Raw genomic sequence first — 144,179 nt, 5'->3', positions numbered from 1 at the left:
ACATATGATCTTGTATAGCCGAATTTATTTAATTAATTAAATTTATTTTATATATTAATGTTTACTAAAAGTCAAGAATAATCTATGGGACTTAAAAGACTATGATATATGGTAAGAGGTTATAAAAATAATGCAAAATACATCATATATGAAATAAATTAATATAGATATCTTAAATTATTAAAAGATAAATCACTTTTGATTATTTATTTTATTTTTAAATTATTTTATTATCTAAGAAATAGAGGAAACTGAAATAGTAAATATTAATAAGATTCTTGTAGTTTCCATAGTCCATCATGTTAGATTTTTTTTCTTCTGGTTGTGAAACCATAAGAAAAAATTACAAGTAAATATTAATAATTAAGTAAAATCATAAGAAATTATTACATAATAAATATAATATAATTATATAATATTATAGTTAACTATATTATAATATGAAATAATATTAATAGAATATTTAAGAATAACTAATAACATTTATTTATTAATTATTTATTACATATTCTATTTTATTAGTTCCTGTCAGGATATTTACACATTAGTTAGATGCATTTTCTATTTTCAATTAACCAATCATCTTTAAATATTTATTGCAGTTCAATAGTTTGAAGATTTATGTATATTTAAATTATTTAAACAAAATAATTTTGTGGTTCTTCTATTGGCTAATAGGAGCAACAGTCATTGCAAAAATGAAATATTTCAATAAACTTCAATAAACTTTCCAAACTTTGATGCATCTATTTTGGTTCCAAAACCTTCAATTGGTACGTGTTGTTGACAACTTAAAAAATCGTTACCATTCTTTTCAAAATCAACGATGTATAACAATCAATGCCCGGCGTGTTATTGACTCCATACTGTAGTTTTGGAACCAGAATAGCTGTCGACACTTTACACATTGAATATATCGTTTTAATTGTAAGTACTACATTTATTACAAAGGCAGCTAGCAAATCCATGAGAGAATTTATGGGGTAAAGGAAATCTACAAGCAGGTACAAAGCCCCAATCCCATGCGAACATTTGTTATATCAAAATTTGCAAAAATCTTTTCCCATTGCGCATTCTTGTGCCATTGCCAAAATGCATCAGAAATACCTCGTCTCCTGTGGATTTTTCCACATTTAACATAGAAAAAGAAAAATCTCTAGAATTAATTGCAGTTTATGAGACAACAATCAAGACCCCCAAAATATCAAAGCAGACATTTAGTCCTTTGATTTAATTAATCACTTCAAAACTTGTCAGCTAGTTCCTTAGTGAAATAATTTACTAGGACTTAATGCTCGAGTGTTCTTGGATGAAATTAGTTTTGGCAGAACCTTTATTAGTAATTAATTAACAGAAATATTTTGTGAGGCTTATCAAATACATGAAAGAGACTCAAAAGAATATTGGTCTTAATGAGGGAAGCCACATACTTAATTCTCTTCAACTCTTCTACTTTATTGTCTATGTTGAAACCCAAGAATATTGTGTGGTTGAAAGAAAAGATAGATTAAAGACTTTAAAAACTTAAAGAAACTTACATTTTTTAATCACATTAGTTTGGATGGCCCACTACATCTGAAAGACTACTACAACGTTTATTTTAGATTCATCTAAGTTCCCATAGAAAAGCTTCTCTATCATTCTATTTAATGATCATTAACTCACATTAGTTTGGATGGCCCACTACATCTGAAAGACTGCTACAACGTTTATTTTAGATTCATCTAAGTTCCCATAGAAAAGCTTATCTATCATTCTATTTAATGATCATTAACTTTGAATCAATTTCCACACTATCATTAGGTACTCTATATAGTGAGTCATTTGTGCTCCCGAGATTTCTTATTCTTTTTTATACATAAAGTGTATTGAAGAAAGAAAAAAAAAAGCAATTGTGCATCCCAAACATTATGACAACCGTAATGCTTTCCAATTGCATTATATATTAAAAGTGCCTTTGATTTTAACAACACCAAGTTACATTCAATAAATTGGAACATTTTCAAAACAACAATGACATCAATAATGTGGTTAACAAGTACAATAAAAGCCTTTACAGAGTATAAATAAAATAGAGCAAATTTCATCAATATATCAATATCACATTGTTTACAACTACGTAACTACATTTATTTGTTTTAATTTATACAATGATCTTTATAATATATTACACAACAAACTACTATCTCTTCTTTATATAAGACTAACCACAAATGTATTTCATAACACAATGCTCCAGTTCATATTTATAGCAATGCATAAAAATGTAGAACACAAGCAAAGCAATGCATGCAAAATCTAAGCATTCATATTTCTAATTGTGTATCAAATCAATAAACACAAGTCTCTTTCCTTTTTCTTTCGAATATGTGTGTCTAACCTCTTGTTGGATTCAAAAAATTTATTTCAACACAATGTCATATCTTTACTCTAAGTACATGCCAAAAAACTTTCCTTCTTATATCTTCTACAATGAATAATTATTTACTCAAACATTGAACCTCAACAAAAACGTTGCACATTTAGCACAAGCTAGACGCAATGCATCTCTTGTTTATAATGATATTATTAATAATCCAATTTCATATTAGTTTCATAAATATAACTGATAATAACTTATATTAGTATTTATATTAATAATAACTATTATTATTTAATAAATAAATAACATTAGATATTAATATTAATACATAACTAATATTAATATCAATTATTATTATTATAATAATAATTGATATTTATTAATAACCAGTAATAGAAATGACACATTTGTTTTTAAAGTTCTAATCCTAATTTAAATTTGTGATTCTTGATGTTATATTTAAATACATAGTCCTATGTCATTTTAGGTTATTTGATTATCTAATGCTAGATCATCTCTTATAGGCATTCTAGACTTATTTCTAGAGCTATCATTTCTACTTGCATATTGAGGGCATCCAAAATTTACTATCTAATTGTCATATTATTTTTTATTTTTATAAAGTATTAAAATAAATCATTATTTAATTAATTGCTTTCATTATTCATCATTCAAATTCTAATTTGGATTCAATTTGACTTTCTTGATAAAATTTGAGTGTCAATTCAAAGTGTGATAATTTTAACTTGTGATTTTTGATGTAATACTTAAATAATTAGCCCTATGTCATTTTAGACCATATAATTATCTCATGCTAGATCTCTCCTAGAATTACTTCTAGAGCTACTAGTTATTAATAATAATAATAATAATTTATTTATACTAATATTATTATAATAATTGACATTTATTTATTATTAATAAGTAATATCAGTTATTATTAGTTATATAGTAATATTATTAAATACTTATTATTAAATTATGTAATATTGATGTAAGTTATTATTAATATCTTTAATGATATTTAATAATAAGTGGCGTTCAATAGTTATTAGAATAAATAAGTTATTAAAGATATATTATTGATAATAATAACTAATTTCATATATAAGATAACTAATAGCATTAGAAAGATTATAACATATGACTTTATTGGATAATATGTATTGGCAACTAAATGTCACAATTTACAAGCTTGAGAGAGTCATGAATAGATGATTGCTCTCGACCTTGGGCATTTCTGATGAGACATTGTCAAACCCTGCATCTTACACTTACTATCATTTCATCTCCTTTTATGATGAAAGAATAGTATTATATATTACATTTGATTTACTAATCTTCATATCATTGTTCTTGTTCTTATAAGCCTCCAGCTTGACTCTACCATGGGAATCATGAATTTGGGATTGTTTATCTTCAAATGATCACCTAATTCTTGACTATGATTATGCTCTCCATACAGTGCTACTATTGATATGAGCTTTTATATGCAATTTTACTTGCTAGTATTCATAATATTCATGGCTTGTATACCACATAGGTTTTACTTTTTCATTATAAAAAAAAATTAGGAAGTGGGAAGCTAATCATGTTTGCTTGTAAGAATTTCCTAAATACATTCTTCAAGGTTTCATTGAATTTTGTGTATTGACATATCTTGTTTTTTCTTGTAGGTGGCCCTATAGACAATACAATACAAGTTTCTTTGTGTTTCAAATTGTGTGTACATGTTTGATGTGAGTCATGTCATCATTGATTGCATTTTTGTTTTTGGCAAGGATTTTGGGTTTCTCATTTTGATTATTGTTGTTGTAATAATCCTTGGTGAATTTTTTTTACTAAGCCCTTAGAAACTAATGCATTCTCTATTTAAGTATCATTTTTAATTATCTTGTCAAAGGTGGATACATTTGGTATTTGTAAAAGAAAAGCCACTTTAGCATTAAGATTTGTAACAAAAATATGTCCAAGCTAATTCTAGGGTATAGTTTTTGTCATCATTGAAGGAGAGAAAAAAAGATTTCACCATATTTTTGTTTCACATTTCAAAGATAAGGAATTATCAATTCAAGCTCAACATTGTATGAAAATTGTTTAACAAAACATTATGCAAACTGTCTTTAACATAATTTTCTGCTCCCACACGATGGAGATTTTGAACCAGCGGCAATCTCCCGCCTGCTCCCATGAACGCTTCCTTGGTCGCTCCCCTGCGGTTGATGATCTCCCGGTCGGCACTGTTGGAGAGAATGTTGGTGGTCCCTCCTAGGCATCGATGGTCGTAGGGGGCCCCCGCCTAGACTCTGCTCGAATTCCTGACAAGGTCTCCCCTTCATCTTCACGCAAAGGGGATGGAAGAGGTTTATCCATGTCTCTTGCGCCATATCTGTTAATGTGAATAAGGAGTCTGAACACGAAATAGAGAACAATGTGAGGGTTTTCATGGAACACAGTGTTATCTGCAAATTCAAGGGTATCTGGCCCAGCCTCCCGGAGTTGCATAAATGGATTTCCCAGCACCGGAATCCCCTCATTTCTGTACAGTTCACATTTACCTTATGGCTAAAGGTTTCTTTGTTTCTAATTTTGAGAATGCTGAAGATAGAAGAAAAATTCTATGTGAAATCTTTTTCTATGAGAAAGATAATATGTCGCTCTTGGCCAAACTTTGGCTCTTTGATTTTAACCCCCTTTCAGAGAAGTTCAACAAAATCCCAGTCTAGGTCAGGCTTCCTAACCTTCCTCTCCACTTATGGGTTGATTCTCTCTTTGAGGAGATCGGTGATGCCATTGGGAGCTTCATTATAGTGGATAATGACTCCTATGGGCTTTATCATACTACTTTTGCTCGTATTCTAGTTGAGCTATATTTTTCTATGGGACTAACAGCTAAAATTGCTATTAATTCCTCTTGTGGCAAGTGGGTCCAAACTTTGGATTACGAAGGTATTCGTTTCAGGTGTCGTAGATGCTTCCAAACCGGCCATGCAGCTGGGAATTGTGGGCTTGAGAAGAAAAATTTTGTGGCCTCATGGTGGTCGGGGGCCTCACACCGGCATCATACGGTTAGGAAACCGTTGGACTCTTCTAAAGAGTCGTTGGTTGTTGGGGTTTCTACTTAGTTGGCTCGGTTTATTTAAAGACGATGAATGATTCTTCGGCTGCCACTAAGGATGTTTATGAGATTAATGATGTTGTGATACAGGATGTTGATGTCCCCTCTACTGAAAATGTATTGTTGTCTCTTACCACGTTGGCTGCTTCATCATGTGCTAACACAACTTTTGCCCCATCTATTGGTTGCGGTCATGTGTCCGCGACGGTGCTACTCCATCTTCTAACACTCTTTCTCCCAATCCAGTAAGATCGGTGTTGGTCCCTTCAGACTGGTCAGCTACGGCTGCTAAAGTTGAAGAAGGGTGGACTACTATTAAGTGGAAGCATTCAAAGATGTCCAAGCCTTCCTTTGATATGACTCTTCGTTCCCACAAGGCCAATTGTAAATCTTGAGGGCCCTTGTTGTTGGTTGTTTGGGCTGGCTTTCATGGCCCTGTCTTTGGTGGAGTTGTCTGTTATCATTTGAGACAGTCTTTGCTCTTTTGGTTGTGGCTCTCTCCGTGTTGTGTCTTTTTTGTTGTTGGCTTTCTGTTTTCGTCCAGCTGTCCTTTATGTGGTTGTTGTATCTTGTTTTTCTAATGGACTTTGATGACTATCTTTTGATTCTCTAATGTAAAGGGTTTCAGGGGCCCTTCAAAACCTGTTTTCCCCTAATCAAAAACATTATGCAACCTCAACTATTTTTCGCCCCTTAGGGTAAATGAATAAACCAATCCAAAGTGTGTTCCCCTATTCTGTGAGGGGAGTGGAATGCAGATAATCATCATTGTAAGTCACCTCATGACAAACAATGTAGAATTCCCAAATATGAATCTTTAGGGTCATCTTTTTCATTGTATTTGTCAAATTTGGGGATTTTGAAGTGTGATTAGAAGGGTGCTTGTGTAATTTAACTTTTGAAAGGATAAGGTGATTGTTCCTCACACTTTATAATTATAATTATTTATTGGTACCACATTACTGTGTCCCTCTTTTTTGTCAAAGTGGGAAATTGAAATCAACTCTTTTAACTAAATCTTCACTTTTTGACACCTATAGTAGCTAAACCATTAAAAAATTGAAGATTATGTGAACTAATGATTAGTGAGAATTTGTCTGGGGATTCCAAATATTTTTTAATTTTGAAAAAAATTATAATTTTTTAATGTAAAATTGAATAACTTGTTTACATATAAGTATATTTTCAAAAAAGTGGTGTTTATGTTGTAACACATAACTTTTTTATAGAAATGATAAAATCCTAATTTATAAAATATAGACTTGTAACACCAATATCTAGTGCATGTATATTTTTACAAAAAAAAATTGTAGCATACTTTTTTAATTAATTTTGAAAGCTAGAGTAATTATAATTTGGACATTTGTATATGTTGTATTGCAAAGCTTTTTTTGTCTGCATATGTATTAACTTCTTTTTTTGGTTGAAATATGAGCATCAATACCTAGAGAATAGAAAAAAAATTGGAATTTTTTTCTCTATTTTCCTATTTTTCTACATGTGTGAAACAAAGACCTTGATGTTTATTCAAAAACCTACATTCACAAGAAATTAAAAAAAAATAGTAATCAAAATAAATATATTCAAAATTTTACTTTTGGGAAAGCTTATATAATAAGGGCAACATACTTACAAAACATAATTTCTAAATGAATTCATGTGATCTCCCAAAAGGTAAAGTAAAAGTATTTTTTGTCAACATTTTGATAGGTGCAAAGGAGACTCCATTGCAAGTATGATTTAAGACTAAAGGGGATCTATCAAGGGGGTTTGATCTAACCCTCTTCAATTAAAATCCTTTAAATGGAACCTCTCAAGGTTTTAATAATTATACTTTCTATAAAAAATTATGATTTCAGAGAAAAATCAAGATGTCCCAAAAGTGGGACATACTATTGTAGTAGCTTGATATACTTTAGTGGAATGTGAACCCAATTGAATACTTTTAAGGGCGTGCTTGGTATCGTGAGGCCATCAAAAAAATGATTGATATATTTTGAGGTATTTTCACGAGAATCATGACATCAATTTTCACCAAAGTATGTCCCTTTATTTTTCTTTCAATTATAGCATTCTCAAGAGTAGTGTCATTTTTACACACTTCACAGGTTTCACCATTGTTTGTATGAGAGTTAATTGAGCTCATGATAGTATGATCTTGAAGGTTTTGATATTGATGTGTTTCAATGTAAGTTTGCATTGGTTCTATTTTAAAATTTTAGCTATTGTAGTGTTGTAAATTGTATCCTCGATACAATTTCATCTCTTTTGGGGCCTCACATTAGTGTTTCTACCTTCTATGCCCTAATTATGCCTAAATTTGTGATCTTTGTTCTCTTCTTTGACTTTTTAACCTTGTCTCGGCCTAGATGGACTAGACTAGGGTGCCTAGCACCATTGTCCTCCTAGAATAGGGTACCTAGCACCATTGACATCCTAGAATAGGGTGCTAGGCACCATAGTCTGAGCCAAAAGAGCCAAATTTAAATCCTTAAATAGTCAAAAGAGTTGAGTGGGAAATGATTTTCTATGTCAGCCATCTTTGTAATTTTCAACAGGTTTCATGAGTATAGGTATAAAAGAAAGTCTTAAACCCTCATTTGAAACATCTCTCATCAAGGAATTAATTCCACATTAAATATTTAAAGTGGTCAAGCAATAAACATCATTAGAGAAATGAATAAGATGTCAAGTATTCAAATTTCAAGCATTCGAGATGGCATCCATGATCAAATTTATGGGAATACGTGCATGAGTAATACATAACTACCTCAACCATTTCATGAAGACTTCAAGGTAAGGGAGGTTCATGAATAAGGTATAAAATTTCAATTCAGCATTTCATTTCCAAATCCAACTTTCAATTCTATTTCATTAATCATTATAGGGTTAATTTCAAACCTAGGGTTTGACATAGGCAAACCCCTATCAACTCTAATATCATATTTTCTCTCTTGTGTGTGCAAGTGATGGTTTAAAAGAGAACGGATATAGATTCAAAAAGTATAAACTAAGATGAAGAGAACCAAACTTTGCAAAAGCAAAAAAGCCTACACACTAGGTACACCCAGTGTCTAACACTTTTTTGACAAAATTTTAGGAGGATGTTTTGAGTGACATCCGGATCCCTAATATTTTTTCCAATATTTTCATCTAACAACTTAAGGACTAGGATGCCTAGCTACATAGTCCAACACTTTTAAGCTCAAATTTTAGACACGTGTTCCTCACTAACCCTCATTTTCAAATTTATGCTTAGGATCTACTTATCTAATCTAAATCTTGCTTTATACTAATTACTCTCAATTTTGCATCTTTAACCTTAGTTCTTGCATTTTATCATTCTATCTCATCCAATTGCAACAATTCAACAAAAAAGGTAGTGATCAATTTTGTGTATGGCTCTTCCAATAGGTCTAGAGTTGGGCCTAATGATCATTATCTATATGTGATGTTGTTATGAATGGGTTTTATTCCTAGTTTGCATGTTTAGAATAATGAATCCCATTTCACCACTTTATAGCTATATCATCTCCATATTTGATTTTTTGTGGAGACTTATCATTATCATCATCATGGTCTTGAATAGGTACAAAAGAGTGATATGAGGTATCGATTTTGCAAGACCTTGCTTGGCTATGTACATAACAACTACAAACATGCAAAATGATCTCTTGTTTGAACATAAAATTTGATATAAGAAGACATATCAAGATAAAAGGTTGAACTCAAAACAACTCATAAGTTATGACTTGTTATGGACTTGAATGTATATGAGACATAAATTGTTATGGATAAGGTTGGATGTTTCCTACATGTAAGATGAATATAATATGAATATGAAAACTGTTGGAATCAATGAACACTAAGAAGGGGGGGTGAATCAGTGTTCTACAATTTTAAACCTTATTAATTTGTACTTTCAACCACTTAATGCAAATGAACAAAAGAGAAATGTTGAAACACAAGGCAATCAGCAACAACGCCATAACCCCAAGATTTATACGTGGAAAACTCGGTTAAGGGAAAAACCACGGTGGGATTGAGACCCACAATATTAATATACTATGTTAGAAGTATTGAAATATTGCAATGGGTGATGCACATGCATTCAGGCACACTGCCTAAAGCTCGCTGCTCAAATTACAAAAAGAGCTACAACCCGAAAGGCTCACTGCCTTACAAATCTATTGCAATAGATATCTGAAGTGTTTGAACTAATAAATAACATCTACAAATGCCTGGAAATAGTTCTCGTTAAGCTCATATATCAAACTACACATTTTGCAACACACTCTGCTCTGTTATGTTGTTCTGTTGCAAACCGGAGCACCAATCTTTCACTTGTGCACGTGAAACTGCACACAATCGCTCACAAATACTTTCCACACACACACTGATATCCAAAATGATCATATACACCAGTATTTTATATCTGCAACATCAAATTAGGTCTTCTACATGTTGGCTTCAAGAACATTATCCAAATAATGAAACATGTATACCAAGTCGACTCAATCTAAACTCCAATGCATATGCAGACCAAAAGAATTGTCCACACACTACCAAAACTGTCTAACAACACGCCACGATCACATAATTGAGCACCAAAATTAATATGCATAATCCACACAATGATTATTTACATGATACTAGTAAATTGCTCTGTCAAACTGAGAACAAACACACCAGACCATCAAACTCAACCATGAGTCAACATCGGATGCCACAATCCTAAAATAAGATAGATAACACATCCATAATGCTTTCCTGAGATTTCCAACACAAGATATAAACCTATATTGACGTACTGATCAATCAAGTTGTTCTCTGTCAAATACTTTGTTCTCTAGTCTTCTGAACTCAACCAAAATCAATCACTCTTTCGGTATGAACAAACTGAGCTATGTAGATGGGTGCATTAGCATCAGTTGCCATCAATGACAATATTGGATCATCTATGCAGTGTCTCTAGTAAATGAACACTAAGAGGGGGGGTGAATCAGTGTTCTGCAATTTTTAACCTTATTAATTTGTCCTTTCAACCACTTAATGCAAATGAACAAAAGAGAAATGTAGAAACACAAGGCAATCAGCAACAACACCATGACACCAAGATTTATACGTGCAACACTCGGTTAAGGGAAAAACCACGATGGGGTTGAGACCCACAATATTAATATACTCTGTTAGAAGTAGATAAATATTACAATGGGGAATGCACATGCATTCAGGCACACTGCCTAGAGCTCACTGCTCAAATTACAAAAAGGGCTACAACCTGGAAGGCTCACTGCCTTACAAATCTATTACAATAGATATTTGAGGTGTTTGAACTAATAAATAGCATCTACAAATGCCTGTAACAAGTTCTCGTTAAGCTCATATATCAAATTGCACATTCTGCAACACAATCTGCTCTGTTATGTTGTTCTGCTGCAATCCAAAGCACCAATCTTTCACTTGCGCATGTGAAACTGTGCACAATCACTCACAAATTATTTTCACACAAACACTAATATCCAAAATGATCATATCCACCGGTCTTTTATATCTGCAACATCAAATTAGGTCTTCTACATGTTGGCTTCAAGAATATTATCCAAATAATGAAACATGTATACCAAGTCGGTTTAATCCGAACTCCAATGCATGCAGAAAAAAATAATTGTCCACACACTACTAGAATCATCTAACAACATGCCATGATCACATAACTGAGCACAAAATCAATCCACATAATCTGCACAATGATTATTCACACAATACCGCTAAATTGCTCTGTCAAACTGAGAACCAACACACCGAACCATCAAACTCAACCATGAGTCAACATCGAATGCCACAATCTTGGAATAAGGTAGATAACACATCCATAATGCTTCCCTAAGATCAATAACACAAGATATAAACCTGTATTGATGTACGGATCGATCAACCTGTTCTCTGTCAAATACTTTGTTCTGCAGCCTTCCAGACTCAACCAAAATCAATCTCTTTTGGTATGAACAAACTGATCTATGTGGATGGGTGCATTAGCATCAGTTGCCATCAATGACAACATCGGAGCATCTATGCAGTGTCTCTAGCCATCAAAAACTAGATGATGTTTTGGAATATGGCTAAGCTAGACTTGAGTTAACTTAAACTTGGGTTGGTTTGACCTAGAATTTGGGTTTGGTTAAGACATCGGTTAATTGATCTAAGATTAGGTTGGACAATACTTTAGTATGCTTATGGCTAAATATTAACTCAAGGCCATGACTTTGGTCTTTTATTTTGGATCAAAGTTGTGGTTATAGATTACTTTGTAACTCATACGAAGGAAAAAAACAAAAAACAAAAATCCTAAGGCTCAATCTAGATAGGCTTTCCCTTTTTGGTTTGAAGAAACAAGGCTTGAACTAAACATTAAAAGACATACAGTACACATGAACAAGCCTAAACTATACAAATTGGTGTATTCATAGAATACTACATTTGAGGACATGGGTAGCCTCAACCCTTTATTTGGGACCCTAGGTTGTTGGAACAAAATCCTTGCCCACAACCTAGCACATTAGAGGGCTACAAATGTTTGTGTCCTAGCTTACTACTGTCACTTCCTATGGATGTGATGTACTATTGAACACTACCAGAAGCTAAGAGGGGGGTTGATTAGCATATACAAAAACTTGATCACACTAAGTTACTTGAACCATAACACCGTTCCAAATACTTATGCAGAAAATTAAACCACCAAAACATCAAAAGATTCCACACAAGAACGCAAATATTTTTACATGGAAAACCAAAACAAGAAAAAAACCACGGTGAGAATCTAACTCACAATATATATCAAATTACAATGAATATGGTTTCCTACCAAAGAGCTCACTACTCTGGACTGTTGTTGTTGTTTGTATGTTGAGCATTTATATATCACATATATATATCACGAGCATCACACACGAACTACACAGCAGATTGTTCAAATGGATATCACAGTATATCTGTTGCAGATTATTTGCAGGCATCACACGAATGCATGCAACATATCCTTTTTACCGACCACTATGTAAACCAAAACTCCCGATCAAGAGAACTATATACTCGACTAAGCAACACAAATAAACATGACTCTTATCGGGAGGGTCAAAGACAAAGGGTGCGAAGTTAACCCAATAGTCAACCATTAATCATATGTTAACACATGAATGCTAATAAAAACAAGAATCATACATAGAGATATAAACAAGAAATTTAGTAAATAAAAATCGTGTATGTAAGACAACAGTCAGGGGAATGATCTCCCACCACTACACATCAACACTCCCTCTTAGCTAGGGATCTATCTTTCCAGATAGTTGTGTCATGGAGTCTTTCAACATGACACTCACAATGGCTACACTCGTTAGTGAATAGAGTTTATCACAGAGTCTCTCAACGTGATATCATCATGGAGTCACTCAACATGATGTCCACCATGGCTACTCCCATGAGTGGAAGGAATCAAGTGCAAAAGTGCCCATCATGGAGTCACTCAATGTGATATTGTCATGGAGTCACTCAACATGACGTCCACCATGGCTACTCCCATGTGTGGAAAGTAATATGTGCACAAGTGCCCATCACGGAGTCACTCAACGTGATGTCATCATGGAGTCACTCAACATGACATCCACCATGGCTACTCCCATGAGTGGAAAAACACAAGTACAAAGGATTCATCGCGGAGTCTCTCAGCGTGATGTTGTCATGGAGTCTCTCAACAAGACATCCACCATGGCTACTCCCAGAGGATGGATAGAACCACATCCATCTCAAAGTTGAACAAGGGCTCGCACCTCATATTTCTTTGTCTCAAAGAAATATACACTACAAGGGCTTTCACCTCATACTTCACAATCACAGAGAAATATACACTACAAGGGATTTCACCTCATGTTTCTCCGTCTCAGAGAAACATATGCTATAAGAAATATTCATGATGATGTGACTCCCTCTGAAGCTCCAAGTACTTGCATCAACCTCTTAACCTCCTCGTCCAAGGTTGCCTCTCTTGGTTTGTTAGACTCCCTCTAAATCTCCAAGTACTTGCATCAACCGACACACTTCGCAGCATCAATAACTAGCATAGCGCCATCAGCAAGTGCAAGAGTGGTTGTCATCTCGTCGAAAAAGTTAATATGGTCAAGGGAATCCAAGACATTGTAGAGGTAGGATTTGGCGTTACTGTCCTCCAAAATAAGCGACATGAGAACCGCCTTGATAGAAATATGGCACTCCTTCTCGTCAATCCGAGTGTCAGTGTACCTCATATGCTTCTCTCTATGAACATCAAAATTCATAATTAAAATAGATTCTCATATTAGAGTCATAATTAAAATAGATTCTCACACTTTATGTTACAGTTCTCCCTTATGTCTACATCCTCCAAGACTCATTATCTTGGTTCTCATATTTTATATGGTAGCGAAAGATATACTGCTAGCAATAAGGTGATTGCAATGAGCCACCAATTACGTATATTCGCAATAATAGATTTAGAACCTCCAATTGTGTTTTGATGCCACATACAAGCTAACATTGACTTATTAATCTTATCGACCATATTGGGTATGCTGACTTGTCCTACAGCCAACTCCCATCGTACCAAGTGGTTTTTCAACTTCATTGAACGTTTGTAGGATGGTAAAGTGTTTGGTGTTTCCACGATATTCTCTATTCATGCATTCATAGCCTTGCAACTGAGTGGACGAATGCCACCTTTCACTTAGTTGTTTGATGGCTCTCTTGAGCACCACCATTATTAAATTAAGTTACAATCCTTTCTCCATGCCCGGAAGTATTGCCTCTTCAGTCAGATATATATATATATATATCACGAGCATCACACACGAACTACACAGCAGATTGTTCACATGGATATCACACGTATATATGTTGCAGATTCTTTTCAGGCATCACACGAATGCATGCAGCATATCCTTTTTACCAACCACTATGTAAACCAAAACTCCAGATCAAGAGAACTATATACTCGACTAAGCAACATGAATAGACATGACTCTTATCGGGAGGATCAAAGGCAAAGGGTGCGAAGTTAACCCGATAGTCAACCATTAATCATCCGTTAACACATGGATGCTAATAAAAACAAGAATCATACATAGAGATATAAATGAGCAATTCAGTAAATAAAAATTGCATATGTAAGACAGCAGTCAGGGGAATGATCTCCCGTCACTACACATCAACACAGACATGCAAACTAAGGCAGACGACCTTAGGAAAGATACAAAATAAGGACTCCCATAGTTGAAGATCATTTATTCAGAGCAAGATACAAACTTCTATTCAGATACAATACAAATAATAGATTGAAGTGTATACAAAATAGCATTTGTCGATGCAGATAACAATTCACAATTTGTACTCATTTGTCTGCTCTGCACAAACACTAAGCCTTAAATCTACTTTGCACTTCCCTTATATCATCATAGCACACTCTTTTCATTCATCATCACCAAACATGTTATGTCAAATATAATTGATCTACCTAATATATACCAATCTGATCAAAATAAACTTTGCTAGATCGGCCAAAGGAAAATGTAACATGTACATAACATCAACCCAAAAATATGTCATCTGGAAGGTAAAGAAGATGTGTGAGGGTTCACACCTATTTCCCTTTTTCCTCCAACAATTTCTCAAAGACATCACCTTTTGTCTTAAACTCATCCCATAAGCACTTATGTCGCATTATCAGACTCCGACCACTTTTGGGAACCAAGACTCGCCATATTCCAACCTTCCTTAGAGGGATTTTTTTTCGATCTCTCGTGTTCATTAAAGAACTATTGGCGAGTGGAACTGTCTTCAAATTTTCCTCGAGTCCAAAGGCCCGATTACACGCTCTTCACAATTGCTAGCCAGTATCGATTAGTCAATTCAAGAATTTTGATATTACTTCTACTAATAATCAAGTACCTGATCCTTCCAAGTGGTCGATATATATTTAAGAGCAACGGAGCATACTAAGCAATGAAGGAGTCACAACGACATCGGAGTTTCAGAGGATTTGAAGACATGTGAAATATTGCTTTGGGATTTTTCTACTTGTTGCTTATCCTAATTTACACTCTTTCCAAAGCATAATCCTATGTATATTTGCAAGTATGTCTCCTTAATGGCCAATTAAATGGTGGAAGACATGCAAAGGTGGTAGCACAAGTAGAGGGGCAATAAATGAAGTTAATTCTCATGGCTCGCATTTAGTGCATTAAAAGAAATTCAGTATATGAAGGAAAGGTGGCGATGTTTCAGAGCCCATCATGATTAGCTGAATTAATGTATTAGAACTACTAAGAATGGAGTATTCCTCTGTTTGAGCTCAGAATAGTTCTCTCGCATGAAAATCAATTCCCTGTCAACCACCTTGATTTGAATTGGCCAGAAAGTGAGCAAGTGGATATTATCTCCAGATTGAGAGCTCTCGCGTGGAAACAAAAAATAGATTTCTCGAACTATAGAAAGAAAGTTACTATATTAAGGGAAACAGAGAGGCAAGTTGAAGAGCGTCACCTTCGTCTACAAGAAATAGCTAGGGCTTGAGAAAATTAAATCGTTGAAGAGGACGGTTCTCTCAGGTAATGGTTTAGCTTCAGTCATGCAACCAAGGAAAAACATGATAGAGAATCCACAGGAAAATATTCTTCATGGATTTGACCATTCTGGCCTGGAAAATGTCACAACAGTAGTAGGGAGTTTGCAATGGTGAGTCTAGTGCTAGTTGAAGAAGAGGAAAAGGCTAAGATGATTGATGCCCAACTTCAAAGAAGGATTGAGGAGGCAAGGAATCTTATGCCACATGGACTTCAAAATAGCTTTTAGTTTTATTTGTAAAAACAGTTCTTTTCAAAGAAACTGTTATCTTTAGGAAGTTAATTTTAGGATTTGACAACATATTTTTCTTTATAAAAACATAATTTATATGCGGAAGCAAAGACTTTGTGCTTTTGAAACTAAGGATGGAAATTTGTTTGAAGCTTTGTATTCATGCATGTTCTCTTGGTTGACATTTACTTTGAGACTTGCAATCAGTTCCTTGAATTCATCTATGTATTAAGTTATGCATGTACATGTTTATAGAACTTTGAGTCATAATGCATTTACATTATCTAAGAAAAATGTATATCAATTTCCCATAATAGTTGATCATATATAATGAATGGGTGGATTTTGAGCCATTTATTTATGTTCTTTCCAAGTCTTGCCCTTTCCTCTGTTTTTCTTTTGTGTTTGCCTTTCCTTCTTTTTGGTTAAAAGCATACCCATAAAAACACCAATTATATCATAAGAGGGAGTTGTACCTCTAAAATTCAAAGGAAAGTTGTTAATCCAATAAAAAACTTCTCCAATTGTTTGGCACATGCTTGTCTCTGTATTAAAACATAGAGGATTTTGTTTTATATTTAAAAAGGGACAATTTTGTAAGAAAAAAACACCAAGTCGGCATACCTTCCAATCATCATCAAAAAGCTTTGCACGCAATTGCTCAGACCAATATGCATAAGCCAGTACAAACTAATCTGATAAATCTGAAGTGTCTTAACTCAGACCCAAAAACAAAATAAATGGTCCACCATAAAATAAGTACACCACCTTGAGAATAATAATAATTGATCTACACGATTATTTGAACCATATCTGGTACAAGCATACATTTTGAAACATAACATAGTTCAGAATAGCAGACACCAAAGATAACATAATCACTTTCGGACCAGGTAAGGAACACCATACTTTTGAAAAACACACTGAATCATCATCCCATATCCTCTGATCAACACCATGTGAATATGCAATCAATTATGTAGCATACTATCATAATAACATAAATCTAGACCATCAACCAGATACACCATACTTCCACTAAACATATACATATACATATTCAGATCACCAACAACAACCGGACCAAAGACTAATATCGGTTTGAGATCAATGACAACAATGGACAATCTCCCCCTTTTTCATTGATCACAAAACAAAAAACTTCCTCAATCAATATTTTTCGCCCTTTGACAATAATGAAAAAGGGCAACTTCTAAAACTTACAAACCATATTGAGCAAAAATTGCAACTTCCCCTTACAAAAGTCTCTAGAAAGTAAAGAAAATTTGAATACATGTCAAACATTTCCAAGCCAACTATCCTTGTATTGTTTCTTCAATCCAACAAAAGAAGAGTTCCATGAACGAATAGGGGCAGAGATAATTCTACTCTAACACATAATCAATACATAAATTTACTGCAACATCAAAGACATTTGTATTAATCACACTCTGCTCAACTTTTTCTGCATCAATCAATAATCTAAGAAAAGTAGAAAATCATAATTCCATGGCATCTTTGAGTCCACAAAACAATTTCACATATTCTTCTCTCTACTTTTGTCTCAATGACAATTGAGAATGGAGATCTCGAGCCTTGGATCTCATTGCACCATTAGCATCTTTGTAAATATTAACGGACTAAGCTAACTCTGTAAGTTGAGACTCAATGGAGTCTATTTCATCTTTAAATTGTTTTGTAGCCACAAGCCACCTCAAGAAATACTTATAAAAATGTGTTGCATTATCCATCATATTTTTGAAATTAATCAAATTCAATTTAAGATCATGATGTGCCTTAAGGCAATTTTCTATCATTTTCTCTACCACATTTTCTTTTGTGCAAGGTTCACTAGAATCACTGTCATCACTAGCAACTATAGCCATACACTCAATTAAAAACTCTATCAATACTTCTAGAAGAACATCAGCAATATTTATGGGAACAAAATTGTTTTGGAGCAAATATCTTACACAAGCCTATTCAATGGTATCTTGATCATAAGAGGGAACAAAGAGATACAACTCACCAACACTTTTTAAGTCATTTGGTCTCCCAAACATCTCAAGCACTTTATTTTCATCAAAATATCCTTCCTCTGAAGAAGTAGGGGAAGCAATTACCATCTTCCTTGTTGTAACACTTTTCTGCACACTAACCTTCTCTAGTTTTCTACACTACTTTCAACAATAATAGCCTTAGCAGATTCCTTTGACACAAGTTTAGCTCTTGACATTTTAGAAGAAGAAGAATAGCCTTCTCCAAATGATTTCCTTGCTCTCTTTCTTTTTGGCACATTCTCAACCTTGTTGGTCTATTTCTAACACACTCATAATCTCATCATATGTTCCAAATCCTTCTTCCTTCACATCTTTTGGCATTTTAGGATTATTTCTATAATACTCATGCATTCATTTTTTGATACTTCATAAGGAAGATTAACCACCCATGAAGTCCTTGGAACGACAACTTCAATGAAACAATTGTCCTTGTCAACTAAGAAAGTAAAGTCATCTTTGTACCATTCAACAATTTTCAGAGGGACCTGATTTGTCACAACCATCTTTGTCTAAATATCCATGAGGAACTTGTGACAAGCAGTATCACAATCATCCAAATTATCCAAATATTCCTTAATTTGAGCACTAATAGAAACATCTCTTCTCCATACCACATTATTTACTCCAAGCAATGCATTGAGAAAATAAAATACCAAGCACACAATGAGTGATCCATACAAGAAGGGGTACAACTTAGTATTTGTCAATCAAAGGTTATCGAACAATTGTCACCTCAACAATCCACATAAATCATAGTCAATATTTTCCTTCACCATTTTATAGGCCACATACACCATCGTGGAAGAAGACGATCTTTCATGATTCCTATAAAATACCATATGAAATTTTCATAGTCAAATATATGACTGCCAAGTCATCAATACTGTCAATCTGAGGGCTTCCTTATCAGACAAAACGCCAATCAATCCATTCACCTCATCATTCTTCACAAACTTCAAAGCAAGCACGGTTCCAATCGAGCATAAACCAATTATATCCCTTAGGTCTTCTTTTGAAATCAAATACGGTTGATTCAACCATAAACAGTCTTCATGAATTCTTCTTATCATTATCTTAATTATCTCTTAATCATTAAACATGGGAAAATTACTCCAAGCATCCAAACCCTTATGCCCTAAACTAGCACACTCGCATTAAGTCTCTGCGTACTGTCTATTAGATGAATCTTCTTAAAATCATTAAGTTTGCTATGATCATACTCTTCCAAAGAAACATGAATGTAACTGAAAATATCTTCTTTGCATACCACTTTATGAGGAAAAACAGAAAATGCACCAACAAGGTTGCTCATCACCAAAATAAATGGTTGAATTGCATAAATGTCTTGCCTCGCTATTGAGATTGATAATTTCAGGATTTGCCATTAGAAAATATCACAAACAAGAGAAATAACTCTTATTGATCTCCTTCACTCTTCTTTGCACTCTGCAACTCTTCGATCGCATTTGCACAAATGAATTCTGAAAAAACAATATATAGTCGTCATTTACAGTTTTCTCAAACAGTTGATACATTGTATACTTGAAGTCACCAAAAAAGTGTTCACACTTCTACCATGCTGAGAACAACTCAGCATCAAACCAGGGGACAAAAGATATGAGTTAAGCTCTCCCCCTCAAACACAGTTGTCTGATCTAGTTACCAGAAGCAAGGTTTTGCACCCACAAAATGTGTGGATCCATCCTCAATCTTCTCTTTGGTCTTACCATCTGATTTCTTCACCCATTTCATCTTCATCTTCTTATTTTCTTCATTGATATCTATTTTCTTCTCTGAATCATTAGATTTCTTAGTTTTTCTTTTGCAATGTTTCGCAATGTGTCTCATCCTGTTACAATTGTATCATATTGAACCTTTCTTAGGTTTATTGTCATCTATTCTACTATTTTGAATCTCCAATTTATTCTACAATCAACAGTTTTCTACCCATAGGTCTTGCAAGTAAAACAAGTTTCATTGAAATATTTAACACCTCTGCTGAAATTCAAATTTCCATCTTTATTCCAATTCATCCTACTTTTTCACTCACTTTATGACCAAATTTGTTACAGTGATGACATCTTTCATTAAAAGATTGATTTATGATTTGATTTCTACATTCACTAGCTCTATGTCCAAATTTATTACGTGAAAAATAGTTACCATTAAAAGATAAATACATGGTCGATACAGAAAGAGGTCTTCGGACATACCTTGAATTTCTGAAGCTTTGGTCCGGAACGAAGTTTTTCTAATTCTTGCTACAATTCTCATTGATCTTATCTTTTCCTTTGTCCTTCGAACATTCACCTTTTTCAAATCCAAGTCCATTCTTGTCTTTATTTTGTTTCTGAGAATTGAGAACAACATCTAACACTTCATTGCCACCTTAGAGTTTTTAATCCATTATCAATCTGATCCTTTACAACTTTCAGTTCCTCCTTGAGTTTGCCAATTTCTTCTTCAAGCCTTCAGCATTCTCTAGTCATCTCATCAAGCTTTGTTTTAAATTCATTAATGACCTTCTTTCCTTTATCAAGTAGACTTCTTAGAAAAGAAATCTTCTCAACTACCTTTTTTATGTTTTTCTTTGTTATCATCTAGGTCTGCCAATGTGTATCTCAGTTTGCCTTCCATAACAACAAAGCCACCCACATCATTCCAATCATTTTGATCTATATCATTCAATTCTTCTTCAAACGTAGTGTTCAAAATCTAAGATCTACCTTAGCGGTTAAGTTCTCTCTTCAAGAACCAAAATCTCTAATACCAATTGTTGTTACTACCGGAAGTTGAGAGGGGGGATCAATTAACATATACAAAAACTTGATCACATTAAGTTACTTGAACCATAACATTCATCCAAACACTTATACATAAAAGTAAACCACTGAAACACCAAAAGCATCCACACAAGAACATGAAGATTTTTATGTGAAAAACCCAAACAGGGAAAAATCACGGTGAGAATCTAACTCACAATATATATCAATAGATTACAAAGAATATAGCTTACTGCCAAAGAGCTCACTGCTCCTCACTGCTCTAGACTAAGGCGCGCGACCTTAGGGCAAGATACAAAATCAAGACTCACACAATTGAAGATCACTTCTTAAAGGAAAGATACAAACTATTATTCAAATACAATAGAAATAATAGATTGAATTGTATACAAAATAGCATCTATCAGAATGCAGAAAGCAGTTCACAATTCATACTCATTTGTCTGCTTTGCACAACCACCAAACCTTAGATCTACTTTCCACTTCATATCATCATAGTACACTCTTTTCATTCATCATCACCACATATGTTATGTCAAATATAATTGATCTGCCTCATATATACCAATCGGATCAAAATAAACTTTGCTAGGTCGGCCAAAGGAAAATGTAACGTGTACATAGCATCAACCCAAAATATATATCATCTAGAAGGTAAAGAAGACATGTGAGGGTTCACACCAAGTCTGTACACTTTCCAATCATCATCAAAAAGATTTTCACGCAACCGCTTGGACCAATATGCAAAAGTCAATACAAACTAATCTACTAAATCCAAATTGTCTTAACCCAAACCCAAAAATAGAAAAAGCGGTCCACCATAAAAGTACCCCATCTTAAGAATAATAACAATTGATCTACACAGTTATTTGAAGCATATCTAGTACAAGCATACATTTCGGATGATAACATAGTTCACAAGAGCAGACACCAAAGATAACAGAATCACTTTCAGACCAAGTAAGGAACACCAAACTTTTGAAAACATGTTGAATCATCATCCTATATCTTCTAATCAACACCACGTGAATATGCAATCAATTTTGTAGCATAATATCATAGAAACAGACATCCAAACCATCAACCAGATACACCATACTTCCACTGAACATATGCATATCACCAACAACAACTGAACCACACATACTAACATTGGTTTGACATCAATGACAACAATGACATTCATATGTGCAACATGTGCCTTCTTGGGGCCAACTACTTATCATTGCACTACAAGAAAATAAAGTCAAGCAAATAATAAAATAAGATGTACCAAATTAACTAGGAGCATCATGGGTATACTTGAAGATATATGAGGCTCGAGTGTATGAATGGTATTGCATCTAAAAGCATGTGAAATAAGCACAATTGAATTCCACTTCACCTTGACTCCTTACAAAGAGGGGTGTTAAGGTTGTGTCAAACACGATGGTACTTTCTTTTAGGAACAAATTTATTTCTCCCCACTATGTATACCTCGCTAAAATATATCATTCAATTCATCCCCTAAAGTGATGAAAACCTTAGACAAGCCAACCAATGAATTAAAAAGGAAGAAGGATGAGTTGGATCACTTTTGATCCTCAAGATGCCTAAAAGAATGAAAGGAGAGCATGCATGAGTCCATTCACCAAAAGGCAACTAATTTAAATAATAGAACTAAACAAACAAATTCAATTATAGAGCACCAAAATAAAGTGTAAAATTTAAATTATCCAAAACATAGTGTGAAATTATGGTTTGAAATTTATGTCTTTGTCTATTAATCTTGTATCAAGATCATTTGTTGTTTTTCAAAAAAAAAAAGTCTTCAAAATTTGTCCTAGAACATAATGATCTTCATTTGAATTTGATAAAATTAGCAAACAACAAAAAGTTAGTCAAAAAAATATTATTATTTTTTCTTAAAAACAGTACATGTAAATAATATCAAAAGTGTAAATTAAGAACAATTCATATTATAGCCTCACTACTAGTCACACTATCTATTTCAATCAAAACAAAACATAAAACATTAATAGAGTATCATCAACAATACAATAGACATCTAGTAAATTTACTTGGGAAGCTCTAGCATTATTACTCTATGAGCCTAAACCATAGATCAAACTTCTTTTTAGTTATCTATTGACATTCGTTACTATCATTTGGAAAAAAATGTGTAATTCGACATAATCTTCATGAATATATGACAACAATACACATTATGAAATATCACCACAATTGTCATAACATCCCCACTAGTTTTCCCAACATCAAATTATTATAAATAGCAATTAAAATCCCAACCTGAATGGCTAAGTCATTTCTATAGGAAGTAGCATCTCAAGGAGAGTCCCAAAGAGAAAAATTATTTGCAGAGACAAAGGGTTAAAAATTGGAATTCAATTCCTATGTGTTTTTATGCAATGTTAGTGTTGATGTTAGAGGTGACTTTGTTTTTGGAGAAACAACTCGAGAGTTTTAATAAACCCAAGGTTATAAAGTTCAAACTTAATAATGCAACTAAATTAACCTATCAAAAAACTAGAATACAAATAAGCATTTAAAATAATATTAAAAACTTGTTATTGTAATTCAATGCAAACCTTAAATAGAACACATCAAGAAAATGCTCTTGATTTCAATAATTGTATGTATATTATTCATTTTTGTTCATTTGGACATCATCTATTTGTTCATTTGAACATCATCTATTTGTTCAAACTGAAATCATGATGATTCAGAGTGAAACATTCGATATCAAATAATGAGAATTAAAGGGTACGAATGAAAGATTATAATTTGATCTCAATAAAAAGCTTATCCCATTAAAAGTGGAGAGAACAAAAAATGAAGTGATGGATATTATTAATTAATTAGCTCATTTATTTATTTAATAGCTTTAAATCATTATTTTTGTTAATTGATTTTTACTTTTCAAAAAATTATTAATTATTTTGATCAATGAATTAATTGATTTGATTTACTTATTTATCATATTTTTATTAACTCATATTCAGATGAAAGGTCTAAATGGATATATTTTGTTATTTTAAATATTTGTGAAAAAAATGATATTAAATTATGAGAATTAGAAGGTATGAATAAAATACTAAAACATAATTACAAATGCAAAGCTTGAATAAAGATGATGTGACAAGTATTATTAATTAATTCGCTCATTTACTTATTTAATAGCTTTATATAATTATTTTACTCAAAGAATTGATTTGATTTTGTTTTGCTAGTATATTTTAACTTTTCAAAAATAGTAACTATTTTGATCAATGAATTGACTGGTTTTATTTATTTATTTATCATATTTTTATCATCTCATATGTAGATAAAAGATCTAAATGGATTTTATTTTTTTGATCGATAATGGGCCGTAGCCGTATAATATATTTTATTAATTTAAAAAAGTTTTTCACATGTTCGGTTCAGTGTGGGCATCGGTAGGAAAGAACCGAACTAAGAAAACCTCTAGTCTTGCCCAAGGATACAATCCTTGTAAAATTGCATCCTATCCCGTGGGGACTAAGTACATATCACAAGTCAACCATTGGTTGATTACAATGAGAGATTACATCGACACATTACAACCGATCTACCCATACTTTGAATATGCCATGTGGCAATTACATATATACAAGGTGACAATCCAACTATAATACAGTTCCGAATTAAATTTTGCTAGAAATGCAATTTCCTGTCTTTATGAAAGCGGAGATTTGAGGAAGAGGAAAATGAAGGAGGTCTTTAATAGACGAGATTTTGTTCTTCATCGGTAAGCCTAATAACCCTGCAAAACCACTATAAAGAACCTTTCTCCTGCAAACTATTAATCTCAAAGTAGTATAGTTAGAGAGATCATATCCAAAAACATCACAAGGTATAGTCATCTCCTTAGCATTGAAACAGAGGATAAAATTCATCCTAACCATCTTCCAAATTTCAAACAACAATTGAGAATCTCAGTCATTTATAGTGCAATATTAACCCATAACTAATTTAAGTCCAAAGCCATTTTGTTTAACAGTAAAAGCATGAATGAACGGAGAGTGTGTATATAACTATATCTTAAATATGTTAATGAAATACATATTGAAGTATATAGCTATATACAGAAACACCCCAAAGTCCACCTAAACAGCCGAAAACAGATTACATATGATAAAAGCGGAAAATATAGTCTATAAGTTATGATGAAGAGCAATAAACTCAGATCTTATCTATCAAATGCACCTTGATTGGCAAAACCACCTTTATAGATATTAGAAAATGTCAATCCCGATCTAGGGCCATGACACTCGTGGATCTACCAAAGATACAAGCCATGAGGAAACAATCCATAAGCACACCGCAAGGAAAAATCCATCTCTCTATACATATATGTGTGTGTGTGTGTGTGTGTGTGTGTGTGTGTGTGTGTGTGTGTGTGTGTGTGTGTGTGTGTGTGTGTGTGTGTGACCGCAATATCATAATGAGTAGACATGCCATAATAGCACCAAAATCACAAAACACACATATTTATAAAATTATGAAATAATGAATATATATATATATATATATATATATATATATATATATATATATATATATATATATATATATATATATATATATATATATATATCTTAGCCAAGAGTGCAAGAATATGGGATACTGAAAACAAATCCCCTAAATCTAAAAATGATGCTAAATAACTAAATATCATTTATTTATATGCTCCTATATATCAAGAATATATATATCCCTTGTTTATATGCACCTGTAGGCCTACATATCCGTATTAGTGTATATGTATATATTGATGTATATGTATGTAATTTATTTATATAGAAGTTACAAAAATCGTAGGGGAAGTGACCCAACATTCTCTCTTAACCTATGCCTCTACAAACGAAGTCTTGACCATCAGCCCCTAGATTCGCCAGCTCATCTGCATGTTTGTTGCCTTCTCTATAAGTGTGGTTTATAGTAATTGAGTTAAAGTAAGTCATTAAATCCAATGATCTTTTAATCAGATTGTCTATCTTCCAATTTTGGGTATTACCTGATTTCAAGGAATTAATTATAATTGTTGAATCTCCTTCTAATTCTAGATTTTTAATTCCTATATTGTGGCATAACAAGAGACCTTCTACTACAGCACTAGCCTATGCTTCATTGTTAGTAGCCACACCTAATGGTTTAGCTAGGGAGGCCACTTCTACCCCATCGAGTGAGTGAATAACACAACCTATTCCAGCAGTCCTCGAGTTCCCTCAGGAGGCACCATCGAAGTTAAGTTTAAACCATCCCGGGGGAGGGGGAGTCCACTTACACTATTCCCTATCAGCCTTATTATGAGTCTCTCCTTTGCCTACAAAGGTGGGAATAATCAGTACCCCCCAATTCTTCCTGATAAGTTCATCCTTGATAGAGAATTTAGTATTTTTAAGGGGGCAATGTCTTAGATTGTTATTGGCCACTTCTATGATTGAGGCTTCAATTTTGTTAAGGAGAGATTCATGAGGAGAATGGAAGGGGAGATTACCCAAAGATGACCATAATGGCCAATGTTGTGGTAGGTTGGCCAGCTCTGCAAGAAGGATAATAGATCTTCTTGGCAGACAAAACTCAAATTGAACTTCCTAAAAAGCCATTGCCAGCATGTAGAGTTGTAATCACAGTTAAGGAGTAAATGGTCCAAGTCTTATTCTCTTTTGTAGCATAAAGGGCACCTCGTAGGTCCTTCCTATCCTAATTTCCTAAACCAATCCATAGTGAGAATCCTCTCCTGGAGGGTTGCCCACAGGAAAACCCCTGCTTTGGGTAAACAAGTTTTGAGCCAACATAGGTTAAGACGGAGATGTGATTTATGTTTGTTTACATAGTTTTGAGCAGCGAGCTAACCTCCTTTCACGTTATAGTCTCCATTTTTAGATCCAGGCCAAATCAAATTATCTACCTTAGAGCTAAAAGTAATCCTTGTATTCTATAATAAAGAGGTGAGCTGGGATCGGTCATTTTGGTTCAAAATTAGGGTCTCAAATGACTTCCATTCCCACCCAAGGGTTGGGTCATTGTTGGGAAAGACCACATAGTCTCTAACATACTTCCCCACAGACTACTCTAACAAGGCCTGCAAGGCATCATTGTGAATGATATTCCTAATAGGCGGGTTTCCATCCCAGGAATCCTCCGAGAAGAGGGCTTGGTCTCCTTGACGAATATTCCAAGATAACTGATCTGAAATAAGCCCTTTGCAATTGACTAAGAAGTTCCAAATTCTAGACCCTTTAGGGAGGGAGGTAGTCCTAAAAATACCAGTAGGATCGTCTGAACCTAGATACTTAACCCACTTCAATTGGGGTTCTCTATATATCCTCCAAACTAGTTTTGCTCCTAAAGCTTTGTTTTGGCTTTCCTGGTTTCTAAAACCTTTACCTCCAGCGACTTTTGGGAGACAAAGTTTGTCCCATGCTATCAATGCAAACTTCTTTTTGTCTGACATACCTTGTCGAAAGAAGGTTCTCAAGATCCTATTTAGTCTATCTTTAACTTTCCCGGTAAGATGGAAGCAGGACATATAGTATTGAGGGATAGCATAAAGATCGGATCTAATCATAACAATTATGCCTACCAATGAGACCATTTACCTTTCCAAGACTGCAGTTTCTGTTCTAGCTTGGCTAGAACCCCATCCCATAAACTGGTCGATCTCAGCCCCTTATCCAAACGGAGCCCTAAATATTTACAAGGGAGCTCACCTGAGTGAAACCCCATAAAATTTAAGATGTCTTTCCTTAGCTTTTTATTTGTATTGAAAAACTAAATGTTGGATTTGTCCTTATTAACCTCCCAACCTAAGGTTTTAGCAAACCATTCTAAAACTAGCTTGAAGCACTTAGCCTCAAATAGACTGCTTTTTCCCAAATAATAACATGTCATCTGCAAATTGTTGATGGGTTACCGGATCTATGTTGCTAGTTATCTTAATGCCTGCTATAGTGCCTAAATTTTGGGACATTTGAATGGTTTTGCCTAAGGCTTTAGCCATAATTATGAAGAGGAAGGGAGAGATTGGGTCTCCTTGCCTCAGTCCACGGGAGTTGTTGAAGTAACCTTGAGGAGCCCCATTAACTAAAATTGAAAAATGTGGGGTAGATATGCATTCAAATATCAAATTGATCCATTTTTTGTTGAATCTGAATGCCTCCATGCATTTGCATAGGAATCTCCAGTCTACCCTATCATATGATTTCCTAATGTCCAATTTAATGAGCATGGAAGGTGACTGATTAGATTAGACAAAGTGAATTGCCTCGTGGACGATTATAACCCCACCAAAAATTGACCTACCTAGAACAAATCTCGTTTGTTCCTCCAATATGATATCTGTTAGCACCTTTTTCATCCTATTAGCTAGGGTTTTAGTCAATATTTTGTAAATGGTATTGCATAGTGCTATTGGTCTAAATTCATCCATGCTAATTGTTGATTCCTTTTTTGGGTTGAGAGTAATGAAAGTATTGTTAATCTCTCAGAGAACTATGCCCAACTATCTAGCACATTCCAATGCTTCCACTAATTCTTTGCCCATAAAATACCACCATGCGTGGAAGAAAGCAGTCGGGGAGCCGTCTGGATCGGGGGCTTTGTCCGGATGCAGTTCTTTGACTGCAACTTCTACCTCTTTTAAGGAGAAACATTTATTTAGCATCTTATTTTTCTCATTAGTGATGAGCTCGAGGATATTTTGAATCAAACTATCTTGGGCTTTGATATCCGAATAATCTGAATTTAGCAATTGCTGGAAAAAAATTGTGGCTACTTTGGAAATACCTTTGTAGTCTTCTATCATGTTTCCGTGCAAGTCTTTGATTTTAGTTATTCTATTAATTCTATTCCTCGCTTTAGTGCTAGCATGAAAGAATTTGGTGTTCCTGTCTCCTTCTGCTAGCCATGTCTCCCTGGATTTTTGTTTCCAAAAAAATTCTTCTTTTGCAAGTATGTCTTCATATTTCTTCATTAGTTATTTTTCTTTAATATAAGTATCTTGGTTCATCCCGTTAATGATTACTAATTCATTCAACAATCTTAGATCCTCCTCTAAGTGGGTTTAGGTTTCAAAAATGTTCCCAAACGTTTCACGGTTCCATTATAAAAGAGATTGTTTGACCATTTTTAGTTTAGATACAAAGCATATTAGCTTGGAGCCTGATACCCTAAAGTTTCCCCACCAGTTTTCTATCATTTCTATAAGTTGTCCTCCTTCATCCACATCACTTCAAACTTAAAGGGGCAATTTAATGGTTTCTTATATTCCACTAGGGATAATTGGACCGGGAAATGATCTAATCCTGATAGTGGGAGAATAGATACTTTAATAATGCCTTTAAACATGGTTAAATCTCCCCTAAAGAAAAATATATCTAGTCTTTCCGCAATCATACTGAATCCTAATCGTCTATTAGTCCAAGTGTATATCCCATTGTTTGTATGTATATCCATAAGATTATTTTAGTTCATCCAATTCTTAAAATCTATCAATGATTGGGGTTCTCTGGAGCTGCCTCCAACCTTCTCTGATAGATCTATTATTGCATTAAAATCTCCTACTAATATGCAGTCTCGATCAGCATGTAAATTGATGAAAGAGGTAGTCTCTTCCCCCACTCTACGCTTGAGACAATTGGGTATTGGCTCATAGATATTTAATAATAAAAAGCTAATGTTGCTACCTAGATGTTTTACCAAAGTGCAAATCCAAAATCTACTACAATGCAAGATATCCATTGTGATTCTTCTCGGATCTCAAATTATACCTAACCCACTTGAAGCTCCCTCAGCTGGAACCCCTAACCAATTAAGACTACCTAATCTATTTCCAAACCTCTCTCCTTCCTTTATATCTAACTTAGTTTCCTGAATCATTATTATCTCAACTTTGACTTCAAAATGCGTTGCTTGTTAGGGAAGGAACTTCCCCTTCCCTGCATTAAAGGCGTATGTAATCTTAGGCTGATCCATTGCCTCACCATCTAAGTTCCTAAGCTCGGTATTGGTTCTTCGTCCTCGCCTTTTTTGGGAGGAGCCACAGTCAGGTTTGTTTTTACCCACCCAATTGCAGGATACACCAAGGGGACCTCCCCTATCAGGAGTCCCAACACAAGGATCAGGAGTGTCCAAGTTAGACACCTCCAATCTACCAATCCCATCATTGGGATCAATATTATGAGGGGTTGAGAGCTAATATTTTCGAACTCCACGTCCCCAACTCTTTGGGAGAGGACACCTATAGCGTCTAAGATTGGAGATATATCCTCCACCTTATCAATCTCTAGATCAGCGAACCTTTGATCAACAATTTCAATTTGTTCTTCAATATCGGCCTTAAGGGCATTTGTAAATTCAAGCAAATCATGCAATGCTTCCCTGTTAGATGATAATGATTGTTTGTCCAAACTTTTATTGACCTGTACACAATTGGATACTCTATTGTTATTACTGGGGGGTTTAGATGTCTTGGCAAAGTTGTTGTTGGAATGGTTGTGGGATGTTGCTTTGTTCCCCGCAGCCTTCAAATTCTTATCCTTTGATGAGGATGAGGAATACGTACCTACATGAGATTTTGGATTACTCCTGTTTGTTTCAGAGATATTGGATTGGGCTCCAAAGATAGGGGTGGCCGAATAGAGGTTGGTCTTCTAGGCCTAGTTGAGCTTAGAAGAAGGGCTTACTATCTGAGAATGAGATCTATCACTGATAGTCTTGTTCTCTTTTCGCGGGAGACTGCTATTGGCAGGGGTGGTGATAGGGGTCTGATGATTAGAGATTTCTCTATCGTTTTTGTTTTTGCATATGAAAATATCAGACGCGTCAATCTCACCCTCAAAAATTGAGAGCAGAATACACCATTTCCCCCTCTCGATGATTAAATCTAAAGGAACTAAATCAGGGCATTCAATATCAAAGTCAGTGAGCAATTTAATGTCCTTCTGCATATTGCAACCTAAAATACCCTCAATTGCTAGACAATTAACACAAAGCAGCAGTAATTTCCTCTAAAGTTTCCGGCGAACGGGATTCTACCGGGAGTGGACCAATATTTACCCATTGCAGACTCTTTTTAGGTTTAAATGTTTTTGGATTGAAATTGGGAATCCATTCAAAACAATAAAATATACATCCATTAAAAAGTTTTGCTTAGCTTCTGAGAATTTCTTTTTTAACACTCAAATCTTTACAAGTAATGAGAATACAGTTAAAGCCTAGGTTAAAAATACTTACCTTGATGGCAAATTTTGATTTCCACCAACGTTTCACCTCCAGGAAGGTGTGCCCCGAACCACTCCAGAAAGCAATGATGCCCTTATTAAGTAGAAATTCATATGTTCTTTAAGCAGGTCTAAATTCAACCTAATTTCCTTCTTTACGACTTGTAGCACCGAGCAGCTTACCAAAGCAGGGGATGTAGCGGGATTGATTAGCGATTTAATCTCATTAGGGTTAGCGACAGAACAGGATTTGGCATTATTTACCATTTTAGGCACGGATCAAAATCTGCCATTTTCCTGCTTAGGGTTTTTGAAATTGAAAGAATTTGCATGGAGCCAACACTGATTTAGGATTTTCCTGTATTCGCGAGCATGCCCTACCAACTTGTCTAACAAACTTGATGAAAGAGGAAGGGGTGGAGAGAAACAAGCATATTTGGTTCCCGAAAGCAACGGTTCGCCAGCAACAACCTGGGGTTGTCGAATGCCAAGAGGGATAGAGTTCAGACCTGTTGAAATTTGAGCGATTTTCCTCGTGCGTTTGGCATTGCTGCCCTCTACCACCCTCCACTCTCCCTCCTCATCATTGCGAGTAGGAGCCGCCTTAACATTAACAAGATAATGTCTACACTAAAACCCTTCATCATTACAAAATATTCTCATTTCAAAATATTTTATCTCATTCCATGTATTAAATTCCCTTATTTTGTTGTATGTATGAAATTGGTTGTAAAGACTTCGTGTTGATAACCTATTTTCTCATTCCATGTATTAAATTCCCTTATTTTGTTGGAGAAAATTGGTTGTAAAGGCTCAGTGTTGATAGCCTAAGTCTAATGTAGTATAGGTTTAGGAAGTCTGAGACCATTGAAAGTAATATGGTGTGAGGCATTGCTGTTATAGGCTATAAGTCCTTGTAATCCTTGTTTGGGGCAAGGAACCATTACAACGGCGCTTGAGATAGTGGCTTAAGTATGATCAAACATCTCTTCTGGTGTATTTCCTGTTTGGGTTTCTACATCTCAAATCATTCATTTTTTGATTCTTTCCATGTATTTCAAATGTCAATATCTTCATTTACTTTGAGACTCAAGAGTGGGGACCATATTTACTTATTTTTGTACTACGAAAAGCAACTCATGCAATCAGATTATGTTACAGAAGAAAAGGATTTGTGTTAAGGAATCAAGTGTGGAAAACCCACCTTGATACAGATCACTTGCACGTGTCATTTTAAAAAAAATTAAATATATTGAGTATAATGATTATTCAAATCAGCAAACACTGATGTGTGACATAATTGTTGATTGACATATACACAGAAAACCATATAAAGCTAATATTGATTATTGTTATCCATCTCATTCACAAAATGAATATCCTCATTCGCACACTATATTTTCCACTTAAATCCATATGCATTGCAGTTTCTAGCCTCTCCTACTATTTGCTACCTTAAAATCAGGGCCTATTTTGTCGGACCTGTTGTCTTCAAAATCTGATTCTCTTTAACATCCTTAATATAATATGATTGAACTCGGTGCAGAAGAGATATCAAAGATAAGGATATTCTCAAGACAACATATGACAAGGTTTAAATAAACCTTCTACACTTCAGACTTGCTCAGAGTCCAGGTGGGTATACCTTTGTGAACTAAATTCACACTTTCAAACATAAACCCACAGCAAACCAATCCAAAAAACCAGTGGATTTAATCACCTTGAAACCAACTGAAACAAAAGAATGCAAATTATACTCATATTCAGTATTGTGACCAACAAAACATGTAATAGACAACTTCAATCAACACCAGTGCCATATCCAAGGTCACAGAGTCATCTAAAATTTAGACAATACTCCCCAAAACAAAATATCTTCACACATCCCATTGGCTCGACTTCTGTTAATCCTTATATATGCCTAACACTTATAAGAATTTATGCATATCAAATTAAACCATGATCATCAAGATTCAAAGTTCCCTACAAAGGATTCACCGGTAGGAATGATCCCCGCATCTTTAATTTCCCTCCTAAAGAGAAAAGCTAGCGAACACATCTACTGAAAATTGCCTTGCAACCCCATTCAAACAAAATAACCCTGGATTATTCAGAATGAAAGCAGTAAACAAATTGCAGGAATACTCGAAGACAACACAAAGTTTACTCAAAAGCCGATGGTCTGCATATTGATATTATTCTTCAAAGAAGTATTACAAAAACTTTGGAATTTTTTCCATTACACTTAGAAAAGCTCAGCTATGAATTTCAGCAGCGTTTTCTTACAATTCTTTGCGATCGATTTTCCTTTAGTCCTGGTATCCATTTATAACAACATGGATGCACAAAGCTTCGGACTTCTCAAGGAGAGTTTGTTACAATCATTTCTTTCAAAACAAAGAGGTTACAAGCTTTTCACAAAAACAGTTACAAGCTCTTTTCGGCCTCTGCAGTTTCTTCAACAAGTTGTTCGGTTGTAACTTCTACCTTTTCAGGGGCGCTCTCCAACTGTTCCGGATCATGGGTGGCATATTTTGTGGTCCACTCATCATACACATCATCGGTAGGCCATGAGAAATTAATCACCTTAGCTTTAGCCTTGGTCAACCTTTTCCTAGAGTTTCTCAATTTGTTGACTTCTGAATTGAGAAAACCATAATGTGCCTTAATTTTCTCTATCTCCTGTATTGTTATAACAAAGAAAGAAGCATCATCTAGATCACTAATTCCTTTAATTCTTGCTGACAGTTTGGCTTCTATCTCCTTAAGCCACATTTGTTTATCCTTCAATTGATCCGAGCTAGCAAAAACTCCTGGGAGCAACTCAAAAACTTGATCAGTATATTCCTTTTTACACAAATTAACTTTCCTATCAACATTATCCACCTCTGCTACTAATTGTACTAAATTTTTAGTGATGTCACAAGTGGATTTAATGATAGGATTGGCCCCTGCTTCATCATAAGATGCACATATAAACTCTAAATCTTGCTCCGTAGGCCTCCACTTGTCAAAAATAGGTGTCAAAATGGCCTTATCTCCCCTGAGCTCATTCCATATATCCGAGATTTTACCTATATTATTATATAGCAATGAGGCATTCATTGTATCTGCAAAAATGGAAATTGTAGCCCTTACTCTCTCCTCATACTTCTTTGCATATAAAGTCTGAGCCTGTTTTAAATTTTCTAATTCTTGAGGAGTAATCTCAACCATTTGAGAGTTGGAGGGTGCTGGAGATGGTGGAAACTCAACGATAAGGCTAGTAGGTGGAGGTCTTGCAGGAGAAGAGGAGATCATAGGTGTTGAAGACTCACCTTGATGGTATTGTCCAGTCAACTAGCTCTACAGCTTAGCAATGATGTTATCCTTACCTCTTACCTCCTCCTTAGCACTGTTATAGGCCTTCAAAATTGTTTCCAACTTGACTTGGAGGATCTCTTTTTCTTTGGCTTCCTTTTCTGCTACTGCAACACTAAATTTTGCAGTCTCTAGCACAGTGCTAGCAGCTTCCACTACCCCTATATTCTGCACTCTCTTCACCATCATCCCACCAAGGTAACTTGACCCCGGGGTATCTTTGTTTTTCTTACTCTCATTTCTCTTGAGAGACCACATGACAAGTGCAGCATTATCCTTACTGAAAGTAATTCCCTCCATGGGTTTAGTCTCCTTCCTTACTGCGTCTAGTACAAGGGCATCTGCTATATCCCACTCGGGTAAAATAAGCACTCCAGCTTGTGCCACCATATCTCTCCCTTGCTCAGGGGTGATGGTTTTGAATTCTTCCATCATCTCTTGCTTTATTTCCTCTTCTACCAGGGCTAGATCTTTATTAGGTTGCTCACCTTTTCTCTTTTCACATCTAGCATTGTATTTATCTATGTTCTGTTTCCATATAAACTGCATAAATGCTTCTGATGTGACAAAATTGTTGTCAGCCAAGAAGGCATTACTTGCCTGCTTTATCTCAGGATCCCACTCCTGGCCTTTGAGTTCAGTGGTGGTAATGTCCATTTCAGCAGCAAGGGGTTCTTCTGGCATTCCTTCTTCCACTTCATCATAAGTGTAGGCAATTTCCCCTAGACTGCCTAACTGTAGGAGTTGCTCAGCTGTTGCTTAATCATCTCCTATGTGGATAGGGGATTGGGATGGAGAATATAAGGGTGCATCTGATTGTACTTCTTTCCCTACCCTTTGCTTCTTTGGGCTCTCTTAGATGTCAATGACATCTTGTATCTTCCTCTTTCCTTTAGAGGTAGAGGGCTCCCCTGTTGTAGGCATCAACACACTATAACTAGATTTCTTGTGCAGTGTATAATCACCAGGAGGGATTGCTTTGCTGGAAGCTGACCTACTTAGGACCACTCTCGCCTTTTCAGGGTTGCTTTTGATTACAGCTTCCCTCTTCTCCTTCAGGGTCTACATCACATCCTCAAAGCAAACAATTAAAAACTTTATTTTCTCCTCCAGAGAGAAAAAACTAGACAATGGGTCATAGCTGGCGTCAAACTGATGCACGAAATCCAAGGCTTTCTTATAAGCCACCCATTTCTCTTTCCTCGGCTCCTGCTCATCTAGATCAAACTCATTTCTGATGAGGTCTTTAGGTAACTGAAATTGATGGGGCCTACCTCTGCATGCTGCTCTCTTTCTAAACATGTCATTGAAGAAGTCTTCTGGATCAGCACACTTGGATACTGCAGTAGACAAATGATAAGGCTTGAGAAAATCCTCAAAGCAATTCCAACCCCCTTTTGTTATTACAAATTGGTGGGCTATGGTAACTGTAGGGAAAATAGTCCCTTTACCCCTGTCTGTCAGTTTTGTCTCTTGTACACCACCAATTTGTCTAAGGATCTCTGCAATTCCCACTTTGAGAGGGACCTGGTAAAGTAGCAAGAATGGGGTGCCTATAAAACCAAACACTCTGAGAACTGTCGAGACTGGATACAAATAAATGTCACCCCAATTGTGAACAATTTTTATATTCTCTGCGAATTCTTTTGGTCTTATGAATTCCAAAAGAACCTTGGGGATTCTTGGGTTCTCCGAGCAAAGGAGAGTCCTAATCTTGGATGCAAAGTATTTGTCAAACTTCAAGAAACTGCCATCCTCCCTATCCCATGACAACACAGTACTCCATAGTTGTACTGGCATCTTTTCTCCTTCTTTCTCCTTGACAAGGTCCAATCCACTGGCAAAGTAATCACCACCTTTGAAAAGAAATAGATGCATCAGGAGTGAGTACCATCTGAAAGGCCTATCCACCTTTCCATTCTTTATTCCTGTTAACCCTCCATGGATAGCGTCAGCAATGAAAGAAGCATAATCAAATGTAATTGCAAAAGAAGGATTCAAAATCTGAGCAATCATTAACAGGTAGTGATTGGGCATATTTGCTTCAGCATCTTCTCCCAAAATTTGGCAAAGTGCCCAATACATTCCCTTAGCCCTAAGGGTGAACATACTCAATGAAAAGGGCTCTTCTGTGTTGGGTCCTACAACTGCCAACCCACCTATCTTTACAAAAAATTCTTTGAGTGGCCCATTCCTGAGATGATTCCTTTGTGCACTATAAATTTGAGCTAGTGACTTGAAATTTATGGGCTCTAGAAAATTGGTAAACTCATTAAGCCCAAAAGCATTTCTGAATTCTTCAGCATTAATCTCAATAAGGGTTTTTCCATTTATATCCCGAATGCTTCTTGTGACTGGATATAGTTGAGTGCAATTTGGGTCAACAAATCTATGTCCATAAATACCCCTGGGACTACCAATTTCCCAACATCTAATTCCCAAATACTGTTTTGCGGGGCCGGAGAATTTCTCATTCCAAATCCAATCTTAAATAACCCCAACCCAGACAATCCAACCTGTGGGTCTCTCAACCAGTTACCCTTGTCATACAGTCCTCCTCCTATTTTCAAACGGGGAGCTCTAGGCACTAATTCTTTTGCCTTCGATGCCTGATTAGTTGACAACGTCAACTGTTCAAGAAAATCATCACAGATACTTCTTTCTGAATAATTGAATTTGCCAGAAAATTATCTTTTAAGAACCATTTAAAAAAAACGTAAGAAATGAATACCGCCCCTAAATACTTCTGTGACGAATCAATATCTTATCTGAAACACACCACACAGAAATTGCTACACACGAGTACGAGAAAACCTGTTCTTAACTCGAAGGAATCTGCTCTGCAACTGAATTGACTTACTCTGTTCCTAAAGAAGATAGCTCTGCATCCGCTCCTCTGCAATAATTCTTTAAAAAGATATCTTCATCCCGTTGATGGGAAATCATATATTGTACCCAAGGTCTTAACTACAACATTGATTCCACATGCTTCGACCGTCCCTTCAAAATTGAATTCATAGGAGAATTCGTATTTTTCGCTCCAACGGGTCACAACGTTCCTGCAAGTCTTTATTTTCGCTCTTTCGCAACTTCGCGAAGCATAACTATCGGGCAGCTTGATCCTGCGAAATAGCGCTGACCGTCCGATCAAAAGAAACTTGATCGACCGTTACACTAACTAACAGCCTTGGCTCCACGCTGGGTCCCGCTTCTCTATTGGCTACGTGCTACCACGTGGCACTCAACCACTAGCCTTGAAATGCCTTTTGCATTCGACTCAACGCTGGCCGCGTGTCTCTCTTATACCGCCGGTTCCACCTTGGCGAGCCCACGGCTTTCTTCTAAGACCGCGTGTCCCTGGACACGTTACCATCCATCACGACACATGGACAGTCCTCGTTCACTTTCGCTATTTCGCAGGGTATAAAGCACGAGCATCTTACCCTTGCGAAATAGCGCGGGCCGTCAGATCATTTTTTAGTTGATCGGCTTTTAACCATCTGAATAGGCTTCGGGAGGGGTGGGCCCTCTAACTCACTTTGAACACTTGGCGTACAATCATCTTCAGAGCTAACATGTCGCTTTTTTATTTGCCGAGAGAAAGCACTGGGCTCCGATTAATTCTTGACACCTGTATTTGCCATGTCATCTCCTAACCTGCGACGTGACTCACCTCTGGGACTCGCCTTTTAACCTTTAATCTCGACTTGCTGACTGTTGTAGCTTGTGCCGCGTGCCGCCATTTTACTCGCCCTCATTGACCAGCTAGACCACCTAGTTGGCATGCCATGTCATTTTCACAACTTCGCTGGTTTTAAACTACACGCAACTTCGCCTAGCGAAATAGCGAAACCCGTAGATCCATCTGCGAGATGCACACTACTTACTGGGCCTGACAACTTTAGGAGGAATACACATAAGGCATAAATTTTTTGCAATTAATTAACATGACCGCCTAGGCAAACGACAAGGGGGGACACTTCTTACGATCCCATGACCCATTACGTAAGTGGATAAAGTAAAGAAAGAATAGAAACCAGAGGGTTTTAAACAGACATTAGGCGATTTAAAATCAAAAAACCCTAAACCCTTAAGGCCTAAAACAAAGCTGAAGCATTTGAAAATGCACCTTACACAAAAATTCAAAAAACCATAGCCAATTATAGGAAAAGAAAAGCCCATTTTTAATCAGTGATAACAGGACCTATGCCACATAGTCCAACATTGACAACCTATTTTTGTGGCTAGGAAAAATCTATCCCCAATTGAGTCTCCTCATTAACACACTACATTTCCCACTTAAATCCATATACAATACAGTTTCTAGCCTCTTAATTTGATACAACTAGAAAAATATTTTTCCAAATTTGGGCTACTTCATTTTCAGAAAGTAAGGAATTATCTAGTGGGAAAGGTGTGTACTACAATTATCATTTAATTGCTATACCATTCCGAGCTCAAAAGCATTACATTTTGGTGAAGATATAGTCAAAGAAGATTAAATTGTTCATGCAAGCTATAATACAAAGAATATGTCACTCAATTCATCTTCATAAACATAAATATTAATCTATGAAAACCGAACAGCAATGCTTCTCATGATATGTTATACTCTTTAAACAAATGTTAAAGTGGTGAGTTTTCTGGTAATAATCAACATTTGTGTTGTCTCTTTGGAGACATCCGATAAAATTGGAACGATACAGAGAAGATAAGCATTGCCCCTGTGCAAGGATGAATAATCAATATTTGTGTTTCATGTGTCCTATTTTCACTTTTGCGTCAATTTTTCAATAGATCATGTAAGCAGTTTTTGTTAATGCATGGTAGTCTCTCATTCAATCATCTATCTTATCGATTAAACCATTAAGAAAAACTTCAAGCTATTATATTTGATGATTATTCCTCATCAATAACCATGGCATATTGGTAATCAACGATAGTTATCTAATTAATCATCTATCCTGATCTATATCGGATTTGTTCTCAACAAGTGATTATTATATTACTATCGGGTGGCATAGTAATGCACCGATCAATGATTAATGAATATAACCATTAGTTAAGTGATCGGTGTCGGTTAACATAGACACCGATTCACTTCGGTTACTTTGCAATACCAAACGCCATCATTAATACCGATTGGCATATCGGTTAACATGTTAATATGTTACGTAAGTCCCGATTAATATCAGGTTGGCAAATATGTCATATGTTATGTGATCACCGATTAATATCGGGCTGACAAATATGTTTAACACCGGTTGATATTATATACCAAAGGGTGCGATCAAGTAGTGTCTTGATCAGTGATGTCCATAGACATGACCGGTCAAGGCACTGCTTGATCCTCCCCTCTTATATATATATATATATATATATATATATATATATATATATATATATATATATATATATATATATAATATGGCATTTGAGAAAGAGGATATCGAAATCAATAAATACTCCTCTTACCTGCCATAACAAAGAAGATAGTCAGAATTATAATTGAGATTAAATACATAGATATATAAAGAATAGAATTAGAATACATCTTGCATATTGAATTGAAAATTGGACAAACTTTACATGGTATCAGAGCTATAGTTAAATCGAACTTGAGGCTGTTGAATTTTACGTAAAATTCAAATCAAGCATATATTTAACATCACAATCCTACCAATGGCTAGCACTATCAGATTGGAAGACAGACTCGCAGGAGGTGACGACGTCTTCGCATGGAAATTCAGAATTCAAATGATTCTAAAAGAAAACAAAGTTGAATCATTTGTAAAGACCGAAACTAAAGAACCCGAGACTAAACCTGACAAAGCAATTTGGAAAGAAGGAAATGATAAGGCTATCAAAATCATAGTTCATGGGGTAAGGAACAACATTATGCCCATTATAAAGAAACATGAAACAGCCTTCAACATGTTCAAAGCACTTGAAGACGCTTTTGAAATATCAAATGCCAGTAGAACCTTGGCTCTAAAAAGAGAGATAAATCACATAGCCATGATAAAAGGAAAATCAGTCAATGCCTACTTCATGCGAATATCTACCTTAAGGGATGAACTGGCAACCCTTTGATATGAGATCCAAAGCAAAGAATTAACCCTCATTGCTTTAGATGGGTTGCCTAGCATCTGGGAAACATCCGTCCAAGGCATCAGTGCAAGGGATAACTTCCCAAAATTCGATAGGCTAAAGGCTAACTGTCTCCAAAAGGAATCAAGGCAAAATAAGAAAGGGATCAAACAAAAGAATATAGATGAAGATCTTCAAGTTCTAAATACGAACTCAAACAAGAAAGGCAAGCAGAAGCAATTCAGGAAGAGAAAAGGTCATCACGGCAAGAACTCCTTCAAGAAGAACCTCTCTCAAATTCAGTGTTACAGATGTGACAAATTTGGGCACTATGTTGCCAAATGTCCAGAAAGAGCTAAACAAGCCACATTTGCCAAAACAAGAAAATCCAAAAGGGAAAAGGACTCCGAGAAGTATGTACTCTATTCAGCTCTCACAAATCAAGCATCAAACAAAGTGAACTCCTGGGTGATCGACAGTGGCTCATCCAGACACATCACAGGATTCAGAGAAGTACTAGACTCCATGAAAGAGGAGAATGATGAGGAGGTAACCATCAAAGATGACTCTACTCACCATGTCAAAGGAGTTGGAAACTGCACCATCAAACTAAAGTCAGGCGTATCATTACAACTTAGAGGAGTGCTATATGTTCCAAGCATTAAGAGGAATCTAGTCTCAATATCAGCACTAGAGGACAATGGATACAGAGTGACCTTCATGGACGACAAAGTATTGGCTTGGCCAAAGAACTCATCCATCAAGAAAGCTAAAACAATTGGTCAAAGACAAAGCTACTTGTATGAGCCATGCACAGAGCCCAACTTAGCCCTAATTCATGAAACTACAGATGCCAATGAAATATGGCATTGAAGACTAGGCCACCTAAATTTTAGAGCTTTATCATCAATGGGAGACCTTGTCACAGGTCTACCTAAGCTAAAGCAATATCATTCAAGTGCATGCACAAAATGTGTCTTAGGTAAAAATACTAAGGGTGCTTTTCAGAGTAGTACTAGGAAAACAAGTAAAATTTTTAAGTTAGTTCATTCTGATGTATGTGGACCTATGTCTGTAAATTCATTGGGGGGATTTCTGTATCATGTAATATTTGTTGATGACTACTCTAGGAAAACCTGGATCTACTTTCTGAAATGTAAAGAATCAGAAGAGATCCTTAATAGGTTTAAAGAATTCAAATCACTAACAGAGAACTACTCAGGAAACAAAATTAAAACCCTAAGAACTGATAATGGGGGGGGAATACACATCAGAATTATTTAAAGAGTTTTGTAAAACTTCAGCGATTAAGAGGGAGTTAAAAATAACTTACAACCCTCAACAAAATGGAATAGCAGAAAGAAAAAATAGGACAATCGTTGAAGCTGCCAAAGCTATGATTCTTAATCAGAATCTAAATATCAATCTTTGGGCAGAAGCAACTAGCATTGTTGTATATATTCAAAACAGATGTCCTCACTCTCATCTTGAAGACAAAACCCCTGAGGAAGTCTTTACTAAATCAAAACCGGATATTAGCCACCTTAGGATTTTTGAATGCCCTATCTATATTCATATACCTAAGGAGAAAAGATTAAAATTAGAGCCTTCTGGAAAAAAGAGAATCTTTGTAGAATATAGTGAAACCTCCAAGGCCTACAAGATATATATACCTGGTCAAAAGAATATTGAACTAAGTAGGGATGTGATCTTTGAAGAAGACTTAGCCTTCAAAAGAGACCAAAGCTCTCTAGACCCTAAAGTCTATATCCCCAACCCTAGCTTAGATAGAGATCCTACTCCTAAGCTTCAGAGGGAGAATCATGAGGAAACTATAAGTGAAACTCAAAGTCCACCTAGAGAAAATCTCAAGAAAAGACCAATATGAGCCACCAAGACTGTAGAAGAAGCTCAGAAGTTTGTTGCACCTTTAGGAACCTTCAAGGAAAGTAAAAGACCTAATAAATTCACTAGCTACGTTGCCCTTATGAATGATCTCTCTAAAGCCGAACCAAACAATGTATCAGATGCACTTGAACATCAAGTATTGAAGGATGTCATGTCTGAAGAGTATCAGTCCATTATGAAAAATGATGTTTGGGAGATTGTTCCTAGGCCAACTAAGAAATATGTGGTTTCATCTAAATGGTTGTTCAAGATCAAACATGTTGCAGACGACAGTATTGAAAAACACAAGGCTAGATTTGTAGCTAGAGGGTTCTCACAAAAGGAAGGAATAGATTATGAAGAAACCTTTGCACCTATTGCCAGGTATACATCAGTAAGAGCTGTATTAGCCATTGCAACAGGAAAGGGGTGGAAGGTACACCAAATGGATGTTAAGATAGCTTTTCTAAATGGTGAGATCTCAAAAGAAGTCTACCTAGAGCAACTTGAAGGGTTTGAAATTCATGATGCAGAGTATCATGTGTGTAGACTCAAAAAAGCTCTCTATGGACTTAAACGGGCTCCCAGGGCCTGGAATGAAAGAATTGACACATATCTCTCAGGACTAGGCTTCTCCAAAAATGATGCAGATCCTAATCTCTACTACAAAAGAAATAAAGGTGATACGCTAATATTGATTTTATATGTTGATGACTTATTAATCTCAGGAAATGATCACCTAATAGATCAATGTAAGAAAGATCTATCCAACGAATTTGATATGAAGGACTTGGGACTCCTTCATTACTTCCTAGGATTGGAAGTATGGCAGAATTCTGACAACATTATACTAAACCAAGGAAAGTATACCTTGGATATTTTGAAGAGATTCGGAATGCTAAACTGTAGACCCATGACCTCTCCTATGGAAACCAATTTACATAAACTTAAAGAAGCAGCAGCAGAGTCACAACCCACTAATCCTACTCAATACAGACAGGTGATTGGGTCCCTGATGTACCTGGTAAATACAAGATTAGATATTTGTTATGCAGTTAATGTTCTAAGTCAGTTTATGTGTGATCCGAAGGAGACACACCTCGTTGCAGTAAAACACATTATGAGATACCTACAAGGTACCCTAAACCTTGGTCTCAAATATGAAAAAGTTGATATAGACCTACATGGATTTACAGATTCAGATTGGACTGGAAGTGTGACTGACAAGAAAAGCACTTCAAGGTGTTGCTTCAGTCTAGGTTCAGCTATGATATCTTGGATCAGCAGGAAGCAGTCTTCTGTAGCTCAAAGTTCCACCGAGGCAGAATACATTGCAGCTTCTATGGCTGCCCGAGAGGCAGTATGGCTTAGGAAGTTGCTTGTGGGGTTGTTTGGAGAACCTATGAAACCCACTGTTATACATTGTGACAACCAGAGCTGCATAAAACTTTCAGTAAATTCAGTGTTTCATGACAGATCCAAGCATATTGAGATTTCATACCACGATGTGCGAGATATGGTAGACAGGAATGCAATCCAATTAGAATATGTTTGTATGGGAGATCAAACTGTAGATATTCTGACCAAACCTCTTTCTAGAGTGAAAGTTGATCACTTCAGAAAAGGTTTAGGTATGATAGAAAGGTAATTTGCTTTGTAATCTGTATTTGCATATCTATAAGATGTTTAAAGTATAAACTTCTTTGTCATGATAGGGTATTTTTGAATTTTATCCCCTGGGTTCATATCTAAGAGGTGACGATCTCTCAAGATAATGAACACTTGTATGGAGACATTATAAGGTGACGATCTTATAATGTCCAAACTAGTTATCATGTTGGATCTCTGGTGTATCATGGATGAGCCATGATTGTGTTGTGGTAAAACATTTATATGAAATGTTAGTGCACCTACCTCAACTGGGATAAAGATGAGAATGGAATATTTTCTCATATGATTATCTTTAAGTATTGCGTGCTTAGGCAATACTGATATCACGTGCTAAGGTGATATCCTGTCATCACAAGATTGATGTGATGGTCTTTTGTATCACGTGTTTAGGTGATACTTCATATCATGTGATTAGGTGATATGATTTCCTAAAAAGTTAGATTGTGTAAAGAATGCTAACTATCATTTAAAATTGTGATTCTTGATACACTACTCTCATTTATCTTACCTAGCTAAGAGGGAGTGTTAATGCATGGTAGCTACGATAAGATAAATGATTGAATGAGAGATAAATGAAGTCTCTCATTCAATCATTTATCCTATCGATTAAACCATTAAGAAAAACTTCAAGCTATTCTATTTGATGATTATTCCTCATCGATAACCATGGCATATTGGTAATCAACGATAGTTATCTAATTAATCATCTATCCTGATCTATATCGGATTTGTTTTCAACAAGTGATTATTATATTACTATCGGGTGGCATAGTAATGCACCGATCAATGATTAATGAATATAACCATTAGTTAAGTGATCGGTGTAGGTTAACATAGACACCGATTCACTTCGGTTACTTTGCAATACCAAACGCCATCATTAATTCCGATTGGCATATCGGTTAACATGTTAATATGTTACGTAAGTCCCAATTAATATCGGGTTGGCAAATATGTCATATGTTATGTGATCACCGATTAATATCGGGTCGGCAAATATGTTGTGTTATGTGATCACCGATTAATATCGGGCTGACAAATATGTTTAACACCGGTTGATATTATATACCAAAGGGTGTGATCAAGTAGTGTCTTGATCCTCCCCTCTTTTATATATATATATATATGGCATTTGAGAAAGAGGATATCGAAATCAATAAATACTCCTCTTACCTGCCATAACAAAGAAGATAGTCAGAATTATAATTGAGATTAAATACATAGATATATAAAGAATAGAATTAGAATACATCTTGCATATTGAATTGAAAATTGGACAAACTTTACAGTTTTTAGGATACCTTGGTACTAACATGCATCTTCTACTTACTAGCATAGTTCTAACTTATCAGATGTAAATACTGAATATCTTCGGCCTGATTCTGTAAACAAATGCCATTCATCTTTATGAAAGATGGATTGAGATTCAAAGAGGCACAATTCATGTCTGCTTTTATATTTACTTCCTGCATGTTTCTGGACCTTTCCAAATGTAATAATTTTTAATACGAAATTCATTGCATTTCCTAATACATAATGATTTGATGTACAACATGCAACAATGTAAACTTTCAACATCAGTTAATGTGCCTTCTCTTCCTCCGTTCTCCACCACTAACCTATGTGCTTTCAGCCTTTGGGGAACCAGATACAGCTGTTGCTACAAGTGGCATTGTCTGTGCAGGAGCTGGTGCATTTTATATAGATAACCTCCAGACATAATGGTTTGATGTACAACATGCAACAATGTAAACCTTCAACATTAGTTACCATGCTTTCTCTTCCTTCGATCTCCACCACTACCCCGCGTGTTTTCAACCTTTGGAAGGCCAGATACAGCTGGTACTGCAGGTGGCATTGTCTGTGCAGGAGCTGGTGCAGCAGCTGCTTCAGAAGTGGGGGGAGGGGGTGCTGCTTCAGGAAGTGGCCGAGGTAGGATGTGCTTTAGCCTGTTATTTCTATAATTTTTCCAGAAATAAAATTGTTGTCGATGGGCCAATTCCTGAACATAACCATACAAAAACATAAATATGAAGTTTAATGCATCTGCTTTGTAGCTGTAGTAGTAATTTCTCCCTCTATCATGGTATATCAGAATTACAACCCTTAATGACGAAAGTTTGTTTCATGAAACTTGCAGCATCCTGCTCCCTCCAATAGAGTTACAAACATGCAAATGGACATGATAAGATACAGCAGTGAGCACTGCTGTCATCTGTACCAAACCTAAACAGTGCCTATTTTGTGACATAACAAAGCGATAAATTTGATTTCTTACAGTTGATCCTGATAAATCTACCAGCACTGAGAACACGTGGTCCTCTCCCTGCAAAAAATATGCATTCTCTACAAACATACAAATGCAAAAACAGAAAAATATAATGATTCCCTCTTTCACTGCAGTTAAAAATCAAATTGACTTTATTTCTCAGAAGACCATGCACATATAAAGCTGCCAAACCAATCAGCATATTTCATGAGAAAGACACCCTCAAACTTCAAAAAGTTAAATCACAGGGTGTTAAATTTCCAAGCAATCTCTGATACAACAAACTGGAAACCATAAAAAACACGCTGTGCAATAGACTGGAAGCTGTATTAAATGTCCATTTCAGCAAATGCAAACTAATATCAGCAACCACAACTTCACAACTGTGCAAAACCTGGTAGGAGAAAAAAAAATACTTAAATATTTTCATTTTGATAACAAAGCACATAAATTCAATTATTATATACAGTATGTCACAAAATTTTTGAAGAGGAAAGAAAGAGTGCAATGCAGTTAGACATTTCCCCCAAAATGCTAGCAGGATTGACCCAACACCCAATCAGGTGGGTAAGACCCTCTTGCCAGGCACGCAGAGATCATGTGATGGGCTGTTACCATTAGCAGATGAGGGGATATTCCACAATGGACCTGAAAATTTTCATTTGCACTTCGGAGAATACTTGGAGCTGGCATGATTGAAGGGAATGTAACCATTGCACACACTTGGCACAGATGAGCATTAGCTGCTGTCATGCCCCTGCCTAATACCTTTAAAATCATTCTTAACAGACAGAATATATGTAGTAAAACTAAAATCAATCAAACAGAAAATTGTCTTATTTATAAGACATCACAAAAATCTAGTCTCCAGCCGGCAGTCATTAAGAATCGATCAACAAATATGTTATACAGTAACATATTATAGGCTGTCAAAGACAGCAACGACCATCATTATGGACAAGACAGAGATCTGTATATTCATGGCATCAATGAGGCCAACTCATATTGGCTGATTCCAAAATCAATTAATACCTACAACTATGACAGGGGTCTCAGTATAGATGGCCAGCTTTTCTATACTTATAAGAAGATAACGTGTACGATGACTAAAGCAAAGACTAAAGGAATATGCAGCAATGATAGCTGTCACAGCCCCTGCCACAAAAATCGTCTTGAAGACCCAACGATTAACAAGAAATTGAGGTCATTAGAATCGCAAGAGATTTTGCTAAGTGTTAAGACAAAATAATCATCAAAAGGTGCGATGGGCCAAAGGTCAAAGGACACACTGGCTAAAGACATATCCCATATAACTGTTGCTAATAATAGTCATGCCTCACTCAATGGAAGGGGGGATATAAATGAAGGTCAACTCCAGGGAACAAGGGCATCAGACAGAAGGAAAAATCATTTTCCATAAGATAGAGGACAGCGATCAAGGAAGAAACAATTCCAGTCAAGGATTTGATCACAGCAGATCACTGGGTATTTCAGACCATTATTAACCAAACTAATATTCTGTGGTAACAATAACATATCTGCCAAATTGATTGTGGTATATATATTTACATATTGCATATGCATAATGGATAATGCTCAAGTATATTTTCATGTGGTAGAATATAGGATATGTTTGATTGTCATATATATAATAATATATCAATGCTGCCTATGCATAATAAATAATGATTAAGTATGTGCATATGATAGTTATTCCTGATTTGTCTGAATTCCATCTTGTAGGAAGGACCTGGGGTGTAAGCAAAAGGGTTATAAGAGGGCTATGTAAGTAGGCCGTCCTAGAGTGGACCATACAGTGGCTCCTAGGGACAAGAGGGCACTTACATAGAAGAGCCGAGAAAACCCCTTACGACCTCCGCTCAACCCCGCAAGATGGCACTTGTCTTTAGGAAGATAAGACATTCATGGGGAAAGAAGGTACAAGCCACTAAGCAAGCAAAGAGGGCTCTGGCAGACATCCACTCTTGGGCTTCGTATAGAAATGGCTTCAGGCAGACCTAGCATGTCTCTTCCTCCAAACCTTGATATGTGTGTATAATATTATTGATAGTACATGAATTGTAATGCGATCTTGTCTAACCCTAATGATCTTGTCTAACCTATATATATATATTGGTACATGTTACGATCACAGGATTCAAATCCAGGAATCACGTTATTCAAAGAGATATTTAATTGGTAAGATGTAACCCTAACCCTAATTTGTCGCAAAGGTGATTCTAGGGCAATTTAGGAAGGGGACATTACAGCTGCTTCCTTGATAGAGGGCTCAGAATCAACCAAATGGCCACTGCAGTAAACCCCATTGCAAGCATTAGCATCCAATCACACTCACCAGGCAACGCATCAACCATGGAAGATAATACTATTCCTACCAAATGCATGGAGCAGCCCTGATGTTGGCACGTTAACTTCCCAGCTATTATCTTTCGCTTGTTATCTATGACCATATAAAATAGCCTGGCAGTTTGCTGAACATTTTTGTTCCAAGGTGGTGGGGACCACCTATTACTCGACATTACAGCTGCTTCCTTGATAGAGGGCTCAGAACCAACCAAATGGCCACTGCGGTAAACCCATTGCAAGCATTAGCATCCAATCACACTCACGAGGCAAACCATCAAACCATGGAAGATAATATCATTCCTACCAAATGCATGTAGCAGCCCTGATGTTGGCATGTTAACTTCTCATCTATTTTCTTTCGCTTGTTATCTATGACCCTATAAAATAGCCCGGCAGTTTGTTGAAGATTTTTGTTCCACGGTGGTGGGGACTACCTGTTACTCAACCCCTATCCTAGACTACTGTGATAGCTCGAAGGTCTCCCCTACTCCATATGGCCCAGAGTGGCCATTCAGGAACTTTGAGAGTGGTCCTTCCCTTCTGCACTTGAGCCCCCTTCTTGTGGGCACACATGGTTTTCAGATGGAAGTTTTGTTGAGTCAATCTGCCAAGGACATGGCGAATAGCTCTAAGGACTCCCCTACTCGCCAAAACTGCTCTTATGTGTATAGAGGCCATTCAGGAAACTTTGAGGAACCTACTGCAAGTGAATCACCTAGTGGACACATAATTCTCAGATGGAAATTTTGTCTAGTCAATCTGCCAAGGACAATGGCCACAATCCAAATTGAAAATGTGTCAATAGTTAATAGATATGTATAGCACTTTAAGAGTGGTCCTTCCCTTACTGCAATGAGTTGCCTTCTTGTAGTTGAACACGGTTTTCAGACAGAAGCTTTGTTATATCAATCTGCAAAATCCAAGGGCAAAGGTCATATTCCAAACTGAAAATGTGTAAATACATGTACAGTCTTCTATTGTCATTCTATGAGATCAATAGATATATTTAATATTTTCTTGCAATACATCTGTTGATGTAAAAGAAGTGAAGGATGGTCTCTATCATGGCAAAGTGTTTGGTCAAGGATATCAAGTATTATACTATTATTCTAAAGGTGCCTAAAACATAGCCAAAGATGGTAAGAGTCTGGACTCTAAATACACTTTGAATGTTGCTGAGAAGCATGTCACTCACTCACTCGTCTATTAGTCCTCTCAAGACAATTGTGTGAAATATATTGAGGCTCAGCAACTTAATGGTCTTTAATATTTTTTAATAAATTCCAACTGCAAGTCATCTGCTCCAGTTTTTATAAAACGAAGTAGATGACCATCATGCACCTCTAGGGATATGGTATTGTGGTCTACTATTTATTAACATAGTTACAAAACTGACCTGGAGTCACAGAGACTCAGTGAGTCCCAAATCGAGTGGGTCTAACCAGGTCCTAGGGACTCATGACCCAAAAACCTGACGAGTCCTAGAGACTCACCAAGTCTAGAAAACTTGCCAGACCCGGCGAGTCCTGCAGGATAGGCTAGGCCGCAGCAGGCATAAATTTAACTTAAACAAAAAAAAACATTAAGTCCTAAAACAAAGACTTAAAATCATCTCCTTCATGCTAAAAAGACATTCATTTTTGTTTTCAAACACAAGGACAGAAAAACTATTTTTTGAACAAAAATATAGGTCATTGGAGATAAAACCAGCACATTGGTTGAGGACAAAACAGTGATTGAAGATCATTTGGGCAGGTTTATAGCAGCCCATGACATATCCAAAGGAGCTTAAGGAGGATTTAGAAGAGCCCAAAATTAATTTGGAGCTGCCTACCTTCATTTTGGAGCAAATATGAAGAGATAAGTTTGTATTTTGAAGTTCTTTTTTTTTTTCCAAATTTCCATTGTGTTCTACATTAGGTTTTTTTGGCTTTATTTTAGGTTAATGAAAAAAACCCTAACTATCAAATAATCAAATCCTAGATTTTTTTTTAATTTTCCTTAATTCTTTAGCTGCAAACCCTAATTGACCTTAGTTTTTTCCTTTTTTATTTTAATTTAATTAGAATGTGAAAATGTTAATTTTTTTTACATTTATAATTTTTTGCAGCCTACTATTCATTTATAAATTGATCCAAATTTTCAAAGACAACGTCAACCCTAGTTAGAAGGGAACCTTGTTGGAAACATGCCATCCCTAGGGCAAAAAAGGGAAAATATCATGTAACCATTGCAAAGGGGAAATTCTTGGGGGAGGTATTAATCAATTGAAGTATCACCTTGCACACATACCATGTCGTAATGCTAAGCCATGCCCAGCAACACCTTCTGAAGTTATATGTGAAGTGCAAAGTCAACTAGAGACTTTTGAGCAGCAAAAAAAATAAAAACAGAGGCAAAGAGAAGAGATGGCAGCCATTAGTGGAGAGAGTTCTTCAATTCCTCCATTTCCTGAATCTCTAAGTAGTGGCAGTGGCAATGGCGGTGTAAGTATTGGGCCTAGAATTCATTAATCTTCATTCAATTTTGATTCACATTTTGTCCCATGCACTACTTTAAGTTTCCAAACATCACTTTAGAAGATGAGTTGGAACAAAAACAAGCATGAGGCTACAAGAAGTGCAATTGGAGACTTTTGCACCATTCCATTTCATGCAACCAAGTAATTATTATTACTCTTGTTATAAAATACATAATTTGATTTCTGTGTCTATTGAATTTTGTGTATTTAGCAATATGTAGCATTGAAGTTTTTAGAGTTACATTGTCAATTAAAATACTTATTAGTTCTTGCCGTTAGGCATAGTAATATTGCAATGAATTTGCATTTTCATGCTTAACTAATTATTAAATTTTTTTATTTACAATCAAGTTTTTTTTATTTTACTATAAAATTAAATTTTTGTATAGTATATATACATATTTTTTAACTTTTTAAATCAGAAAAATATTTTATGACTATTTGATTGGCTAAAATAATTTGCCTCTTATACACAAATTTTACAGATCCACTATGATAAAACATATTTTTATGCAAAAGTATAGGAAAGTAACAATTTTTTAATGAAACTTCACACATAGCTAGCTTTATTATTCCCGTTTCCCAAGCAACTTTTTACTGCGTGTGGCTTTTTAGCCACCGTATGTGATTTTTGTTTTGGACTTCGAAAAAATCAATAAATGAATATAAAGCGTGCAAGGCGCACTTCAAAAATTAATATTCACAACGATGCACAGAATATTCTCCGATTATTATTATTAAATTGGTGTAGATTATTTTTAGAGCGGTCTTTGATTTTATTTATTGCAATATATTTTTTATTATTTTTAAAAAATTATAAATTATTTTTTAGAGTAGTTTTTTTCTTCTATTTAATTTAAAATTTATATTAAATTATTATGTTGTGGAATTCATAATATCATTTAAATTGAATTAATAAGTGTTAAATTTAATAATTTTTATTTTATTTTTCATATTTAAGAATTTTATAAAAATAAAAAAGTTTTGATATAAATTATAGAGAAAGCAATTAAATTATAACTACTATCAATTTAATTTAGAATAATGAGCTAAGATTTAGAAAAGGTTTAATTTTTTTAAAATCAATTAGAATTATTATATTGTTATAATTTTCTTATATTATTTTAAAAAATCATAAATTATTTTTTACAGTAATTTTTTCTTCTATTTAATTTAAAATTTATATTAAATTATTATGTTGTGGAATTCATAACATCATTAAAATTGAATTAATAGATGTAAAATTTAATAATTTTTATTTTATTTTTCATATTTAAGAATTTTAAAAAGTTAAAGTTTTCACATAAATTATAGAGAAAGCAATTAAATTATAACCTACGTTACCCCGAGTTTCTAGGACGGGGACGACGGGACGAGTTTCCGGGACGGCAAATTTTTTTGCCAATTTTGGGGACGGTGGGGGGACGGCAAAGGGGACAGCTATATAAAATATAGGGATAATGAGCTAAGATTTTCAAGAGGTGTTTAGTTCTAGATTTGATATATGATTAAAAATATCTATGAATCATATACTTTTAAACTAAAAATATATTTTTTATAATATAACTCATTTCCATGACTACAAATTTGATATGCATGTGAATTTGATCCTTGCAACTTCTGTATGACTATAATTCAATAGATTATGGAAGCAACCAACTATACTACTCAATACTTATCTTATTAGATTTATTACTTCTACTACAATATATGACAAGTACTCGCCACTATGTGACACTTGTTTTGTTTATTTTATTTGTTTTAAATCTCCTTATTGGCAAATTATAATAGATGTCATTACTGTTTGTGCAACAAGGTTCAAAGCCCCTAATGATATAGAGATAAAGGGCTCCATTTTGAGTCATAAAGTAGCTGATGCGAAAGGAAGAATTAAAGAGCAATATGACATATGGAAGAAGAGTTGCACCATCATGACTGATGCTTGAACTAATAGAAGAGATAGAACATTGTTAATTTTTTTTGTTTCTTCCTCAAATAATTGTATTTCATGTAATCAATTGATTCAGTGATTAATATTTCTAATTTCTAATATACTGAATTGTTGATTTTGTTTCATTCAGGTGGCATAGTGTTTTTGAAGTCAAAAGCTGCTTTAGAAACACACAAAAAATGTCAAATTCCTTTGTGAGGCTATGGAGAAAGTCTTGGTCGAGGTGAGCAAAAAAAATGTAGTACAAATAATGCAACAAATTATATTGTTATAGCTACACTACTCATGGATAGGCACCATTCTTTGTTTTGGACTACTTGCTACGAATCAAAACATGTATAGAGCATGCGAAAAATATTTGTAAATATATATATATAGATTATAATCATACTCAGATCCTCAACATAATGAGAAGATTCACAAATAAGAAAGAGTTGGCTCTACCTAGAATAACCCACTTCGCAACCAATTTTATGATATTGCAATCTTTGCTTAAGTCAAAGGCTGCTTTGAGACACGTTTGCTAGTAAGGAGTGGTCTACATCACCATATAAAAAGACCAATGCAAAGGTTGATGTGCTTGATTGAATCTTTGATGAGCATAGTTTTTGAAACCAGCCAAGGCGATTGCAGAGGTAAATTTCCATTATATATTTGTTCATATTTCTATTTCATTCGCTTATTTTTGTTCACACTTATGTTAAAGTTTCAGAATGTTTGCTGTTCACAGAGCAGTAAGTGTTGGCATTGGTTTGTCATTGATGTCAAATGGTGAGTACGTCTGTCAAAACCAGAAGTTTACTTTTTGTCTAAGCAGTATTTTAAGGTGTCTCTATCTAGCTTGGTGTTGAGACAGTCATAGCTATCAAATACAGTAAAGAGTTCTCATTTGAGTCAGCTTGAGCAGCTTGAGTTACTGTTCTATAAACATCAAAGTTGAAGCTATATGTCATTCGAAAATGGGTTGATGTTTGTCCAGATGCATTGTATACTTCAATGTTATGTTTTCTTGAAGTTTTAGTGCAGACAAGTCAGTTGTAGTTTGTTGCAAAGGACTTGCAATGTAAGTTTCTGTATCCTGTCATCATAGTGTTAGGAACATAGTTAAGAAGCAACAGAAACTTTATTGTTTATATTTAACAACATAGTATTGAATATTAATGACATTAATCATTGTGGTAATCCCAAAAGGTTGGTGTTTTCTTTCCAATATACGCGGGTATGATATTTGAGTTCAAAAAAACTTTCAAATACCAACGATTAGTTTCTAAGACAAAAAACTTGACAATGATGGTAAGTACAAAATGTTTTCTAACCTCATGCAATCAGAATTTGAATTTCCATACATGGAGAGCTGTCCTTCTTTCTTGGATTGCAGATCTCTCAACTTGACAAAGGTATATTTCTATCCCAAAATAAGTAAGCAAGAGAGATGCTTACAAGGTTTCATATGGATGAATGTAAACCAGTGGGGACACCCATGGTAACAGGCTGCAAGTTGAGTAAGATTGATGATTCACCTGATGCTGATCAAACTAGCTATAGGTCTATGATAGGAAGTTTCCTATATTTGACAACACCTAGGCCTGATATCATGTAGGCAGTGTGTTTAATTGCAAGGTTTCAGTCCTCTGTTAAAAGAGTCTCATGTCAATGCTATCAAAAGGATCTTTAGATATATCCAAGGCACATTGGACTTTGGTTTGTGTTATCCTAGACACAATCATTTTACTTTAACTGCCTTTACTAATGCAGATTGGGCAGGGTGCCTTGATGACAGGAAGAGTACTAGGGGTGCTGCTTTCTTCTTGGGAGATAAAATTGTGTGTTGGCATAGCAAAAAGCAAGAATCAGTATCACTGTCAACAGCAGAAGCAGAATATATATCTGCTACTTCATGTTGTACACAAGTTCTTTGGATGGTGCAAACAATTTCAGACATGACGGTACAAATCCCTAAACTAGTTTCCATCTTGTGTGATAACACCAGCACAATCAACATCTCTAAAAATCCTGTTCAGCACTCCAGAACAAAGCACATTGATATAAAATATCATTTTTTGGGAGAGCAAGTTCTAGCAAATGCAGTTACTAGTAGTTAAGTTTCTACCACAGACCAAGTAGCTGATATTTTCACTAAACCCTTGACAAAGGAGGCTTTGAAAGTCTGAGACAGAGGTTGGGTGTCTAACCCTTCTCCTCTGTTCACTAATTCATCTTCACAATGGTTTGGTTTCAAGGGGAGCTTCTGCTTGTCATCTTCCTTTACCTAAAACCTCATGCTTCTCCCCATTGTCATTGATGTCAAGGGGGGAGATGAGACCAGCAATTGCAGTTTTTCAATAGTGTGTCTTCAGTTTTTGTTTTGATCTGTTCATGTTGATCTGGTTTGATATTGTTTCAGTGGTGATGAGAGAGTTTGTTGACTATGTTCAGTTTTGACAATGTTCCAGTTTGTTTTGTTTGGGCAGAATTGAACAGGAAGTTGCAGCAATAATAGTGTAAAGGATGATGAAGTTTGAGAGAATGAAAATATTCATGACAACACATTGTATTCAGACGGGGAGTAAAGGTGCAATTACTGAAGGTATTGACATCAATGCCAAAGAGGGAGTTTATTGGCATTGGTTTGTCATTAATGTCAAATGGTGAGTAGGTCTGTCAGAACCAGAAGTTTACTTTTTCTCTATGCAGTATTTTAAGGTGCCTCTATCTAGATTGATGCTAAGACAGTCATAGCTGTCAAATATAGTAAAGATTTCTCATTTGAGTCAGCTTGAGCAGCTTGAGTTAATGTTCTATGAACAGCAAAGTTGAAGCTATATGTCATCAAAAGTAACAACACACGATTTTTGTAAAAAAATTGTCAAAAAACTTTTGTAGAAGAACACTGTTTGCCCTAGAAACCCAAGGTGCAAACCAAAACAAGCTGCAAGAAACCACAATTTTGTGGAAAAATCATCAACCCTCAAAGCTATGCTGAAATGACACACGATTTTGTGAAAAAAATTAAAAATCAACAAAAACCTTTTTTAACTTCGTTTTGTGGAAAAACGGTAAAACCCCATGACCACAATTTTTAGAAAAAATCATGCAAAACCCTCCCTGATTTTTATGGAAAAAATCATACAAAACCCTTCCATGACTTTTTTGGGAAAAAATCAGAAAACCCTTGATAAAGATATTCGCTTCAAACACCCACAATTTTGAGGAGAGAGTCATGCAAAACCCATCACTCCAAAACCCATGAATATTGCAAAATACCCAAGCCTTGCAGAAAAAACTCACACACTTCCTGGTGCAGCAATAAGAAACCTCAAATACAGAGGTCGCACAGAAAAAAAAAATATCAGACAGCACAAGAAGACCAGGCATTGCATAAAAAAACGACCAGGAGAAAAACGATTCTTAGCAAAGAAAACCCAATGATGCTTCGCAAAAAACGCCCAGATATGTCGCTCGATGTGTAGAGACAAAAATCCACAACATGCTGACTACAAATGGCGCCAGGATTCATCAAAAAACTCTGCGAAAAAATGCTTGGACGCACAAGAAATAAAAAGACCTAGTCACAACAAAATGACGACCTTGAACATTGTGAAAACTTTAAACTGACGCCCACTATTTAATCTTTCATGATTTTCAGAAAAAACCTTCTATGATTCCACGAACCTGTGAACTTCCTTTTATGTGTGATTTTCAAACAAGTGAGTACGATTTTTATTTTATTTTTAAATCAACATAAACACTTCTAGAAAAAAATCCAAGTTACCCACGAATTTGTTTTTTAGAAAAAAATTCATCAAAAAAATATCCCGCTCTTAATCCCACGAATCGATTAAAAAAAAGAATCTAGAAATAAATTCCAAGTAAATAACCATGAATTGTTTTTTATTAAGAAAATTCGTCAAAAAACTTAACCCACTCTGATACCATGAAATGATAATAGATTGATATTCGATATTTAAAAACAAAACAAAGGCTCCTTAAATAGAGAATACAAGATGATCTTTCCATAACAGATACGAACAGAATAGAAACATGAAAGAAAACATCCTAAAAGGAAACTAAACGACTAAGACTAAGATGACCATTATAGAACATTACATTATTATTTTAATAGTTCTCCCAATTTTAGACTTTCAAGATTTCCCTTCTAGCATGTTGTTCTTGCAAGTCACTATTGTCTCCAAGTCCTTGTTCCATCAAACTCCCCTTTCTCTTGATTTTGAACTTTTGGAATTCCTCTTGTAGCATGCCTTTCTCTCATGTCCTTGTTCTTTTAGTTCCCTTAAGGCTCAATTTTGCACTTTGACGTTTCTCATGCTAGCATACCCTACCCTCAAGCCCTAATTTTCCATGCCTCCATGCTTTTGCTTATTTGTCTCTATTAGCAAGAAAAATGAGGGATCACAAACCAACAATCTATGCCCCAAAAATTATCTATATGTTGCATTTATACCCCAAACTCAACAATAGTAGAGGGATTAGAGATTGAGTTAGAGTGTGGTATCCATACAAGACATTAACATAGATCATAAATAGAAGTAATCATACAGCACATAACACCTTACACAAAAAATTCATCTCTTTTGTATATTGAAATATTCAATATTGCATTCCCATCATTCCATTTATATCTTATTCTATATACATTCAATCTATATCTCTTTATTTGTCTTTCTTTTTTATCTCTCCTCTCTATTATACATATGCTCATACTCCGTTACATTCATTTCCTATCTTATACATATATCCTTCTATTGGGACGTGTCCCTTACAAAATACGTCTCTTCTTTGAGGAGTCTTGTCAACCTGGAGCTCCACATCCCTTTTGCAGTGGTTTGCAGTAGGATTTTCTACTTTGTATCTTTGCTCTAACATTTTCCCTGCAAACAATCTCTTACGAACTTTTGGGGTTTTCCCTACTTGTTTGTGTGTTTCCCTACATCATGACCTTTGCTTCCCTTCCCTCTGACAAACCTCACTTTCACAATCTACCGACCTATCTTTTGCAAAATTGTTACAAGGTTTCAAAACCTTCTTGTTTTGTTGTTTTGCCTTCTTGAGTGCACCTAGCATACCAATATCCTAACCCTACTTTCTCCACCCATACATTCCTATTGAGAACTTCCTCATAATCTCTTGCACTTGTGTACCCTTCAGCATACTAATTGTTTGAACCCTGCCATTCGAACATAAAGCCCCAACTACCTCACTGCACAGTACAAGACATCATTAATGCCCAAAATTAAATGTGCTAGATATGTTAAATCGCTCAAATTCCACCAAAATGCCATTGGACTCTCCAAAGGCATATATCTATGTGTAAAGCCATATGAAGAGAATGAGGGCATGTATGGGCACCTGAATGCCATAAATGAAAACCCTACCATTTGCAAGTCTATAAGCAAGTATTGAGCTGTCTACTTGAACGTTCTAGTATGAACAACAATAGATCAAAGGTCTTCTTTGTTGTAGGGTTTTGTGTTGTTGCTTTCAATGCATTGACTAGTATACAGTCCCCAAAATCCATGGCTAGGCAAGTAGGATGCATTGTAATATATACATGTTTGCAAGATGTAAAAAGGGTTGATCAGTAAGCCATTTTTTGTGGACTGCAAGTGATTCATGCAAGTCTTAGGGCATCAAATGATGAAGGTCCATCTCTCTAAATGATGAAGAATGTTTGTAAATCAAGAAAATGAGGAGTCTAGAAAGGTTTTTCTTGCAAGATAATGTATCTATGACAGGCTGTACTGTTTTAAGAGGGGCTTTGAAACTAGTTGCTGTCTCTCACTTGCCACATTTGCTGGCACGATTGTAACAAGATTAGATGAATGTGTGACAACGTTTTGATGCATTCGAAAGTTTTTAATCTCCTTTTGCTGCATGTGGGTATTGCTGATTTGTAGGGAAACGTAAGTATGTTTAGATGCAAGTTTCCTTATTTGATCTTCATTCCATTGTAACAAGATTAGATGAATGTGTGTCAACTTTTGATGCATTGGAAAGTTTTTTTAACTCCTTTTGTTGCATGTGGGTATTGCTGATTTGTAGGGAAACGTAAGTATGTTTAGATGCAAGCTTCCTTATTTGATCTTCATTCCATTGCTGATTTGCATACATGTTCTTATCCTCCTTGCAAGCTATGACTGTTGCCCGATGGAGTGGGCACCAGTTTGACTGGTGGAAAGCCAAATATTTTCCAATTTTAATCATCTCTTTTGTTAGCTGTAAAAATATTTGTTCCTTGTGTTGGTGTTGGAAATAAGCCACACCCGGACCGACGATGGACTGGTCCAAGAGGGGCCAGTAGCTCAGTGGTAGAGCACTCCAGCAGCATATGAAAGGTCCTAGGTTTGAGTCCTAGCTGGTCCATGTCTCAACATGGTATCAGAGCCAGGTCCAGGCTAGGAGCCCCAAACACACGAGAGGTGTGGCTTAAGGGGGGGTGTTGGTGTTGGAAATAAGCCACACCCAGACCGACGATGGACTGGTCCAAGAGGGGCCAGTAGCTCAGTGGTAGAGCACTCCAGCAGCATATGGAAGGTCCTAGGTTCGAGTCCTAGCTGGTCCATGTCTCAACACCCTGCTGATTTGAATGCATGTTCTTATCATCCTTGCAAGCTGTAACTATTGCCCAACAGAGTAGGCACCAGTTTGATTGGCAGAAGGCCACATATTAGTAAACTTTACACATCTCTCCTGTTAGCTAAAGAAGTAGTTTAGGTTCCACCATGCTTGCATGATCTAGTCTTGCAAACAATGCCACATCTTATGCTGTCCTAAAGCTGATAAATAGTCATCAGACAATGCTAGTATGTTGTATGTATGCAAAGTTGAGTGGATTCATTTGTTGGGGAATAATATTACTGTTATATTTTGATGCATGGTAAGAAAGTTAATTTTTTAATATTTAGGAAATCAAATATGGAGGGCCTATAAAAAAATTTGGTTCTGGATGATGATTGATTTGCTTGTGAGTATGTGTTAAGTTTTACATAGTCCATCATGATTATAATCAAATTCAGTGATTACAGACCAGCCATGCTTGGGCAAGATAGATGACAATGTTGACTCCATGATGAAAAAAAGGAGGGGCATAATATCAATTATTGAACTGTGGGACAACCTGACCACCCCACTGCGTCTTCCAACATTTGCTTTGATCCCCAATTATTATATCATATAGACGCTTTCTTTGCCCAAGATGACTCATAACCATACAGAGACTCTGAAGGTAGTTATGAGTAGGTGGTGGCATTTACTAGACTATTCACTGGTTTGGATGTAAAGGGCAAATTTAAAGTTTATAGCTCAAACAAACTACAGCCTTAGCACTCATCAAAACAAGTGCAACATACTCATACATGGTGGTACCTCCATTTACCTACAACCTCTAAATTTTGTTATGACTTTGTCTCAAATCTCAATAGTTTGCAAGTTTCTCTTCAGCAGAACAAAATTTGAGTATATACTTCTTTATCACGTCAATTAAATGCAACTGGTTAGTAGCAATAAACCAGAGTTGGTGTATGTGCATTCCAACTCTCGCCTCATCTCACACAAGCATGACAAGGCATTGGGATATACCACGAAAGCATCCCATCTTGGATGCTTTTGTTGCACAACTTTTCTTCATCTCAATCAATGCTGAGGAGCAAAAGGTTGCCACACAAGAAATGCATTGTGCATCTGGTGGTAGTAACACTAGTAGTTCTAATGGACCAACTAATGATGTTGATGCTCTCAATGAAGAGCAATATGATAATGGTTTGAATTGATTTTCCACATGCAATTACACAAATATGAACTACTTTGATTTATCTTTATCATTTGACATTATCAATCATCAGCTGTGCTATTTATTTCATTTTGGTACATTTTGTGCATGATACGATCCAATGAGATGCAGCCTCAAGATCTCAAGTGTTTGTTGAATTTGCCAAGAAAGTCATCAAGAACTAGGAACTTTTCATCAATAATCACCATCAGCATTGCATCAAACTCGATAACTAGAAGAGCAAGTGGTTAAACATAACGAGCTAAGATTTTAAGGAATAAAGAACCCACATCATCCCAAGTTTGTGTTGTCAACCTTCATTCCAAAACCATTTTGAAAAGGTTAACAATCTCCCAGTCGCCACCACTTCAGGCTGAATAGTAACAACTCTTCAACTTAAAAGACTTATTTGGCAGATAGGGTCTGGCTGAATTTAATTGTCAATCAGTTTCCAACAATTTGTCAATGTTGTCAAATGTGAAATTAATCTCCGTAAGCCACCCAAGCTTCAAATAATTTGGCTAGATGTCTAAGATTTGCATCCTTTCTTAAATTCATCATAAGAATGAATCTATGACACCTTATTATCTTTCTGTATTACTCCATCTTTTCCACTGACAGTTATCCTACTAATAGTAATAATTTGTCTATTATAATTGTTATCATTTCATACCCCCCTTCAATGCAGATTAATAATAACCGATCTGAGAGATCCTAAATGGGCCATCTTGCATGAATGTGTGCCTCCAATTGTTGCATTAATCCTCCCTTTTGTGTCTTAGTCAATTACCCAAGTTGCAAAAATCTAAAATTGGCTAAGTGTGATATTGTCAGAGTTCTGGAGTTTCGATGTTTCTCATGTTGGCATACCTTCCTTTTCAATCCCGACTCCCCACTTCAGTCCTTTCTAAATCAGCTAGGTGTTGTGTTTTTCAGAGTATTAGAGCTTTGGGGGTATCCATCCCAACATGCCTTCCCCATCACAACTGAACCCCTACCTTGTGGCCTCAAAAAATCGCCTATGTTGATATTATCAGCTTTTCAAAATATAAAGGTTTCCTTTGCACTCCTACCTCTCTTGAGCATCCTCAATCCCTAAAGTCCGAAGCGTATTCTTGGTTGTGTATTTTTGGGCTTTTTAAACTGTTGAGGTTTCCCTTTCTTATTAGAATAATTGATTCTTTTAGTCAATTACCTTTTTAGTGGTTCTATTAATGGTCATTTAGTTAGTCATTTAGCATTTTAGTTCGTCATCTTACTTGTCGACTTATTTAGCTTTTTAGTTCGTTTAGTCTTTTAAGTGCAACTATTGCTTCTTTTATAAGAACGCATAGTTAGCTTTTTAGTGTTTAGCTTTTTAGCTTTATTTAGCATTTTAAGCATTTTGGCTTCACGTTGAAGCTTTAGTTTAACAATTCGTTCTTTTTAGAACATCGTCTTGTAATTCCTTTCTATACAGTTGTATATTTGTAATTAATTTATCCGATTATTCAATATCATTCAATTATTTTTCATGGTATCAGAGCGGGTCGATTGGATTTTTTAGAATTCGGTGAATTTTTTAATAAAAAAAATTTGTAGCCTCCCTACCTGGAATATTTTTCCAAAATTAGTGAAATTTTCAAGTTTTTTTTGCAGAATCAAGGGTTTTTGAGGTGCAGCAAATCATGATTTTTCTGCTAGTTTTCGAGGTTCGTGAAAAGAGGTTTGAGGGTTTCTGTTGCAGTTGGTTTTTTTAAGGAAAATAGTGACCTCTCACACCACGATTTGCTCCTCCTGTGCGAATGGTCTTTTTGGCGCCGTAGAGGGTTTGATACCCATTGTGTTTTTTCTCTACAAAAATCGGCGCTATTTTCACCACTACAGTCTATCTTCGTGGAAGGGTTTTGGTGGCAGTTTGTTTTCTTTTCGCAGCGGCACATTTTTCTGCACGCATTCTAAACACCCGACACTAATCATTCCGCGATTTTCTTTGGGTTTTCTACGTTTTTTGTGGTGTGATTTTCATCGCTTTGCTCCTCCCGCGACCTACCTGTTGACAGGTGTTTTGTGACAACACCAACACTAAATAAAGTTTCCCAATGGTCACCTTATCCTCTTTTGATCAGAATCAGATGTATGCTAAGATTGCAAGAAGATCATACATTGACTCCAAGGTTCCAACTACGTACTAGCAACTTTACTGCGGATATAGACTCGTTTGGCTTTCATGTTTGTTGGTAATTCAAGGGGACTTACGTTTGAATCATTCTTTAACTTCTTTGTTGTGGCTGGAACTTCATCATGAGATATAGCAATCTGTGATGCCTCTACTTCAAATGAACTGAACTTGAATGAACTGAAATTAAAGGGGAAAGGGTTTAGGAAGACTAAGATAAGACTAAGAACTCAATAGATGACAATGCTTCGGATGAGATCTACCACACTTTACTTCGCCACTAGTACACAACTACATTAAACGGGTACAATCTTCAAAGGTTGTGTTCGAAAGATTCTAATCCGTTGATAAACACCATCAGAGAACAATATTTATCCAACAATTCAAGTTAAGCATACACATAAAAATAGCTCAGTCCAACCTTGCACTGTTGATAAAAATCATCTATCAACAAAAGGTATGAGCATTCGATCTTCACCTTAAAACATTGCAATCAATCTTGTTCATCTAAATACTTGAAATAAATCTACTCTAAGTGAGGAAGGTGAAACCATGCAAGTTTTGAAAAATAACTTAAGTGAACACCATCAGAGAACAATGTCTCACTATTATTATCTCAATAACTTATCGCAACAATTTCATACAAATCTTCCTGCTTTACAAATGAAGGGGCCACCCCCTTATATAGGCCTCCAGCCTTGATTACATGCAACCCTAATTAGGGTTTGACCCAAAAGATTCCACACACATGATGCGACAAGGTGGGAATAAACATTAATAACCCATCATGTCCATTTATCAATAAATTTTTGCTTGCCAAAAATGGCATCCATTGTGCATTAAATGCACCACTTCTACCAAGTTCATTCAATGTGTAATAAATGCTCCATCATGCAATAAATCGCCCATAATTCTCTAAATGCTCCACCATCTCCAAAATCGGCCATATGCAATAAATGCTCCATTATCTTGCCATGCATTAACTCAGCCGCCGCTTGGTCAAATATTCCAGCAATGAATGCGCCACTATGCTGCCATGCATTCAATAGATTCTCGCCATGAAAGTGGACTCCGCCATCATAGGAACCTCTATGGAATATTCTCTTTGCATGTCGCCAACCCATCCTTTACAAGAATTTTTCTATTCTAAGCTTACAAAAGATACTTTGGAAGATTTTCCTGCCTTGGAAGAATTTTAACAATCTTTTCCACTTCTGAAGGATTAATGTATGCCTGGAAATTTTGGAAAGGGAAAATATTTCCAGAGAGAGATTTTTGTCTACAAGGAAAATTTATGTTCACACTTCATCCTGAAGGAAGATTTTCTCGACCACTGACCATTTTCCATGTTCAAGGAATTTTCTCAACCTGAGTCCTGCAGAGAGAAAATCTTCTTAGCCAATTTTCCTTGTGTCTCAAAATTCTATCAATTTGAGCGCATTTCTACCCTAAGGAAGGAATTTTTGTTTGAGGACGAAATATCCTCATTGTCATGAAATCCACGCCCTATCCCAATCCTTGGGCATAATTTTGATGAAGTGAGGGAAATTTGAAAATTTGAAAAATTTGTTCCATGAGGAGGAATTTCTTCAATTTTGTCCTTGGACATTCTATCCTTTGCCAGGGGCGAATTTCATCTTGGAGGAGGAATTTGGACAATTTTGGAATCTCCTCTTTCACCTTGTATTTGTGCCAAACACGTCCTGAAGCGCTCCTAGAGGGGTGTAAGGGAATTTGCCTTGGAGCAGAAAAATCATCGTCCACCTTGATTTGGCGCCCCCTCCTAGACTGGGAGTTGTTTTCACCATGTGGAAGAAAATTGCTTTGGAAGAATACTTCCTCCACTACCCTAGTTTAGCGCCCATCCTCTATGCCTAGACGAACTTTCCACATGCTGCAGGAAAATGTGCTTGGAGGATAATTCCTCTATCATCTTGATTTGGCGCCCTAACCCCTTGCTTGGGCGTTGTTTTGACCTTGAGGAGGATTTTGACTTTGAGGAGGATTTTGACTTCTCACTAGAAATTCCTCCTTCACACTTAATTGCCGCCAATCCTTTGTCTGGAGTGCATTTTCCATGTGATATAGGAATTTTTAACTTTAAAGGAATTCCTTCTTGATGCCATTATGGCACTATGTCTCTGACTTGGGCACATTTTCCACTAGGTGAAGGAATTTTGCACTTGGAGGAAAATTCCTCCACACCCCATGTTTGGCACCCTTCACCAACTTGAAGCACTATTTGCATGTGATGGAGGATTTTTTTGCTTTCCTTGAACTTTACTCCCCTTCCTTGATTTAGTGCCCAAATCCATTCCTACAGTGCATCCTGAGCATGGTGAAGGAATTTCAATTTCCTTCCTGACTTAGCCGTTTCTTGATCTTTCCAGATTTGGATATCATATTGGGAATGAAGTGAATTTCTCCTGCCTTAGAAGATTTTTCATACTTTTCCACCTTTCCAGATTTAGACTTGGATTTTCAAGAATGCTTTGCCTTCAGTGTCCTACCAATTGCCTAAGATGGACCTGCCAAAAATAGACTTACTAAAAATAGTAAGTACTTCAAATAATCAAATTAGGGCAAACTGATACAAGGTGACACTAAAAATAGTAAGTTTGATTTTTGGCAAAATTAGGCCAATCTCGGATGCAGTGAAACTTACTAAACTAGTAAGAGCTCAGAATTCGCTCAAATTTCACTAGTAGCTTCCTTGAAGGGCTCTGGTTTCATTGCAATGTTTAGGTTTTCCAAAACCCTAAAGAAAAGACCTCAAACCTAAGTCTGAAGGGCAAATCCCTAAAATAGGCAAAATAGGTTCCAGACTTTGCTAAATTTGCTCAAACGACATGCAAACTTGATTGTAATTCATCAGAAACACTTAGACCAACATCATGTTGGAACACAATCAGAAGTTCAACGGCCGCAACTACAACACCTAGAAACAACGCATGTTGACGATATTTGAATATCGTTGCCTTCATCGGATTGATTTGGGCAAGGCCTCTCATCCAACAGATCCCAAGCTTTTCACAATTTTTTCCTAAAAAATTGTCCGTTGGGTTTTCTGATTTTTCTCCACAAAAAATCATGGGAGGGTTTCGCTTGATTTTTTCCTCAAAAATCAGGGTTTTGCCGCATGATGTCTAGTGTTTTACCACACGACATTTTAGGGTTTTCACAATTTTTTCCTCAAAAATTGTTCGTAGGGTTTATAATTTTTCCTTAAAATTATCATATGTAATTCGCAATGTTCACGTGAGATTTTGTTATTATGGGATTTCACCATTTTTTTCCACAAAAATGATGATTTGTAACCTCAGATTTATGGGTTTGTCAATTTTGTCCTCAAAAATCATGAATTCTCTTTTGGAGGATTCCTATTTTTAGGGTTTGACGGTTTTTTCCACAAAATCGTGCTTTGTTGCAATCAAGTTGGGGTCGCACCTGCAATTGTTGAGGCAAACATCTGCAACCGTGGTATCTTGCAGTTTGTTTTGGAGTTGCTGGAGCAAACAATGCTCAACACTCTTCTACAAAAGTTTTTGCAGTTTTTATCAAAATTGTGTTTGTTTCTCTTTGGAGGGTTTGCCAATTTTTCCTCAAAATCGTGGTTTTGGGCTCAATAATTCGCGTGTGATATTTCTATTATTCACATGTGAGGGTTACATCAGTCGGACAAAATCAGCTATTCTTGGTCATTAACACTTTGCAAATATTGGGAGGGTCTCCGCAGCTGCAGATTTTTCTTGCGTTTGTGATCAAAAGACATGCAGTGTCTTCTATTGGGTACTTAGTTCATACAATGACCATTAAGGGAGGGTATTAGAATAATTAATTCTTTTAGTCAGTTACCTTTTTAGTGATTCAATTTATAGTCATTTAGTTAGTCATTTAGCTTTTTAATTCGTCATCTTAGTTCTCGACTTATTTAGCTTTTTAGTTCATTTAATCTTTTAAGTGCAACTATTGCTTCTTTTATAAAAACCCATAGTTTGCTTTTTAGTGTTTAGCTTTTTAGCTTTATTTAGTGTTTTAAGCTGCATTTTAGCTTCATGTTGAAGCTTTAGTTTAATAATTCGTTCTTTTTAGAACACCTTCTTGTAATTCCTTTATATACGGTTGTATAATTGTAATTAATTTATCAATTATTCAATATCATTCATTTATTTTTCATTGCTCTCAAACGATTCACCCATCTCTCTGATCTTCGAAACTTGAAACCTAAAAGTGGCTAAGTCTTGATTTGTCAAACTTTTGGAGTTTCTCTTGCTTTCCTACCATCCATTCGCATTCTTGATCCTTTAAGTCTGAAGATTTACATCCCCTCATACTATTTCTTGGTCTTCCCAATCTCTGAAGTCTGAAAGACGGTTCTACCTAAGTGTCAAGTTTGTCAAACCTTCGGGTTGTCAATGTTCCTCTTACCTTCCTATCACTCCTTGACATCCCTGATCCCCAAACCTCGAAAGTCTTCATAAGCTTGAGTCCTTTATCTATTGAACTTTCAAACTGCCTCATCCATCCATCCCTTGGTACTTGTTCCTTTGACTACTCCTCAATTCCCCGACGCTTCGATCATCAACTTTTTAGACTTCTCCATCCCTTCATCCCCATCGAACTTGTCATCCCAATCATGCTTTCCCCGAAAGTTTGATTCCCCAATATTTTCCTTGGTCCATTCAAAATTTCTTCTAACTCTTTTGGACTTTAGACCATTGCCTTCCTGACATGCCTTTCCATCCATTCCCGAAAATCCAAAACCCTGCCTTTCCTCTGCTAACGGCATCCCCCCTTCTTGTCGTCATCCATCCCAAGCAATCCTCCTCCATGGTGACATCAACTATTGTTGACATCATCATCCTTTCGAAGTTTCAAAGTGTCTCATCCCCCTTTCCATGGCAAATAGTTTAATGGTGGCCCAATATCCAATAGCTAAGTAATATCAAGATGCTGAAGGTGGATGTGCCTACATCCTTGGCCCAACACACATGCAATTCAAAGGATCCCCAACGGCTTGATGGTTTGACAAGGCAAGAGAGATAAAGGTTTTGTCAAAATGGAGATTTTAATGTTTCTCTCCTAGGTCTCATAAGCATAAAGATATGTGATGCCCCAATACTCCACTAATAGCAACAAGACTGCTCCCAACAACACATTTTTACCATCTACCAATGTGCAACGTCATTAATGCTTTACACCACCCACAACTACTAGATTTCAATCTGATGGTGACTATGAAAGGATTTAAATACAATGTGACACAAATCCAGGAGAAGAAACAAAGCACATACCTCATTTAACTTTGCAGACATCCCTTGTCTAAAACACCATTCCCCAAGTCACAATTTCGACAAATTACTTGGGCAGATTGATCTACTAATAGGTCATTAATGAAATAATGTTTCTCCATGCCTCAATCAATCAAATCAAGTCCACACATGTTTGCATTTCATTGGCTAAGATGGTGGCTAGGGTTTCTCTCTCGCCTGCCATGTTTCCTTCAACTTTGGCGCCTCTTCTAGAATAGAAGGCCTACCATGTTTCCTTCAACTTTGGTGCCTCTTCTAGAATAGAAGGCCTGCCAAACTTATTTTGTAAAGGTTCTTCCTTCAATTTCTTTCCAAAGACTTGTATGCTCTACAACTTCATTATTGTAAACAGGGTCCATGCGTTTGAATCAATAAAATTACCATGTTTTACCTTTTCTCAGTTCTTGTATGTTGTGTAATTTCTTTTACCCTCATACATGAATGATTGTACTACTTTCTGCACATGTATGTTGTGTATAAATGATATTTAAGAATTAGTTGTGGATCTCATCCCTCCTAATATCTGTCAAATCCCTTACCTCCATACCTACCTATACGAGTTGTTAAATGGAGACTTATGTGAGTTAGGTAATTTTGTTGGTCATCTATGTTGTCCTGGGCAGGAAGAAACTTATTTAAACTCTGGTGCATCTTTTCCTTTTTTGCATTCCTTTCTATCCCTTTTCCCCTGCAAATCAGTTAATAGGATTAGACTTCAGGTTTAATTTGTGTTGGGTTGGATCCACACATGCATCTAGGTTTAGAAATGAACTAGCCATTTGTGAAGATTTGATCTCATCTACAAGGTCCCACACTTTGAGATCATTCTCATTGTGTCATTGGAATGTTGAACTAGCTTCAAACAAGGGTGCAATTTCAAGTGATAACAATTTCCTCTAAGAAAAGAGGTTCTCCATGCAGTGGCATCACTCCTACCATTATATCTACCTAAGATTTTTGTGGTTTGAAATCTATTTCTAGATCCTTTTGATATTTTGAATAAAATTGGATTATTCAGGAGCAAAATGTTTTAAGGAGAAACTGTGTTATTAGGATACATTGCTTTTCAGTTCCCCAAATGACAAAACAATGCAGCTATATAGTGAAGAGGTCTTCAACTTTAATGGTCTTGATGTGCTTGGATGTTTATTTGGTCAACAAGGTTTTGCAGAATTTTTGTAACAATGTGCAACCCAAACTTTGGACATCTTAACCAGGTGTCTGCACTTAACGTCCTGTTGCCATGTTTATACAACTTCAAATTTGAACTTTTAAATCCACAAATTTGAGTCGCATCCTGCTGATTCTTCCCGGTTCGAAATTTTTTGAAGTCCTATTTTTTGGGCACTCCTTGCGTAAAATTGTCTTTTGATCCCCATCTTCATGCCCGCAATTGCCCTTGTATAAAATTCTAAGTCAATTTCCCATGCCTACGAAATTTTTTGTTTATTTTGACGTGTGAAGTCTTCGTGAGGAACAAAGTTTTCATACCGTCCCTCAACCGCTTCTTGCACACAAAAGTTTTAAAATCTTAAACTTATGCACCAAAGTTATCCTAAACCTTAACTTTTGCATGTGTTTCTTGAAAACTCTAACTTTTGCGTTCATCTTCCTTAAACCTTAACTTTCGCACTTTTGGAACTTCAAACGCCAACTTTTGCATTTATTCCTCCAAAACCTTAACTTTTGCGCGAAATTTTCGAAAACCTTAACTTTGCACACCTTTTTGCCCCAATAAATTTCACGTTTTTGAAAATCAAACCCCAACTTTTTGCGTTGGCTGCTCCAAAGCCTTAACTTTGACGCTGTCAGTTCCAAAAGCTTAACCTACAAAATTTTATAACTGTTTCAAGAATTCATAACCATCAAGCATTATAATTGGAGATGCTATGTTAGATATGCATGCAGATTTTTGAAAGCATGAACAAGGCTCATGACCTAAACAAAATGCCTCAAAGAAATGCAGTCTCAGTTGGTGCCATGACTGCGGAATCACAACACGTGAATGGTTTGATAAAATGTCTCCAAGAAATGTCTCTCATGAAATGGAATAATTACAGTTCACACGAAATGATTTGTTGAAAGGGCTTTAGAGACTTTAAAACAAATGCAATCTCTTATTGCCCATGCAGGTATGGATTGTTTGAAACGCATAATAAACATCCATTAAAGCACAATAGCAAGGATTTTGTCAGAAATTACAGTTGTAAGTGCCCTATGCTAACACGCATGCCAATCACAGAGGTGAGGATGTGTAAATTGTTTCACAGAAGTGCTCAGAGAAATACCGTCTCATGACTTGTATTGATTGCAGTGACCATGGGGATATGCGCAACACATTTGTTGAAAAGACTTCAAAAACTTTTAAGCAAATGCGATATGCATATATAAAGCCAAATCCCACAATCATATGACAGCAGCCCGCGCACTAGAATGAGAGTTTTGGAACAATAATATGGAGTCACAGACAAGGCAAGTGAAGCATTTGACAATGAATCGCAAAGAGATGCCATCGCAAAGAACAAATGGGAGCTTCAGATAGATTATGGGCAACCATCACGACATAGAGGGTAGCGAACTTTTATCAGATGTTATAGTTGCAAGTGTCCTCACAAACGTGCATGCTAAATGTTGAATTATACACATGGCAACCTTTGTCTTTCATGCCCTACGTAGCCAGCAATTGAGTTGTTTGATAAAATGTCTCAAGAAACGTGTTCTTATGGTGTACAATGCACAGGATATGCACAAAAACGGTTTGTTCAAATGGCTTTAGAAAATTAAAGAAAATGTAATTGGTCGGTGCAAAGCTAAATATTGTAACTTGTGTATGCCTTCCTGTGCGTAAACATGGCTCCCAAACATTTAGATAAAATATCTGTGGCGAAGTCAAGAGCTTTAGAATAGGCTATGAACCTCCTTAAAAGCATAATGGAATAAGAAGTTTGTCAAGTACTGTTGTGAAATATGGATCGAAGAATAATGACAGCGATTCTGGAAGACTAATTGTCGTGAGTTATTGATCGTCTCCATCATTGAATCCGGTTTAAATTGTTATGAACGGTTGCCTCCGTAGGGGCATGTCCATACGTGGCAGTTGCCACGTATGGACATGCCCCTACGGAGGCAACCGTTCATAACAATTAGTTTGTATATGTTTAATTTCCGAACTGTATGCTCTGTTAATATATCACTCTCCAGATAATAACCGATTTACAATCAGTTAGATTCATGAGGGCTATATCTTAACACTCCCTCTTAGCAGGAGTGGATCTAAGTAATTTTCTTGGGAGCATATTCTGTCATGACTTCCGACACAATTCGAGACAACATTTAATATAGTCCTGTCATGACAATAAACTCAATACCATGATATCCGGCTCAGTCCGGGACAATCACTTAAGAAGTCAATCATGAGATGATCACATACTTTAGGATCAAGATATCCGGCACAGTCCGGGACAACAACTTAATGTAGTCAATCTTGACACTTGGTCAACTATTGTCAAGATCGTCACCTTGAAATAGTAACCTTAAACATAAGAAGATCGTCATCTTCTTGAACACGGTTAGAATATTGCAATATACATTTTATTTATTTATTCATGAACAAATTACACATGGTAGGAATTTCATCCTAATAATCTCAATTATAATCTAGTCATACCAAATTTACTTCTGAAGTATTCTATCTTCAATCTTGCAAGTGGCTTGGTGAAGATATCAGCATTTTGTTCTTCAGTACTAATGTACACTAGTTTTATGACGTTTCGATCTACCATATCTCTTATGTAGTGATAAGGGATCTCAATATGTTTGGATCGATTGTGAAAAACTGGATTTACTGAGAGCTTGATACAGCTCTGATTATCACAGTGAATTATTGTTGAATTCAGAGTTTTTCCAAAAAATAACTTTCTTAGCCATACCGCTTCACGAGCTCCCATGGAGGCTGCCATATATTCTGCTTCGGTGGAGCTTTGTGCAACTGCTGACTGTTTTCTACTGAACCAAGATATCATAGCAAAACCAAGACTGAAGCAACATCCTGTAGTACTTTTACGGTCAGTGGTACTTCCGGCCCAATCAGAATCAGAATATCCTTCAAGTTGAATCTCAACATTTTCATACTTTAAGCCAAGTTCGATTGTGCCTTGTGAATATCTTAGAATGTGTTTAGCAGCCATTAGATGTATCTTATTAGGTTCACACATGAAGTGACTTAATACATTTGTAGCATAGCAGATATCAAGACGAGTATTTACCAAATACATGAGTGAACCGACGATTTGTCTATAGAGTGTGGGATCTGTAGGTTCTAAATCTTCTGCCTCAATTTTTAGCTTGTGCAAATTAGTTTCCATTGGTGTAGCTAATGGCTTACACTCCTTCATCCCAAATCTAGTTAGAATATCTGTGGTGTACTTTCCTTGATTTAAGAAGATGTAGTTTTACTTCTGCCATACTTCTAATCCTAGAAAATAATGTAGAAGCACTAGATCCTTCATATCGAATTCTGCTGCCAAATCTTGCTTACATTTCTCAATGAGATTATCCTCTCCTGTTATCAAAAGATCATCCACATAAAGGACCAATATAATCATATTGCCATTTGAAGCCTTGAAGTAGATGTTGGGATCTGCTAGGTTCTTGGAGTACCCTAGTTTGGAGAGATAGTTGTCTATCCTTGCATACCAGGCCCTAGGTGCTTGTTTTAACCCATAGAGAGCTTTCTTTAGTTTACAAACATAGCAATTTTTATCACGTATGGTGAATCCTTCTGGTTGTTCTATATATACTTCTTCTTCAATTGAACCATTTAGGAAGGCAGTCTTTACGTCCATTTGGTGAATTTTCCATCCTTTGGATACTGCAATTCCAATGATTGTTCTTACTAACGTATATTGGGCAACTAGGGCAAATGTCTCTTCATAATCAATTCCTGCTTTTTGAGAGAATCCCCTAGCCACAAAGCGAGCTTTATGTTTTTCAATGCTGCCATCAGATGCATATTTGATCTTGAATAACCACTTGGATGAGACAACTGATTTGTCTTTTGGTCTAGGCACTATATCCCAAACATCATTCTTTAGTATAGATTGATATTCTTCAACCATAGCATCTTTCCAAGCCTGTTTTGATAAGGCTTCTCTGACATTTGTTGGTTCAGAATTGTGAGTTCGGTTAGAAGTGCAGCATAACATTTTAGAGTTCTTGTTCTCTTATTTTCTTTGGAAATTTCATTTGGTTCTACATTATTCTCTTCAATCATTTTCCTTGCCCATAGAGGTCTTTTCTTGTTATTGAGTGTTTCAATATTTTCATCAACAAGAGGTTCAGAAGCTCTTATGATGTCCTCCCTCTCAGTGTCTGAAGGTTCGGAATTTTCTATGATATTCTCCCTCTCAATCTCAATAATCGGATGATTACATTGAACGATATACACACATATATATAGAGGTTAATATACAAGACGATGTTCTATAATTAGAACATAACGTTAAAGTAAAAGATTAAAGAGCTAAAAGCTAAATTAAGCTTAAAAGCTAATTAACTAAAAAGAAAAAGCTAAATGCTAAATAACGCTTAAAAGCTAATTAACTAAAAAGCTAAATGACCATTAAACAAGGAACTAAATATAGGTGACTAAAATATAATTAAATATTCTAATAATCTTAAGGAATGAAATGATTGCGGAATGTAAACGAAATGGAGTTTGCAAGAAAGCTCTCAAAAGCTTTGATTTAATGAAGTACTCTTGAACATAACCCAACCTAGTCAATTCAAAGGTCATTCCTACAAAAACATTGCTCTGATTCGAAATTGCTTGCAGCGATTGCATTTTTAAAAAAAAAGATATTACTCCAGATGAGAAGCAGAAGCTAGATGAAGCTTTGCAGAGATAGATCCAAGTGGCATTTTGAACAAATGAAATCGGACATGCTCCTTCTACTCTACAAGATGAGATGCGTGCAGGAATGAGTTATTTTTATGAGACCAAATGGAAGAGAGTGCCAAAATTCTTATGTCATATTGATACTACTCTAAACTAAATTGGTATAAATGAAAGAGTGCCATATAACGCACCTCATATACAATTCTCATCAAGGAGGGGAGGCATATACCAAATGAAATATTCAGAAAGATTTAAGAACTGTTGAGCAAATGCAACTAGCTGGTATAGAGTTAAATCATACAATGCACGCGAAATGATTGACAGAGGCTCTCGAAGAAATGTCATCACTCGATGTACAATAGTTATTGAAACCAAAGAAGCATGAATCGTTTGGGGAATCAATCGGCAAATCAAAAGTAAAAGATTTTTTGAAAAAACGGGTAGAAATCGGCTTATTAAAAAATTATGAAAAATTTAAAATATTATAAAGTTCAAAAAATAATTTAAATAATTAGATTTTTTAATAAAATAAAACAATACTATATTTCTTAAATTTAATTTAAATATTAAAATTTGTAAAATTATTAAAATCTATATACGGTAAATCAAAATTATTAAAAATTTAAATAAGTTATAATCAATTTAAAATATTAGTAAGTTTAACATTTAACTTACAAAATAAAATTTGTTAATATTAAAATAAAATAATACTATATTTCTTAAATCTAATTAATATTTGAATTTGTTAAATTTTACTAATTGATAATTTAATAGTTAAATTAAATATTTTAAAATATTAAATTCTAATTTATTAAAAATAATATTTTTGAAAATTTATATAAAAAATAGAACAATAAAATACAAATATTATTAAATTTCAATCTTGTAAATGTTAAATTTTTGTTAAAAAATTAATGTAAATAAAAACAATATATACTCGTATTAAAAATTTAAAAGATTTCTTAAAATTTAATAAATGAGTTCTAAGAGATTTCCACAATCCATCATATAATTATCAAGAGAGTATTTCTGGATTCGATTGTGTGAAAGATTTTAGCACCAACGTTTCGGATCACACTCTGTGATCCATCATCAGGATGAAGAGAGTCAAATAAGATGAAAAGTTGCAGACTTGGAATAAATAGGAAGGAAAGGAGAAGGGTGAACGAAGAATGAAAAACCAAGATGGTCAAACCTAAACAGAAGGACAAAAGAGGAAATAAAATAAAAACAAAAGACCGAGAGAATAAAGAAAGAGAGAAATAAAAACCAAATTAATACCAATATATATATGTACATATGCATACATATATATATAGGTATATAAATTTATATACATATACATATATATATATATATATATATATATATATATATATATATATATATATATATATATATATATATATATTCTATAAAGGTGTGTGACCAAATATATAATATTATAAATATATAAGAATACAAAATAAATAAGAATGAGCAAATAAAAAAGTTATATATATATAAAAGAAACCTCCCACACACACAAACAAAGGAAAGACAAGACCTCAGATAAGGAACAAACGGAAAAATAAAAACCAGAACTCATGAAGCAAACCACCAAGAATATATAAAAATATATATCTGTGTGTGCATGTGTGTGCGAATAAATATTTAAAAATAACCAAAAAGAAAAAACAAACACACACACACACACACACACACATATATATAGGTATGTATATACCAAATCCAAAGGCTAAGGGGCTAAGAGAGGAAGAAGGGAAAGGAGGAGGACTATCTAAGCTTAGACAACAAGGGGTCCCAAGAACCGCAATATTATATTTCTTAAAGTAATATTAAGTAATACTTTGATAAAGTAAGAGCAAATTTGATTTCTTAAATTTTACAAAGTAATACTTTTAAGAATTAAATATTGTAAAATCTTAAAAAATATATATATTTAAAATATTAAATTTTAATTTAGCCAGGGGCACCAATTGTTTTACGGAAACCCACCCAATGTCAAAGGACCCTACGGCAGCCCATGTTTCATCAATTTTAACTGATCACCATCCAATCTGTTGCAATTATCGCGCGAGGGCATTTTTTTTCTCTAAGGCAGAGACAAGATAATTGCACCAATTGTTAACTCCGCTTCATCTCGTCTTCGTCTCACGTCGGATGAAGCAAAGTTATCGCGAGAGGGCATTTGTTTTTCACACTTTAGGGTTATTCGTGTTGTTTTAGGGTTTCTGTGATTTAATCACGTTTTTATGCCGGCTTTTTTGTGATTTAAACAAGCCAAAAATCGTTGAAAATCATTGACGATTTTTACACGATTTTTTGGGGAATAGATCGTGGTCGATGCCAATTCCCAATTAATCGGGTTCAGTCGCGATTTTTTCACGTTTTCTGCTTCTTTGATTGAAACATTATGAACAAGGTATGGGTGACTGTCAAAGTATAAAAGATGAAAAATTGTTCTTACAAAATGCAAAATGAGGAGTTTGGATAGAGCATGGATGGTTTGACCGAATGCCTCTAAGATATGTCGATTCAAGGCATGAAATGGAATGCTTGTAGATTGTGCACAAAGTGGATTTTGTCATCCAGTGTAGATTACTAGAGGTGTAATGAAGAATTAAGAGTAATTAGGATTAAAGTCACACTTTTAGTTTTTCATAATTTTTGTGACTTGAGTCAATTTGACTTGACTCCTTTCTTGTAAAAGTTAGAACTTGTTTCAAGTGTTGAAATAACTACCATGCTCTAACTTAGTTAGTTATGAACCCAAAAAAAGGTAGTTATAAGGAAAGGTCTATAAATACAAGAGAGATAGCATTGTAAAGCGGGGACTTTTATAGAGGAGAAACTCTGCAGAAATTTTCAAAGAAATTGTATAAGAACTTTTGGCTTGACATTTTGTACCCAAAGCTTTTTGAACTTGTATATTTTCAAAAGGATAATCAGGAATGTATTTGGTTTGTATGTCTAAATGTGTTACTGAGCTGTTATTACTGAATTATCGTATGTTAAGTTGGTAATCTCTTTGTGTACTTATGGAATCCATTGGTTTCTAATTCAAATGATATTGATGAAACACAATCTTACCCTGGTACCTTGCTTTGAACGTGATAAGATAACTTCTTTCCACGTATGCTGAGATTCGTTATCTTTCTTTCATTATTGCATATCCAATCTTATCTTGTGCTTAAAATCCCCTTTGGAGTCGTTTTTCATTGTGAATCTCAATTGTATTCGTATGTCTACAGTTGGGGTTTTCGTTAGTCATCTCTCTTTAGTTTTATGTTTTCTCCTTTATGTACTTTCAGGTTAAAAGTACACAAAAATCCTTAAAAACCCCATCATACAAGGGAGCTGCCCCTCTCAAACGCAGAGGAAGATTGCGGTTTTACCCCAATCTCTCCAACTGTTGGAACGGTTGCCATTGCTCTTCGGGCAAACCGGGTCAGTTTCAAAGAAACAACCGCAGTGACAAATCTGTTTACCAACATATCCATATATAGGATTCATCATCATAAGGACAGTTCTATAGCAGCTTATCAACTTGCTCTATTTCTCTCTACATGGACCTCTTGACACTCCTACCAATACTCGTGACTTATTTGCCATAACCTCTAAGAAAATAGAATGTTCACAAAATGAAATTATTTCAGAAATAATACAGGTTGTTTAGGTGCAAATGTTAAAGAGAACCTACATTATCAGACTACAAAGGTTATCAGTTCCCTATAAAACCAAGAATTTGATTGCCTGATGGTCTGGGAGAGTGACCTCAACCATAAACTACATTGGTTTGGAGACAGAGAAATCAAAAGGCAACTTCATAAAATTGTGCTAGCATTGATCCATCTGAAAGCCAGGCAGATATCTCTTTCCTCTATGGAAATTGGACCACATCATCGGTTCCACTACTAAACCAAAAATGTGATTGGGTGATGGTCTGGGAGGGTAACCTGAACCAGAAGCTACACAAGTTCAGAGCTTGGAAAATCAAGAGAAATTGTACCCCAGCCTAACATTATAAATTTATCTAGAAGCTAGAGTCATCTCTCTTATTTGCTCTAGTATCACACGATAGATACCAGAACAACAAATAACAATTGAGACTGTCAAGTACTCCATTGGACCCGAACATTGCTCTAGCATCACACACAAATCAAAAACCAAAAGGAGCAGACACACATAACAAAAGGAGAGTCCCTAAATTTGTCATTTCAAAGCATATTTTTTCCAAATTCTGACATGAATGAAAGCCTTATAAAACTGAAATTGGAATTATCCATCTTTGGTTCATTGACAATACACTCAATTCAGCTCTTGCAATAAGTTTTTCAAATTTGACGCAGTTTATGCATTACATGCTTGTAGAGATTATAAAAAGTACCTTGTTTTGTGGATGTGCCATTGCATTTCGGAAATTAGCATTTTGCAGAAGTTCAAGAAAAAACAGACAATGAGGGTACCTGTAAAAACAAAAATATTATTTCTAATCTCTACTATTAGCTTATTCCAATGGTCAAAGACGATAGAAAAATACATCACATGAATGAAACAAAGATGCCAAACAGCTATCAAAGCTTTTAGTGTTTAAAACAAGCAGCTCTTGTACACAAATAATCACACCTGGTACTAACTGCATCAGATAAGGAAAGAGAAATTACATAATGAATTTTACATACTCCGGACGCTGCCAATACTGCAGATATTTTAAGTAACCAATGAATGCCTCATCATCAAAGTAACGATTCTGAGCCAAATCTAGGAGGAAAGAAGACATTCTCACCAGTAAGAAATAATTGCATCAATAAGAAACATAAAAAGAGCCTTGAAAAGAAAAAAGAAAAGAGAAGGTAAAAACATTAAAGTCTTGCTTCCAAACAAAACTCTTTCAAATGTTGGCAATAGACTATAACAAAATGAAGAAAAATTCATCAAAATTTTCATTGCACTTCTACAAGGAGGCAAATAGAAAGAAAATCACTTGCACAAGGACACAACACCCTATAGTGATATGTTTTTGACATTGAACAAAATTAAGAACTACCTTCAAGTTGAATTCAACATATAAAAAGGATAAAAATACACATATAGAATTGGCCACAATGGATGCTGATTGATGACAATCTTCCCTACATTCCATACAGAACCACTATGACAGCTGAAAATTAAAATGAACATGTATATTAATGTTTCACTGATTGTTGCCACAAATGTAAAGTTATTTCCTTATTTTAATATAATCACCTGAGAAAATGTTTAGTTTTCTATCCTACACATAGAAATCCATATATTTTATGCACAACTCCATGGCTACTTACAATGTATGTAAGTTGGATTGGCAAGGCACTGTATAAATTCCAATTCTAGCAAAAACCGTTGCCTACCATCATCAGGATCTTTGTAAGCCTCCTTAGGACTGCATAACAATGTTCAGAAATCAACCCAATAGAATGCAATTGCCATAGCCTTGCATAAAAAACTGTTGGAAGCCAACTGAACAGAATAATTGTCATAAAAACATGAATTTTTTAAGTTAACTCCAGTTTAGCATTTAAGATGTTCACAAACTTTGAAAAAAAATATGAAAACACACAATTTTGTTACTAAAGGTGGGTAGGTGCAAATTCAATTAAATTTGCATTTAAAACATGGAAGGAGAGAGTGTAAACAGATAATGCCAAAACAAACTAGAAACATGGATGCCTCTTGGTCATTTCTGTTTTCTAAATAATAGGGTTGAAAATTTTTACTGATGAAAGGGATCATACAGAGATGGATCTGGAGATAGATCTGCACCCCCTTGCTTAGGATCCATATCCTTTGCTTTAAGATCAATGTCATGCACGTCTTCGTTATCCTGCTCTAGTACTCCGAAATTTCTTCAACCATACAAGTGCCTTTATGTAGAAAATACGTCTGAGATAAAACAAAAGGAAAAGTAGAATGCAATCAGCACAAAAACAAAATTAGTCCCAAGCCAAGCTAATCTGATTCAATTACAAAATTGCAAGTGATAAATAACAAAGCAAATTTGCTTTAAGCAACCATCTTCCCTTGTTAGTAGATGTCAACTGAAATACCTTCCACTTTAACAAATATCAATGTTACCCTTGTTTCAAGGACAGGGTAAAGCGGGGACGGGGGGCCCTGTTTTGAGGACAGGAGGGAGACATTTTTTAGGGGACGGCAGGGGACAGCTATTATAAATATAGGGAAACTTCAAAAAATATAGAAAACTTCAAATATTCATGTGATAGCATTGATAAGGTAATCAGCATATACATCATAGAACCTTAATACATAATATTGGAGTTCATTTTATATTTTCATTTCATAGAAAGCAACAAACAAATGAAGTTCTAACAAAATTTGATTGCATTAATTGACAAAACACATGACATATTATATAAAAATTACATCAAAATGCCCAAAGGCTGCAAGTTTCAACTACAAAATGACAAATATGAAATCTATAGATATATCAATATACAGCTTGTTGCCTGTCCTTAATCAGCCTCTCCTAACACTGCATCAAAATCGAAGTCTGAGTCACTACCACCATGAGAGGTTATCTCATCCACCTGTACTCTTTTTCCTTCAGGTGTTCACAATTTGCATATTGACACGTTTTTGTTTTGAATATTTTATTGTTGTTTTTAGGTTTAGGAATTTTGCCAAGTGGTGTGAGGGCCCTTGTGCACCTCCCCCCACCCCCACTCCCACCCCCACCACCACCACCACCACCCCTTTATCTTTTACTATTTTTGAGTTTCTGTTTTTTTTGTTTACGCAACTTAAAGTTGTCAATGTTGTAGGGGATAGCTAGCTGTCCCCTAAACGATCAGGGGATGTCCAGGCATCCCCTGCCCATCCCGAGGATGGCTAGCCATCCCCAACTGTTTCCACTTTTTTTGCCCACACACCAGAAACATTTCCAAAAAATTTCTTATTTTTTGGGACAGCATGAGATGGCAGGGGACACTTCCAAGGTGTCCCCCGGACATTTCTAACCGGGGACAACCCAATTTTGCCTGGGTATGTATGCCCAGGTAACATAGCAAATATGCAATGACTTTCTTGTTGTTTGTGACATATGTTTGCAAATATAAAATTTTGAGAGTATACCACAAATCAATAGCATAGTAAAGCCGCATCAAAAGAGATTCAAACTCCAAAACTGCTGCACAAGTAACAAATCAAAATTCTTCAGTGAGATACACTAATGGAAATAATTTGTTTGGTGTTAAAGTAGATAGCATCGGTCGGATGAACCAAATGTCTAATTGGCCTTATGGCCTTGGACATTTGTCTTGTATTTATCCGTAAATCTATCCTTATTATTCTGATCACATATAGATATATATTTATCTATGTAATCATTTATTTATTGATCGATTAATATTATGATTAATATTATAATCAATATTATGAATAATTAGTAATAACCTTGTGTTACTAATTATTCATAATATTATTTATATCATTTCATTTTGACATTACCAAATTATTGTAAATGATCACATATCATTATCGGTTTGGTTGACCGATTATGTTTTGTGAGAACCCGACGATATTATCGTGGGTAATGCATTAGTCAATGGTTGTCGACGTGACTCCACGACTCCTTGAGGAATCATGTCGGTTCCACAAGGAGTCATGACTCCTTCATGGACTACCATTGCATATAAATGCCATGCTCTCAATAGAAGTGAACGTACAAGAAAGAATATATAGCAGATCGACATACTAACATATGCGAAAAGAGAGACAGCCATGGAAGTGATAAAATACTTGTGTGTGAATCACGTATTATTCTATACATTGTAATCTGCAACTACTCAGATTGAAGGCTAAGTTAATGTGATAAATAAGAGCAATCAATATTGTTGTGATAACATACAGCAGTCAATATCATTGCACTTACAGCAGTTGATATCTTTGTGCATAATCATTATATTATAATTTAAAAATTATCTATATATAAATCTGATCCACTTTAACATTTGGAAGCCAATTTATTAGTTTTGCCATGTCCCTACGAAGTGAATTAATCTCAAACAATTGTCAGCCTTTCAACAACAAAGTATACAAGGATTATAGACATTCATATAGCTTGCTTGCTTACAAACCCGATGACTAAAAAACAATTAAAATTAAACAAGGATAGCCCATTAATGATAATTTTATTTTGAGGGTACTGTATTAATGCTGGTTTTCTGTTATTTCTCTTTTGCCAGGATTAGTTTCCATTTTTTGAAAAAAAACATGGCATCCATGACCACAAACGGAAAAAGTGGCAAGTCTAAGGACCCTTGCTAGAAACATAGGACAAAAGGTCCAAAACAGGGAATGGTATTTGCAACCATTGTACAAAGGATATGAGAGGAGGTATAAATCCTTAAAAATATCACCTTGTATAAGTCCCTTGTGAGATATTACACCATGTACTGAAGCAACCCTAGAGATTCAAAATCAGGCGAGAAATCCCCTTTGACATATGTGCAAAAAAAGAGTAAAGAACGAGAGGACGATAGAGGCAATTGGAGCCTCACCCACATTTCTTCATTCTACAAAGTCGAACACTAAGGGAGAAATGAGGGGCCCTTCTTCCATTGGGCCACAAGTATGAAGATTAGAAAATTTGGGCAACCATAAATCTAATTTTTTGTTCCTCATAAAACATTTCATGTGCAAACTTTGTTGGAAGGTACTACATTGAATAGGGAAATTGCATAATGAGGCAAAATTGGCATGTGCCAAATCTTGGTACTACAACAGTATTCCTTTTAATGTTGCTTCAAATTCTTATTGGAAGCAACTAGTTACTGCATTGATAGTGCCTGTAAGGAGTTCAAACCCTAAGCAGTTATGAATTGAGCGGCCAATTATAGGAGGATGATGCCCAAAACACATATAGACTAGTAGAGAAACAAAAACAGATTTGGAAAAACAAATGTTGCAACAATATATTTGATGAGTGGATAGATGCTAGGAAGAGAACAGTTGGTCTTTTTGAAATCAATTGAGGCCTCTAATGAAACAAAAAATGTCAAGACCTTGTGTATCTTGTTGAATGAGATGGTGATGGAACTGGAAATATATTATGTTATTTAAATAGTGACAAACAATGTATCTACATATGTGATAGCTGGTAGACTACTGAAGATGAGGAACCCTATATTGTTTTGGAGCCCTTGTACCACCCACTATTCTACCCTTCTCCTTTAGGGCATAGAGAAATTAAGTTGGGTGAAGAATGCAATGGAAGATGCAAAGAATATTACCAAATACATTTACAATCACACATGGGTCCCAAATCTCATGAGAGAGCATACTAACATACTAATGGCAAGGAGTTTGTGCATACAATAGTCTTTGACACTAATTTCCTCACTTTGCAAAGCATAGCAGCACATTGCCCAACCTAAAGCACATGTTTGTGAGCATAAAATGTTTGTGGAGTCCTTATTGTAGGAAGGCTGAAGCAACAAGGACTACGAAGACCATTTTCTGTGATAATTTATAAAGACCATAGGGAAGATCATCAAGGTAAGTTTTTAATCAAAATTTCCCTTTATAAAAAATATTACAATGTCACAAGTAGTTGATTTGTAAAATTTAATATTTTTTAAATTATTCAATTTAATTTTCTAATTTCCTTTTCATTCGCTCTCTTGCTTTAGGTGCTAGAACCGTTGGTTAGCATTCTACAATTGGCAGATGGGGATAAAAACTCCATGGGGTATCAATATGAGGGCATCGACATGGCCAAAGAAGCAATTCAGCATTTGTATGGGTCAAATCAAACCAAATATGAATCCATATGACATATTACTGACCGAAGATGGAACCTACAACTCCACCGACATATATGTCAAAGTATTTTCTAGTACCTTCAATTTACCAAAATTTTCATTTAAATTAAGTTTTTGATTCACTAATTACTTTACTTCTCAAAAATATAGATCCCATATGTTTTCTATTTATGATTTTTTAAAAGCCATGTGATAATTTTTTGCTTTTTACTCTTACCAATTTAACTTTAACACCTGATCTTATACCAATCATATTTTTTTAAGATCTAACTATATACTTAAGTTATTAATTTTATGATATAATTTTTCATCTTATAACTATAGATTACTGGCCCAATTTAATTAATTAATTCAGTAAAATATTAATCAATTCCAAAAAGATCTTAATCATTTTTTTAAGTGCTAATATTGTAACTTCTCTAAATGTCTGCTGCAATTTGCTTAACTCTCCACATCAAATCATAAAAAGCTTTTAATCCTAAAAACAACTTATCTATGCTTCTTGCAAAGACCATTTAATACAAATTTAAAATGCTAATCAACATATTAGAATATTTAATTATTATTTAATTAGTGTTTTAATGGTCATTAGTGTAATTTTTGCTTTATTTAATTTTCAATTTTTGGCTTCTATTTTTAGAAGCAGTTGTTTCCTTTTAGAAACGTCACCGCTTGTAATCGCCTATTTAAACGGCTCTATAACTGAATAAAGTTATCCAGTTGTTTATTCAATTAATTTTTCATGGTATCAGAGCGGGTCGATGGGCTTTTATAGAGTTTAGCGAAAAAATTTTAAAAAAAATTGAGGCCTCTTTTCTGGATTTTTTTTTTCAGATAAAAATCGTTAGTAAAAATTTTGAGGGTTTTTGGCAGATTTTTTCAGGGTTTTTGGCAGATTTTTTCAGGGTTTTGAAAATTTTGTGGGTTTTCTACCAGCGAGTTTTTTGGGTCTACAAATCATGATGAAGCTATGCCCTGGGTCGCGTTGTTTTTCTGATTCACAAATTGTGTGAAGGATCACTGTTTTTTTCTGCAGAATTTGTGAGGAAAGCATTTTTCGTTTTTCGCAATTTTTTTTCCCTTGCAAAATCACATCGGGGTTTTCACACGATTCCTGGCTAGGGTTTTTTCCAAAATCGCAACGTTAGCTTTCCAGCGGCGTGTATTATTTTTCGGCGTGATTTATGCGCGCAATGCGATCTGTGGGAGCAGCGATTTTCCGACGACGATTTATTTTTCTGATGTTCATTTTCAGCAGCTGGGTGTTTTTCGCGATTTGTCTGCGATTTTTCTCGCGGTTTCGTCTGTGTTTTTCCGGAGTTATTTCGTTTCATGGTGATCATGATTTTCTGGTCATCGCGTTTTTTATGGGCACAGCTTTGTTTTGCACGTCGGATTTATATGCAACCGACCCGTGTCGGGCTTTTTTGGGCTCGTATTGTTTCACGGGTTTCGCGATTTTATGGGCAGCAGTCGACCCAGTATTTTCTGCACTCACACATAGCAGACAGATTTTTCTGCACCTTCGTTTTTTTTCCCTCTGAGTCTGCAGTAGGGTTACGAGATTTCACATTTTTGATTCACAGAAGATATTATTTCTGGATCTTTTGCAAGGTTATCGGGAAACGGGGGTGCTTGGAGATGACTGGAGACTGGTACCGGTACTGGTACGCCTAATTTTCAAAAATAGGAGACGGGGGAACTTCGAGACACCAATTTATTTTAATATAATAATAGTTTCTAGAGAGTATCATGACATAGAACTTTGAAAACAAGAACAGTGGTAAAGTTTAACGTTAAATTTAAAATTGAACAAAAATTGAAATTAAAATTGCTTATAATATTAAATCTAAGTGGCTTGTGCATCGGGAAGTTTCCGGAGACATTTCAGGTACCGGAGACGAGTCTCTGTCTCCGGTACGCGACTCAGGGGATAGGAGACGGGTCTCCTAGTAACGTAGGTTTTTTGTAATTTTTTGTCCCTTTAAAAAAAAAATATTTCACGGGTTTTTATGATTTTTCCCTTTAAAAAAAAAAAATTATTCATGGGTTTTATCGTTTACTTTTTAGGGTTTTCACAATTTTTTCGTGAAAAATTGTCTGTGGGTTTTCTGATTTTTTGCCAAAGAAAATCTAGGGAGGGTTTTGCTTGATTTTTTCCTCAAAAATTAGGGTTTTACTGCGTGATGTCTAGTGTTTTGCCACGTGATGTCTAGTGTTTTACCTCGTGATGTCTAATGTTTTACCACGTGATGTCTGGTATTTTACCACGTGATGTTTTGGGTCTTTCTGCACGACGTTTTTGGATTTTGTTCGATTTTTTCCTCAAAAATTGTTTAAGGGCTATTGGTTCTGTTTAGGGTTTTTACCATTTTTTTCCACAAAAAATGATGATTTGTATATTCAGTTTTGGAGGGTTTGCCGATTTTTCCTCAAAATTGTGCTTTCAGATTTCAGTTTGGTTACCCAACATCAGGTTGGATGGATTCTGGTACTCTTGATCATTAACACTTTGCAGATCATGGGAGGGTCTCCGCACAGTCGAGTGTTCTTTCCATTTGTGATCAAAAGACTTGCAGTGTCTTCTGTAGGGTAGTTCGTTGATAGAATGACCATTAAGGGAGGGTATTAGAATACTTAATTATTATTTAATTAGTATTTTAATGGTCATTAGTGTAAGTTTTGCTTTATTTAGTTTTCTATTTTTGGCTTCTATTTTTAGAAGCAGTTGTTTCTTTTTAGAAACATCACCGCTTGTAATCGCCTATTTAAACGGCTCTATAATTGAATAAAGTTATCTGATTGTTTATTCAATTAATTTTTCACAATAAATAAGCTTTTGATGTAATTATACAATCATAAGATGCGACAAGGTGGGGGCATATGATGTTGTCTGATACTTGAAAGCTCATAGGTTCTTCCTCCACTATACAGTTACCTCTGCCTCTATTTAAATTATATCATGCATTCCTCAATAATGAAATTTATTACAATTTGTCTTGGGTTAAAGCAGATGCCTTGCTATGTATGAATGCCACAGGCACCACATTTTACGTTTGAATGTACTGACTGAACGCTTCCCATCTTTTTAAAGACTTTTTTAGCACTTGTATTTCTATTTAGTGGGTAGTGGCTACACTTTTATTACTGAAAATTAAATTGAATCATCTTTCAATATTTAATTTTCTTCAAGTTTATTGTCATTTCAGTTTTTGCAGGATGTTTCTGTAATTATGGTTTTTGATGTAGAAAGGGTTTAGTTTTTGGGCCAAGTAGTGTTGTTCATCACTTGGAAATTTTATAGTGATGGTTTTGGGAAAGTTTCCTTGCACATTCTTGAATTTGATTTAAGTTTGAGTTGATAGAAATAAACATTGCATTGATATAAACTTTTGCTTCCACATGTGTAATGCGACCCACATGTGTAATGCGACCAATCATTGCACTCAAATTAGAAATAATTTTGGTGGAGAAAATATTTGTACACTCCACATAAAATGAAAATACATGCTACAATTTTACAAATCTTTCCCTAGTTTTTTCATCAGCCTGGTAATGCTTTTTTTATTTTTTGTGCATCCCCAATTGCTCACATTTACATTCCTAAAGAAAAGCTTGTTGCAATGACGTTTCAATTTTTGTTTGCCACCTTTGGGTGGTGCAATTTTTCAAACTATTCATGCAACCTATGTATGCTTCTACAGTTTTCCATCATTCATATAGGGAGAAAAATGGAGGTGGTGAAGTGGCTCAGTGGACAACTTGTTTGTTTCATATAGTGACACGGTATCAATGGCTCTTGATAAGGCTTGTGCTTTCAGTAAGCTACAAATCCCATACAAGAATAAGCCGCAATGAGGCAGGGGCATATGAAGCAGTCCAATACTTGAAAGCTCCTGGGTTCTTCCTCCACCATTTAATTGCCTATGCCTCTCTTTAAATTATATCAACAGTTTCACAGTAACGAAATTTTCTATAGTTTGTCTTGAGTTAAACAGGATGCCATGCTATGTACGAGTGCCATAGGCACCACATTTTAAGTTTGCAAGTACTGATTGAGCCCTTCCCAGCATTTTAAAGATATTTAATGGGTAGTGGCTATTGTTGATGTGTTTTTATGTACTATCAAACACAGAATAAAGTATTGAATACTCTATCCTCTCTTGAACAAAGACCTCTCTAGTGTTGAGTGCTAGGATCACTTGAGACAACTCCAAAGGTTTACAATGTCAGGTCTTGACGTGTTGAATAGCTTCTCAATGGTTTGATGTGTTTTGTTGTTCCTCCAAAGGGACTTACATAATTGTTCCTTAAAGAGATGAAACTTCTTAATCATAAGGAATGTTATTCTTACGAAAGATATTGCAATGGAGTTCTTTCTACTACTACTACTGATCTCTTGATTAAAAAAAAAAGTAAAAAGGGGATGAAGGTTTAGTAATGCTAAACTAATGGTAGGAATGCAAGAATAAAAGACGACTTCAAGTGAGGCTCAACTAAGCTTTGCTTTAGCTTGCGAAGAACATCTCCACAAAGCTACTACGATCTTCTAGGGATAGCTAATGATATTCAAATCACCACGACAAACATAGATATCATCAAGATGAAGCATATCAAAAAGGAAGTAGTAATTGAAGTTAAGCTTGGCTAAAATGAGTTCAATTGACTAGTCAAGATACTTCACCATCGATGAAATACTAGTAGTATGAACCATAGTAGCAAAAATCGTTTGGGGAAAAAATCGGCAAACCAAAAGTATAAGATTTTTTGAAAAAATTGGGAAAAGATCGGTGAAAAATCATGAAAAAATTGGATTTAAAAAAACACAAAAAATTGTAGAAAAAGAGGCAAAATCTATTTTTTTAAATAACTTAATGGCATTTCCATAGCATAGAGATATAAAGGGCAAATAAAATAGAGTTTAACCCATGAATTGTAGAAAATAACTTTTTGTTGTGTATATTCATATTACTGATTACATGGGCAAATATTCAGTTAACTTTTAAGAGGGCGGTCACCAAATAGACCAAATACTTGTCTAAGTCTGAGATCAAATATTAACTAAGTCTATGAAGTGACTGAGATCAAAGGTTAACAAACAAATAGTAAAAGTGGAAGCCATTTTGAAGTGATCCAAGAATTTCATTGTGATTGAAGCAAGGAGTTTTGTAGGGTTAATTCAATATTTTAGAAAGCTTATCAATCATATTCCACAATTGTAATGCTTTATATCATAGTAACAAAAATCGTTTAGGGAAAAAATCGGCAAACCAAAAGTATAATAATTTTTTGAAAAAATGGGTAAAAAATTGGATTTTAAAAAATCATAAAAGTTTGTAGAAAAATAGACACAAACTACTTTTTTTTAAAACTTAAGGGCATTTCCATAGCATAGAGATATAGAGAGTAAATAAAATAGAGTTGAACCCATGAATTGTAGAAAATAGATTTTTGTTGTAACCATATTCATATTGCTGATTACATAGGCAAATATTCATTTAACTTTCTAAAAGGGCAGTCACCAAATACACCAATTAGTTGTTCTAGTCTGAGTTCAAAGATTAGCCAAGTCTATGAAGTAGCTAAGATCAAAATTTATCAGATAGAGATCCAACTATTGTTAGCAATTTAGTAAAAGTGGAAACCATTTTGAAGTGATCCAAGACTTCCATTGTGATTGAGGCAAGGAGTTTTCTAGGGGTATTTCAATATTTGAGAAAACTTATCAAATCATATTCCATAGTTGCAAGCTTTATATTCCCTGATGGCAATTGGTAAGTCTTTTGTATGGGGTAGAATTCAACAAAATGCATTTGTTTAGCTGAAGTAAAAGATTAGCAAGCCACTAGTTTTGGCAATACCTAGCTTGCAACTACTATTTTAGGTAGAGACGAATTTTAATGATTGTCTATTGGAGGCTCTTTTATTACAACTATGTAAGCTTGTTTGTTGTCATTCATATTTATTTCGTGGAGCACTTGAGATATATTACTCACATAATGAATTATATGTCTTTGTTTGAGCCAATATTAACTATATCAACCTAGTCAGATGAGTAATTTTGCCATTGACTTTATCTGCCCCGAATTCTAGACATATCTATCTCCCTATCACTCTTCCTCTATCCCTTCTCCCTACCACTCTCTCCTCTCTCCCCCAAGATCTAGACCTATCTCTCTACCCCTCCCTCTCACACCCTCAGACCCCTGCGAGGGGTGCTACTCTCAACCTCATTTTGGCGAGGTGGAGGAGCCATATCGAACTCCTAGGACTAGACCCTCTAGTCTTGTCTCTCACCTAGTTTTCACTAGAGTTGGGAAGAGGAAGATATTAAATGTTTTGATGTAGTATTTACTCTTATTTTTATAAAAACAATTTGCTATTTCAATTTGTTCCAGTCTATCAGCCATCAACATTCCACAAGAGGATGCCATTTTATACCCAATTTGCATTTAAACCAATCAAATATATCTAGACTCAGTTTGTTTGTTTTGTGTACTCATTTATTGACTCATTGGATGCATCTCCTCACTGAATTTTGCAAAAAAAATGCATTTATAATTAAATTTAAGCAAATTTTTAAGTTGTCAAGTTTTTTTTTCAGGCCTTGGTGAATTTTTGTTTTTGGCGAGTAGTTCAACTATGATATCAATTATAAATTTAAAATCATTTAGTGTTGTGGTAGAAACACTCCATTGGTGAGGCAGCCACCAAGGTTCAAACCCCTATTGGGCCATTGAGCTCGTGGGCCTTCTGTCTTTGTTGGGTCGTTGAGCTCGTGGGTTTGAACAAGTGAAGTGTGGGGAACGATGAACCCCCCGAAAATGGACAAAATAACAAACTTTTTCAACCTTGATTCCACATTGACTCTGATTTCGTCTCGAATCAACCCTATTTCTAAACAATTCAGTAATTTCACATGTTTTCCTAGGGTTTTGCAAGTTTTTACAATGATTTTTTTCACTTTTTTTTGCCACTTTTTGCGGTTTTTAACATGATTTTAATGTGATTTAAATGAAAAAAATCATTGAAAATTGGGTCAATGATTCGTCAACGATTTTTTCATGAATCAGGATTTTTTCGGGGAATAAATCGGCTAGCTCCAGGATTCAGGATTAATCGGGTATAATGGCGATTTTTTGCAGACTATTGCTTCTATGTCAGTGAAGCATTAATCGTTTGGGGAATTAATCGGAAAAACAAAAGTATAAGATTTTTTCAAAAAATCGGGAAAAAATCGGATTTACAAAAAAAAAAAAAATTGTAAAAAAACAATAAAAAAAAAAAAAAAAATTGTATATTTAAGGGCATTTCCATAGCATAGAGATATTTCAAGCAAATAAAATAGACACTTCAACACATGAATTGTAAGAAATAGATTTTTCGTTGTTTATATTCATATCGTTGATTGCATTGCACAAAACATACCACAACATAAACAATATCTAGATGGTGACAGATGTCAAAATGTCAATTAAAATATTGTTCAAGATCAGTGTGATTAGAAACATGTAGCAGCAGGTGAAAAATATAAAAACCTGAATAATGCTTTTGCGGCATTTGGTGAAATTATAAGTGTGTGCCCTCAACTTGCAACCAGCGGAATGCCAACAACCCCCCACCCTATGTCACAAGGTTCGAGTTCGAATTCTTGTTCGCCAACAATAAAATTCGGATAAAATTTGACATGGAGAAAAATTCGAAAAAGAAATTCATCATTAAATTCGCCTATATAATTTTATTTTATATTAAATATAAGTAATAAATTAAATAACAAATACTATCTAATATTTGCATACATTATAATAAATTTTTAAAAAGGTAATATTTGCCAACAATAAAATTCGGATGAAATTTGACAAGGAGAAAAATTCAGAAAAGAAATTCATCATTAAATTCGCCTATATAATTTTATTTTATATTAAATATAAGTAATAAATTAAATAACAAATACTATGTAATATTTGCATACATTATAATAAATTTTTAAAAAGGTAAAATTCGCCAACAATAAAATTCGGATGAGATTTGACAAGGAGAAAAATACGAAAAAAGAAATTCATCATTAAATTTGCCTATATAATTTTATTTTATATTAAATATAAGTAATAAATTAAATAACAAATACTATGTAATATTTGCATACATTATAATAAATTCAAAAGCAGGTAATATTCACCAACAATAAAATTCGGATGAAATTTGACAAGGAGAAAAATTCGGAAAAGAAATTCATCATTAAATTCGCCTTTATAATTTTATTTTATATTAAATATAAGTAATAAATTAAATAACAAATACTATGTAATATTTGCATACATTATAATAAATTAAAAAAAAAGGTAACATTCGCCAACAATAAAATTCGGATGAGATTTGACGAGGAGAAAATTTTGGAAAAGAAATTCGTCATTAAATTCGCCTATATAATTTTATTTCTATATTAAATATAAGTAATGAATTAAATAACAAATACTATGAAATATTTGCATACATCATAATAAGTTAAAGAAAAGATAATATAGATATGTTTAAAAACTTAATTTAAATATTATTAATATATAAATAAAAAATATATTAAAATTTACATATTAAATTATAAATGTATAATAAATAAAAAATTAATTTAAATGTTTTCTAACATTAAAACTTCAATATTAAAAAAAAAAAAAAAAAATCATGTAAAACACAATTTATAAAGATATTAAATTTTATTTTAAAAAGAGAGAATGCCTCTCATTGTCGTGCTTCATATCTGCTCCTCACCATCGCACTGCAACACGAAGCTCCTCGCAATTTTCAGGCTCTTCTCCCACATTCTTTCTGCAACTCCTATGTTTTTCGCATTATTTTATAGACTTTTTCGCATGTTTTTGCGGGTTGTTTTTAGGGTTTAGAAATTTTTTTGGTTGACACAATTAGTATCGGCGATTTTTGCAGGTTTCAATCGCATCTACTCGTGAAAAAATAGTTGACCATTGGTCAATGATTTTTACTGCCGATCGGGGAGAAAAAATTGACAGAACTACCGATTCTCGATTAGTCGCAATTAATCGCAACTAGTCGCCGATTATTGCTTCTTTGGTTCTAATATTAGTATATCTAGCAGCAAGAGCAAATGTTTCCTTCTAACTATGAGCTACACATCTAGCTTCATATTTTCTCAAAAAAACTTCCATATGGAACTCCCTCTAGATTCTTAATGTAAAATTGTGGTAACCAAGTCTCATGAAGATTGCATAATATAAGAATCAATCAAGGCAGCCATAAATCAAAGATGAGAAATGCCAATCTTTTCCTTACTTCACTTTTACGAAATGGACCCATAGCACAATCAATATGATCAAGGCATACCTTCAAGTGAAGAAACTAAGCTCCCTCTTAAGCTTGAAGGCATGGAAATTCAAGAATCTCTTGAAGAGAAGCATTAACATGATTAAAAATCCCAATAGAATGAACATGTAAAGTAACTTATCTCTTTATTGACTAGACTTCCACCATTGACAACATATGCCAAGATTGCTCAAAAGGATATTGCCAGTCTATGATCAACTTCAACCATAGTGTAAAGCTCCACAACATTCTAAAATTATTTTCCATAGTTGAATAACAGAGAGTTAGCTATATCAGAAAACTAAGGCAGGTGTATGACTTAGAAAACATTTTACAAAATCCATAAGCAAGGTATATAAACCAAATTGTCTTTCCAGCTAATGCGTAAAAAATCAGATATGAGTATCAACCACTCAAAAGGATACACATTGTAGTTGAGCACAAGCGTATGATAAAAAAAGCCAACTTCAGTGAGTTAGATACCTCATTCATCTTAGGTTTCATCATCAAGAGAATGCTTACTTCAAAGAATGTAATAGGCAGTATGCTCAAATTGAAGAGATAATGTCACAATGAATATTATGTGAGGGTGGTGAAAGCCATGACAGAAAAAGCATTAGAGCTAAAGGCAATCCTCTACACAAGAGGAGCAGAGCAAGGTTATAATAAAAGCATAACAAGGAACATGAGAGCCTTTTATTTAGAGCTGAAGAGAACCAAGTGTTACACAGTCACAGCCCTACATGACAACCTTATCCAAACATAAAACACTCATAAAACAGAAAATACAGTCCATACGATGTTAAAAGATTTGATGCAAATCAAGAAACACACCATAAGAGTATATAATTCCAGAGCAGCAAGACTATTGAGCATTTCAAGACTTAGATAGAATACGGTGCATCAGAACTATGCAGCAACTATCATAAAGGATCAGATCATAATATGAAGATAGTAAAGTCAACATTGGGCATAGATACTAAATAGGATGACTAAGACATCTTACCTTTACATGCCTACCACACCAATGACTAAGGTTCCATGTTTCTGAATCTCCTATAAATTTATTCATCTTCCTATTTGTGTTTGTTGTTATATCCATCATAATACTCCTAGATTTATATATGAATACACATGTTGAAGTCTTAAGTGCCAAGGATGTATTTAGATCAATGCATCAATTTGGATCATTACATATTCATAGCAAACCACATCAAATAGGTTGAGAGATAAACATACTCAAAATAGAGAGTAGGGCATAACTAACTTCAATAATTCAAACTGGATTAGAACAAATTCTTAACAAAAGAACAAGGCTCGAATTAGGGTGATTGTTACAAACCTTAGGAAAAAAGTTATGCAATACTAAGATCTGAAAACAAGTGCACAAACCGACATATGAAAGCACCCTCAGATGAAGTAGTTAACAAGCAAGAGAACTTTGTGCACTAGATAAGGCAATCAGATGCAAATCTCCAAACCAAGTGGACCCTACAATTGAGAATAGACGAATGAGAACACCTAAAATCTTATTCTTGCTATCGTCCCATCGATGCCTTCAATTTGTCAAGCAGACATTGTTGTTGAACTTTTTGATTCACGGTAGACTTCTTGAATTGCTTTAGCTCATCCAGATCCGAAGGCTCAGTCAAATCTTTATCTTCCACAAACTGTAACAGCTCTAATTCTTCAAGAGCAAGGAGGACACGGACCTTCCATGATGTAAAATTTAGGGTACCTTCAAGTCTGTCCTCTACTTTCAGACCTGTAACCATCTTGCAAAACTAAAACAGCAAACTAAAAGTGAAGGACAACTATTAATCTGATTATTTAGAATGAACCTAAAGCTCTAATACCATGTTAGTTTTAAGCAATCAAATGTTAATTTTAAGTAATCAGATTATTACAGACTGTAAAATGAACAGTAACAGCAATGAAAACACAAGACAAAAGACACCAATACCCTGGGAAAACCTCCCTCTTGGAGGTGAAAAACCCAGCCTCAAAATACAACATGTATTATCTCAAATGTAGGCAATTACAACACAATGAACTTATCTCAGATTGTTGTCCAATCAGCAAGTTAGCAGATCACGATCTCACTTTACATAACAATGAAGATTGCAGCCCTTATCAACAGCAAATGACTAAGGAAGATCAGCAGCAAATGTCTAAGGAAGACTTGATCAGATTCGCACAAGAAGAGTCCTTGTCAAGTTCGCATGGTGATCTTGAAAACTTCGCCACACAATCAGCCTTGATGAATTCGCACAAGAAGAGTCCTTGTCAAGTTCGCATAAGTGGAGGAGAGATCGTTGTTTGGAGAGCAGATAACATTTGCGTAAGATGATGATTAATGACTTCATTTGATGTTTGATTTATATCCAACCTTTGGCGCCAAACCCTCAAGTCGGCTTGCATATTAATTAAGTTATTTATTTGCCATTTATTTCCTTCACATTACATGAGTTTGGGCCCAGCCCTAAGATTCATTTATTGCCTACACGTTACATATGTTTGGGCCCAGCCCTAAGTTACATTTATTTGTCTTCATGTTACATATGTTTGGGCCCAGCCCTAAGTTACTTTTATTTGTCTTCACGTTACATATGTTTGGGTCCAGCCCAAAATAGTTCGAATTGCATGAGAGATAATACATGTGTATTTTAATTGTCATTGACAACATTAAAATACAATAGACAGGTATCCGAGCTAGCTACTATTTCAACACTAAACTCTAATTAGGGTTTGTTACAACAAATACCTAACTTATTGCAAATTATTAAATATTAGCCAATGGGAATGTGACATCCATTTGGCACAAACTTCGAGAAATAAGTCTCCACTGGAAAAAGATGCCACATGGGATCATAACAAACTATCTTCTAGAAGTTTGTTCCCCTTATCCTTTTCTTTTGTTGCAAATTCAACGAATCTGGACACTATAATTTCAATCTCGGTTATTGGAGCAGCAAGAATGTTCTTCAACTGATCTTCCATGAAGCTCACCTAGTCTAAGGCAAAAACAAAGGTTTTCTCCCATCCTGGCCCGAAATCTTTAGTCTTGCTAGCAAGTACCATGAATGAGTGTATGTCTTCCAACTGCTTCTCTAAAGGTGATCCAGCTGTCCCAAAGAATATGACTTTTACTTTCTCAATCGGCTGATCAACATCTATATGGATTCCTTCCTTTGTCTCTTTCTCAAGTAAGATTTCAGCTACTTCCACGATTTTATCATGTATCACATTTATTGCATTGTCTACTTGAGTGCAACCACTACTGATATCTTCAAAGATGATCTTCCTCATTCAAAGCAAGTTATACCAATGCTAGAAATCATGTGATTGTCCATCTTTCAACACACCTCCGTTCACCAAAGTTTGCTTAGGTAAATTCTTCATTGCTTGTAGTCTCGGCATGGTGTAGTCTTTGGTGAAAGCAAAAACATCATAGGCTACCATGAGGATATGGGTCCTTTCAAGAACACTGGAAACTTCATCAAATATCCTTACCAGTTTCTTCATGATGCATTTGCCCTTTTGCAAGACTTGTCCATCCAATTCTCCATCAAATGAGCTGAAGTCCTTATCTTTTATATATTATTGACTGAGTTTGGAGGCAGCAGTGATGGAGGTGTGTTTGAGGGATCATGTTGTCTTATCGGTTCATTGAACTGTTGTAGGTAGTTCCTCAACGCACTCACTTCTCTCTAGAGTTTCTTGCTTTTCTCTATCTCGAGCTTCAACATATCATGAATTGTCTTTATTGTGTCATTGAAGTCTTACATTGCCTGCTCAGTGGTGGGAGGACCTAAGTCATCGTCTTCTACTATGGTCTCATTTTCAGGCTTCTCTAACCTTGGAGTGGCAATTTGTATCACTCGAGATACTGTACTATCCTTTGTTATCTTTGACATCTCGGTAGCCTTCTTCTTTTCAACTATCTCTTGAGCCTTATTTAAGAAACTATCCAAATCATCTATAGGCTCCTCTTCTACCAGTATGACTTCCTTTGCCAATCTCTCCTTAAGCCATGTTGGGATAGCAAATCTCTCTTCTCCCACTTGCACCTCCTTAAGCTATTGATCTTCTCGGGGTGATGAGGTTACCTCTTCATCTTCATTCTATATCTTCACATATGTCTTCGCCTTCTTTATTGCTAGCTTGCTCATGTGTACTGAATTGTCTTGTACTTGGGGTTGCTTCCCTTTGTCTATCTTCTCACATCTATTATCTTGAGTTGTAGACTCCATGGATTCATTCACGCCATGATCTATGCTTCCCCTAGGTGGCTGACTCTCCTTGTCGGCTGCCTAATTCATCTCTAACTCATGTATGAAGTACTAGTAGAAGGACGGCCTAAATTTGGTTTATGCCTCTTGTATGATGATCCTTCCTTAAGACTTTCTTTCCTCTTTGAGCCTCTGGAGTGAGTTGATTGGGTGGCACTTCCACTCATGCTCACACTTTCTGCATCTATTGGATGAGTCTGACTCTCCCATCAAATCAAATGTCAATTGTGCATTCTAGCTCTTCAATTTATGAGTTTGGATGTCTACCCATCGTCGTGTGTATACTAAGATTGGCTTCATCAAGTCTTTCAAATCGATTATCTCAACATCAATCCAATTGACCTCTATCTTCTTATCTTTCTCTTGTTCGTATACAGGCTAGAAGCGTTTTCCACTATCTTGTGCTTGATCTAGAATATTGAAAATTTTACACATCTTCACAATGTCAATCGGTAGCCTTGAACACATTTTCCTCCTTATCTCTATATCATCTTGGGGATTCATCTAATAGTCTTTCAATTGTAGCTTGTGCTTGTGCCCTCTCCTGTTGGCTCTTCTCATGTTGTCGTAAGGATCAAAGTTTTCTCTAGAGAAAAATGGGATAAGGGAATAGGACCTCAATTCTTCCTCTGATTTCTCAGTTGTCTACAAGTGTCATGTCCCCATCTTTGACCCAAAAAGATAACAAACAAAGAACAATTGTGGGATCTATACTTTTAATGATTGAATCAAAAGGATATGAATTTATTACGTTTGAGTCATAGACATGAGTCATGCTATTGTGCAAACATGGGTCAATCCAACAAAAAATAAAATAAAATAAAAAACAATGAGAGAAAAGTTGTCTTAGTCATAGGCCCTGCCCATTACCGAATCTAAGTTTGCGGTTAAGAACATTAGGTAAATTTGGGAAGGGCAGACTGTCATGTCCCCATCCTTAACCCAATAATCAGATTAACAATTATACATAATACTAATAGCTAGCTGTATAAATATCGTAACATAGAGACAAGCCTCTAGGTGAAACATAGAAGAAAAAGACAAACTCAATAATTTTAGGAGGGTGGTCCCCAATTATATTTGCTAGGCAATGGGGCAAACACATAGTGGCAGACCAAACCTGACATGCGTCAGATTTGTCTGCCTTTGTAACAAATAACTAAGATTAAAGACAGTGTGCAAACTATCAACAAGCAGCAAACTATCAAGTGAAACGGGGTGCATACTAACCAATATACATTGGTAACAAGGTGTGGTTCATTCTATGAAAAGATTAATATAAACAAAGTGCTAATTCAGCAATTCATACAAAACAAACAGATTAGTAAGATAAACAACCGATGGGCACTATCACAAGGTGTGATTAAGGGAGACATGCAATTATTTATGAAAAAGTACGATGAAACCAAGTGTTGTGTTATCACTAAAGGCAGAGTTAAAAGAAGAAGACGTGACTAATGGAATTGGTGCGCTTGGTCAAGAGGTGCGATTAGTAAATACTAAATAATAACGTGTGAACGAAATAACAAGAAGGTGACCTTTCTAAAAGGTATCTTTTCATAAGAAACATAAAGATATAAATTGAGATAGAGATGCGAAGAAGAGGGGAGGAGGATATTAGGTGTTAAGTAGGAGCAGTTAGTAAGTGAAAGGAGAAAAGAATCGCTAAGAGGAGATTGGCCACGTTTCCTAAGGCCACGTCTGCACTCTCTGCAGAGCAACAGAGGGTCCCACAGTCACAAGGGGGTGTTCAACAGAGAACCGACAGGGTACTGAGTAGGGAACATCACAAGTGGTAACAGAGCAATGATCCTACCATCCTACAGGGTAAAAGATGAATGAATAAATCATTCTAGTCTGTAATCTAACAATTGAATATTTGCGTGTATGCTCCGTGCCTGCATATATCCAATGTGTATGCTTTGTGTTTTCAAATGTATGCTACGTGTTTGAACAAGTGTATACTTTGTGTATGCTTGGTGTCTTCATGCATTCATATGTATACTTTGTGTTTTCACATGCGTGCTAAATAATATCTGTAATCCTCTTATAGGAGAGGGTTTGAAGAGTAAGAGATGGGTCACGAGGGGCTCGTGAGTAACCTAAAAGCGGGTACTTACAATTGAGGAGTCAAGTCACCCCTTACGTCTTCCCCCCGATCCTGTAAGAGGGAATACATAAAGATTGATTGTATAAAACCCATCTTGTGTTGTGGGCTTGAGATTGAGCTGAGCAGTTCTGAGGGGCTCGTAAAGAGTCAAGCAACCTGGCTACATTCTCCCCCCGACTTCACAAGATGGCAAGTGCCTTCAGGGAGATGAGGCCTTGATGGGGAAGCAAGTAGGAGCCGCTGTAATGTCCCTTCTATATTCTGTACTGTGAAATAAGAAATTATAAAATGAGATTTAGAGATATACTTGGTCCCTTTAGAAATGTAAGATTCAAAATAGATTTTAACACATAATAATAAATCCATGTGCAAATAGATACATTGCTTAAGTAACATGAGAGTTTTATATTATGATATGAATTCCAATTTATATAAACATGCAGGAGGATACTATGAGGGCTGCTATAGAGTCTCACTACCCAAGCCCAAGAGGTTGCTTTCCTTCAACCCTCTTGCTCCACTTGGTGACTCTATGGCTCTCCTCATATATCAACCTTCTTCATAGTGTGCTTACCTAGTGAGTTCGGGTTGAGGCTGTAACCAGGTTGCTAGACTCCTCAAGGTAAGGGCTCTCAAGGTCCTAGACGCCTCTGGGGTCGTTCTAGAACAGCCACTTACGAGTCTCCCTTAACCTCTCCATTACACCTCTATTCCCTCCCTCACAGGTATGCGCTGATATTCTGTTTATAGTTCTTTAAATTCTCTCCAATATTTTTCTCTGATTTTCAAGATTAATTATGTAGATTTCATATTCAATATCTTTGCTTTGTATTCATTGTGATTTGTCATTACTATATATTACTGAGATAGTATTTGTCTATCATACGATATTTCTATCATATTGTGACTGTAACTAGTTCATTCGTTTCCTTAGTTACTTGTGATGATTATTAGATTATTATTTATAACTATTATTCTGACTTGCGAACTGTATATTTCAATAAAACATCTTGATCATTCTTGGTTCTTTTAAGATCTTTTAATGTTACATCATATTTCTTGTTATGAATAATATCGTTAATTTGTGCATTCCATGGAGTAACAATTTATATTATAAATATCAATTCTGGAAATTATATTTATTCCCTATAAACCATAATGCTGTGACTGTAAAAGAGAATCACAATATACAGGTATGAATGCTGAAAGAAAACCAGAAAGATGTTACCGTGTTTATGATGCAAAGAAGCTGTTTGCTAATGATGTGATTTTCTCCTTCCTTGTGCTCCATTTCTTTTTTCCCGTCTATCTTCCCTTAACGTCCGCTGACCCTTCTTAAACTGCCCAAGCACTGTGTCTCTTGTTTGGAAAGAGACGTGTTAATCTGGAAAGAGACGTCTCTCTCTCTCCTACCACCATTCTTAAGAGGGTTATGCCTCTTTAATTAATTATTAGTTATTTCAGTTAATACACCCATTCGGTATTAAGATTAATTATCGATACATGCATTAAATATTACTTTTTATTAATTGCATAAAAAGGTGAGTAATGTTTATACATAATTGTTTTAAATACAATGCCAGGATACTAAGGACATAACATGATAGTCCGCCCTGCCCGAATTTGCTTGTCCTCAAGCAATTTAAGGCTAGGATGGTTGAAGACCTCCTCTCCTTCCCATGTTGCATCCTCCTCAAGTAAACCTTTCCACATAACTAGAAATTCTGGGATAGATTTATTTCTCAACTTTTTCTCTCGCATATTAAGGATAGTCTCTCGTTCCAAAACCAATTTGCCCTCATCATCTAGTGGTGGTAGTTCTGCACATGGAGTTACATGTTGTCCAAGAACCTTTTTAAGACGTGAGACATGGAAAACATTGTGAATCCTACTATTCTCAATTAGCTCTAACTCATAGGCCACTTCACCAATTCTTCTCAAAACCTTATAGGGTCCATAAAACCGGGGTTTAAGCTTTTCTGCTCCACTAGACTTAATGGATGACTGCTTGTAAGGTTGAAATCTTAGGAAAACCAAGTCTCCCACCTCAAATATTCTTTCAACACATTGTCGATCAGCATACATCTTTTGTAGATTATGAGCATGATGGATGTTATCCTTAAGAGCGTTCATGATATCTACATTCAACTGTATGAATGTCTTTGGCTCCTGGTATTGTACTTTCGAGAATGATCAAATTTCCAAAAGTAGTAGCGTCATAGTCGTACAGTGCTTTGAATGGACTCATTCCAATGGACATATGATGAGAGGTATTGTAGCAGTGTTCTCCTAGGTGCAACCATTTAATCCACGCATTATGTTGCCCTATGACATAATTTCTTAAGTACCCCTCAATCCATTTATTCACAATTTCTGTTTGTTCGTCTGTTTGAGGATGACAGCTTGTACTTGGTGTCAAATTAGTATTGGCCAATCGAAAAAGTTCTTGCCCGAATTGGCTCAAGAAGCGGCTGTCTCGGTCACGAATGATGGTCCTTGGTAACCCGTGTAGTCGAAAGATTTCCTTAAAGAATACTTCTGCTACTTGAGGTGCCCTATGTTTTGTAGATATTGCAATGAAATGGGCATACTTGGTGAGACGATCTACTATTACATAGATGCAATCTTTTCCTTGCACCTTTGGTAACCCTGTTATAAAGTCCATTGAAATGCTCTCCCACTTCTGACTAGGGATGGGTAGGGGTTGAAGAAGTCATGCAGGATGACTTTGTTTTGTCTTGTTTCTTTGACATGTCATGCACTCTTGTACATGTTTTAGGACATCTCCCTCGAGACCTTTCCAAGCATACTTTTCCCTTATTTGCTTATAAGTTTTGAAGTACCCCTAGTGACCAAATAGAGGGTTGTCATGGTATTCCTTCATGATTTTTTCCTTCATTTTTGAGTTAGATGTAAGGTATATTTTGTCCTTATATAGAATGAGTTCTTCAAGTACCTTATATTGATCATTTGGCATATTCCCCTCCAATATCTCATTTGCATGTAGGTCTTTGGCATACTCTGCAATGATAATACTTTTCCAATCCCCGCTGATGCTCGTTATGACATTTAAATGAGGTCGTCTGGACAAGGCATCTACTATAACAATATTCGTTCCTTTGACATATTCTATATTGAAATCATAAGCTTGAATTTTGCTCAACCACCTTTGTTGTCGATCATTAAGATCTTTCTGATTCATGAAAAATCTTAAACTATTGTGGTCTGTTTTGATGTTGAACTTCCCGCAAACCAAGTACTGACGGAATTTGGCCAAGGCATGCATGATGGCCAACATTTCTTTATCATATATGGAGTAGTGCCTTTCTGAAACTATGAGCTTATGACTTTCAAATGGTATAGGGTGCCTATATTGCATGAGTACTACCCCAATTCCCTCTCTGAAAGCATCGCATTGCAGTTCAAAAGGTAGTGCGAAATCTGGAATGGCTAAGACTGGGCAGGTGCTCATTGCCTCCTTAAGTTCCTCAAAGGCTTGCTAGGATACTCTATTCCACATAAAAGCTCCTTTTTAGTCAAATCTATAAGGGGAGCAGCAATTTTGGAAAACCCTTTCACAAAGCGCCTATAGTAGCTACAACATCCCACAAAGCCCCTAAGTTGGATTAGGGTTTTGGGAGTTGGCCATTCTTTAATGGCTCTTATTTTCTTCTCATCAACACTTACTCCTTCAGCATTGTTTGACCCAAGTATAGGATTTCCTCAATGCCAAACTCACATTTCGAAGCTTTGGCATATAATGATTTTGATTCTAGAATACTCAAAACTTCATTGACATGTTTCAAGTGCTCTTCCCATGTCTTGCTATCAATGAGGATATCATCAAAAAATATATGGAGGAATTTCCTCAATTGCTTACGGAAAATATGATTCATGCACGACTGGAAAGTGGTCGGGGCATTTGTGAGGCCAAATGGTAGAACTAAAAATTCAAAATGGCCATAATGGCATCTAAAAGCAATTTTTGGTACATCCTCTTCCCTCATCCTTATTTGATGATAACCAAATCGTAGATAAATCGTTGAAAAGTATTTGCTTCCATGGAGTTCATTTATCGATTCATCAATCCTGGGTATAGGATAACGATTTTTTATTGTCTTCTTATTTAAGGCTCTATAATCTATTCTCATTGTCCCATCTTTCTTCTTGACGAGCACCACGGATGATGCAAAGGGGCTGGCTGGAGCTAGGCTGAATATGCCCCATCTCAAGTAATTCCTTGATAGTTTTCTCAATTTCCTCCTTGAATTTATGGGGATGCCTATAAGGAGTAGTAATCATTGGCTTCGCCCCTGCTTCCAACTCTATTGAATGCTCAAACCCCCTTTTTGGAGGAAGACCTGGTGGGATATCTTCAAAAACTTTCTTGTGTTTATTCAAAATAGGACGGATGTCTATATGTATGTCTTGATTTGGAGTGGCAGATTTGTCTAGTACCATACATTGCGCCACCCATTCTTCCTGGCCATGCCTAAAGATCCTTTCCATTCGTTTGCATGAGACAATCTTTGGGGAACCATTGGGTAGGCCTTTAAGTGTGACTTCTTGTTCCTTATGTTGAAAAGAGATTTCTAAATTGGGTAGGTCCATGGTGAAATACCTCAAGGAGGGGATCCATGGTCTTCCCAATATTATATCATTTTCTAATGCAATTACATAAAAGTCCCCTTTAATGGTGTGATCTCCCACTTTTATCTCTAGTTGGGGAATGACTTTGATACATTGGTCCACAAATCCATTGGCTAAGGCCACTTTAAATCCCTTAAACACTTTGGCTTCCAATTTCCTTTTTGACACTAGGCTTTGGTTGATGAAATTGTGGGAAGCCCCACTATCAATTAAGGCAATTACTTTCTGCCCTTTAAGAGTACCTTTGAGTCTAAAAGGTCTATGCTCAGAATTTTGTGAGATGACAGCTAGAGTTCCGATTTCTTCCTCATCAAACTTCATCTTTTTGGTAGGATTCTCATTAGTGTCCTCATCAGGAGTAGCTTATATTTTGTGCACTCGCCCTGCCTTGCATTGGTGGTCCCGCCCCCATGACTCTCTACATTTAAAACACTAAGTTCTTTCGTCTCAATTCATCACTTTGTTTTTGGGAGTCTTCCACTCGACACTTATGTCCCGTGCTCCATCTTTCCTTGCAAAAGTAGCATGACCTTCCTCTATCATCTTTCTTGTGTCCTTCCTCCTTACGAGGATGTTTAGTGTGAGATTTCGTTGGGAAGCTTTTGGATCTTTCTTTTGAAGGCTTGGTTTCGAATTTCATTGCCCTTTGAATTGCTTCTTCAAAGCTGGGAGGGTCTAAGGCGCTCACTATATTCTTAATTGATTCTTGAAGACCCTCCACAAATAGATATGTAAGTCTCCTTTGAGAGATCTCTGGCACCATCACAGCTAATTTTTGGAATTCAATAGCATAGTCCTCTACTGTCCGATGTTGCCTTAGCTGGGTGAGTTTTTTGAAATACCACTTGGGATGCTTTTGATCAAACCTAGAAATGAGCCTTTGAGTGAATTCATTGTAGGTGGTTATTTGCTGGTGGCCTTGGGTGATAAGTGTTGAAATGTGATAGCTAGATCGGATTATGTTGATTAAATTTTAATGTTGCCTAAGTGGCAATTAAAATTTAATGTATATTGTAATAACAGCAATATCATGAGCAATTACTTGTAAAGTATTGGGCTGGGCCCAATTAAAGAAAATAATGTAACTTGTAGTTCAATTATAATCCCAAATTTGGGCGCCAATGTAAAGGAATAAAATATGAAATCAAGTCGGCCAGATAGGTCAGCCGACTTGGGAAAGAAGATGATTGAATCTTGTATATAACAAGATTCAATCTTGTCATCCAAGACAATTTACCATCATCGAATTATTGCTCTGCAATCAGTCATCTTCTACTAGCGAATTTGATCTTCTAATTAGTGTGAATCTGCCTTGTGTTTTGGGCAAACTATTGGGCAATCTGACCTTCACTTCAGATCCAAATCTGAGCATCATTAGGGATTACCTGGAGCGAATTCATTGGTAATTCATCTAGGCGATTTGTGTTGTCTTGCTGGGCGATCTAGAGCAGCGAATTCTCCTTCATTGTAGCGCCGAATCTTTGCAAGTTCAATCAGCAATTAAGCCTGCATTCCTGTGATTTGAATTGGGTAAGGTTCTGCCCTAGCTTGGTGATTGAATCAGATAAGTAATCTGATCTGAACTGTACTTGTAATTTGCTCATGAATTAAAAATTTGATCTGGATCTTTGATGCTGGGTTTTTCCTCCAAGAGGGAGGTTTTCCCAGGGTATTCTTGGTGTCTTGTCTCTTTTGTGTGATTGCTTTGTGTTATTGCTGAGTAATATCTAAATCTGATCATTAAAATTAACAATAAGGCCATGGTGCGACCAATCATGTGCTGTCCCTGCTAAATCTAGGACAGCAAACTTGATAGCATTTTCTTCAGTCATGGGGCTGAGTGATAGATAGGTGTCCAGTTTTTGGACCCATGATCGGGCTGTGTATTTCCCTGATCCATCAAAATTTGGAAGGGTCATTTTACTTACCCTTGCTTTTAGATCTTTGTCATGGTGTCCCCTTCTCCTATTTGGGGCTATCCAAGTTTTGGCCTCACAATAATCTCTGAAGGATATACTTCTTTGGATTTCTGGGTCCAACCTAGAGTAAATTGCAGCAAGATCCTCTACACTGTCTATAGCCGGATCTCCTTCTTCTAACACAGGTTCCTCCCTTGGTAAGGAAAGGAGGCATAGTTGGTCTGGGTGTGGACGGTCTGGTGGAAGGATCATTTACAGAATGATTTGAATTAGTATCCCTCTCTGGATTTTGGTTGGGTCTGGTATTGTTATTACTCATCCCTTGGATAGCTTTTAGGAGTAGACGATTTGTTCTTACAAATTTTTCATTAGTTTGTTCCATGAAAGTTCTTAGTTCATTGGCCAATTGTTCAGCCATAGCTGATCTGCCCCGTCTACGTGGGTTTGCATGCATTGACTATCTCTCACATGGTGGCAGGATTAAGCTCTGATACCACTTGTAATGTCCCTTCTATATTCTGTACTGTGAAATAAGAACTTATAAAATTAGATTTAGAGATCATACCTGGTCCCTTTAAAAATGTAAGATTCAAAATAGATTTTAACACATAATAATAAATCCATGTGCAAATAGATACATTGCTCAAGTAAGTAACATGTAAGTTTTATATTATGATATGAATTCCAATTTATATAAACATGCAGGAGGATACTATGAGGGCTGCTATAGAGTCTCACTACCCAAGCCCAAGAGGTTGCTTTCCTTCAACCCTCTTGCTCCACTTGGTGACTCTATGGCTCTCCTCATATATCAACCTTCTTCATAGTGTGCTTACCTAGTGAGTTCGGGTTGAGGCTGTAACCAGGTTGCTAGACTCCTCAAGGTAAGGGCTCTCAAGGTCCTAGACGCCTCTGGGGTCGTTCTAGAACAGCCACTTACGAGTCTCCCTTAACCTCTCCATTACACCTCTACTCCCTCCCTCACAGGTATGCGCTGATATTCTGTTTATAGTTCTTTAAATTCTTATCAGTATTTTTCTCTGATTTTCAAGATTAATTATGTAGATTTCATATTCAATATGTTTGCTTTGTATTCATTGTGATTTGTCATTACTATATATTGCTGAGATAGTATTTGTCTATCATACGATATTTCTATCATATTGTGACTGTAACTAGTTCATTCATTTCCTTAGTTACTTGTGATGATTATTAGATTATTATTTATAACTATTATTCTGACTTGCGAACTGTATATTTCAATATAACATCTTGATCATTCTTGGTTCTTTTAAGATCTTTTAATGTTACATCCTATTTCTTGTTATGAACAATATCATTAATTTGTGCATTCCATGGAGTAACGATTTATATTATTAATATCAATTCTGGAAATTATATTAATTCCCTATAAACCATAATGCTGTGACTGTAAAAGAGAATCATAATATACAGGTATGAATGCTGAAAGGAAACCAGAAAGATGTTACCGTGTTTATGATGCTAAGAAGCTGTTTGCTGATGACGTGATTTTCTCCTTCCTTGTGCCCGATTTCTTTTTTCCCGTCTGTCTTCCCTTAACGTCCGCGCTGGCCCTTCTTACACTACCCAAGCGCTGTGTCTCTTGTTTGGAAAGAGACGTGTTAATCTGGAAAGAGACGTCTCTCTCTCCCACCACCATTCTTAAGAGGGTTATGCCCCTTTAATTAATTATCAGTTATTTCAATTAATACACCCATTTGGTATTAAGATTAATTATTGATACATGCATTAAATATTACTTTTTATTAATTGCATAAAAGGTAAGTAATGTTTATACATAATTGTTTTAAATACAATGCCAGGATACTAGGGACGGAACATGACAGCCGCCAAGTGGAGCAAGGGGGTTATAAGCAACCTCTCTAGGGCTTGGTGTAGAAATGGCTCCAAGCAAACCCATTCCGTCTCTTCCTCCCAAACACTAACATGCTTGTATTATGTATGATGTAGTTGATTAATCCTTACAATGGGATATGTATATATTTGCATGTGTGGTTCATAATGTAATTAGAGGTTATCCTTACAGATCTTCACTCAACTAAGTACAAGGTTTCAAAGTCAAGAACCCTCATGACAAAAATTAAGAATGCTTGTGGGCAAGCATCTTCAAGGAGGGGAGACTGACATGTCCCCATCTTTGACCCAAAAAGATAACAAACAAAGAACAATTGTGGGATCTATATTTTTAATGACTGAATCAAAAGGATATGAATTTATTATGTTTGAAGTCATAGACATGAGTCTAGCTATTGTGCAAACATGGGTCAATCCAACAAAAAAAAACAATAAAAGAAAAGTTGTCTTAGTCATAGACCCTGCCAATTACCGAATCTGAGTTTGCGGTTAAGAACATTAGGCAAATTTGGGAAGGGCAGACTGTCATGTCCCCATCCTTAACCCAATAATCAGATTAACAATTATACATAATACTAATAGCTAGCTGTATAAATATCGTAGCATAGAGACAAGCCTCTAAATGAAACATAGAAGAAAAAGACAAACTCAGTAATTTTAGGAGGGTCCCCAATCATATTTGCTAAGCAATGGGGCAAACACATAGTGGCAGACAAATCTGACGCTCAGTAATTTTAGGAGGGTCCCCAATCATATTTGCTAAGCAATGGGGCAAACACATAGTGGCAGACCAAATCTGACATGCGTCAGATTTGTCTGCCTTTATAACAAATAACTAAGATTAAAGACAGTGTGCAAACTATCAACAAGCAGCAAACTATCAAGTGAAACGGGGTGCATACTAACCGATATACATTCCTAACAAGGTGCGGTTCATTGTATGGAAAGATTAATATAAACAAAGTGCTAATTCAGCAATTCATACAAAGCAAACAGATTAGTAAGAGTACAATGAAAAGGTGCGATTCAGGGAGACATGCAATTATTTATGAAAAGGTACAATGAAACCAAGTGGTGTGTTATCACTAAAGGCAGAGAGTTAAAAGAAGAAAGAAGACGTGACTATTGGAATTGGTGCGCTTGGTCAAGAGGTGCGATTAGTAAATAATAACGTGTGAACGAAATAACAAGGAGGTGACCTTTCTAAAAGGTATCTTTTCATAAGAAACATAAAGATATAAATTGAGATAGAGATACGAAGAAGAGGGGAGGAGGATATTAGGTGTAAAGTAGGAGCGGTTAGTAAGAGAAAGGAGAAAAGAATCACTAAGAGGAGATTGGCCAGGTTTCCTAAGGCCACATCTGCACTCTCTGCAGAGCAACAGAGGGTCCCACAGTCACAAGGGGGTGTTCAACAGAGAACCGACAGGGTACTGAGTAGGGGACATCACAACAAGGATGGGCATACTTCTTTTGATTGCCCAACTAAGATGGGAAACACAATTCCTGTATTGTCTGTTCTTTTGCCCTTTGTCATATGTGATCAACTGTCTCACTAACTCTATCAATACCATCTTGTTGGTACGATAGCTTGGCAACATGTAGGGCAGACAAGATCCTTGAACTCTTATATAGGTGAACTTGGGGAATTGGATATACCAAGCACCGTATTTCTTCACTAAATACGGATGCGGACAAGAGCATCCTTGAACTCTTATACAGGTTCACCATGTTTTGTTTTGTTTTAAATCATATTTTTTCCATCCTCTCCAGTTCCCTACCACACCAGAAACACATCTTGCCATCCCTGTCCCAGAAATGCTATGGCACATAGCTTGATACAAATTCAAAACTAAAGAAGATAATAGTAAAAGTTATGACATTCCCAATATATGTGGATCCGAGAATAAAATGCACCTATGGTTTGAATCAACCTATTCTTTAGATATATACAGGTTTTTACCATATATGTTGCCAACTCAAAAGGAAACCTATGAAGAATAGGCATGTTTCAGAATGTTTAGGTCGTTGTTCCATTGTACCTAATCTCGTTCCAAAACTAGCAACTTGGTAAAATGGCATCACCCTTGATCTCAATGTAGCTATGGTAATTGAAAATAAAATGCTACTTACTCTCTACCTTTTGGAGGGGATAAAATGATAGATCTTATCACCCCACTATCTATGATGGTTAGTCTCTACTTATAACTAGTGAAAGGATAACCTCAACTAGCAAAGGGGATACCTCACACCATGTGGCCATTCACTTAGAAACAATCAAGTTGAACATTAATGCCATCTACAATCCTTATGAGATGTGCAACATAGACTGCCAATTTGGTGTTGTGTGACTAGAGACGAAACTTTACAGTGATTTGAATGTAACTTGGGTATTTATCCTCCTTGATAGCCCTCCAAAATTTGATTACAACTTGGAACTTCATTTCATCAATTGTATGGAAAAATACACCAGCAAACCAGACTTCTACCCTCCATATTCAAATTCAAAATGCAAACCACACACATTACAACTAGCATGACTTCTCAACCATTTGCAATCCTTGCCAAGATAAATTCACTCCCTTCCTTGCAAGCTGTGCTCACTTTGCAAACTTTCTTCTTACAAATTCCAAAAGTCCCTAAATCTCCAATACACGCTTAATATTTATTTCATGGCTCACTTCATTAGTAGAGGGAAGAATAACTAATGCAAGAAGATGAACCAATTCACCTTCCAACCCTTCACAAACCTTATTTATTGAGCCAAGAACCAAGCTCTACAGCTATAGACAGATGAACCCATCTCCATGTTCCATTTAATATATTAATATATGTATAAGAATCAAAATGGAGCACATGCTATGTCTTTACAGCTAGAGTTTCACTTGTCAAAGTTAACTTTTCGAAGTGTCCATAATTAAAAATAAATTTGATGCATGTCAATCTTATCCCACTTGGGCACTCAAAAATATATCTTAAGTGAGAGACTGCAAATCAGCTTCAAAATGGTGTTGCAAGCAAGAGACCACAAACCATAGTGTCATGGGCGAGAGAGGGCAAAAGACCGCAAAATCAACTTGAACATCAAGTTGTGGGAAATAGACCACAAAGCACCAATATTTTAATGGCACCATCATGTACCTCTTGAAAATTATAAGGATTCCAAAAAGCGATAGTCAATTTGAAGTTTGTACTGCAAAGATATTGTCCCTACAAGCTATCATTGTGACAAACCATAAAATCAAATCCAACATAGTATTGCAGGCAAGACTGCACATACCATGGAGATTTACATGCAATACTCCAAGGGTATGTATTCAAGTATAGAAGCAAAAATCTAAAAAAATTAAAACTAATTGCAAATCACTGTAGTTCATAACATTTTCCAACAAAAAAATTGCATTTTTTTTTAAAAGCAATGTCAACAATGTTTGTCAAATTTTTTCATGTTTAAATCATCTAAATTGTGTTTGAAATGCAACATGATAGTTTCTGATTGATTTTCAACATTTTTTGCTGATTTAATGTTTCACCCAAATCTCACACAATATGGTTGGTCTCCATCTCAAGATTATGTGTGAAGGGTGACACATTTTGTCAATATTCGAAGTGTGAGAAGTGCTATACCAATACACCAAAGGTGGGTGGGTGATTAATTCACTAGTATTATCATACACTTATTGCACCAAGAATGCATAATATATAAAAAAACATGCTCTCTCCAATCAAAAATCATCATTTCAGCTTGTAGTCAATAGTTTCACAATTGAAACATATAAATGTATGGATCGATTCGCTACAATAATCTTGGTATGACACAAAGAATGCATCACCAAATAACAAGATTTGCCCAAAGCTCACACAATCTAAAAAGAATTTGGTATCACATGACAAAAAAATCAAAGTTATGAGAGGTTCAAGTATTACAGTATTTTTAGTTGGTTCGCTATCTTTAGTTCTTCTATTAATGGTCATTTAGGGATTTTTATTTATTAGTTTATTTTAGGCTTCTATTTTTAGAAGACATAGTTCTATTTTGCTTCAATTTGAAGCTCTTGTAATTGCCTTTATATACACTTGTAATTCATTCAATAAAGTGCACAATTAATTTTTCCCGGTATCAAAGCGGGTCGATTGGGGCTTTCTGATTTTTGACAAATTTTTAATTCGTGGTCAATTGGGGCTTTCTGATTTTTGACGAATTTTTAGCACTTCTATCTAGAATTTATTTCCAAAAAAAAATTCGATTTTCTTTATGAAAAAATTTGGTGTTTCTAGTTCGAAGTGCAAGTTTGTGGACAGGTTAGTGTTCATGTTTTTTTCTGAGTGTTGTTTTACTACTACGCGCGATTTTTTCGTGTGTTTTTTCGCCCCGCATTTTTTCCGCAGCTAGGGTTTTCAGTAGTTTTTCTGCAATCATTTATGGGTAGTGGTTTTCTCTGCAACCCACGATTTTTTTTCAGTTTAACACAATTTCGGGTGTTTTTTGCGTGATTATTTCTCTGACCCGCATCCAAATATTTTCGGCACGATTTTCACATTTTATGGGCGTCTAAGTTTTTCGCAGCTGCGTGTCTGTGTTTTTTTTTACAATGCGGATTTGGGGGGTGCAATTTTTGCACGCGATTTTTGTTTTTTCTTGGGCGGCAAGGATTTTTTGTGTTTTTTTATTGTGTTGTGGGCGTGTTTCACATCAGCCATTTACGCGGTTTTTTTCCTGCAGGTTTTTCGCAATTTTTTGAGGGGGTTGCACAATATTTTCTCCTGCAAGCAACAATTTTTTCTGCGAACTAGGGTTCTCGATGGATTTTTCAAATTCGTGTTATTTTTTTGCTATAAATCCAACCTAGGGTTTTCTGCAGAAATTTCTGGGTATTTAGAAAAAAATTTGGGTTGTGTACCTAATTTTTTTTTTTTTAATTTAGAAGAATAGTATTTGTGGCTGTTGTGCGATTTTCTCCAAAAACCGTAATTTTTTGTAAAACAAAAAAAAAATGAAGTTTTGTATTCTGCGCAAATTTGTCTTTGCAATTCGTGCCAGATTGGTTTGATTGATTTTGACCCAAAATTCAGATTTTTTGAAGTTTGTACAAGCTATTGCTGAAGGATTTTGCCTAGTTTTTTAACAGATTAATAAGCCTCCTTTGAAGCTCGAGTTTGCCTCGTTTTTTGTGCATAAGATAACAAGAGGGATGGCGTCGTTGACCAACATCATGTTGGAAGGTAGTCAGCACTTCAACAGAAAGAACTACAATGTCTGGAAGCAACGGATGCTTTCAATTTTTGAGTACCAGTGCCTTGACCAAATTGTTTAGGGTAAAGAATCTCGTACTGCAATAGCAGGCGGCAACCAGACCAAGTTTGGTGAGCATAGCCAAGAAGCGGTTATGTCGGTTATGTTGCTGAAGTTATCAATCACTGATGATTTGCTTCGAGAAGTGCCATCAGGTAAGAAAGTTAATGAGATTTGGGATCACTTGAAGAATCTTCATGAGACATCTGACAAGAGTTGAGTGTTCTTTCTGAAGAACATATTGTTCTCAATTATGAAGGATGAGAAGATGTCACTACAGGAACATCTTACGAAGATCAAGGAAATATGTGACCAGTTGGAGGCAATTGGTCGAAAGATGGAGAAAGAGGATATCGTCGTGATCACATCGAAGAGCCTGCCCAGATCCTACGAACACTTTATTGAGACGCTCAGCATTACCTCCACTAATGTTGACTTGAAGTTTGATGAGTTGTGTAACAAGCTATTGCAACAAGCCAGGTGGAGACATGTTGGTAAACAGATTTGTCACTGCGATTGTTTCTTTGAAACTGACCCTCTTTGCCCAAAGAGCAATGACAATCGTGCCAACAATTGGAGAGATTGCAATGAAACTACAATCTTCCTCTGCATTTGAGAGGGGCAGCTCCCTTGTATGATGGGGGTTTTCAGGATTTTTGTATACTTTTAACCTGAAAGTACAAAAAAGAGACAAGACAAAACTAAAGGAAGATTAATAACAGAAACCCTACTAGAAGACATACGAGGACCAAATAGGATTCCATAACGGATAACATTTACAAAGGGGTTATAAGCACATATGTTTAGATGCACAATGACAATGAACGAAGGATGATGAACCTCGACATACGAAGAGATCAACTACTTCAACACACCCCAAACTAAGATACCAAAGTTTGTTTGTGTATCATTACATCAATTGCACAAATTATCAATAGTTTGCACATATGCATAAAGAGATCACCAATTTGACATACGAGAAATTAGCGATAATAACACGTGAGCACATTTAGAACACACGAACCAAAATGCATTCTTCATTATCTTCTTGAAATGTTACAATTCCAAAAACACTTTTGTACAAAGTGTAAACAAAAAAGTCATCAAACTATTTCTCTAAGAATTTCTCCATATTTTGCCCTTTGTAAGAGTCTCCTTTACATTACAAATGACCTTGTATTTATAGGCTTTTAGAAAGCGACTACCTTGTAAACACTTAGCGTAACTACCCAGAGTAACCACCTCGGTAACCACTTAGGATAACTACTTAAGTGATCACTTAGGATAACTACCTAAGTCAACACTTACAAAAACTACCCTCTTGAAGATAAGTTAGGATTTACCTAGCTTTTACAAAGAAATAAAGAAGTTCAAATTCAAACTTGTATTACAATGAGTGACATAAGTCACTTTTTCAAAAAGAGAATTTTGAACCCATTACATTGATGAAACAACTCGATGTCGATTTTGTCGGGGTGGCCTCCATGTCTTCTTATCTACGAGTAACTTGTTCATCAACAATTTGGTCTTCAAGCACAAGTGATTTGATTGCATCTATGAGTCACCATTTCCACCTATGAACTACTAGCCTTCATGAGTAATGTAGCTTTAGGATGATCGATTGTTTCTTGAATTTCCATGTACTTCTTTGACATGAGTTCAATATCATTAAGATACTCTCCTTAGGCTTCAGCAAGAACATCCATATCTAGAAACTATATCAAGTAGTTTTATGCCTTTATTTGTTCAATTTGTATGCTTGCTTTCTTTTCAACAATTGGCTTGTTTCAAATGACTTTGTTACTTGTCCATTTGAATTTGCCTTGCTATAAGTCGATGGAAGTATGAAGTTGAACATCGATGAACTCCTTTCTTATAAGGTCTTGTTCACTTGTCATTTCAAAAAAAATACCTTTCATATAGAATTCTGCTGTGATGATTTTACATTTTAAATGAGTAACAACTCGACCTCTGTCAAGAGTATGCTTTATTCACCATGTTCTACATGTGTGTCAATATTTCTATCTCATGCGTACATGTCTATTTGAATAACTCACAACTACAACATCGATAAAGATCTTCTATCCTTGCATGCTTTTGATGGATATACACACATTGATCCAAAATTCTCATTTGGGCTCACATACATGGACGATGTTGGCAAAGGTTGTGAAATTGGTTTTACACTCGCAAATGCATTTGTTCGAAAGTTATTAAATTTTGTTCAACAAACCATTTAGTATATCCTCGTAATCATTGCATTCCATGTGGTACTATCTCTTTGAGGCGGACAATCAAACAATTTGCTTGTGTCTCGTCCATGCTTCAACGTTTTTCATTCATGTTGACCACGGTAATTGGAACTATAATATCTGACAAAAATATCTCTACCATTATACTTCAATACATGTCCATACTCTATTCAAATCTCCCACTTTGGCACATAGTGGCCATGGATTTTGCCTTTGTGGCTGCCAAGTGTATTTGTTTGAAAGAATTTTAAAAGCCTTTCACCAAATTTATTTTGTGTATTTCATGCAACGATAGCATATCGTGAGATGACATTTCTTTGAGACATTTTGTTGGCCACTTACTTGCATGCATTTCTAACCGATGCATTTGCTTGAAAGTTTTTGAAGCCTTTTCAACAAATCCGCTCACTGCGAATTTCGAGAATCACTGTGTTACATGGGACGACCTCTCTTATGAGGCAGTTGTCAAACATTTCTCGTTCCGTGTCTATGCTTCTACATATGCATGCATGTCTACAGAGCATTTCCAACTATAATATTTGACAAAAATGTTGACTTTTATTATGCTTTAGTGAACGTCCTTACCACATCTCAAAGCTTCTGCATTGGAACCACATGTCTATCGTGGCAATTGCAACTCAAATACCTGAGGAAAGTCCTTCATCCTTTATGCTTTGGACCCGCTAATCGCATTTTCTTGGGAGCTTCTAAAGATTTTTAAACAAACCAGTTTATGTATACATTGCAATCATGGCATACCATGCGCCCATATTTCTTTGAGACGACCTATCAAATTGTTCACACGACTGTGCTTGCCCAGTTTGCATGTATATCGACCAGTGCACTTGCAACTATGAGGTTTGGTGGTTGTAACTATGAGCTTTGACAAAAATATTTGATGCACTTTGGTAGACGTCCATATCCTATTTCAAACATCCATACAACGCCATGAGACCACATTGCTTTGGGCATTTTGCCACAGTGTTTGTGCCTTATCCAATGCTTCCACATTCGAATGCGTGTTTACCAGACTTGAAAGTTTCTAAAACCTTTCAGCTGATCCATTTTGTGCAAAACCTGTATCACGTTCATTTGGTTGGAGATTATGAGGAAGTTATAACAAATTGGCCTGGTGCAAATCTTGCATTCATAGAATTCCATCAGACAACATCTCTTTAGGGCGGTTTGTCATATGGTTGATTCAGCTTGTTCATTTTTCCCACTTGCATTTGTTTGAAAGGTTTTTAAATTCATAACAAATCCTTTTTTTTTTGCATATTCTGCAATCATTCATTTCTATGGGATGATGTCTCTAAGGCATTCTTGTCAAACGTTCAAGTGCATAGCTAGTGTTTCTACTCCACATGATTTTGCAAGTTCAAGTTCGTGAGCATTTTACATGCTTTAATGGATGTCTATAACTTGTTGAACAGGCACGGAGTATGTTGGCAAACTTTTGGAAATCAGAATTCAACACCTTCCGCTTTCCTTTTGCTTTGAAGTTTGTGAAGCCTTCTCAACAAATCTATTTGATGCATATCTCAAGTTAGTTATGATAACTAACTTTTTCTATCGGCTGGTTGCAGAACTTTCAAAACAGGTCAAAAGCACCGATAACATTGCATTCGCTCTTTCATCGGTGTTTTGCTGAACTTAGGCAACTTGCTCAAATCCCCGATGTATGAGTTATAATAACTAACTCTTTAATAAGTGAGAATGCATCAGCATTTTGCTTTAGTTTACAAAGTTGGTGATTTTGACCACCGATGATAATTATAACTGACATTAAAAACTCCTCCTTATTCGGCGAGTTTCACAAGTTCGATAGCTTGTGAACTTAAACAAACTTGTCGACAAAGCCTATGCTGCCTTTTTGGTAACTTTTGAAAACACACAAACTTGCCGATAAGTCTCCTACTGCCCATGGTTTGCATAACTACATTTGTGCTTATCGGCTTTTCTTTTCTTTTAGTGATTAACTTAGCGAGGTGGTTGCTCAACCATATAATTGCGCATTTGAACTTGTGCAGGCGACTTTAGGAGTTTGTGAACTTGAGTGAAGGCATTGATTAAACTAATTTTCCTTCCCCAACATCAGTCTTTAGATAAACTTACTAACTTATGTAAACAAAGACATTTATGTGTTTCTTTGCTCGCCTTCATTATTGGTGTTGTCAGGAGATAGTGCAATAAGGACAAAAGCCTGATAACATAACTTGCTTGCTTTTGGTGTTTGAATAAGACTTTTTGACTGGTAAAAGAGTCTTGATAGTCATCTTATTTCCTTCACACATCAACCTTTGAGTAGATGTTATCTCAAGATCCTTATTACACAAAATCCAACCATCCAAAATGCACTTCCCAACCATCCAAAATCCTTATTACACAATAAACTGTAATGCCAAATTTTGATCGCTCTTAGAACTGCGACCGGAAAGAAGGATGGCCCTTCCTCAAAATGTTGTACCTTTCAAAGTGAATTCAACCAACTGTGACCATCTAAATATTCATAAAGACAACGAAAACCATGTGAAACACGTGTGAATATCTTTTGACAACTATATGTGAAAGTTTTTTATGATCAACAATATTTATCAAAAAGTTTAAATTTTGACCAGTTCAAAAATAGGGCTAACAAGACAGCAGTTTGGTAGCAGTGTTGACATGGCCAGTGTGGAACAAGCATTTACTGCCAAGGACAAAGGCAAAGGAGAGTCCACTCGGCAAAAAGGACAGCGCAACCTTGAGGAGGGGCTCACTAAGAAAATCGCATGTCACCATTGTGGTGGACTTGGACATATCCAAAGGTTCTGCAAAAAGAGGTTAGCTAATTAGAAGTTCAACCAGGGAGGGTCTAAGGAGCAGGAGTAGACTCATGTCGCAGAATGTTCTGAAGAGAAGAAGGAATTAGCTTTCTATGCTTTTTGATAAGCAGATTTTAAAATCGGTTGGGTAGTTGATAGAATGACCATTAAGGAAGGGTATTAGAATATTTTTAGTTAGTTTGCTATTTTGAGTTCTTCTATTAATGATCATTTACGGGTTTTTATTTATTAGTTTATTTTAGGCTTCTATTTTTAGAAGACGTTCTATTTTTACTTCAATTTGAAGCTCTTGTAATTGCCTTTATATACGCTTGTAATTCACTCAATAAAGTGCACAATTAATTTTTCATCAAGGAGAGTTGATAGCACAAGTAGAATATGTCATTTTGTTCACACTCAGTCCCCAAGTAGTAGGAGGGACCTTGGACCTTGAAACCATGTTCCAAGGTCTACATCCCTCCCAACTTTCAAATCCCAATGTTTCACTACTTCCAATATCCTCAATCCTCCCACAACCCAAACCTTTGAAGGAACCTCGAACCTAGGCGCTCTCTCCCATCTCCTCAAGTCCCAGGTCCCTCCTGGGACTCAACCCTTGCCATCCCTCCTTCCTAGTCCAAGTTTTTAATTCCCTTCCAACCCTCACCTCTTGTTCACAAATGCATATGTTCTTAGGTCCTTCCCAAACATAGACTCTCACTAGTCATCAAAATGTCGTAATTTTGTGCAAAGGTCTACTCCTAATCTCCTCAATCCTCCCACAACCCAAACCTTTGAAGGAACCTCAAACCTAGGCATTCTCTCCCACCTCCTCGGGTCCCATGTCCCTCCTGGGACTCGACCCTTGCCATCCCTCCATCCCAGTCCCAATTTTTAATTCCCTTCCAACCCTCACCTCTTGTTCACTAATGCATATGTTCTTAGGTCCTTCCCAAACATAGACTCTCACTAGACACCAAAATGTCCTAATTTTGTGCAAAGGTCTACCATGATCCAAAACCCTCAAGACTTGTTTTCACATGCCTCAACTACTTTCAACTCACCATCAATGCTCAACTTTGATTCCTACAAGCATCCAGAGTCATTTTCCTATCCAAAAGTTGTTGGACACAATTTCACAATAAGATCGTACTACTAGGACATGGGGGACCATGTTGTCATTAATGCTAGTTGTTGAAGTTCCAATCACACAAACAAACCCAATGATATTCTCCAACACTCATTTTAAAAGTCCCACAAACCTATTCATCTCCCACATGCCACATCCACAAGTTCCACACCCTCTCGAAGTGCCCACTTGTTGTTGTACACCTCAAATGCATATATATATAAATACCAAGTTACCAACTATTTATTTATTCAAATGGTAGAACTTCGAGCCAATATTCTTTGGCACAAAAGGTTTGAAGTGATTCTAGGACATCAATCACTAAAGATATAAGCTACAAATGAAGGAATGCATCTAATAAAACGTAGGAAGGGTTTGTAATGCACAATTCTAGGTAGGGGTATGTCTCCATGGTTGTTTATAGTGATTAAAGGAAATTTGTAATCACAATTGTGTTTTCTTTTTACACATGTACTAGCATTAATGTAATGAGAGCTTGACGGTAATGACAACATCTAATATGTTACAAATGCTTTGTAATAATCACTGTTTTATTCCATGTTGGTCATTGTAATTCTAAATATGGATCATTAAGTGCGTTTATTACACAGATGTAATGTTTGATTATTGTATAAATGAAAATCTAGTTCTAAAGATACTTGACCTAATGACATCGATTTCCTATTTTCTATTTATGAGTCTATTACCCGATAGAATAGGTACCGATCCACACTAGTGAAGGATCAAATAACTCTTATTCAAACACCATCCATTTTTAGTTAGTTGTAGGAATAGATTACGCATAGAATATGATATGCATGTTGTCCATGTCCATCCTAGTTAGTTGTAGGAAAAGATTAGGCGTAGAGTATGATATTCATGTTGTTTATGATTCATTGTTACAAATCAAGGAACTATCTTAAGAAAACTAAATTGATTAATCATCACTATTAGTAAATCATGTATCATATGTTAAGTTCTTTCAAAATTTTGTGATCAAAATAGAAGAGATGGAGATAAGTTGTATTTTATCTGCTATAGCGTGTTTTAAAGATGCACCACACTTATCAATTTCGGTGTGTACATCCTCCTCAATGTAAGCATGCTATATAAGTAGATGAGGGGTTACGTAGTGAAGAGATATGTCTTCCCACATGGGAAGACACATCTCTTCCCTACGTACCTCTCACCACAGTATATAAACTAGTCACTGTTTACTTACGTGGGAAGACACATCTCTTCCCTACGTACCTCTCACCACAGTATATAAACTAGTCACTGTTTACTTACCCGATCGGAAGGAGTGCGACTTGTTTGAGAATCGCTTTACCACCCGATACCATGAACAGTGTAACCGTTGGTCAAACGCGATAAGTTAACTTTGGTTTTATTTATCATTAGTTAACGTTAACATATTAGTATATGTAATCAAATTAATATATATATATATATATATATATATATATATATATATATATATATATATCGGAAGCATGAAATAGTACGACCAACGTTACAAAATTAACACTCCCTCTTAACTAGGGAGGACACATTTCATGTTAGAGAAAACATCACAATTCATCCATTGACTGTGAAGAGAGGAGATATCACACCATAGTGATATTCAGAGATATGGTTCAACAATGAATATCAAGTCTCATGATACTCACCATAACTCATAGTTATCAAGTAAGGTATGTACACTGGCATCAAGTCACATGATGCCTACCATACTGATAATGATTTCATGACATGTCCACGAATATTATGTTCATAATATTCACCATGAAGATCTCTATCATAATTATGGTTTATTTAATGATATCAACCAACAAATATCTACCATAATGTCTCAGAGATATATATACTATCATGACATGTCCACAGATATCAAGTCACATGATATCCATCAAGATACTTAAATTGATAATTGTAAAAACGTCACCTTACAATATCGATTTGAAACAAGTGTTCATTATTGAAAAGTCGTCACCCTTCAATAATGTTCACCGAAGGCCCATGCAGTCATGGAGTCACACACATGACAAATAAAAGAGTTTACACACTAAACATCTTTAAATATATTAGTATATCAGAATAAATGAGACTCTATCTCAAAATTAAATAACATTTTCAACCATACCAAGTTTATCTCTAAAGTGTTCAATCTTGATCCTGGAGAGAGGCTTGGTAAGAATGTCTGCAATCTAATCACCTGTACTAATATAATTCAGTTGGATCACATTCCTTTCCACCATATCTCGAACATAGTGATAAGGAATCTCAATGTGTTTAGACCTGTCATGAAATACTGGATTCGTTGAAAGCTTGATGCAACTCCGATTGTCACAATAGATGACAGTAGGATTTAAGGGCTGACCAAACAGTCCTACAAGCAATTTCCGGAGCCATTCAGCTTCTCTTGCTTCCATGGAGGCTGCAATGTATTCAGCTTCTGTAGAACTCTGAGCAACTGAAGACTATTTTCTACATATCCATGAGATCATTCTTGATCCTAAACTGAAGCAACATCCTGATGTGCTTTTCTTGTCAACTATGCTTCCAGCCCAATCAGAATCCGTGAATCCATGTAGGTCAAGTTCTACATGTTTATATTTCAAACCAAAACCAATAGTTCCTCGAAGATATCTCAAAATATGCTTTGCAGCAACAAGATGTATTTCCCTGGGTTCACACATGAACTGACTTAGTGCATTTACAGCATAACATATATCAGGTCTTGTGTTTACCAAATACATCAGAGATCCAATAATCTGTCTGTAGAGTGTAGGATCTGCAAACTCTGATCTGCAGTTGTTTCCTTTAGCTTGTGCAAATTTGTCTCCATAGGTGTGGTCATGGATCTACAATCCAACATTCTAAATCTCTTGAGTATATCAATGGTGTATTTTCCTTGATTGAGGATTATACCATCTATCTGTTGCCAAACTTCCAATCCAAGGAAGTAGTGAAGCATTCCTAAATCTTTCATATCAAACTCAGAGGCTAATTCTTTCTTACATCGAGAAATACAATTATCCTCTCCTGTGATTAGTAGATCATCAACATAAAAAATAAGAATTAATAATTCACCATTGATTACCTTGTAGTAGAGATTTGGATCTGCTTCATTCTTGAAAAACCCTAATTCCAAGAGATAGTGATCAATTCTTTCATACCATGCTCTGGGGGCTTGTTTCAGTCCATACAGAGCTTTCTTTAATCTGCAGACATGTGATTCAGCCTTATGAATCACAAAACCTTCAGGTTGCTCCAAATAAACTTCTTCTTCAATCTTACCATTCAGAAAAGCAGTCTTGACATCCATTTGATGGACTTTCCATCCTTTAGATACTGCAATAGCCAAAATTGGTCGGACAGAAGTCTATCTAGCAACAGGAGCAAATGTCTCTTCATAGTCAATACCTTCTTTCTGTGAGAAACCTCTGGCAACAAACCTTGCTTTGTGCTTCTCAATGCTGCCATCTACTGTATGTTTGATTTTGAAGAGCCATTTAGAAGATACCACAGATTTGCCTTTAGGCCTGGGCACAATATCCCAAACATCATTTTTCAGAATTGACTGATACTCTTCTGACATAGCATCTTTCCAAACTTGATGCTTGAGCGCATCTCCAACACAGGAAGGTTTTGCATCAATGATCTCACTCATCAAGGCAGTATAACTGGAAAATAGGTTAGGTCTCTTACTTTCTCTGAAGGTCCCCTTTGGAGCAGCATAATTTTCAGCTTCTTGAAGCATCTTGTTAGCCCAAAGTGGTCTCTTCCTAGTTTCGAGATAATTTTCTTCTAAAGGTAAGCCTTGAACTTCATGCTCAACATCTTCAAGGGTCTCCCTCTGAATCTCAGGGGTGGAATCCTCATCCAAGCTTGTAGGAGGATCTTGCTGTTCTAATTCATTAGAGCTTTTGGACCTCCTGAATGCTATGTCTTCCTCAAAGATGACATCTTTGCTTAGTTCAATTTGTCTTTGACCAGGTATGTATATTTTGTAGGCTTTAGAGGTTTCACTGTACCCAACAAATACTCCTTTGTTTCCAAAAGGTTCTAACTTTGACCTCTTTTCTTTGGGGACATGAATATAGACTGGACACCCAAAGATCCAGAAATGACTTATGTCAGGTTTGTTGCCAGTAAAGGCTTCTTCAGGGGTTTTATTGTCAGAAAGAGAATGAGGACATCTATTTTGAATATACACAGTTGTCCTAGATGCTTCAGCCCAAAATGAGGTTTCTATATTTTGGTCAAACAACATAGCCCTAGCAGCTTCTACTATAGCCCTATTCTTTCTTTCAGCTACCCCATTTTGTTGTGGGTTATAAGGTACAGTTAACTCCCTCTTAATCCCAGCATTTATACAATAATCTTTAAACATATCAGAAGTGTATTCCCCCCCATTGTCTGTTCTTAAGATTATGATTTTCTTACCTGTCATATTTTCTGCAAGAGCTTTGAATTCCTTAAATTTAGAAAAGATTTCTTCAGACTCTTTGTACCTCAGAAAATACATCCAGGTCTTCCTAGAATAATCATCTACAAATATTACATAATATAAAAATCCCCCTAATGAGGGTACAGACATGGGTCCACATAAATCAAAATGAACTAATTCTAATACATTTTTGGATTTACTGTTGCTAGAATTAAAAGACCCTTTAGTATTCTTTCCCAAGGCACACCCTTTGCAGGCTCCTTCAGATTTTTGACTTAGCTTGGGTAAGTCGATCACCATCTTCTCTATCTTAGGTAGGGCATGGAAATGAAGGTGCCCTAATCTTCTGTGCCAAAGTTCATTCGAATCTGGAATCTCATGAATCAAGGCTAGAGGTGGAGTGGTGCAAAGTCTGTAGAGGCTCCCTTGTCTTACTCTAATGGTGTGGGCTTTCTTGATGGTGGAGTTCTTTGGCCAAGCAAGTACCTTTCCTTCCATAAAGGTTAATCTATAACCCTTATCTTCAAGTGCAGAAACTGAGACAAGGTTTCTCTTTATACCAGGTACAAATAGAACTCCAGTCAACTGTAGGGATATGCCTGACTTTAGGTTGATATTGCAGGTTTCTATTCCCATAACTGGATAATTTGAGTCATCACTAATTGTCACTTCTTCATTTGAACTTTCCACAAGTGTATCTAGGTGCTCATGAAATCCAGTGATGTGTCGAGATGCTCCATTGTCAATCACCCATGTGTTGAAACTAGAGGTGACTTGACTAGAGAGGGCTGAGTAGAAGACTAGCTTCTCAGAATTACTCCCTTTCTTAATTTCTGCCATCGAAGCTTGTTGTTTGATCCTGTCTGGACACTTCATTGCATAGTGCCCATATTGGTCACATTTGAAACATTGTACTTCAGAAATGTCTCTCTTCTTATTTGAAGACCTCTTCCCATTTGAGTTGTTGTCCCTCTTTCTCTTAAAGTTCTTCTTTCCTTTCTTGTGGGAATTAATGTTTAGAACTTGAACGTCATCATTACCATTGTTTTGTTTTATTCCTCTTGTGACAAGCCGAGATTCCACTTGAATGCAATCGGTTTTCAATCTATCAAACTTAGGAAATTTAGAACGCGCATTGATTCCTTGAATGAACGATTCCCATGAGGTAGGAAGTCCATTTAGGGCCATCATAGCAAGTTCTTTGTTGTCTACTAGATGTCCAATAGTGGATAGTTGATCCCTAAGCTCGGTGATCCTCAAGAAATAATATGTAACTGTTTCTCCTTTATTCATCTTTATATGGTGTAGTTGATTCTTTAGGGTGAGAGCCCTGCTAGTGTAGTTGATTTCATAAATGTCAGCTAGTGCTTTGAACATCTGAAAGGCCGTCTCATATTTAGAAATAACTAGTACAATGTGGTCTCTTACTAAATCCGCAATTATCTTAAGGGCCTTCTCACTATCCTTGCTCCACTGCATTTTCTCTGTATCATCAGAGGGTTCAGGAATTTCACTTTTGACATGGGAGTCAATTTTATTTTCTTTCAAAACAAGCATGATCCTAAATTTCCAAGATACAAAATTTGATGCTCCATCTAATCTATCTTCAAACCTAACTCCGGTTGCCATTAGGATTATGGGAATGCGATCTTAGTAAGAGCCTGGCGAAAGTTTATGAGATCGTTACAGAATTTTTATATGATCTTCCTTAACTTCACTCTGATACCATGTTAAGTTCTTTCAAAATTTTGTGATCAAAATAGAAGAGATGGAGATATGATCTAAAAGTTGTATTTTATCTGCTATAGCGTGTTTTAAAGATGCACCACACTTATCAATTTCGGTGTGTACATCCTCCTCAATGTAAGCATGCTATATAAGTGGATGAGGGGTTACATAGTGAAGAGATGGGGTTACATAGTGAAGAGATGTGTCTTCCCACATCTCTTCCCTACGTACCTCTCACCACAGTATATAAACTAGTCACCGTTTACTTACCCGATCAGAAGGAGTGCGACTTGTTTGAGAATTGTTTTACTACCCGATACCATGAACGGTGTAACCGTTGGTCAAACGCGATAAGTTAACTTTGGTTTTATTTATCATTAGTTAACGTTAACATATTAGTATATGTAATCAAATTAATATATATATATATATATATCGGAAGCATGAAATAGTACGACCGACATTACAAAATTAACATTATATGTCTACACCTTGCCACTACGTATGAAGTAATAAATAATATCTTAAGAAATTGAAATATTGATGTTAGTAGCTACCTGTTTGTCCACATGCCCGATGACAAATAATTAGGAATGAAAATTCATTTGGCTATATTATAATTGTCATGTTATATTTTGTATGATGTAAAAACCTTTCAAGGACACCTCTACGAACACCCCCCAAGCCTAATTTTTTGCTCGAAATGCAAGAGAGACTACTAACTTTCATCATTATCCTTTAGCCATCCTCAATTTGTGGATTAACCCCCTTTTTTGTTTTTGATGGCATGCTCCTAGCACTAAATGAAAGAAAAGTTTTAGGATTGTTGATGTGCAATTCTGGTAAGTAACAGGGTCCAAGGTTCAAGTACGTGTGTGTGCATGTGTGCGTGTGTGTGTGTGGGCGTGTGTGGGCGTGCGCGCGCATGTGTGGGCGTGCGCGCGCATGTGTGTGCGTGTGTGAATTAAGTTAGATGGCTAAATAATGAATGTATAATAAACAAAACTGAAAACAATCATAAAAGAATTATGAGATCATATGGACTCCAATATTAAAAGTTGTCACCATCTATTTGTAGACACTTAAAGGGCACTGAAAAGTAAAATATGCATTGTTTTTGATAATGTGTAGTGAGTAATAATTGCTTTTTATTAAGAAATGCAGCAGGTTATATACTATGATAGTTGTTGTAAATTGACGAGCCATAAAACCTCTCAACAGCTGTATTATGATAACTGTGGCAGCAATAACAATTAAAACAGCACCAGCAAAGATAATCGTTGAGAACCAAGATGGCAGTGGGCCTAAATTTTGGCAGCTTTAACAAGGCACTTAAGTTTGAGTCATTAGGTGTATGCAGCAGAGTTTATCCACTCTTCTCTTTGTGTATGCAGTCATGGAGTTGATCATGGCCTATGGTTTTTCTGCTCTTTTTGCATGTATATACTCAATTCTGTTTGTATTTTCGAGACACCAGCTTGCGATTGCCATTGTTGTGGAAATGCGGTTAAGTTGACAGTTGTTTGTGTTTACATATCGCTATTCCCAGTCAAGTCTGGGATCCTTGATTTGGACAAAGCCCTGCTCCAGACATAGATGACATGGGCATTTAGACAGAGAAAAAATTAAATTAAAACGCTCGGAGTTCTCTGTGGTCTTTCCCAGGCCTCATCCTGTCTATACCCACAGCAGACCAGACCACAGTCATCAGAACTGGGAACAAACTGAAAAATAAATTGAATGAATGATTCAATAATCGGATAATGTATTCAACAATATACAAGCATATACATAGAGATTACAAGACGACGTTCTAAATTAAGAACAAGTCGTTTAAAGTGAACTACCAAAAAGCTAAACGCTAAATAAAGCTTAAAAGCTAATTAACTAAAAAGCTAAATGATCATTAAACAAGGAACTAAATATAGGTGACTAAAATATAATTAAATATTCTAATACCCTCCCTTAATGGTCATTCTATCTACTAACTACTCTACAGAAGACACTGCAGGTCTTTTGATCACAAATGAAAAGAACACTCTGTTGTGGTGGAGACCCTCCCTGGATCTGAAAAATGTTAATGACCAAGAATACCAAAATCCATCCAACTTGACGTTGTGTAACCAAACTGAAACTTGAAACCATGATTTTGAGGAAAAATCGGCAAACCCTCCAAAACTGAAGATACAAATCATCATTTTTGTGGAAAAAAATGGTAAAAACCCTTGAAACGATTTTTGTGGAAAAAATCAAACAAAACCCTGACACTTTGCATGGCAAGACCCAAAACACCACGTGGTAAGACACCAAACATCACGCAGTAAAACATCAGACATCATGCAGAAAAACACCAGACAACATCACATGGTAAAATACCAGACATCACGTGGTAAAACCCTAATTTTTGAGAAAAAAATCAAGCAAAACCCTCCCATGATTTTTTATGGCGAAAAATCAGAAAACCCACGCAAACTTTGCAGATGACAGATAATAATTTTTAAGGAAAAAATTCTAAACCCTACGAACAATTTATGAGGAAAAAAAATGTGAAAACCTTGGGACCTGTAGGACGAGGTCTGGCCTAAATCAATCTGACCAAGGCAACGATATTCAGATATCGTGAACATGCACTATTTCCAGGTGTTGTGGCACTTGTTGAACTTTTGACTGTGTTCCAACATGATGTTGGTCAAAGATGCCATCACGAAAATGGAGGTTGAACGAAGTCAACCTAGTGAAAGCATGAGACAAAAGAATCTAATTCAAAAATCAGAATAGAAGTAGCTGCACAAAAAATCTGAAGCCCTGGAGGAGAATTCTAGCACAAATTCCAAGGCGTGAATTTTGAGGTTTGGAAGAAACCCAGAAATTAAAATTTTCTGCAAACTTAAAACTTGAAATTTTTCCTAAAAATAATCAAAAAAATTAATAATTTGCAGAAAATAAAAAAATACCTTTGATTTTTTTGTAAAAAACAAAAAAATATTGACGATTCGCAAAAAAAAATAGGGGCAGAAACCCTAGGTCGGATGTACAACATAAACAGCACCCAGAAGACACCAAAATTTCGGATGTCCACAAAATTAGCAGAAATCGCTGCCTGTTTTTAAATTCCAAGGCAAATTCGCTGGCACAAAATTCGAGGCACCCAAAAAATCTGAGACCAACCTAGAAAAACTCTCAAAAAACCCACCAAGAATCTGAAATCAAAATGCAGATCCGACGACGGCTCAAAAATTGAGACACAAAAAACGATGCACCCAGAAAAATTTGACAACAACCCAGTTGAGCTCTCAAAAAACCCACCAATAATCTCCAATCAGAACAAAATTTTGACTTGAACTGAAGGGTCAAAACCCTAGTTGAAAATTGCAGAAACCCTAGGTAAATTTTCAATTTGCAAAAAAAAACCTCGAAGTTGCAGGCCCAAAAATCTCTAGAACCCTAAAAAAAACATGAACTGCTGCCCAGTACAAAGAAATTCGCCCACGAACCAAAAACCCTCGAAACCCTCAAAAAGCCTTCAAAAAAGCAAAATCGTTTTTTTATAAAATAAACAATTAAAAAAAATATGGAAAATATTTCAGAAAGAAGGCCATGAATTTTTATTAAAAAATTCGCCAAACTTTAAAGAATCCCATCGAACCACTCCGATACCATGAAAAATAAATTGAATGAATGATTCGATAATCAGGTAACGTATTCAACAATATACAAGCGTATACATACAGATTACAAGACAACGTTCTAAATTAAGAACAAGTCGTTTAAAGTGAACTACCAAAAAGCTAAACGCTAAATAAAGCTTAAAAGCTAATTAACTAAAAAGAAAAGGCTAAATGCTAAATAAAGCTTAAAAGCTAAATGACCATTAAACAAGGAACTAAATATAGGTGACTAAAATATAATTAAATATTCTAATACAAATCGGACCCAGATTCAAGGGATTTTCTTGACAAAACAGTAACATAACTTATATATGAGTAACGGAAATGACATAAAATGGCAAACTTGTTTTATGAAAAATTCAAGTGAAAGTACATGAACCAACCAGTTTAGTGCAGCTACAGTGGACTAAAATGCTACTTTCTCAATATTTCAAAGCCATTGAACTAAGTCTTCAGAATTGATTGACCCCATATCATTCTTAAAAATGGTGTGGGTTACCCCATACCAAGATCTGCTAATGACGCTATTTAAATTTAATACAGCCATTATATCAACATACTCCTGAGCCCTATTTCCGAGTACAAGGATTGCATATCTCAAGGTAGTGGCTATAATTTAAACACAGAAGAAAGTGTGGATTTCACAGAATGAGTGCATGTAACATTTAATTGATCACATCATTGTTTTGTAGAGTTCTCATACAAGCTTTATATTTGTGGCCTATTCTGTCATGCTATATCTTTTCCAAAATTTAGAAAAGCTAGCACAAACAATGATACACGAAGATGTCTTACCTCACTACACTATCAGACCATGATGTGGTAACGCATGTATTATCTGATACAGATACAGAGACTGGCAGGAAGGACAAAACTATTCAGCCAACCAGTTGCTCCGTAAACAATGGTAGGAATATAGCTGCTATCCTTGATGAGCGGAACAGCCCACCAATTAATATGTAAAGCCAAACAAAGCTTCTAATAGGATCGTCGTTTTTTGACAGGCATGAGCTGAAGTGAAGATCACTGGGGCTTTCATAGTAGATACCCAAATCCAAGTCCCAATGAAACATGTTACATGATAAAATGTACAAATCCTTGGGTGCTGACATCTAAGCCAGAGGGTGAAGATATTATACTTATGAAAAATAGACAAATCGTTATCAAAATTTTAATTGCCTGAGGCTCAACCTACTGACCAAATCTTACATTCTACAACCACCCGCAGTGAAAACATTACTACTTCACCCAAGCATAATAATTTTTTGAAAATACAAACCTGAAAGGTCTGGAATGTGCATACTTATATAAGCCCTAAACAATCCCATACTTAAATATAAGGACTAAGAAAAGATAAGGCAAAATGGGTAAAATAAAGCCATGTAATGAGGAGGATAAGAAGGAACAAGAGATAAAAAGGAATGAGTGTGCGTACCTTGGCAGAGTAAGTAATGCCCTCGAGTTGACAATTCTAGTTATCTTTGCATTCAATCATGTTGCCTCTGTAAAGCTCGCCACTCTTCAGCTCCACCGTCACAAGGTGACCTGCTGCCTCGTGAAGCGGCTTCACCGGAATCCCCAAACTTCTGCTCATCTTTTTCCAACTCCACGGAATCTCAAACCCTCGCTAATCCCTAAAGCGATAGTCTTCTGCAGTTGTAAAAAACTTAATCTGCGAGTTCCACCCCTACGGTAGAATGCTGTACAAATCAATATTCCTTCGAAATTTTCTTGATCATGGCCTTCCTTGTTTCGGAATCCCTCGCGTGATTTTTGCGCCAGAATTGAAATTGGGTGTTTGTTTTGCTTTTCTAGGCTTTTAAAGGATATGACCGACGGCTTATATTTTATGTATGGAGGTTGTTATTAGGTGGAAGGTGTTTCTTATATAAAATAGGGGTTATTTTAAAAGTCTCTTATATGAATAAATGGATAGGCTGATTTTAAATATCAATGGTACTTGCTAAAATGAATGTAAGATGATTCAAGCTTTTTTGTTTATTGAATTTTTTCTCTTTCATGTCTATATGGCTAGTGTGAAGAACTTACGAGATGAATGAATGAATACAAAGTTTTCATTCAATGTACATAAATCTGTTTGCTCTGACAACTTTGCAGAGATTGCAGGCGTTTTTATTCCCTTACTTGTGCAATCAATGGCCCACATGCGTGGACAAACATTGCAAGACAATTGCAATACGTCCAACGATTTTTTCACTCCACGATGAATGCAATGTTTTTTCACCACTGCCCACATTTTCCTCGAGATTATAACTTTGCAGTTCAACTAGCTCCACATTTTTGTTTGGGGTTGCGAAATATCAATAGGGCAATATTATACAAATTAACAAGTAGATTTCTAATGAGGAATGAAGATTGAAATAGAGGTGTTTTTCATGAGACTTACGAGAGAGTCATTCCATATTGGTGCACCAGAAATAGCACTAACAAGATCATCCCTACCGCATTATAGCTGGATCAGATCACCCTATATATATACAGGCACCCCACTCAATTTTTGAATTGATAAATCGATTAAAGGGACTAGCAATTGGAGAAGTTAGAAAGTTGGGTTAGAGAGAAATCGAATAGGAAGAATCGAATCCCTAGTAAGCGGTTGTACCCACAAACGCATAACTCACTTCATTCACAAGCATAGTTTTTTTCCACCTGACTAAAAGTTGGGATTTGATGGCTATTTGGTTGAGGATCTGGAACTACTATTGATACTACAGAAACAATAGAGTCAAAAGAGTCAGCCTCATAAGTAAATGTGATTTTTTTTAATTAAAATTTGTATCTTAATATTTTAATCAAGAAAATACATGTTGTTTAGTGACATAATATTTATTTTTAAAATATTGATAAGAAGAACATTTATTTGGTAACTTTTTTGCTTGTGTTTTGTTTTTTATATACATTTTTACAATATTAATATGTTAATTAAAATATGTTATAATTATATTTACAACTATAATATAAATTACGTTTATATAATATAATTTGAACGATAAATGAATAACAAATAGTCAATATTTTTCACAACAATATACATAATGTCAAATTTTTATAATATGTAATAGAGAGATAGACAAAACAATAGAATCTACAATTTATAATTTATTTAATAAATATGAAAATTTGAAAACACTATTTTATCAACTTATTTCATTATTGAATGTATTGTAAATTGATAGTAACATTGTGGTATGTTACTTAGTATACTATGATTTTAAAAATAATCAATATTTGCTTATTCTAATATTACTTTATACAACTTTATTATTTAATTTAATTATTTTTTATTAATTAACTTGATAACACGCTATTTTTTCTCTTTTAAGTATATATATTAACTATATATGCATGTAAAACATTATCTCAAAGCATTAACAATTTCAATATTGAAAATAAAAATTTAATATTTTCAAATTATTTCTAATGAATAAGTCATTCTTACATTAAAAAGGATTTTTTTTTAGTCTATAAAATTATTTTGCTTCAATGTCTTGTGTTATGCGATATTTTTTTTCAATTTCTATAAAATAAACAATATGTATTGCCCAAATAACCTACCAGTTGACTCCATGTATTGCCTAAATGTATACAAATATAGAACAAACAATTTCTTAATTGACTTTATGCACTTTTTTGGCATACCCATTGCACACCAAGGTGCAATTGCTAGTTTGAATATGTTCCAAATGGTAACAGGACTACTGCATTTAAAGCTCGTGGAGGGAAATCAGAACTTAGTGTAAAAAGAAAGAAAGGAAAAAATATTATTATCAGTGGAAAAAAAAAACTATTTCTTTACATAAAAAAGTTTAGGATAAATGAATTAATCATGGTTAGTAAATATAGAATAAGATTTTTGAATAGTTAAAATTAATGTGAAAAATAGATATAAATATTTAATTAATGGTTTCATGAGGAAAATGATTCTATTAGGTATTCAAAAGTGATTTGTTAGAGTTGTAAAATATTAGGATATATCAATCAAACTTATCAAAACTTGTAAAATTTTCGTTCTTTTGCTAAAGTCTTTTTTGCAACTACAAAGATAGTCTAACAAGTATATATCTAAACTAGGCTAATAGAGTTGATCTTTATTAATTTCTAGATGTTTTCTTCTAGCTCTTCTGAATGTTCTCGATCTGAACTTCATATTAAAAAAATAGTTCATGTGCTTAGGGTCAATGGGCTTGTGTTGTAATGGCAAAGGCCATAAGGTTCTCAAGATGGAGATCCATATTTGAATCCTCAAAGTGACATCTAGTGTTGGATTTCCAAGTGGTGGCTCTTAGACTTCCATTATGGCTTCTAAGTTGATTTGAGTTGAATAAGTGGATTCTTAATTGAATGTGTTGATGGGGAGGAGGTCCCCTTTGTGACCTCTCCTGGACTTGGGCTAGGCTAAAAATCCAAAGATTTGCTGAAATAAATAAATAAATAGTTTATGTGCTTAAGAAAAAAATAAAAATAGTTTATGTGCTTAGGAGTTTGCACATAGCAAGGATAGTTTTTTCATTATGTCAAACCTCATTAAGAAAGTTAAGTTAACAACTTTGAGGAAGAACACAACAAAGAGTAATATGATATGCCCTAGAATGTTGATGCAATGTTGATATCACTACATGATTTTTTTAGGTTTTGCCATATGTGTTAAAAGGTGTTCATTTAGTGTATTCAACAAATATTCTAAATATATTATAGTTAGTCCTTTTATAAAACTTCCCAAGTGTCAAATGATATGTTTTATACATCAATTTAACACATAACCAAGTGGCATAAAAATTAAAAAAACTAACTTTGAATTTGAGTTTTAAAAGGTCAAGGGTTACTATGATTGTTAATGTGATCTAGGAAAACAAAATGGGAATATTTATAAAACATAACGTGTTCCTAAGAATGAGTGCAAAATGGGAATAGATAAGGCTTAAAATTTATGTGTCAACTCCTGGTTAAAATCATGCCAGATGAGTCTTTGTCATTACATGGAGGGATAATCTGGCATGTTAATGGGCTAGCTCAGGTTGATCTGACTTCAGAGGGAAATTTAGATGTTGAATGGAGTAAGCTTGAGGATGGATGGATCAAAGTTAATTTTGACAAAGCGTCAAAGGGTAACCTTGTCCCTTCCAGGGTTGGCTTTGTAGTGAGAGATTGGACTAGAAGTATTATAGCTTTAGGGACAAAGAAGTTGTTGGAGGGAACGAAGAATGAGGTGGAGGCATGGATTGCCTTTTTGGGAGTAAGAATGGACAAAAAATTAGAAATTTCTCAATTGCACTTGGAAGGGGATTCTTTAATAATAATCAATGTGGTGATTAATGGAGAGGCCTTGTCATGGAGACTTCATAAATATATTAAAGCAATAAAAAATTATTTAAATTCTTATAAGGATTTTAAAATTTCACATGTTTTGAGGGGTGGTAATTCTATAGCGAATAGATTATCCAAATATTTAGTATCATTAAATGATGAGCAATTGAGTGAGATTTGGGAGGATTTTTTAAATGCTCGACTGAATCGTTGAGCCAGTATATGCACCACCATCTACAAGTTCCATTATGGAAAGTGATGGGATATTAATGTGACAGGTTGGTGGAGTTATAAAAGAGTTACAGAGGTGGCAATTTTGTTGCATTGTGTGATGGTGTGGTGACAGGCGAGCTATACAAAAGGATGAGTGGCGAGGGTTTGAGCAATATGGAAGCAAATTTCACCCTCATCACCACCAAATAACAATTTTCCTTTCTTGGGAAGGTGACAAAGAAAGGAATGTGAAGCTTGTTCAAGTATGAAATTCCCATTTTTTTGCAAATCCTAGACATTTTCCCAATATTGTTTCAAAGGTAATGGTGTGGGGTCTGGAACTTGGAAAGAAAGAAGAGGTGGACTAAGTGATGCAAGAATACGTAAAGAAAGAATGGTTGTATGGTATGAAGTCATTGGTGGCGAAGGTGAAACATAGAGTTGATTTCTAGCATGTGATGGGAATTGGATACAAGACAAGGAGCTTGGACCACCTATGCATCCATTTATATGTTGGAGTGCTACATTGGATAAGGACGAGCATCAAATTGGGCCATACATAGGCTGGAAAGCTTTGAAATACTTCTTGAGGGAGAAAGAAATGGAGCAAAACGAGGCCATGGTTGAGGAGGTGCAGAAGGGCAACATAGGGCCAAAATTTGTTCTAAGTGATTACTAGCTAAACAACCCCCTCAAAACCATGAATAAAAGAATGAATATTGGTTTTCTATTTTTTTTGTTTTGTTCAAAAATCCAATGGAAGTTTTAAAGTTTTGAAGTTTAAAACGAACAATGGCTGTTGTACAATGTCTAGGGTTTATACTATAAAATGTATAAATTCAAGTTTTGTATAAGGTATTAATTTACAAAAATGTAATGTTGATGGATATAATGGTGATAATATGGATGTTGAGTACTGGTTAGGGTTTGAAAGGCAGGTTGCCTCTGCAATTTTGTATGTAGGTTGTAATTATACAGTATTAGTGTTGTACTCGATATGGTGAATTAAGGTTTGGCTCTAGTATGAATTGAAGAACTATATGTATACTTCTTCTTTATATGAATAAAAATACTATTTTTATCGATCAAAAAATAAATCATGACTGCATTCTACTCCCACTTTGACTTGCATGCAAGTGACCATGAGAATGCATGTTAAAGTAAATCATACCTAGCCAACATGAACGTAAGTATCCAGACATGCAAAAAAGGGTGCATGGATATGGATTTAGATGTAATTTTGGTATAAGTTCATGTGTGATGAGTGTCCCACCCCAAAACCCACAAGAATAAAAAAATATCTAAACAAGCAACATCTAGAATGAATTCAAAATAAGCATAAAAAACAACTAACTATATAAAAAAAGTAAATGGCACTAGCTCCTAATAACTAGATATTGATATGCAACTAACTCGATATTGTATAAGTAGCTAAGGTGGTATCCCACTCAAAATCTAGATACTAAATGCATATGTGAGTCCCTATGACTGAGTACAAATAGGCATTAATAATTGTATGATCCCCTCCAGATAGCTGCACACACATAATGCAATTAATCAGAGGGGAATACAATATGAGATAAATCCTGTAAATTTCAACTATCATGTATAGTAACATAAAGGTGGTATTTTGTATGTTGGCACCATGTGGGCCTTATGTGTATGTTGCCATCATAAGTAGTTAACTAGTACATCACAACTATCACTTATTTAACCATGTGGGTGTGTATAGTCTGTAAATTTTTGATGCCAATAGCTAACAAGATGAGATGTGGGGGGGGGGGGGGGTGAATCATACAAACTTAATCTTCCATAAAATCAACAGATTCAACCTCGGTAACTTATACTTCAGCAATATAACCAAAAACTGCTAAACATGCAAACTCATAAACACATAATCATCATAACACATATAACACCAGATTTAACTTGGAAACCCAAATAGGGAAAAATCGTCGTGGGATTTCAGACCCACTAAGAAATATACTCTTCTAGAGCATGCTCGGTTAAAAGAAAATCCTGTTAAAGATTACAAACACATTGCTAGATGTGACTCGGTTAAGGGATTTCCCTCATATCTGTTAGGATCTTCACTTTGTTAGAAGTGACCTTGTCAAAGGATTTCAAACACTCATTTAGAATGTCACCTTTCTAGAGGATTTACAAATAAGACTGTTAAGTCCACTCGGTTAAGAGATTTCCTATCACTTGCAAAATAACAGTAATAAAAATATATCTGCAACTTCATATCTAAAATGCTAAAGTAGATTCTATTTTGCTCAAAACAATCTAGTCATAGGACTTATCTTGTCCCTCTGCTGGGCTCCCTACTCTATTATTCAAACAGGTCTTCAAGATTTTGTGCTCGGTAATCACTATGTAGCATCCCTGTGCTTACACTTGCCTGCATACATTGTTTATCTACAATTCCTTATTTATAAACAATTTGCTAACCATTGAATCTCCTTGATCACATTTCCCATGATCAATCTTAGCCATCAGATCATCAATCTTGACTAGGTTCAATGCATCCTTCAATCTGAAAACGTTTTACCTCGCCTAGGGACTTGCATTCCTTTCTTGGAACTTGCACAAGGTTATTGCGGTTCAATCTGTGTTGTAGATCTTCATGCCGATCTTCCATTGCCATAGATCCTTAACAAACTTCATGCACGGCATACCAATCATTATACATCTCCAGCTCATCATTGTCTTTCATTAAATAATGCTTTTATCCATCCAATGTGATCTGTCATAACTCGGTAAATACTAAACTTTACTCGGTAGACATTCTGCCTTCATTAACCGATATTGATAACCTTAGGGTTTACCGACTAGGTTCCTTAGGGTTTACCGACTAGGTTCCTTGCTCGGTGACATAGTATAGTATTAACCTTACAATCAACAACATATGTAGGATATCAAAACAATCTAAACATCATGATCTCATCATTGTCTAACTCGGTAATAGTTTCCCATTGAATAACTTATTTCTCCCCTTTCTTATCACATTCTTTCTGTGTCTTTTACCGACATCTTAATTCTCTTCAAATCAATCTTCTTAAGATATGGCAACATCATACTGAATCAGAAAATCAATTTCTTGACATCAATGACAAAATAATGTTATAAAGATAGTTATCATCCCTTTTCAGTTATATCAAATAATCTTCAACAACCTTCTCAATATCCTTAATGAATATCAACAATCTCCTTCTATTGAAATGCCAACATAGTCATGGTATAATTAACTATCTTATGCATGCACTTAATTATTGTTAGACTTGGAGTTACTAAAATGTGTCCATGTAAACTTGAGTTATCCATGTTAGGGTGAAGAATCTAAAACCCTGCTATTATAATCATTAAAAATAAAGTATCAATGGTAAAATTTTCATTATTTTGTCAAGGCCTCTTTTGTTACTACAAAGATAGCCCAATGGATGTGGCTCTAAACTATTCTCCTAGAGTTGATCTCTATTGTTTTTTAGATGTTTTCTTTTAGTTTTTCAAAATTCTCAATCTAAACTTCACATAAAAATAGAGTTTGTGTGCTTGGGAGTTCATACATGGAAAGGATAGTTTCTCCTTTGTGCCCTACCTCAATAAGAATGTTAAGTTAACAACTTTAAAGAAGACCAAGGACAACAACAAAAAGATGTAACATGCCCTAGAATGCTAATGCAATGTTGATATCACTAAATGATGTTGAACATCTGGAATACTGAGAGGGGAGGGGTGAATCAATATTCCTTTGAACTTATTAAAACTTTTAAACATCCAACCACATAACATTACTTAGCTAAAGAAATAACAAGATAGCAGACAAAAAGAGTACACCACATAACACAAAGATTTATACGTGGAAAACCCAAGATAGGAAAAACCACGAAGAGGGTTAACTCTCAGTAATATGTAACCAGTTACAGTAATACAAAAATAGGTGGCTTATTGTCCAGAAAAAGACGGCTCATTGTCAAAAAAAGGCTTACAACCAATATTACAAAATTGAACTGTTATGATTGCATCTGTCACATGCATGAGTTACAGTTCCAATGGAGTGCATATTTTATATTACAATCGTTGCACATATCACTTTCACTTTCACTGTTTGATCGTACATACTATACACCATACCATACGATCAAAAAGATCATCCATCTAAAAATTGCTAGCTAACTGCATTATATACCAAATAGGTCTTTACGAAGCCAACTTTAATTCAGAGTAAAAGATAAGCTCCAAAAATCCTTTCACGCTACATTATAATGATTATATTATATTGAAGAAGTCGGCCATAATACAAAAAGACTTCCTCCATTACTTGAAATACAAAACATCTAACATGTCGATGATCTTCAAAGAGGACAGGACCAAAAACGTCATACTACATTAACCGAGCAAATAAAATACCTCATTACCGAACCCATAACAAAGTTGTAATAATGCATCAACACCAGAATGTTCGAATGTAGACATCAGGAGAGATATACACCATGATCTGGAAGCCTTATTGATTTTCGGACTAGTAATTGTGTCGGACCTTGTGAAGCTTGTACCAGATTGAGTTACGTGTGAAGCTTATGTCAGAATGAGCCAAACCAATGTTGTCATATCCCAAAACATCAATGACATCAATGATAATATTCTAACAAATGATTCTTTTCAAGCTTTGTGGTTTATGTTCTTAGCTCTTCATTTAGTGTATTCATTGGATGTTTTGAATATATTAGGAATATCCTTTATGCACAACTTCCCAAGTGTCAAATGAAATGTTTTGTACATCAATTTAGTGCACAACCAAGCGAAGAGAGAACACACATGGCTATTTTTTTATTTAACTTCTAAAAGGTCAAGGGCTATTATTGCAAGTGTGACTATGATCTAGGACAACAAAATATGAAAATTTATAAAATAAAATGTGTTCCTACAAATGAGTGCAACATGTGAATAGATAGGGCTTAATTTATGTGCCAATTCTTGGTTAAAATCATGCCACTTGAGCACTCGTTATTACATAGAGGGATAACTAAGCCAAAGTGAGTCAAAACAAAGGAAAATTTTGTAATGTATATAATTTTCACAATTACGTTATGCTACAACTTTTAATTGTATGCAAGTTATTGTGAAAATGCACATGTCAAGGCAAATCATAACCAACCAAAATGAAAGCAAGTATCTAGACACTCATGAAAGAGTACATGGATATGGATGTAGATGACATTTTTCTATAAGTTCACTCATGACGAGTGTCCCACCTAAAAGCCTACAAGCATTAAAAATATCCAAACAAGTAGCTTTTAGAAAGGATTCAAAATAAGCATAAAACAACTACTAACTAACTATTAAAAAAAAACTAAATAGCACTACGTACCAATAACTAGATATTGACACATAAGTAACTTAATATTATACAAGTAGCTAGATATTGCATTTGGTAGCTAAGGTGGTATCCCACTCAAATGTTAGATACTAAATATGTGTGAGTCCATGTGGACAAGTACAAAAGAGGCATTAATAATTGTATGATCCCCTCCAATTATTTGCACATACGTAATGCAATTAATTAGAGGGGGTATATAATATGAAATAAGTCATGTAAATCTCAATGATCATGTATAACAACATAATGGTAGTATCGGATATTTTGTCACCATATGGGTCCTATGTACATGTCACCACCATAAGTAGTTAACTAGTACATCCTAATTACCACTTAGTTAACCATGTGGGAGTACATAGTTGTAGTCTAATTAACTAGATTGTGCATGCACTTTAGTGTTGTTAGACTTGGAGTTACTAATATGTGTGCATGTAAACTTAAGTAGGGTGAAGCATCTAAAACCCCACTATTGAGATCATTATAATAAAGAATGAGTGGTAAAAAAGTCCATTCTTTTTTATGACATTTTTTGTCACTACAAAGATAGTCACATGAGTGTAGCTTTAAACTATTCCTGTAGAGTTGATCTCTATTAATTTTTAGATATTTTCTTTTAGATTTTATTTAATTTTCTTGATCTAAATTTCACATAAAAGTGGAGTTTGTATGATTGGGAGTTTACACGTGGAAAGGATAGTTTCTCCTTCGTGTCAGACCTCAATAAAATATCAACTTAATGACTTTAAACAAGACCAAGGACAACAAATAGTGATGTAATATGCTTTAGATTGCTAGTGCAATGTTGATATCACTACATGATTCTTTTTAGACTTTGTGATTTATGTTCTAAGGTGTTCATTTAATGTATATAATAAAAGTTCTAAATATATTAGGGTTAGTCTTTATACACAACTTTCTAGGTGTAATATGAAATATTTTTCACATCAATTTAGTGCATAACCAGGTGGAGAGAAAACAAACCAACCTAACTTTATTTTTAAATTTAAAAAAGGTTGAGGGTTATTATCGCAAGTGTGAATATGATACAGGACAACAAAACATAAAAAAAATATAAAATAAAATGTGTTCCTAGGTATGAGTGCAACATGTGAATAAACAAGGCTCAAGTTATGTGCAAAATCTTGGCTAAAACCATGCTAGTTGAGCACTTATCATTACATAGAGGGATAACCTAGCCAAAATGAATCAAAAACAAAGGAAAATTTTGTAGCACATATAATTTTCACAATTATTGTATGCTCCCACATTGAATTGCATGAAAGTGATTGATAATGCAAATGTCAAAATAAATCATACCCAACCAACATGAAAGGCAATACCCAAACACTCATAAAAGGGTATGGATATGGATGTAGATGTCAATTCGATACAAGTTCAATTGTAACGAGTGTCCCACCTAAAAACCTACAAGCATAAAAAGATATTCATGAAAGTGGCATCCATAAAGCATTCAAAATAACCTTAAAAAACTACTTGTCAACTATAAAATAAAATAAAAATAACAATAAAAAGCAAATGGTGTTGCCTATCAATGACTAGATATTGCATATGTAAGTAACATGATATTATACAAGTAGCTAGTTATTTCATTAACTAAGGTGGTATCCTACCCTAAAGCTAGACACTAATATCATATAATAGTTCCCATGACAAAGTACAAAATAGTGACATTAATAATTGTATGATCACATCCAATTAGTTGCACACACATAATGCAATCGATTAGAGGAAAGTAGATAATGAGATAAATCTTGTAAAACTCAATGATTGTAGAATTTGATGATCAATCATAGGAGCCAGGAATCATTTGCAAGCAAAACATTTATCACACAAATGAGATCAAGCAAATCTGTAACAACTAGAAAATTTTGTATTATGCACATGAAATTATTGAAGATATAATATTGGAGTTACAATTACAATCAATGAATGAATACTTATAAAGGATAAATGAAACCCTAGGTACAAACCCTAATGCTAAAATTAGGAGAACTAAAGAAATGCAAAGTATGAGCTAAATTAAGCTCAACTACATCTAGATCTAAAACTAGAAAAACAAACTCTAGATAATAAAAAACACCCAAGTTTAGCTTAAGTGAAAAGGCAATTAAAAGACATAATTAATAAATAACTAGATAATTATCCTAAAATTACTCCAACACTCCCCCTTAATATTAACTTAGGGATAAGCTAAAGAGCTAATGATGGATGCAAAATGCATATAAGAATGAGTTCTGCCAACTAGGCTTGATTAGGTACTCATTTACAAAGCAATGCAACTAACACCAATGAGGTCTCTCTAAATGGGGAAAATGGGAAAAAACACATGGGAAAAAACCCCTCTCCAAAAGTGAGAGATGCAATGAAATGAAAAAGGTACTACATGTGACTAAGATGAAGGACTCCAAGTGGCCCCCCAAGTACTAAATCGGTCACAAAAGCACAATGAATATCTCCCCCATAATGAAGAAGCTCCAATGTTGAATATGAAGACTCAAGGATGAATGCTAAAGATGATCCAAGAGTGGCAAACCACCTCTCCCCTTAGGAAGAAACAAATCCATTGGCCAAGGCTAAAGCAACTCTAAGCAAGTGGATGGAAGGAATAATCTCAAGATGTGTGCCATAGAAGACTTCTCAACTATCTACATGTTTCAATTATGATATGTCAGATCAATTGAAGCAAATATAAACAACTATGAAGATACCTGATGAAAAACATATGTATGTACTAAAGATGGTATGACAAGAATCCTCAAATTGCCATCAAAGAGGAAGTGAAGATCTTCAAGTATATCTCCAATATCTGCAATATGTGACTAAACAAATAGCCCTGCAATATTATGTATGAAGTCATCCAACAAAGGTGGAACTAGAAGTGAACAATCAACCTACTGAAATAAATCAATAGGCACTATGCACGAGCTAATACCAATCTAATTAGGAATAATAGAAGATGATGAAGATGACTGAGATGGTGTCTCAATATGAGGAGTGAGGATTGAGAGAAAACCTCGGATCCATCTAAACATGAAAGACTCATGATATACTCTAGCATCTCAAAAGTACCATTATCATAGGGCATATTATCTGCACATGCAAGGGGAATGACACAATCTGTTGTAATATCCTCTAGAAATGGACAGATATGAGGGTCTCCAAAATCCTCC

General features: G+C 35.4%; 1 protein-coding gene and 1 non-coding gene across 5 annotated transcripts; one reads left to right on the top strand and one right to left on the bottom strand.

Moving 5' to 3' along the window:
* Positions 1 to 39,478: 39,478 nt before the first annotated feature.
* Positions 39,479 to 39,584, top strand: LOC131063230 (U6 spliceosomal RNA). The gene has a single exon (XR_009111027.2). It is a non-coding gene; the product is annotated as a U6 spliceosomal RNA (small nuclear RNA).
* A 6,306-nt stretch (positions 39,585 to 45,890) lies between these two features.
* Positions 45,891 to 132,751, bottom strand: LOC131063228 (mediator of RNA polymerase II transcription subunit 31). Of its 4 annotated transcripts, none has more exons than XM_057997028.2 (6): positions 132,475 to 132,751; positions 80,476 to 80,641; positions 80,044 to 80,141; positions 79,387 to 79,483; positions 79,110 to 79,188; positions 45,891 to 46,461 (listed from the first exon to the last, which is right to left on the bottom strand). In XM_057997028.2, exons 2-6 carry the CDS (start codon positions 80,538 to 80,540, stop codon positions 46,222 to 46,224), a joined length of 579 nt encoding a protein of 192 aa, XP_057853011.1. In that variant the 5' UTR covers positions 80,541 to 80,641; positions 132,475 to 132,751; the 3' UTR covers positions 45,891 to 46,221. The 4 variants fall into 4 exon arrangements, with proteins under 4 accessions (XP_057853011.1, XP_057853010.1, XP_057853013.1 ...); XM_057997027.2 differs by lacking the exon at positions 132,475 to 132,751 and adding an exon at positions 131,503 to 132,468; XM_057997030.2 differs by lacking the exon at positions 132,475 to 132,751 and adding an exon at positions 131,503 to 132,468 and having other exon boundaries at positions 80,494 to 80,641.
* Between the last annotated feature and the right edge of the window lie 11,428 nt (positions 132,752 to 144,179).

The sequence above is a fragment of the Cryptomeria japonica genome, chromosome 1 (genome assembly GCF_030272615.1).
Source record: "Cryptomeria japonica chromosome 1, Sugi_1.0, whole genome shotgun sequence".
Taxonomy (NCBI): domain Eukaryota; kingdom Viridiplantae; phylum Streptophyta; class Pinopsida; order Cupressales; family Cupressaceae; genus Cryptomeria; species Cryptomeria japonica.
The sequence above is the reverse complement of the archived record's forward strand: the minus strand, read 5'-3'. Positions and strand labels throughout refer to the sequence as shown.

Bases quoted from the DNA above. Each gene is read 5' to 3' on its own strand.
- LOC131063228 (XM_057997028.2), bottom strand. From the start codon at position 80,540: ATGGATCCTAAGCAAGGGGGTGCAGATCTATCTCCAGATCCATCTCTG. The intron at 80,142-80,475 runs GTAAAAATTTTC...ATTGTTATGCAG, and splicing joins CTGTATGATCCCTTTCATCA to TCCTAAGGAGGCTTACAAAG. The intron at 79,189-79,386 runs GTAATTTCTCTT...TTGTTTTTACAG, and splicing joins GAGTATGTAAAATTCATTAT to GTACCCTCATTGTCTGTTTT.